General features: G+C 41.0%; 2 protein-coding genes, 1 long non-coding RNA gene and 1 other non-coding gene across 5 annotated transcripts; 3 read left to right on the top strand and 1 right to left on the bottom strand.

Moving 5' to 3' along the window:
* The first annotated feature begins 57,091 nt into the window (after positions 1 to 57,091).
* Positions 57,092 to 85,038, top strand: SBSPON (somatomedin B and thrombospondin type 1 domain containing). The gene is made up of 5 exons (XM_005563530.4): positions 57,092 to 57,410; positions 69,061 to 69,255; positions 78,367 to 78,457; positions 80,255 to 80,431; positions 83,099 to 85,038. The coding sequence occupies exons 1-5, from the start codon at positions 57,197 to 57,199 to the stop codon at positions 83,214 to 83,216; spliced, it is 795 nt and encodes a 264-aa protein (XP_005563587.2). The 5' UTR covers positions 57,092 to 57,196; the 3' UTR covers positions 83,217 to 85,038.
* A 17,704-nt stretch (positions 85,039 to 102,742) lies between these two features.
* On the bottom strand, positions 102,743 to 143,019 carry TERF1 (telomeric repeat binding factor 1). 2 transcript variants are annotated; one of them, XM_005563528.5, is made up of 10 exons: positions 142,684 to 143,019; positions 136,072 to 136,167; positions 128,871 to 128,992; positions 127,358 to 127,444; positions 124,086 to 124,235; positions 122,326 to 122,438; positions 118,927 to 118,986; positions 117,162 to 117,256; positions 111,818 to 111,921; positions 102,743 to 104,481 (listed from the first exon to the last, which is right to left on the bottom strand). In XM_005563528.5, the coding sequence occupies exons 1-10, from the start codon at positions 142,994 to 142,996 to the stop codon at positions 104,305 to 104,307; spliced, it is 1,317 nt and encodes a 438-aa protein (XP_005563585.3). In that variant the 5' UTR covers positions 142,997 to 143,019; the 3' UTR covers positions 102,743 to 104,304. The 2 variants fall into 2 exon arrangements, with proteins under 2 accessions (XP_005563585.3, XP_005563586.3); XM_005563529.5 differs by lacking the exon at positions 118,927 to 118,986.
* Positions 130,611 to 130,714, top strand: LOC123575348 (U6 spliceosomal RNA). The gene has a single exon (XR_006700646.1). It is a non-coding gene; the product is annotated as a U6 spliceosomal RNA (small nuclear RNA).
* LOC141407423 (uncharacterized) lies at positions 142,278 to 143,019 on the top strand. The gene is made up of 2 exons (XR_012416466.1): positions 142,278 to 142,378; positions 142,469 to 143,019. It is a non-coding gene; the product is annotated as an uncharacterized lncRNA (long non-coding RNA).
* Positions 143,020 to 144,179: the final 1,160 nt, after the last annotated feature.

Raw genomic sequence — 144,179 nt, 5'->3', positions numbered from 1 at the left:
AGTGTTTTTGTAATTACTATAATCAAGCCAGCTTACCAGTTTTTGTTTTCAATTTTTCCTTATCCCACCCTTGCTTTGACTTTTGGGTAGAAAAAAAAAGACTCGAACTATAATTCTCATGTTCTCCAAGGCATTAGAACTAGCTGCGAATCTTTTTTCCTTTAGCTGAACATTTCAAATGTTATACCACTTCCCCAAACACAAAACATTCATTATTATAATGACACCTTTAGGAAGGAAATATTTTCTGAATGGCATTCATGCAAAAGCTTAAAGTATACTCATCTTCAAGGCTTCGAAATGTTGGATTGGCTCACAATTGTTCACCCTTTCTGTTTATCATGAAGATAGGAGTGATCACCTTCTGATTATCTGTATATACAGTAACAGAGTCTTCCCTACAGGAAGCTTTATTCTCTTTAGGCCTCTTCCTGTCAGTCAGCTCTCAGTCACAGAGCTCTCATCGCCTTTGAGGTGTCTGCTTTCTCTCTTGTTCCTTTTCCTAGAAGAGTTTCAAGGGCAGACGTCGGGGCTCTGTCAGAGGAGGATTGGGACTGAGGGATGGGGTATCTGGGTTTACAAAATCTTAATTTTCGTATTGAGACAATCTCACTCTGTTGCCCAGGCCCCTGCAGTGGCATCTCAGCTCACTACAGCCTCCTGGGCTCAAGTGATCCTGCCACCTCAGTCTCCTGAGTAGCTGGGACTACAGGTGTGCACCACCACGCCTGGCTAATTTTTCTATTTTTATAGAGACTGGGTTTTGCCATGTTGCCCAGGCTGGTCTTGAACTCCTGGGCTCAAGCAATCTGCCTGCCACAGTCTTCCATACTACTGAGAATACAGGCATGAGCCACTGTGCTTGGCCTGAGTCTATGAAATCTTTAGCTTCAGATTTATTTATCTCTTTGCTCATCTGAATATCCCACAGGCGTTTCCAACCCATCATATCCAAATCTTTTTTTTTTTTTTGAAATGGAGCCTTGCTCTGTTGTCCAGGCTGGAGTGCAGTGGCACCATCTCAGCTCACTGCAAGCTCCGCCTCCCGGGTTCACACCATTCTCCTGCCTCAGCCTCCCGAGTAGCTGGGACTACAGGCTCCCGCCACCATGCCCGGCTAATTTTTTTGTATTTTTAGTAGAGACAGAGTTTCACCATGTTAGCCAGGATGGTCTCAATCTCCTGACCTCGTGATCCGCCCACCTTGGCCTCCCAAAGTGCTGGGATTACAGGTGTGAGCCACCACGCCCGGCCCATGTTGTCCAAATCTTTTTTAAAATTATATTTGGTTATAGATTTAGGGAGTACATGTGTAGGTTTGTTACATGAGTATGTTGTGTAATGTAGGGGTTTGGGTTTCTGGTGAATCCATCACCCAAATAGTGAACATTGTACCCAGTAGGTAGTTTTTCAACCCTTGTCTTCCTTTCACCCTCCCTGCTTTTGGAGTCCTCACTGTCTATTATTTCCATCTTTATGACCAAGGATACCCATTGTTTAGCTCCCACTTACAATTGAGAACATGTGGTATTTGATTTTCTGAATTATTTCACTTAGGATAATGGCCTCCAGCTTCATCCATGTTGCTGTGAAGGACACAATTTCAGTTTTGATGGCTGTGTATATTCCATGGTACATATGTACCACATTTTCTTTATATAACCCACCATTCATGGGCATTGTGTCTGCATCTGAGCCCACCATCATGAACCTTCTTCTCTTCCTCTGTCCCCATTTCAGTGACTGGTACCACCATCCACCAAGCCGTGGAGTCACTGTGGCCCTTCTCTCTCCCTCACACCCAAAGTCACCAGATCCTCCTGATTCTGCCTCCTCAGTGCATCCATCTTGGTTTGCTTTCAATTCGCCTTCCATATTGTGGCTAGAGGGATCTTCTGAAACTAATTTGTTCATTATTACTCCTCTGTTGAAACAGTTTCAGGGGCTTACTCCTGGCACAGCACAGAGCCCTAACTGCTAGCCTGGCAGAAAAGGCTCCTAGTGACCTGTTCCCTGCCCATCCTGAGAAACCTCAGCTCCTCTCGGTTCCTGGCACACACCTGCGCTTAGCCATACTGGCTGCGTTCAACTACAAATACCTCTCCCTCCTTTTTCCACCCGGCTAAGTTCTCTGCGACCTGGACTACTCAGCTCAAACATCCTGTCTCCCCAGCCTGCTGCCCAGGTCCTGCCTGCTGCTGCCATAGAGTCCCAAGTGAAGCCCTTGTCATGTCATATGCTGTTAGTTTCCCTTTATCTATTCAGAAGATCTTCCGGGACAGGAGCTGCTTGTTTCTCTTTGTATTTCCAAACCTAGAATAGAGTATTGCACCAAATACATGTGCCAAAAATGTTACTGAATGAATAAATGTATCCTAATATTAACTGTCTACTGTCTACACACTCAGCCAGTGCCATTCTGCAGGGCATACTGAATCCCACACAACACAGCCTCTGATCAGGACACCCACTTTACACAAAGTGAGTGTGGGTGGGAGCCCAGGGCCACGGATTCCACTGAACATATCACAAATTGTACCATCTAGAAGCGACTGCCTCATCATGGAATACAAGAGCAGCCTACTGGATACACAGACACAGCTGAAGATTACACTGAGAAGCAATTCTCTAAAAGGATAGGAGTGTCTTCAGACACCTCTCTATGGCGCTGTGTAGAAAGAATACACAAGTGTGGGAACAAAGGGGTGGAAGTGGGAGTGCCTGCACTTACTATCACTTCCAGTGATCCACTGGAGGACTTGGCACTTCTCGTCTCCTCAGCTCTGGGTTCTGCAGCGGAGGTTCTTTTCCCTTGAAGGGACACACTCTTGCCAAGGGACCCAGACGGGGCCCCATTGCACTGCCAGCTGCAGCTGCCTCTGGGACATGTTAGACTCTTTGTGTCCAGGGACCAACAGACAAGAGAAGGAATCACCATCTTTGCAGGTATAATTTCCCCTGGCAGGCAGGAGAGGGTAGGGTCACTTTTGTACCTTGAAGCAGAGAAGACATGTGGGCCCCAGATGCTCCACTGAGCACTCCCTGTGGTCACTTTGGTAGCTGACTTTGGTTTGGGTACTCCCCATTGGCCTGGCTGAAATGATTGTAGAATTTTGCTGCCATCCAAAATGCTTTCTGGTCAACTTTTCTTCGTTCCTGCTCTCCTTTCACAGGTGTAATCCTTGCATTGCAGTTTGGTCTTTTTTTTTTTTTATTTTGAGATGGTGTCTCGCTCTGTCGCCCAAGCTGGAGTACAGTGGAGTGATCTTGGCTCACTGCAATCTCCGCCTCCTGGGCTCAAGCAATTCTCATGTCTCAGCCTCCCAAGTAGCTGGCACTACAGGCGTGCATCATCATGCCTGGCTAATTTTTGTATTTTTTATGGAGATGGGGTTTCCCCATGTGGCCCAAGCTGGTCTGGAACTCCTGAGCTCAAGCAATCCACTCGCCTTGTCCTCCCAAAGTGCTGGGATTACAAGCATGAGCCACTGCGCCCAGCTGGTCTCTTTATTTTTAACAGGCATTTCCCCTAGTAAGTCTGTTGCACTTCTGATCCCATCTGGCCAGTTGCTTCTCAGAGGACGAAGACTGCACAAGATGCAGTCCTTCTCATAGGCATCTGCTTTTTAAGAGATTTCCTAGAGCACGCACCCTTTAATAAAATAAGTTAATGCCAAATAGTGGAATTGTAGGCCTGGTGGCAGGCATTTGGGAGTGCCTTTCACATGCTCTAGTGCTGGTGACTAAGCTTATTCCTAAGGCTGGCTGGGCCACCTTCTCCCTCAGCAGATGTGCTTGGCTTCTGGTTGGCTTCTTCTTGTAGCCTGGTTGGCTACAGGTCATGTCAGGCTTTGGAATCAGACAGATGGGCAATTCGTATTTTGGACTTGTGGAACCTTACCCCCTGGTAAAATAGGAGCAGTAACACTCATTAGGTTACTGGGGGTAGTCGTATAGAAAATAAATGTAAAGTGTGTAGTGTACAGTAAGTGCCCAATAAACTGCAGGTAATCATACATTATTCTTACTGTTAAACCTAGGAGACGTCTCAAAGACACCTTTAAAATCTACTTTAAAATCTACTAACACCTTTAAAATCTACTAATTCTAGGAGAGAATGGTGAGGCTAATCCTTTTTTTCTACTAAAGAGCTGAGTTCTTAGAAATGCAGCTGGCTTTTTTTTTTTTTTTAAGGCCATTTCCAACTGAATAGCCTGTCATTGATGTAACTGTGGCTGTTCATCGAATGGACATAAACACACAGCCTTTTGGTGTCTGGGCTCACTGTAGCACAGGTCAGTCATGCCACTCATCTGCCAAACTGTCTTAGTCTGTTTGGGCTGCTCTAATAAATTAGTGCAGACTGGGTCACTTATCAATAGAAATGTACTGCTCACATTTCTGAAGGCTGGGAAGCCCCAGGTCAAGGCACCAGCAGATTCTATCTCTGATGAGGGCCTTCACAGATGGGGCCTTGTTGCTGTGTCCTCACGGGAAGGAAGATGGAAAAGGCAAGCGGGTCCTCTCAAGCCACCCTGTTTTTTTTGTTGTTGTTGTTTTTGTTTTGTTTTGTTTTTGTTTTTGTTTTTACAAAAAGAAAGTACTTTTATTATATATCTAAGAAAGGACTTGTATACAGAGTATATAAAGAACAATTAAAACTCAAGAAGACAATCCAGTAATATGGGCAAAAGATTTGAAACGATGTTTCACAAAGAAGATATAAGAATGGCCAAAAGGCACAGGAGAGTATGCTCAGAAATATTAAGTCATCAGGAAAATGCAAATAAAACCACAACGAGACGCCACTTTCACACAATAAAATGGCTTAAATTCAAATACCAAGCAATACCCAGTGTTGCTGTGGACGTGGTGCAGGTGAATCTCTGGTATGTTGTTGTCGTGCGTATAATATGCAGTCACCTGATTTGAAAACATCAGGTTTCTTGTGAAGTTGATCACAAACTTATGAGATGATTCTGCAGTTCCCTTCTGAGATATCTACCCAAGAGAAATGGAAATGAATGTTCTTAAAAATTCTAGTCCAGGCTGGGTGCGGTGGCTCACGCCTGTAATCCCAGCACTTTGGGGGGCTGAGGTGGGTGGATCACCTGAGGAGTTCGCAACCAGCCTGACCAACCCCGAATCTACTAAAAATAAAAAATTAAAATAAAATTAGCTAGGCATGGTGGTGCATACGTGTAGTCCCAGCTACTAGGGAGGCTGAGGCGGGAGAATTGCTTGAACCTGGAAGGCAGAGGTTGCAGTGAGCTGAAATTGTGCCACTGCACTCCAGCCTGGATGAAAGAGCAAGACTCTGTTTAAAAAAAAAAAAAAAAAAAAAAAAAAAAAAAAAAAAATTCTAGTCCAATAACATTCAAAAGAGATTTACCTAGCCAAAAAATCCTAAACAACCCTTTTGTTAATCAAGAGGAGAATAAATAAATTGTGGTATGTTCAGACCAAAACCTCTACTCAACTATAAAAGGGAACCTACTGATGCATGCAGTGTGAGTGAATCTCACATTGTGCTCAGTGAGACGTGTTAAACACAAAAGGGCACATACTGTGTGATTTTAATTATATGAAATTCTAGAACAGGCAAGGTTAACTATAGGCAGAGCAATCAGATAAGTGGTTGCCTAGAGTGGGGAGTGAAAGGGAGATTGACTGTAAAGGGGAGTGAAGGAGGTGAAAATATTTTATACCTTTGTCAAAAGTCATCTGCTTGATATTTCAAATATGTACAACTTATGGTACACGAATTATGTCTCAATAAAGTTGGTTTATAAAATCTTGTGTACTTTTTAAAAAAATTATTTTAAGTCCCATGATACATGTGCAGGATGTGCAGGTTTGTTAAATAGGTAAATGTGTGCCATGGTGATTTGCTGCACCTGTCACCTAGATATAAAGCCTGGTATGCATTAGGTATTTATCCTGATGCTTTCCCTCTCCCACCCCACCCCCACCAACAGGACCCAGTGTGTATTGTTTCCCTCCCTGGGTCCATGTGTTCTCATTGTTCAGCTCCCATTTATAGGTGAGAACATGCAGTGTTTGGTTTTCTGTTCCTGTGTTAGTTTGCTGAGGATAATGGCTTCCAGCTCCATCCGTGTACCTGCAAAGGATATGATCTCATTTTTTGTTATGGCTGCATAGTATTCCATGGTGTACGTGTACCACATTTTCTTTATACAGTCTTCCATTGATGGCCATTTGGGTTGATTCCATGTATTTGCTATTGGGAATAGTGGTGCAATAAACATACACGTGCATGTATCTTTATAACAGAATGATTCATATTCCTTTGGGTATATACCCAGTAATGGGATTGCTGGGTCAAATGATGTTTCTGGTTCTAGGTCTTTCAGGAATCACCACACTGTCTTCCACAATGGTTGAACTAATTTACACCCCCACCAACTGTATATTATAAAAGCATTCCTATTTCTCCACAGCCTTGCCAGTGTCTGTTATTTCATGACTTTTTAATAATTGCCATTCTGACTGGTGTGAGATGGCATCTCATTGTGGTTTTGATTTGCATTTCTCTAATGTTCAGTGATCATTAAAGTTTTTTTCATGTTTGTTGACTGCATAAATGTCTTCTTTTGAGAAGTGTCTGTTCATGTCCTTTGCCCATTTTTTAATAGGGTTTTTTTCTTGTAAATTCATTTAAGTTCCTTGTAGATTCTAATTATTAGATGTTTGTCAGATGGATAGATTGCAAAACTTTTCTGTCTTTCTGTAGGTTGTCTGTTCACTCTGATGATAGTTTCTTTATTTTTTTTTTGAGGCGGAGTCTCGCTCTGTCGCCCAGGCTGGAGTGCAGTGGCGAGATCTTGGCTCACTGCAAGCTCCACCTCCTGGGTTCACGCCATTCTCCTGCCTCAGCCTCCCTACTACAGGCGCCTGCCACCTCGCCCGGCTAATTTTTTTGTATTTTTAGTAGAGATGGGGTTTCACTGTGTTAGCCAGGATGGTCTCTATCTCCTGACCTCGTGATCCTCCCACCTCGGCCTCCCAAAGTGCTGGGATTACAAGTGTGAGCCACTGTGCCCGGCTGATAGTTTCTTTTGCTGTGCAGAAGTTCTTTAGTTTAATTAGACTACATTTGTCAATTTTTGCTTTTGTTGCAATTGCTTTTGACGTTTTCATCATGAAATCTTTGCCTGTGCCTATGTCCTGAATGGTATTGCCTAGATTTTCTTCTAGGGTTTTTATAGTTTTGGGTTTCACATTTAAGTCTTTAGCCCATCTTCAGTTAATTTTTGTGTAAGGCGTAAAGAACGGGTCCAGTTTCAATTTTCTGCATATAGCTAACCAGTTCTCCCAGCACCCTTTATTAAATAGGGAATCCTTTTCTCATTGCTCCTCAAGCCCTTTTATACGGGCACTAACCCCATTAATGCGAATGGTGCTCTCATAAACTAATTACCTCCCAAAGGCCCCACCTCCTAATACCATTACCTTGAGAGTTAGGTTTCCACATACAAATTTTGGGAGGATATAAACATTCTGAACATTGTGCGAACCTTCCACAGAATCAAGTTCTGCTTCACATAGGATGCCAAGCTCAGCACTTACCTTCACACAGGTTGCCAAGGTGTTACATTTACCTGTTCCTCCAATAGTTGGGCTGTCAGCTGGCCATGCTTCTTGGAAAGAAGTGATTTCATTTGGGTACATGATAATATAATTCGACAGTGAATATGGGCCTGCTCTTGGTCATCTCCTACTCCCAGGCCTTGTAACCTTTCTCTGGAATCTGTTCTTAAATGCCCAGTTATTAGCAGCCAAGTCATGAAATAGAAAATAGGCTTAATCTCTTAAAAGGAAAGGGGAAAATATTACTGAAATGGAAAATAGGATGGAGGAACAGCTTCAAATTTTTCCTGATGTTTGGGAAATTCAGGTCACAGTAGAGTAGAGACTATTTGTGTTATTTTTTCCATTTAAAAAAAAGTTAAAAAAATAAATGAAGCCTTACAGACTCTGAAAGAAATTTCTATCCAGAGACCACAAAGACTGGACCTTAACAATGCTTTTTAGAAATTTGGATCCATGATAATGTCTGGTTGGGGAAAAGGAAAATATATTTGCAAAGAAACTAGACTTTTTATCATGTTTGGGGTTGAGTCTGCTATGGGATCTTCTTATTTTTATTATGCGTTGTACAACTGGCAGAGAGAAAAGCTAGACCCAGAAACCTGAATAATTTTCGGTAATGAACAAATACTTCTATAATGGACAAATACACAATTTATATAATGATGAATCAGATGAGCAGTTAATTTACAATTAAAGTTAGCAAATTCCAGTCCCTCAAACAAATGTATTCTATAGATTAAATAAACAACTCACTGTTTTACATACTTTGAGATTAAAGTTTATGTTCCAGACAATTTGCTTTTAACTTTTAGGAGCATCCCAGAAAGAAAAGTACATGACGGACTTGTGAATTTCTTGAGAAACTTCTTGTTTCTTTGTAGGAAACACAGCAATGGTCATGGCTCATATAGTTCAAATAAAAATAAGATATTTTCCCTCCTGTCTGATTTTGCTGTTCTTTGTATTACAGAGATTACTGGAACAAAAATATTCTTTAGCCCACCTCTCTATTAATAACTAGTACATGATGTAATAGGATTTTGCCCTCGAGATAATTTAAATTGATTCTTACCTACAGTTTCTTTCCATTTTAACCAAGACAGAATCAAAGTGTTTGTGTTTCTATTTTCTTATCATCTTATTTAACCAGATTGTTATATTTGAAAGCTATATTTTTTCATTATAAAAATGGTTCCTCGTCTCTGTTATTTTTCCTCTCTTCCCTCCTGTCTTCCCTCCCCCCTTTCTTCCTTCTTATTTCTTTTAAAAAATGTTAGTTGAGCACCTATTATGTCATGTAACAGACTAGATGTTGGAGATTAAAAGATAATTCAGACACAGGTTTTCACAGAGGGAGAGAGTACAGTGGACAAAGCAGATGTGCAAACAGAAAACCACAACACAGTGTGAATGCAGCGCTTGAGACACATCCAGGGAGTGCAAACGAAAGGCACTGCCCCAGAATAAAGAAGGGTTGCACTTCATCCAGGGCCAGCCTCCTAGGGAAGTGAAGCTGTGCCTAAACAGGTGAAAATGAGTGTGTGTAGGAGATGCAGGGGCTCAAGGCTTTTCAGGTTGGGGACATAGCACAAGCAAAGGAACAGAAGTCAAACAAGAACAGGGAACAGAAGCAGATCAATGTTGCTGGAGTATACAGTGTGAGGCGGGGAAGGGCAAGAGATGAGGAAAGGAAATTTTTCAGGTGCCAGATCATGAAGAAACCTCTGCGGCATATTAAAGAGTTTGGATTTGATTTAATAAGAAAAGAGACTATACTTGTGATATCCAAGACTGAATGCAGGGAAATGAATTAAGAAACTTTCAGCCGTGCATTTGGTGGCTCACGCTTGTAATCCCAGCACTTTGGGAGGCTGAGGAGGGCGGATCACTTGAGGTCAGGAATTCAAGACCAGCCTGATCAACATGGGGAAATCCCGTCTCTCTTTAAAATACAAAAATTAGCCAGGCATCATGGCCTGTGCCTATAATCCCAGCTACTCAGGAGACTGAGGCAGAAGAATCTCTTGAATGTGGGAGGCGGAGGTTGCAGTGACCCGAGATTATGCCATTGAACCCCAGCCTGGGTGACAAAAGTGAAACTCTGTCTCAAAATTCATAAATACATTAATTTTAGAAAGAAACTATCACACTGGTCCTAAAGAAGAAAACATAAGGGCTCAAACGAGAGAGGGAAGGAGGGAATGGCGCCTAGAAATATTTGAAAGGTAAATTCAGCAAGTGTGAATGACTGCTTGGACATGAGGGGTAAGGAAGGCAAGGGGAGGAATGTCAGAAACCTGCCAGGTTTCTAGCTTGTGTGATTGAATAAAAGGAGTGCTTTTAGTGCAGATAAAGTAATTTTAGGAGGAAAAATGCCGAGCTGCATTTTGGATACTTTGAGCTGCAAATGTCAGTGGGGTATGGGGCAGAGATGTCCAGATTTGGATGTATATGTTGAGAAAGCTAGAGAAACCTAGAGAAAGCTCAAGGAGAAGAATCTGGAGATACAGATTTTTTGGAATTATTGGCATGTTGTGGTTAAAATCATAAGAAAGGATAAAATCACCCATGCTCTGGGAAAGTGTTTAGAATAAGAGAAGCAGTGGGTTAAAGATGGAACTTTAGAGACAGGAACATCTAAGGGATAGTTAGAGCAAAAGAAAACCCATGAAGAAGCCAGAAAGACAATGGTCAGAGGGGTATGACAACAATTGAAGAAGGCATTGTCACGAACACTAAAAGAGTGAAATGTATCAAGGGCAGCAAGAATATGAGTATCTGATGGAGAAGTACATAAGACAATCTGAAATGTGTTCATCAGACCTGAAGATCAGAATTTCACTGGAGAGAAAGCTTGGCTAGAGGGGAAGACTCCAGGAGGCAGAGGTCACACTACAACAGCTTGAGGAGGGAATAGGAGCTGAAAGGTTAGAACAAGTGAAAGCAAATTATTCTTTCAAGGAGTTTGGCTGAGAAAGAGAAGAGTGAGATTTGACAGTAACTAGAGGAGAGTAACAGTAACATGGAGTCAATGGAGGTGTTATTTTTCTCTAAATTTGAATGAATCTTCTTTATAGGCTAAAGGGAAGGAGTCACTTAATAGAGAAAGGTTTAAAGATATAAAAATTAGGCTGTGCAGATTGATGGAAGCGTATTTTGAGGAAAGCAATGGGAGGCATTAAGCACATAGCAGGAGATTTTGGTCTTGAGCAAGAAAGGACTCTTCCTCCTATGAGACTGGAGTTAGTAAGAATGGGTATGGTTAGAGTCAAATTCGTAGCCAAGAGCTCAGTGAGTTGAGACAGATTGCTGCTGGGGATCTCTGTGAAAGTCCTCAGCTGAGAAAATGGGGGCGGAGTTTGTGAAGCCTTGTGAAGAGTGGTGAAGGTTGAGAACCATCTTTGAGAGGACGGTTGAGGGAGCTGATGAAGGACAAGTGAAACATGACCAGCTGGCTGAGTTGGGAAACTGTCATGTGTCAGTCCTCAGAGACTGTGTGTGGCTTTTCTCCAGTGGCACTGATTGGACTGAGCATCAACCTAGAGAAAGATGAGCTGTGCCCCTGATCTAGGGCTGGGGGACACATGACCCAGAACTATCAGGGTGTTAGGGAAAATATGAGAGAGAGCATTCAGATGACCAAAATGGGATCCAGATGGAGTAATGAGGTCAGCAAGGAGCTCACAAGTTGAGAGGAAATGGAGAGTAAAAGAGGCTAGAGATGTTTGAAGTTGAAGAAATCTTAAGCTGCAACATTCTACTCTCTCCTTTGCTGATGAGTTTCTTGAGAGAGCTGGTCTATGGAGAGAGTAGAATGTTGCAGCTTCAGATTTCTCGTATAAAAGTAGCTCTAGATGACAGCAAGATCCAAGGTGTGGTCCTAGAAATAGGTGTAGAGATGAAGGCCACTGAAGTTAAAGAGGTCATTAAAGTGAAAAAGATATGGGAAGGTCCAGTCAAGGGCACTATATCTACAATGTACACTCAAATTTCCTGGATTTGTGGGATGCAATGGGTGTAAAAGTCTGTGAGCCAGGTTCTAAAGACTTCAGTGATTATAATTTTTCATCTTTATTGGGTGCTTATGTGTTTCTAGACACTATTCTAAATTCTTTGTATACATGTAAATCCTAAGAGATGGGCATTAATATTATCCCCATTTTGTAGATGAGGAAATCTTAAGAACAGAATGATTGAGGAAATTGCTCAAAGGCACAACATTAACAAGTAGTGGAGACAGGATTTGAACTCAGGCAGGCTGATTTCAAGATCTTTGTATGTAACTATTGTGTTATTAGCAGGAGGTTGACAATCCAATTCTTTTCCAGTAATGTTCATACCTACCTTTCCTTCTCATGCTCACTGTTACTTCCCTCAGTTGGGTTCTAATTGCCTCTCACTAGGACCACTGCAATCTGCATGTGGGCCTTTCACAGACTGCTGCCAAATTACAGAGTTCCAACATTGGTCTACCCCACTGCCCTGCTGTGCCCCTTGTATCTTTTTTCTTTTTCTTTTTTTTTGAGATGAAGTCCACTCTGTCACCCAGGCTGGAGTGCAGTGGTGTGATCTTGGCTCACTGCAACCTCTGCCTCCCACATTCAAGAAATTCTTGTGCCTCAGCCTCCTGAGTAGCTGGGATTACAGGTGCGTGCCAACATGCTGGACTAATTTTTGTATTTTTGGTAGAGACAGGGTTTTGCCATGTTGCCCAGGCTGGTATCAAACTCCTGACCTCAAGTGATCCACCCACTTTGGCCTCCCAAAGTGCTGAGATTATAGGCGTGATCCACTGTGCCCGGCCACACTCCTTGTATCCTTAATGACTCCTCACTGGGTCAAATCTGAACCTTCTTGTTCAGACATTAATGCACTCTGCAAGCTGATCACCATCCTCATTTTCAGCCCTGTCTCCTCCTACTCTCTTAAAAGACCTTCTTACAGCAGCTCCAGTGCCCAGCACAGTGTCCCACACATAACAGGTGCTCAGTGATTATTGGTTGATGAAGTCCTATTTTTCTCACTAATGAAAATTTCACAACAGAGAAGAAAGCTTTGTACCCCTGTTAAAAGAGAACAATCTGGGAGGAGGACATTAAGACCACCTCGACCAGCAAGTTGTCGCCCTGCGATACACAGGGTGGTGACCATTTAATAGACGAGGAAGCTGAGACATTGAGAATATAAGTTGTGAGCCAAAATTAGAAAAAAAATATGAATTTTCTGCTTCAGTTTATGGTACTAGATTAGAATTACCTTAGGTTTGGCAATTGTATTCATCTGTTTGCCTATCTGGTAATAACCTGAACTCTTTGAAAGCAGAAACTCACCTTTATTGGTAGCTTTCTAGAGCCTAGCATAGCATCTTGTAAACTGAAGATTCTCAATAAATACTTGTTGAATGAATAAAATAAGAAAAGTGGGTGGTAATCTTTACATCCCAGGAGCAGCTTTGTTTACATATTAGATAATTTAATTCAATTCAATTTAAAATACATTTACTAAGTGTTTAGTCCCATAATGGACTAAGCTTTCAAGAAATAAGAGAATTATCATATGGCTGCATTAAACTTATTTATGCATTGCTATATTTCTTCATAAATGGATCAAAAGTAAGATGCACATACAAACATGTAATGGCCCCCCCAAATTTTTTAATTGCTTTGAATTTTGTATGTCCTTTGCCAGAGTACGCTATGTTCTGGAGTAGATTGATGACTGTTTGGAGTACTAGGTAAGGTGAACACTTATATCATGTCTTCACCTCAATCCCTACATGATTGGACCCAATGTTAATATTAATACATTTCCCTTCTATTCTATCTGCGGTTTACAAGGCATGCTCACATTCATTATATTACCTAAGCTTCGATGAAAACCTAGGAGTGTCCCCATGTTACAGATTCAACATTCATTTAACATATATTTACTGAAATAAGCCAGGTACTGTTCTAGCTACCAGATTAAAAATTGAGTAAAAAACAAGTTCTCTACTTGCATAGACTTAGCTTCTTGCCGGGGCAGGCAGACAGTAAACAGGGAAGTAACCAGAAGACAATAATGGAGCTCTGAAGACAATGAAGTGATGTGATTGAGAGGGACCAGTGTTGAGAGAGGCTTCTCTGGGGCGGTGACACTTGGGCTAGATGTGTCCTGGATGAGAATCAGAAGTCACTCATGGGCAGGTCCCACGAAATCGTGTTCCAGATAGAAGGAGTAGCAAGTGCAAGGGCGCTGAGGTGAAAATGAACTTGGTATGTCCAAAGGACACATGTGTGGCAGGAGCCTAGTGGAGAATGAATGAGATGAGATTGGAAAGATATATGGGTACCCCATCAAGTAGGCCTTTTAGACCATGATCAGTCAGTGCTGGATTTCTCACTCTAACTGCAGCAGGGAGCCGTTGGGGGTTTTAAGTAAGCATGTGACTACTGGGAAGCATTTATCCATGGATTCATCATGTCTCTGCTTGGTCCAGGCCCTCTGAACAAAGGCATTTATAGCCGGTGTTCATGTAAGGAGACATTCCAAGATAACAAAGCTTAGAGAGGTCTCTCTCCCTCTGTCTCTGGAGGCATCCCAGGGTAGTAAAGATAAAGACTTCCTCACGCCCTCCCCAGAGGAGATTTGCTTACATTCCAAGGTAATGAGTAATCTCTCTCTTTAGAGAGGAGGATGGGCAGGTCCCCAGCAGCCCCATACACTATCAAATTTTCCTAATTTCAGGTTTCCTCTTCTGTGATACACCCCACGCACATGCAGGTAACCGCTGGTCCCATCACATTGGGGAAACAAAGCAAGATATTGCTCTGGCTCCTGCTTTTGCTGTAAGTAATAAATGGTCTTTTCTCTGACCCTGAAGTCTCTTGTATTCTCTCGGCACATGTATAAACACTATGGTAGGCTAACTTGTTAGTTTGCTAGGATAAAATTCCAGACCCTTCACAGCTTCCAGACTTGTCAATGACCTTATTTGCTTTTGAAAAATATTTCATAATAAGGAAACTGAGAATTTGAGAGGTGAGATGATTTTCCCAAGGTGAGGCGGTAAGGTTCCCATTAGGACTGTCAATACTACAGGACTTTTTAGGCACTTGCTTAGTTTTCTCAGAAGAAAATATTTTCTCAGAAGAAACTAATCTGATCACTGTGAGTTTTCGTTCTGAAATCTCCAGGTGTGTTGTAATTTAGTTCCTGTTCATAGACGATTCACACTAGTCCTCTGAAGGTCTATAAACTCAAAAAGTGATTCAAGAAGCAGCCCAATGGAAGAAATATATAGAAAGTTAGACCACAGACTTAGTGAAAAACAAGGTCAATAGACTTGTTATGAGATTTTAAAAAACCTGTTTGAAATTTGATGGATTTTCATTTGAATTGAGTTTATTGATAAAAGACTTTATATCAAGAGGCTTTGCATTTTGTGAAAGCAGCCTCTCAGGGTACAATGCAATACACCCCCACCCCCCACCCTATGGGATTGTTTAGTCTATTGGTGCCCGATAGGCTGGAATGCTGCCAGCTCACGCATTGCAGAGCACTCTGGAGCTGCCTCCCACGAGGCACAGCTCTCTTGGTGTGGGAGGCTGTTCGTTTCATGTCACCTGGAGAGAACAGTCACAAAGAGAAGAGTCCCTGGAGGCCTTCGTTTGTTTTGTGTGTGTTGAACACAAAGCACGGAACACTCTTGGTTGAACTCACTATTCTTGGTTCATTCTGAACATCTGCTCTCCAGCAAAGAATATTGTTTGGATTCAAAATCAAAACAGAAATCCACATTATTTTATTTTGCAATTGATCTCTGAAGTCTGTTGTAATCTCAGGTCTTAAAATAAGTATTTCTGTTCCAGGCTCATTTTTTCAAAGGAATTGGTCACTTCAAAATCGCTTTGTACTAAATTGCCACTTGCTACAGTCTTATTCCCTATGTTAGATATGGAAAAAGTGCTAAGGACTGACCTTTGGGATCAATTACAATATTCTTTGGGTGGGCATTAAGGCAGTGGTTCATAACCTTTTGTACTGAATATCTTACCAATTGCTGGATGAAAAACCTTGTTCCTATCATCATCAAAAAAAAAAAAAAAAAAAAAAAGCCTGTTGTGGGGTGAGGGGAGGGGGGAGGGATAGCATTAGGAGATATACCTAATGTAAATGACAAGTTAATGGGTGCAGCACACCAACATGGCACATGTATACATATGTGACAAACCTGTGTGTTGTGTGTATGTACCCTAGAACATAAAGTATAATTTAAAAAAAGAAATAGACTTTCAGAAAAAAAAATAAATAAAAATTAAAAATTAAAAAAAAAATTTAAAAACTACTTTTTCCAAAAGAGCGTTTCTACCTTGATGTGCATTCGCAGTGGCTTAGAACTTTTAAGAAAACGCTGCTTCTCACCCAGATTACTTCACAAGACCATTTACAGCCTTGGCAGTCAACCTCAGGCCCGAGTAATTACATCTTGGAAATAGGTGTTTGGTGATTATTACTTTAGGTGAGGAATATTTGAGATCTAGGTAACTTGTAAAAACATTGATCCCTTTTATTTTAGTAATGGGTATCCCTTAGCAGTATCCTGGTAGTAAATATTTGCAGGCTGCCAAGTATTGTGAACTCATTTTCAAGGTCGTGTTTTAAATCACTAAATACCTCTCCTTTTCTACTTGCCTGGATGGACAGGGGCTCTCCATTCCCAATATCCCCTGCTCTTTCTCCATTCAGTTATGACTGGGCTAGGTCTCACCCACGCATGGTGCCCTTCCTGTCTCCAAGCAATTGATCATGTTCATATTTGAAGCTTTTTCAAGTAAAGGACACTGAAGGACACTTCAGAGGCAAGAGTAAACAGGTCCATAGAAACTTCCCTTCCAAACTGAGACATTCTAACTTAAAATATTTAAACTAGGCCTCATGAATCACAAAAACAGTGTGGTTCTTTTCAACCTGATTCTCAAAACAAGCAATCCAACCACACATGCAGCTGAATCAAGTTTGTCGATCAACGTACTGGCATTTGGAGTTACTTTCCCTGTTTCTGAGAGTGACAACACCATCTACTTCTTTGAAATATCTGAGCTGTCTGATGCAACATTGGCTTTGCCTTCCTGTTTAACTGTGGAGTGGCAGAAAGAGAATGGGATATGAAGTCTAGAGATGTAGATTCCAGAGCTGACTTAACTACAGATGAGCTTGTGACTCTGGGTAGCACGGAGATGTTCCACAACTCTCCCAAAGTGGCAATGCTGGAATCTGAACCTGGGCAGCTGGCCCCGTGCTCTGACCTGCCCCACTGCAGTGCGCTCCAATGGGGATGTTGTCTGCCCTATTAACCCATGGGGTTGCTGTGATAATCACATTTCACATCAGTGAGGAAGGTATGTTAGTTTCCCAATTCTTGAATGTAGTAAGCCAGGTTATAGGGTCATTTTCTTTGATCACTTAAAGTGATTTATCTTATTATTAAACTGCAGTGATAGCCTGTTACCTGGCTTCACAGCTCCCGCTATCTTTCTCCAAACACTCCTGCATGACCCCACTCCACTAACCCTCCTGGAGAACCACTACCATCACAGGTCACCCTGGAAGGAGTATTGGAGTAGAATTCAGAAGTCTCGCATGCCAGCTCCAGCTTTCTCAGGTTTCCCTGAATTGTGTGATCTCAAGTATTTCACTTAGCCTCTCTCGTACTCAGTTTCCACATTTATGAAATGAAAGTGTTGGTATAGATTTAGAGATGGAAAACGGGTTGTATTTCTCAAGCCAATTTGATCAGTAGCAGCTACTGATTCTGTTGAGAAGGATTCTGAGGTTCCAAATGAGCTTAGCGGGAAAGAACAACGCTGGCCTCAGGTGGGAAGGAGGCAGTGATGGCACCTGTGCCATGTATTTGCCAGTGCCAGTTTAGATGATCTCGAAGATCTTCCCAGCTTAAACATTTGATTCTATGTTAATCTCCTGCTCAAAACCACCCATTCTTCTCCATTGCTTAGAAGCCAATTCAGTGTTGTCAGTCTTTATTTTAGTACCAACCTTAATCCAGTTATTTCTAAAGATTCTCTAACAAGCACTTTCTGAACCTAAATGTTCTAATGCCAATGAACAGATAAAGTGGTCCTTGAAAATGAGGTGATTTAGGCCAGGTATGGTGGCTCACACTTGTAATCCCAGCACTTTGGGAGGCCTAGGTGGGAGGATCACTTGAGCCCATGAGTTCAAGATCAGCCTGAGCAACACAGAAATCTCATCTTTACTAAAAATAAATTTAAAAATCAGCTGGGCCTGGTAGCATGCACCTGTACTTCCCACTGCTCAGGAGGCTGAGGCCAGAGGATGGCTTGAGCCCAGGAGTAAGTGGCTACAGTGAGCTATGATTGCTCCACTGCACTCCAGCCTGGTGACAGTGTGAGACCCTGTCTTAAATTTTAAAAAAAAGAAAAAAAGAAAAGAAAAGAAAAGAAAATGAGGTGATTTGCACAGTAGATAATCCTTGGGTAAGTGTTCAAGGGCTGATTCATCATCTATGTGGAGATAATAGAAAGTACTGAACAGAAATTAACAATTGATTTGATATGTGGCCTTATGTAAATAGTATGGTGTTATGTATGTATGATATAATATGTAGATTGGGAAAGGAATTTAAAGGATTAAATAGCATGAGAACATTATGAAGACATGGCATTAGGCTTGTTTTCCTTCGAAGCGGTTTATTTTGTCATGATACGACGCTTATTAAGTCAAGACCGTATGGCCGAATGGTATAATAAAATGGATAGGCTTTGGCATCAGATTCCCTGGGTTAGTTCCACTGTTACTGCTTTTGGCCCAGGTATCTCATTTCCCCCTCTGTGAACTGGGGGTAAAGCACCTACCACTTAGGGTTGTGTAACTTGGAACAGCATCTGGCTCATGTTAAAGCTAATATTATATGACCTCAGTGGGATGATAGAGAGAAGACAGCACTTTTTGATTTATCACAGAACTTGCCATCACCACGCGGATAGCACCATGGGGTTGTAGAGGCCAGGCTGTCCGCAGTCCTCAGTATCTACATAGATGTCCTCTCTGACCTGTGTCATGAGTTAACACCTCCAGGATGCTGCCCTGTGCTTAAACCATAGGACAGGCTTAAGAATTAGTAGAAAGATTCTTGCGCGTGTAAAGTAAATATGTTATTAACTAAGGTGTTCTAACGTGCTTGAATCCTCCAATTCTTAAGTTGTGAAGAGAAGGAGTAAGGGAAAAGCAAAGAGGAAAGGAAAGGGAAGAAGGGAGGGGGAAGGAGAAAAGGAGAAAGATGACAAATAATGAGGGAAGAAGAGGGAATAATAATCTTCTTCACCAATATATTTAATTGAATATTAATCTAGAGGAACAATTTATGATGAAATTTGGCTCTATGAGTTCAAAGCACATTAAATCCTTTTACAGTCTCTTGGATGTATATCAGCACAAGGTTAACTTCAAAATTCCTCCAAGAGGAACAGCTCCTTTCTCAGAGCATTGAGAGTTTAAGTACTCCCTTATCCCCGCTTTAAAACAAACAAAAATAATATCTTCACAGATTATGGTCTTAACGTTTATTTAAATTAAAAAAAAAAAAAAAACTGGGCTGGGCGTGGTGGCTCACGTCTATAATCTCAGTACTTTGAGAGGCCGAGGCAGGCAGATCACAAGGTCAGGAGATCGAGACCATCCTGGCTAATATGGTGAAACCCCATCTCTACTAAAAATACAAAAAAATTAGCCGGGCGTGGTGGTGGTCGTCTGTAGTGCCAGCTACTCGGGAGGCTGAGGCAGGAGAGTGGTGTGAACCCGGGAGGCGGAGCTTGCAGTGAGCCGAGAGGGCGCCACTGCACTCCAGCCTGGGCCAGAGTAAGACTCCGCCTCAAAAAAAAAAAAAAAACAACAACAACAACAACAAAAAAAAACCCGGAAGCCTTTCCACGGGACTGGCATTGCCTGTGGCTCTCCACAAATCATGAAAGTCACCTGGTAGGTTTGCAGGCCATTATGGTGCTTAATAGGTGCAGTCAGTCTGCCCAGAGTTTCGACATTCCATGCTGGGAGGATTGTGAGATACAGGCAAGGGTGTGGGTGGTCCAGCTGACCCGCACAGCCTGAGTGTGAGATGTTGTAATGAATGGGATGGATTCTGATGGGTATTGTCCAAGGTGTGGGTCTGTCCATCACCTGACAGAGTGTCAGAATTACAATAGAATCTTCCTTAGGCTGCTTTGCTGTGACATGCGCAGAAGACTCACATGATGCAGGGTTGAGTGTAGAGTTCCATGGGTGGATGAGGATGTCATTCATCCCTTTGACTTTAGACAGTGCTGTGTTTCATTCATCCCTGCCACTGGACTGTCTGATATTTTGTTTTCCAAGGAAACATCTCCACTAAGACAGAGGCCCCTGCCGGAAGGAATCTCACCTGCCTTGTACCTTTATTCCCCCAGGGCCTGTCCCAGAGGCACGTTGTGGATGCCCAAGAAGTACTCACTCAAGATCTTCACAGCTTCCTTGTTAACAGTTTACAAACCAACTAGCCCTAGGTTTGAGAAAGTTTCAGTAACTCCACCAGTATTGATTGGGTGCTGATTCAGTGGCTGGCACTTCAGTGGATATTAGAGAAACGATGGTAAGACACAGTCCCTGTTCTTAAAGAATCTAAATCCCTCATTTCAGGCCTTGATGTTTCTGGCTTTATCTCAGGCATTTAGGTCAGGTTGCCCTGTGCGCAGGGCCTCAGACTCATTCCAGTTGCTTGTAATGCTTGTTCCCCTGTGCTGTAAAGAAATAGCACTTGAACATAAATTTAATTTCCTCAGCAAGGCCATTGGCCATTGTTATACTTTCCGCAGAAAGGGTACACTCGCCAGCAATTTTGCCACGACAGTACACCTAACAAAGGAGACAGGGTCATTTATAACCTGATGCGTCCACTCTACTGCTGTGTCCAGTTTCTATCGGCTGAAACGGGACCTCGAATTCTGTATTTGTCCTAACTGGCTAGCAACTTATAACTTTTTAAAGGAGGCAAAGGCAGAGGAGAACAAAGAAAGGAGGAAGTAACTTGTGGAATGCTGAGAAAGGTAAAAACACCTTCAAATAAGGAAGAGGAACAGGCTATGGCCTAACGCTTGCTTGGACCAGTATAAGCATGCCAGGGCAAATATTTAGGCTAAATTGTGGGAGCTAAGAACATAAAGTACATTGATTTCTTTATTACGGCTAGCAGATATTTAAGACCTGTTAGCAGGTCTTTGAATACATTTTGCTTCTAACAGAAGTTACTATTTGTTCTTAATTAGATGGGGAGGAAAGTCTTTGAAGAGGAACCTCTACTTTACTTTTACCTCAGGATGTCCCTCTTGCTCTTCCTCTTGCCTAGAACACCCTCCATCTCCTCTCCTCCATTCTTCCTATACCCTGAGACCAGCTCAAGCACCCCCTCTCCCACAAAACCCTCGTGACATCACCAGCTCCTACAGCTCCCCTGCCCAACCACCCACAGTCTTTGACACATCATCATTTTTACTACAAACTGCAATGCTTAATTACACAGCTGTCTGTGGGCTTCCCTTGTTTCACCATCATGCTTATCTTATGCCCTGGTAGAATGCCTGAGGTGTGGATCTTCCACATCTCTGTCTCCCATAGCGTTCACGTTGCTCTTAGAACATGGTTACTGCTTAGAACATGAATACTTGGTTGATAGCATAGTTCTTTTCTTCATGTTTTATTAGTGCATATAAAGACCATCAGGACAGTATTTTATTTATAGTAATCCTTTATGTACTTGTTAGCTAAGGTTACTTCATTTATCACTTTTTTAGATTAAATAGTCCCAGTTCCCTGCATAATTTGCAATGGTTCTCATCTTTTACCTGTTGTGATTGGAGCTGCATTCTCAGGAGTACGGCCCATGAAACACCACATTAAAAAGTATTCTGTGGGTAGTTTGACAACTCCTGCTCTTTCGTTTACTGTGGCTATGCAGATCCTTTAATATCCTCTACTATGTTATGAATCTTCTAAAAGTGTGCCTACTTAACACTCAAAAGTTTGCGTCTTATTTTACTTTTACAGGCATAACTTGAATTTATTGAAAGTTCAGTTCCAGACCACTGCAATAAAATGAGCATCCCAATAAAGTGAGAAACATGAATTTTCTTGGCTTCTCAGAACATACACAAGTTAGTTTTACACTATACTGTAGTCTATTAAGTGTGCAATAGCATTATGTCTAAAAAAACCAACATACATAACTTAGTTAAGCCCATTTTATTGCTAAAAAATGTTAAGGATTATCTAAGCCTTCAGTGAGTTGTAATCTCTTCGCTGGTGGAGGGTCCACAATGTTGATGGCTGCTGACTGATCAGGATGGTGGTTGCTTAAGGTTGGGTGGCTGTGGCAATTTCTTCAATAAGACAAGAGTGAAGTTTGCTGCATTGATTGACTTTTCCTTTCATGAAAAATTTCTCTATAGCATGTGATGCTGTTTGATAGCATTTACCCACAATAGAATTTCTTTCAAAATTGGAATTAATCCTCTCAAATTCTGATGCTGCTTTATCAAATAAGTTTATGTAATAGTCTAAATCCTGTGTTGTTATTTCAACAATGTTCATAACATCTTTATCAGAGGACTCAGAAGGGAACAAGTAACATGCTATCGGGAGCTGGAGGAAAGGGGATTCTTGTAATATAGTGGCAGAAAGCTGAGCAGAATTGTGTCCTGCAGTTATGTGGAAAGCAGAACTTCCAAGTGATGAAACTGAACACTAGGTTGAGGCTTCCAAGGAAGGTCTTAAGAGATGGCCTGGTTTTGCTGCTTTTAGTGAAGTGTGAGAGGATGAGATAAATTGTGGGAAGAACAGTTAAACCAAAAGAATTCAAGACTTGATTATTTGGGGAATTCTCATTCTACCCAGATTGCAAAAGATGCTAAAATTAAGAGATTCACCATCAAAAGCATCTGTAGAGAAAAAGCTGAGATCATGGCTGAATCCTTTTGATAATACTCCAGAAAAATAAAATGTTTCAGAAAAATGAAAAGTTCAGAGTCTTCAGTCACAAAAGAAAGAAAAAAAAACTATTTGTAAAGATTAAAGATGCAACTCACAGATCCCATTATCTCAGCAGAAACCAAAAATAGAGATGGGATTATCTAGGAAAGATCATTGAAGGATCCTTTTATCAAATGGAGTAAATCACTGTGATTACATGGGAGACTTACAAGGTTTCTGGGGATTTTTATACCTGCTGAAACACTTCCAGCTTGGACTGAAAAGGACAGAGTGCAAAATGAAAGAAGCCTGTTGGTCCCCTGAAATGCAGAACACAGACCAATGAAACTACTCAGCTGCCTTTTATGAAAAAGGAGGGATGACGCAGGCAGCAGAGCAGTGAACTACAGAGGATTAGTCTTAGGTTTTAAAACCAAATGGAGTTTGCCTCGCTGGAGTTTGAAATCACTTGATTGATGATTTCTTTTTTCTTTTATTTTCTCCTATTTTGAAAAGAAATGTCTGTGTCATCCTATGCCGGCCCTGCCATTGTATTTTCAGAGAAGATAACTTGTTTTTTAGTTCACAAGTGTAGGTAGAGAGAAACTGTACCCGAAGATCTATTATACCCAGAGGCTGACCCGTACCTTATTCAGATGATTTAGACAATGAGATTTGGGACTTTGAGTCTGTGCTATAATGGGTTGAGACTCTGGGGGCACTGAGATGGGGTTAATGTATTTTGCATGTGGGGCAAACATGAATCTTTCAGTGCCAGAGGGTGGACTGTCCTAGGCAGAATAATGTGCAGCCACCCAAGATGCCCACACCCCAATACCTGGAACCTGTGAATATGTTACGTGGCATGGTGAAAGAGAAGGTTGCTGATGTAACTAGGTTTGCTAATTAGCTCACTTAAGATGGGGAGATTAGTCTAGATGATCTCAGTGGGACCAGTTTATTCATATGAGTCCTTAAAAGTGGAAGAAGAATCAGAGGCTCAGAGATGGTGGGTGAAAGGGACTGGGGCCCGTGTTGCTGGCTTTGGAAACGGCGGAAGGGGCCATGAGTCCAGGAATGAAGGCAGCCTATGGAAACTGGAAAAGGTAAGGAAACAGATTCTCCTCTAGAGCATCCAGAAAGGAACTCAGCCCTGATAACACCTTCATTTCAGCCCCATGCAACCCTTGGCAGACTTCTGATCTGCAGACTGGAGATAACACATTAGTGTTGTTCTAAGCCACCATGTTTATGGTAATTTGTTATAGCGGTGATTGAAAACAAAATACATTTAGTGTTTATCAGAAACACTTGGAAGGCTTATTACAATAAAGATTGTTTCCCCAAAGTTTCTGACTCAGTAGATCTTGGGATGGGGCCTGAAAATATGCATTTCTAACAAGTTCTCAAGAGAAACTGCTGCTGCTGGACTGGGGACCACACTTGGAGAAATCCTGCTTTTCTCCTTTAAGGCCTAAACTGTGGCAGGTCACTCAGCTTCTGAAGTGTTCCATGTTATTTATTTAACAATACTTTGTATCCTTTGGCTTGAGAAATTCAGAAGTGAAAAGAGGACTTGAAAGGATGGGTGTTAGAAAGCAATTAGCACCCTAAACCTGCACAGAGCAGTTTGTAAAAGTCATTCTTATTCCTTGTAGCACACGAATGGGGATGGGCTCACGTCAGAGAGATCAGCAGCGGCCCATTCAAGAATGTAATTAGAGATAAGAGCACCTGAGTGTGCTATGTTTTCCATGGTACGGAGCTGGATCCAATGGCTCTCATCACTCAGCATGGCAGTAATCCTTGGCATGGAGCTAAATGGAGCAGTGACTTCAGAATGACAACATTGATCTTGATTTTAAACTGAGCTCAGGAATTTCTGTGTTCTCAGGTTTCACTGTATGCCTGGTATTGCACAAATTCTTCAGGGTTTTTTTTTGCTCTAAATAGGCCTTTTTAAGCTCAAAACGAGTTCTATATGCTGAATGGACTGTCTGACCCAATGCCAGGCACAACAGCAGGGTCACAATAGATTTTGTATTCTTGCTGGGCCTCCTCGACGTCACTTTGCAAGTAGTATCTTTGGAAGAATATACAATGGTACTCTGTATTATTTTTCAGAGCACATTCACGTCTTTCATCTCATCCTATCTGTCACAGATATTAATGACAAAGCCAGGAAGAGAATCCAGGTTTCCTGGATCTTAGCCTCATGTTCTATCTGCTTGGTGCTCCTGAAACACTTTTATCTCAGTCTCTAGATCAATGCCCAGGACGTTGTTCCATCTATAGGGGAAACATAGCCTATGGGGTAAGCGGGGAGAAAGAAAGAGAGAAATAAAGAGAGACAGACAGAGGTAGAGACAGGGAAGGAAAGAGAGAGAGAAACCGACAGAGACAGAGAGACGGAGGCAGAGAGGAAGAAAGAACAAAAAAGTGGAGAAGATGAAGGTAACCCCCAAACACGGAAGGATAAGCAAAGGAGGAAAAGAGAAAGAAAGAAGAAAGAAAATAGATGCTGAACCCCCTAAAGGACCATTGGAAGCCATAATCTTCCATGTCCTTGAATAGGAATAATAATCTAATTTTCTTGGGATGGTGACAAAATACCATCATAACCCCTAGAGAAGTGGTGGGTGTCACAGTGATTAATTACAGATAACAGTTGTCACTTCCTTTTCCCTTGGCTCCTTGCCCTGCCCTTGAGTGATGGCTCAGCTTCTCTTGCCTCCTCCCCACTTCTCCCTCACTGCTGGGGTCTGAGAGAGCTGCGTAGAGAGGTTACCTGTCTGCAGGTCACCTTGTGCTGTTCACAGGCTGATCTCAGGGTCCTCGTGGGGCAAAGTGAGGACTGGCCAATGACACGAACATGCTGCCTATCACTTGGCTTTAGTTCCACACTGTTAGCATCACAGGGCACCCAGAGTGATTTCTGGAACAGAAACTGGACAAACAACCCTTGCTGTTCTTTTTAGGTGTCATCTTGACTACTATAAGATTTAGATTATGAAACCTTTTGACAGTGAATAAGAGTCAATGTAACACTGCTCAAAATGGTGAAATATTTTGAGAATCTAGAATGGAAACACAATATGCCTTATGTAAGTGTGCTTTAACAACTGTCAGTATGTCCAGGTTAGGGGATGGGGAGAAGGCAAAGAGGAAATGCCTGTCAAATGTTAGAGGATGCACTGGATTTTGTTTTGACTCTTAGTATCCAGAACCATCTCACTTTGTTCAAGGATCTCTTTCTTATTCCTCATCTGTATTCTCTCATCCTATTCTGTGTACCTACATAGGTGTTTCTTGAGTAGTCAGGATCCTGGCATAGCACCTGGCACACTGCAGGTGCTTAATGAATGAGTAGGGGGATATTGGAGACAGAGAGGCACTGCTTGTGGGAAGAACTCAGGCAGAGATTGCTGGACCTGTCATTTGGCAGGAGTGTGGGAGTCATGCATAAGACAGATGGTTAGGCTCCATGACTACCATTCTTCCAAACCCTGAGAGTTCACAGTTCTTCTGTATTTAGAAAAGTTCAGAAATGCCAGTATCTGCATCTGAAGGTGTGATGGTTAATACTGAGTGTCAACTTGATTGGATTGAGGGATACAAAGTATTGTTCCTCAGGGTGTCTGTGAAGGTGTTGCCAAAGGAGATTAACTCTGAGTTAGTGGACAGGGAAAGGCAGACCCACCCTCAATCTGGGTGGGCACCATCTAATCAACTGCCAGCGTGGCCAGAATAAAAGCAGGTGGGATGCTGTGAACAAGCCTTAAGGCTGTCATAAACAGGCCTTAAAGAAACTGGCCATAAACAGGATTTCTGCAGCAATGTGACATGTTCATGATGGCTGTAATGCACACTGCTGAAAGTTATTGGCTTACTGGAGCGCGGCAAGGAAAACCTGGCCTGCCCGGAGCGGAAAACTGCTCAAACCACAAACAATAGCAGGAGCGGCCTGTGCCTCAACAACGTGCTTTTGCTGCAGATAATCAGCCAGAGCCTGTTTCTCTACTCCTCGCTAAGAATGCTTTGTTTCCCATAAGGAATGCTTTTAGCTAATCTATAATCTATAGAAACTATGCTTATCATTGGCTTACTGTCAATAAATATGTGGGTCAGACTCTGTGGCTCTCAGATCTGAAGGCTCTCAGTCCCCTGATGCCACTCTGCATTCTATTTTTGTGTCTGTGTCTTTAATTCTTCTAGTGCTGCTGGGTTAGGGTCTCCATGACCGAGCTGGTCTCAGCAGTGGAAGAACATGGAAACACTAGGCTGACTTAGTCTCCCAGCCTACATCTTTCTCCCATGCTGGATGCTTCCTGCCCTCAAACATCAGACTCCAAGTTCTTCAGTTTTTGGACTCTTGGACTTACACCAGTGATTTGCCAGGAGCTCTCAGGCCTTCAGCCACAGACTGAAGGCTGTTCTGTCGGCTTCCCTACTTTTGAGGTTTTGTGACTCAAACTGGCTTCCTGGCTCCTCAGCTTGCAGATGGCCTATTGTGGGACTTCACCTTGTGATTGCGTGGGTCAATACTCCTGATAAACTCCCCTTCATATATACATCTATCCTATTAGTTCTGTCCCTATAGAGAACCCTGACTAATACAGAAAGGAATTGTATTAAAGATTTAAGGTGTGTTTTTGTCAGAGGTTTATAAATGCACCATAATTTGTCTTTAGCATAAGTTCCAAGTTTTTAATATTCTCATTTACTTATATTCCATTTCTGTAACAGGATTGGAAACCAAGAGTCTGAGAACACTTACTATTGTCATACTATATTATTTTACAAAACTGAAAGGGTGTGCTTTTAGAATTGCAGAAGAAAGTTAACTACTTCAAATGGAGCAAATACCAGCAAAACATAAATTGCTTCTGCCCAAGGAAAGTAGTAAAAAGGATCAAAACTTGGGTCTTTCAAATATTTCCATAAAACCATCCATCAATCTGAAAGCTCTGGGAGAGCACGCAAGGCTTAATAAATGGTTTTCCATGGTGATAATGTTTGGTTGTAAAAAAAATAGCTCGAAGTTCTATAACTGAAGGAAAGAGAAAGAAAAGGAACAAATATCATAACTATGAAATTTTAAAAACTGAAGAATATTTTACTTCTAACAACTATAAGCAAGCTTCACATAAAACAAAACAAGCTTCATGTAAAACAAAAAACTCAACCTCCATTGTCACCAATCCCTGCAAGATTTGCCAGGTTTTATGTTCTTGAGGAAGAGAGTAAGGAACTTGATAAGAAGGTTCCCAGCATGGTGCAGAAACTTGATTCGTACCAAACCAAAAACTGCCCCGAATTGTCCAGGAATTTCTGTTATCTATTATAGTTGCCGAGGGGATGGAGGCTTGAATCTGTGCAGAAATATCACTTACATGAATGTTTGGGAAAGGAAGTTCCCAAAGGAAAACAGTAACATTCCACCTAAGAAATTATACAGTCTCAGGCTTTGACCAGTCATTGCAGAAGTAGGCTTCTTTCATATTTGATAGCATTTTATATCAACCTGTAGATGATTTGCTGATCATAAATGGGGAATTGAGTCTTCACAAAGAAGGGATGAAGCTGTCATCTCCTGAACTCACTGATCAGTTTTTGTCTCACTAAAAGTGAAAGAATAAGACATTATGTCTCCAATATCACACATTATGAGGACATTGCATCATTATCAAGTATTCTTCCCAGAAAGTTAGAATGCAAACTTAAGCATTTAGATCTAACTTCCAGTTTATAGGAAGCACAGTGTATAGAAGATCTGTTTCAACAACACCATGAGGAAGTCAGTGGAGAAATTCAGAATGTGAGAACTTCTATAACATACCTGACATCTCCCAACAGGTCAATGGCAGGAAAAAAATGGCATGTGTGCTGATAGGGCAGAGACTATTGAAGATCAGGAGACCAAGGACATGGGGCAAACAACGTGTGGACCTTATATTTGGATCCTGATGAAAACAAACCAACGTTGGGGAAATAGTTGGGGAAATTAGAATATTAGATGATATTAAGGAATTACTGTTGCAATTCTTGGGTGTTACGTTAGCACAGTGGTTATGTAAGAAGCTGACCTTAATTTTTAGAAAGATGTACTTAACTATTAGGGTAAAATAGCCTTTCAAATACCTCAAAAGGTTTTCATGTGGATATAAGTATCAATAATCCCTTAATGCCTTCATAAGTCGGTTTGAATTGCATTTTCTTAACAGTATGTTTGAATGTTGATAGTGGTTATCTAGTAGAGAGAGAGAGGGGAGAATTTCTGGAGTCATGTCTCTGAGCAGGCAGGAAGAGCTATGATCTAGCACAGGGCCAGCTACTCAGAGTGGTCCAGGGACCCTTGCCAGCCTGTAAAGTGCTTGCTACTTGGTCCTCGAGAAGATAAATATGAAAGTCGAGAGTACACATTTAGAAACTCTTATAGAAATTCAACAGAGTAATTTTATCCCCATTGAATCTAATAATTTTTAAATGAGGCTTAAAATGGGGTTTTCCTGTTACCCATAACAGAAAGATTCCTAAGTGACATGGTATTTCTTATTTTACCATCCCTATTTTCTGGACTTCATAGCCTGGATTCTTGGGTGTGCTTCATGGGGTCTGTGAACCTCTTGAAATTGCATGCCAAATGGAATTGCAGACAGATACTCTCACACACATATCCATGCCCTCACACACATTTGCCGACAGCTGTCATCAGATTCTTGTAGAGGTCCACAACACCCAAAATGATAAAGAACCCTTTTCCTAGAGTTGCCTTAGAGTAATCCTCCCCACACTGCTTAGAGTTGCCTGTGCAGACGCTTTAACTTTTTCTAGTTTTGAAATGTTTCAAATGCTAATTTCTAGCTCTATGCCCCACTACAGCTCTTTAGTTGGCTGCTCTCCTCATCACTTTGCCAAAAGGCAGCTCTGAAAACACACCTATGGGCCAACCAAGCTTCCACCAGGACAGACAAGCTCCCTTCCACCCAAACTGGGTGAGGGGGGTGAGGGTGCAAGCCGCTTTCTCAAGCCTCCGGCACCAAGTGCTGAGTGATTGCCCTCCTCAACTCTACCAGGTTGGCAGCCTCCATTTGCACAATCCTTTTTGGCTTAGCTACTCACCACACGATGCACTGTTTAAACAAATTCCAGAAAGCACATCAATTATTACTAATGAATTCCAAATCAAATCATCCAGAACTACAAAGGGCCACCAGATGTTTCAGGCAAGGAGAAAAGATGGGGTGGGAGGCATGGGGAGAGGAAGGAAGGATTCTTTCCCACCACTCTGTTAACTTGAATCTGAGAGCCATAATTTATCAGGCACCCAATGTAAAGAGGCATCACATACATCTGAAAATATTTTTTGGAGATTGTCCTGATGTTAATTTCAATGTGCAATATTGCTTTGTATTGGTATCATACCTAAAAAAAAATTTCAGACCTCTTTTACACAGACATATATCACTTTATCCTTAACAGTGTCTGAGTGAGGATGCAAAGGCTGTGACTGTTTCTCATTCTTTCACATAAGTAGGTTACAGCACAATGAGACACATAGGGTTTTGTTGTTTTGTTTTATTTTAATAGTAGGGAGGGCTATGTTTAGAAACCAGGTGTTCTGAAGTTCTTGTTGGACACTGTCATTTCCAAACAACCAGTGAGCCACCAGGAAAAAAAACTTTCCAAGGAGTAACGTCACAAGGGCCCACAGAAAAACCACATGTTGTGTTTTAAAGGATGTATGTTAATGAGCTATACCAGGGCCAGAAAACAAATCTGCAGGGATGAGCCAAAGTGAGAAAGTGAGAAAGCTGGGATGGCTGTGGCAGGTGACAGTCCCCTGTGGCTGGGATCCCTGGTAGGGAGTCAGGGACAGAGGTTCTTTAGGCAGTGGGATACCACCTTTTGCAAAGGTACGCAAAAGTTTTCAGTGGTAAATTGCAGCAGACTGGCCCTTCTCTGAGCTTCTGACTCCTCCGGGAAGCTTGATCCATTACCAACCAGAATTAAAGATCTCCAGAGGACTCATGTCTAAAACAAAACCCCTTCAAATGGCTGGGGGTCAGTGTTATCAAAATACAGATGACTTACAAAGTGATGATTTTGGACTCGAAAGTGAGAAGGAGGGAATCGTGGCATAAGAGGCCAGGAAGGGACCTGAACATAAGTGATCCAACATGTTCATCTCTCAGGCAAGGGACCTGGAGCCCAGGTAAGGGCAAGCCATTTGCTAGGCGTACACCCCTTTTCTTTAGAGATAGAGTGATCATATGTTAATGAATTGCTTCCTTCTACTTTGTCTCATCTTTATGCTCCTTTTAAATATTGACAGGTTTCCAGTAGGTTTAAATATTTAAGACTTGTGCTCTGAAATGTTAGAATGAGTAAGAATTAAGTGCTGGCTTTTGTCTCTCCTACCATATATTTGATCAAGAAGTCAAATTTTCTTTGAAGGTAGATTTCTAATATTTTTTTAATAAGAACACATGTTAAATATCTCAAAAAAAGGCCTTCATGTAGCAAAAAGTCTTAGTGGCTCCACTTCTGTTGATACTGTGTGAAGACCGCTGAAGAAGGCTGGATTTTGTTTGTGAGTGCATTGCATACTGCATTCCAGCCCTACAATACATTTGATTTATAAACTCTAAAAATAAGACATACTTTAGAAAAAGATGTGGGCTTGGGCAGAGTAAAAGTAATGGAATAAACAATTTCTTGCCATCACTAACATTCCAAAACCATTTTCCAGAGTGATTATCAAGTCAAGAACTACAAAAACACTTTAATTTACAAATCAATGCAAAATAAAAAAGCTTTATTTACTGACTCAAGAATATATTGTTTGTTTTTCAACTCTAAGATCAACTTCCTAACCATTCATTTTTTTTAGAACAGTGAGGTGATAGTACAATTAGAACTATACCTCCTTTCTTTCTCCTATCTTCTCCCTGTCTTCTTTTTTACTGGATTTTAAATTAACTTTCATTTAAAAACTATAGTATACAAGCATGCATAATAAAAAATGTTAAGTGTTTAACATCTAGGCTATTTTAAATTTTAAGAATAAAAAAATTTGAAATATATAAATATTCTTGGGTGTGCTTCATGGGGTCTGTGAACCTCTTGAAATTGCACGCCAGATGGAATTGCAGACAGATGCTCGCACACACATTCATGCCCTCACACATTTGTGTGAGAATGTGTGAGAGAAAGTGTGTATCTCCATCAAGTTCTCTTCTGACAAATACCACAACCCTCCTTTTCTCTACTGAAGCCACTGGCCAACCGCCATGCTTGAAGTAACCAAAACCCAATATTTCTTTGGAGTTATAAAGAAATAACTTGAAGGACTGCCCAACCCCCTTGAGAAACAGAAGTGCTGAGCAAAGGCACCATCCAGGCGTTGTGAGCCATCACAACTTTGTGTTTGAGATCTACTTTCCAATGGAGTAGTCATTCGACAGATATGTATTGTTAGCCACCCACCAGGAGCTGAATTTCACTGATAAGTAAGATATAGTCCCTGGCTTACAGGTTCTAGTTCTGGAGAGGAGATGGATAAATGGACCGTACAGCCTCACATTGTAATATGCACTGGAACGAAGAGATAATAGTGATAACGGCTAACATTTATGAAATGCTTGCTGAGGGTGCGGCGTTGGGCTGATAATGTACGTGGTGCTGAGAGAGCGTGGGGAAGGGATGGGAGTAGTCAGGAAGAGAGAACATTTTGTTATATATGAAAACAAAAGCAGGCTGCCCACACACACACACCACACACAAGATGACACACGATGGAAGAAATGTGGCAGCATGGCGCCGGAGAAAGGCCACAGGCAGGCTGATGGAACATTGCTTTATTTTCATTACCTCATAAAACCTAAAGTGACAGATACCTGGAAGCCTGTGTCCCTCAGCCCACCCCTGAGCCTCACTCAGTTTCATCCACTCTCTGGCACTCAAGGGAGTCAGGAACAGACCAAAATGCCATCGGTTAAACAAAAAGGCTGAGAGTTTATTAAATGCCCTTTTTCCCCCTCAGGGAAATGTTCCTGGCTGTGGCATTACAATGTATGTTAAAGCCGTCTCATGGCTTTGGAGTCTGCAGAGGTGGCTCTGAACCCTGTCTAAGCCCTCTGAGGGGCTGGGTGTAGGACCCTGGACACATACCTCACCTAACTGAGCCTCAGTTTCTTCCTCTGTGAAGTTAGACTGTGAGGGCTTCACTTCCAGGGCTGCCGCAGGGATTCAATGAGCTGTGAGAAAAGCATGGTACCTGACACACAGTAGTTAAGATCAGCAGCTCTTACTGCTGTTATTCAGTCACCCTAGCCTCTAGGTGACAGCCCAAAGCCTTGGCACCTGGGACTCAGACCCAGACCCAGATTCCTGCATTCACCCTTGGATGTGCACATGTGTGTGCATTCATATGTGTGTGTGTGTGTGTGTGTGTGTCCTGGGCATGGATTATAAAAAAAGGGAAACGATGGATCGGTCTATACCAGGGTTTACCAACCTCAGCACGATTGACATTTTGAACTAGATAATTTTTTGTTGTGAGCAACTGTCTTCTGTTTTATTGGATTTTAGACTAATTTTCATTTAAAATTATAGTATATAAGCATGCATAATAAAAATGTTAAGTATTTCACATTTAGGCTATTTTAAATTTTGTAAGAATAAGCAAATTCAAACTATATAAATATTCAGAGAAAGTGTGTGTCTCCAATTCTCTTCTGACAAATACCACAACTCTCCTCCTCTCTACTGAAGCCACTGGCCAAGCGCTATGCTTGAAGTAACCAAAACCCAGTGTTTCTTTAGAGTTATGACTTTGAAGAGCTGCCCAACACTCTCGAGAAACAGAAGTGCTGAGCATTGCAGGGTGTTCAGCAGCACCCCTGTCCTCTACCCACTAGATGCTAGTAGTGCCCATACCCCCCCAATCCCCTGCCAAGTTGTGACAACCAAAAATGTTTCCAGACATTGCCAAATGTCGCCTGGGCAAAATCACCCCCGGCTGAGAACCACTGCTCTATACATTGGCATTTCACACTTCTTGTTGCCAACTAAATAAAACATGGGGTTGGGGATGACTGAGCCCATGGGGATTAATGTTACATGAAAGGTTTCCAACATTCTGTAGAGATAGGACCGGGGTCTTTTGCCCCACCCGTCGAACCAGAGTAGACAAATAAACCAAAAAAACCTGCTTCTAAGGACAGACCTTGCCAATGTTATCTGCAGCCTTTCACTCCTGCTCTTACCAGCAAAGCTCTCTTGCTTTTTGAGTTCAAAATGCTGCTTCCGAAACAATCTCCCCCTCCAGGTTTTCTGACCCACCGCCACTCTTTTCTGCCTCCCAAGTCAGCTCCCTCCTCTGCACTTGGGTGCCAGGACACTGTGGCAATCTCATCCCGTGCACCTTGCTGGGTTCCTGTTTCTCATTTTGTCCAAGGGGACACCCTGTTGACCTCTTTCTTGTTCTTCTGGACGTCTGTGTTCCCCACCACCACCCCAGCTGAAGCAGCCTCCCACCTCCTTCCTGCCCATCACCCCATCTTTTCCTTGAAGAACTTTTTCCAAACCCTACTCCACAGGGATATCTTTCCACACTCTCTGTCTGCTAATCTCTCTTCCCTCCAACAACTTTCCCATGAAGAGATCTATCTACCCCTTGGTGGACAGATTCTGAGAAAAGCATCGTTTGATAACATGCCCAGGGGATTTTATTAAATGCATGGAAACACTTCACTGCTCTCGACCGCCATTCCTGAGCTGCCTTCACACAGCAGTTGTGGTGAATTTCAAAGCCGTCTCTCATATTTATCTTGATCAAACATCTGTGTGTTCTATATCTACTGACAGTTGAAAAATGAATGCCTATACAGTAGATGATTGGCTATTTACAAAGTCCACTGAATATCAGACGTGAACACACAATCAAGCCTGTACCCTTGGGCAGTTCGTTCTTGTCTTATTCTTGCTGATTTTGCTCTCTGATTCAAATCAATTTTGTTTTCCAAACTCCCCCCTTTTTTTCTGGCATTTAGCTCTCCAGTTTATAACACTTTCTCCTATACTTCAGTTCTGGCTGTAAAGTTAGAAGTAATTTTTAGTGAGGGAAAAGGATTTAAAGTTAAGTGAATAAAGAGATGACAGTGGGTAGGGAAATAAAGGCTTTGGGGAATGTGCTGTATCTCATGTTCAGGACACATTTATGTTAAAACATATTAATGTTTTTATGTTTATTCTTGCATTTCATTGAACCAATAGCATTATCAAAGTCTACTTAGGATACTTTCAGAAAAAGTTTGGGCATATGCTATGCTTAGTGCATCCAGTTACCAAAAATGTCTTCATCAGTGTAATAAGAATGGCTTTTTCTTCTGTGTTAAAATATAAAATAGACTACTGAGCTTTTATGCTTTACAAAAATTCCCTGCTGTGCAGTTCTTCGTGTTCTGGTTTTCATTAAGTTTATCCAGTGATGTATTCATAAGCTGTGAGCATGTTCACCCATTTTCCTGACGAGAAACTAAACAGAGGCCGGCACAGTGACTCACACCAGTAATCCCAACATCTTGGGAGACCAAGGCAGGAGGGTCAGTTAAGCCCAGGAGCTTGAAACCAGCCTGGGCAAAATAGCAAGACCCCATCTCTATTAGAGAGAGAGAGAATGAACAGTACAGTCTCTGGGTTCCCTTGATTGAGATCTCGGTCTTAGCACTGATAAGACTAGCACTCCTATTCCTCACACTTCCTGCATCATTGATCCCATTCATTAGTAGAAACTCGTGGTTTTTCACTGAAGTTTATCCATTTCACCCCTAGGGGTGCTTATTTTTGTCCGCTTCTTTTCTATTTGCATAGGTAATTTTTTAAGACTCTCAGCATGCTTGTTGCTCTCCTGACCGCATTTCAATTCTGCACATAGAAGTTCATCTTCCTGTCCTAATAGCTTTATAGAACCTGAAATATAAACTGAGCTGAAAACTACCCTTTAGAATTTGTTAACAAGACTGAAATTTTGGCTGAGGACTACCTCAATCCACCCTTATTTTACCTACACTGATGCCTATCCAAATGGGGTTTAAATCCCCACTTCACCATTTTCTAACTATGCATTTGGAGCAGGATGTGTCAGTTTTTTCCTCTGTGAAATGTATTTCATAGGATTGTCATGAAGATTAGATGAATTAATAACTGAAAGCACTTCAAACAGTGCCTAGCACACAGTAAGAACTCAATAGATGTTAGCCCTATTATTATGGGAATTGTGATCAGAGAAGAGTATCAAAAGAAAGTTCTTAACATTTCTCTTGGAATGGAATCAGAATGAGAGCTCTAACAGGAACAAGGCAAGATACAGATCATTACCCTAAAAGTTAGAAAATACCAACTATGAATGGTTTTGTGAGGCAATAAATATCAATTTTAAAGTGAATTACCTGGCTGGGCATTGTGGCTCATGCCTGTAATCCCAGCACTTTGGGAGGCCAAAGCGGGTGGATCACCTGAGGTCAGGAGTTTGAGACCAGCCTGGCCAACATGGTGAAACCCCATCTCTACTAAAAATACAAAAATTAGCTGGGCATACTGGCAGGCGCCTGTAATCCCAGCTACTCAGGAGGCTGAGGCAGGAGAATTGCTTGAACCTGGGAGGTAGAGGTTGCAATGAGCCGAGATTATGCCCCTGCACTCCAGCCTGGTGACAGAGTGGGACTCCATGTCAAAAAATGATAATAATAATAATAACAATAAATAAATAAAATAAAAATAAAGATAAAGTGAATTACTCAATTAAAAAATGGGCAAATGGCTTGAATAGGCATTTCTTTAAAGAAGATATACAAGTGGCCAGTGAGTACATGAAAAGATGCTCAACATCACTAGTCATTAAGGAAATGCAAATCAAGACTATGATAAGATACCACTGCATCCTCAATAGGATGGCTATAATTTTTAAAAATGTGCACACTGACCACCTGGAAGCTGGGGCCATATCACCTCGCAGTGCCCCCAGCCTGGTATAAAAATAAAAAGTGCATATTGCTGGTGGGAATATAGAAAGGTACAGCTGTTGTAGAAAACAGTTTGGCAGTTCCTCAAAAATTTAAACATAGAATTACTATATGATTGTATAATCCTACACCTAGGTATATACCCCAAAGAACTGAAAACAGGTATTCAGACATACACATGTGCACACATGTTTATAGCAGTGCTAGTCACAATAGCTAGAAGGTGAAAACAACCCAAATGTTCATCAATGGATGGATAGAAAAATAAAATGTGGTACATCCATGCAATGGAGTATTATTCAGCCAAAAAAGGGATGAACTACGGATGTATACTACAACATGGATCAACTTTGAAAAAAATCATGCTAAGTGAAAGAAGCTAGATGCAACAAGTCACATATCATATGATCCTATTTATATGAAATAACCAGGATGAGTTTATCCATAGAGACAGAACACAGCCTGGTGTTCGCCAGGGCCTGGGGAAAGGGGAGAATCAGGAATACCTGCTTAATAGACACAGGGTTTCCTTTTGAGGTGAGGAGAATGTTTTGGAACTAGATAAAGGTGATGGTTGCACAACATTGTGAATGTACTAAATAGCACTATTGTCCAGTTTTTATTACTCCACTACAACCCCCAATACTCCAGGGGCAACTAAGTGTTGTTCATTTTCTTCATTATCTGTCCAGCTCAATGAAACCAAATTGCACTGAGTTTGGCTTTGATGCCAGTTGGCTGAATCATTCATATTAAAATGATTAATTTTATGTTATGTGAATTTCACCTTAATTAAAACACAAAGCAGAAGTGAATCACTCATTTGCCAGTGAGCATTTAATACTTCATTGAAATAGAAGGTATATTACCTATGCATTCTCTTGGATATTTCAGTACACCTAAGAAAATTCTGAGGAAATACTTTCTTTGAAAAGCAAAAAATGCCAGTCATGGTAGTTCACGCCTATAATCCCAACACTTTGGGAGGCTGAGGCTGGTGGATCATCTGCTCAGGAGTTTGAGATCAGCCTGAGCAACATGGTGAAACATCGTCTCTACAAAAAAAATACAAAAATTAGCCAGGTGTGGTGGCATGCACCCTGTAGTCCCAGCTACTCAGGAGGCTGAGGTGGGAGAATCACTTGAACCCAGCAGGTGGACGTTGCAGTGAGCAACTGTACTCCAGCCTGGGCAACAGAGAGAGAACCTGTTTCAAAAAACGAATGAACGAACGAAGAAAGAGAGAGAGAGAAAGAAAGAAAAAAGAGAGAAAGAAAAAGAAAGAAAGAAAGAAAGAAAGAAAGAAAGAAAGAAAGAAGAAAAAAAGAAAGAGGGAGGGAGGTGGGGGAGGGAGGGAGGGAGGGAAGGAAGGAAGAAAGAAAGAAAGAAAAGAAAAGAGAGAAAGGAAGGAGAAAGAAAGAAAAAAAGGAAGAAAGAAAGAAAGGAAGAAAAGAAAGAAAATAAAGAGAGAAAGAAAGAAAAAAGAAAAAACAGAAAGAAAGAAAGAAAGAACGAATGAATGAAAGAAAGAAAGAAGGAAAAGAAAGGGAGAGAGAGAGAAAGAAAAGTCAAAACCCCAACAAAACTGGTAATGAACTCTGGACTTTAAAATTGCTTTCGTGTGAAGCTGCATCCTCCACACTGTGGTGGAGTATGTGTCCCTCTCACTGTTCAAGCCTCACTGCGTTTATGGCCTGGGCCGCTGTGGCTCACCGGGCAGGTGGGCATGGCCTGCTCCCCAGTAATGCAGGTGCCATGAAACAGCTTGGTTCGTGGAAGAGGAAAATCTAACCAGACAAGGGAAAATTGCTAACCTCAGTTAAAAAAAAAATGAGTGTCTCTGTTGTCAGAATCTTCCAATATGCTCTCAACGTACACATTACAGCAGACACCTCCAGTGCTTTAATTCAGAAGGGTGACTAGTTGGGGAAATTTGAAGCCCCATAACGAGGCAGTAGACACAGGGGATGGTATTTATGAAAGTGGGGCTTTCTGCCCATTTCATACCAAGTATGCCATCACTCCTCATACCCCTGGCTGCAGCCAGCCCGAATGGAATAGAACTGACTTCAGAACAATTGTGTGGCTATACCAAGTGCTGCTGTTTCACTGCTAGCTTAGAACCTAGGAGAGCTCAGTGAAATCTGTGGTTTTAACCATACGAAGCCAGCCACTGCCTGGAGGCCACATATTTTCCAGGATTTCCCATCTCCAACTCATGTATCACTTCAGTTTAGCTACCCCTGTCCACACTGCCACTCCATCTCCACTTTCCTATGTCCCATCTTTGCTTGTTGTCCAGCTTTTATTACGCTGCTACAGCCCAAATACTCGAGTGGTGACTACATGTTCTTTTCTTCATTATTTGTCCAGCTCATGATACCAAATTACATGGAGTCTGGCTTTAATGTCAGTTGGCTGGCTTCTTTCCAGGTGTTAATTATTGAAGACCTTGTCTTACTATTTGATATTAATTATTTTGTGTGGGCTTCAGTGGAAAAAAATGGTCCAGGAATGGAATGTGACCTTGGAAAACAGGTCCAAATCCTGAATATTCTTCCCACAAGACAGGCTGCACAGAGATTTTAACCCCGAGAAGAATGATGCAGTGCATGCGGGTGCCTTCAGAGGAATCTTAAGACATTGCTAAACCTAAAGAAAAATGGGAAGAACAGAAAGAGGAGGATCAAGGAGAGTGGATGGGTGTGATGGGTGTGCAGGACACAGCAAGGCAATGGCACTAAAAGGACGGGGATTCAGGGAGCACCCCTGCTAGCCATCCTTGTGATTAAGATGGGCTACAAATGGTCACTTTCCATGTAATTGCTCCTGGGAGACATAACAGTTAAAACTACAGACTTGGGAATCAGAACAGTGTGGGTTTTAAGTCAAGCTTTTCCAGTTACGCAAGTAGTCTTCAGGCAAACTGTCTCATCCCCTATGTTCCCTGTTTCCTCCTCTATAAAATGGGGATAAAATTGACTGCAGAATATCTTTATTATTATGAGACCCTCATTTCCCACCTCTCCTTTTATGATCATTCCACTTCCATTTCATAAGAGGAAGATACAACCTATCTCTAATCTTACCATACTGCATTGTCCTGTGTCTGACAAACCTCTGGGGTGCCTAATAAAGGGACAATTTGGCAGATGGGTTTTTTTTTGTTTGTTGGTTTGTTTTGAGACAGAGTCTCGCTCTGTCATCCAGGCTGGAGTGCAGTGGTGCGATCTCGGCTCACTGCAACCTCTGCCTTCCATGTTCAAGTGATTTTCCTGTCTCAGCCCCTTGAGTAGCTGGGACTACAGGGGTGGGCCACCACACCTGGCTAATTTTTTTTTTGCATTTTTAATAGAGACAGGGTTTCACAACGTTGGCCAGGCTGGTCTCAAACTCCCAACCTCAAGGGATCCCCCCTATGTTGGCCTCCCAAAGTGCTGGGATTACAGGTGTGAGCCATTGTTCTCAGCCTGGCAGATGGTTTTGACACTGGTCTTGAGAAGGTGAGTGATTCTAAAGATCAGGTAACATATTTTTGCCGTTCAGTTCATTGTCAAATATTTTCTCTCAATACAATTGAAGGAAGTCCTTTTTGAGCTGCAAGCTGATTATTAAAAATAATTTTGATTATAGAATACTCAGATGATGTTCAAGGGGCTGAGGGGCTTTGCTATGACAAAACACCTTCCATTCTTGTAAATTTATACTAACTTCAGCTCATTGTAGCAATAAATATATATTTATCCATGGATACATGAAAGATTTTTTTTTAAATTCCAGCTAACTCATTAAGAGACATATTTCAGGACATACCCCCTCCAACACCCTAGGGCCTCTCACTACTGGGGTCTCTTCTTGACAGTTCTACGAACTTAGAGACGCCCTTACTCCCGGCCCCCTTTCCTGGACATGCAGACTGACTGGTGGGCTAGCCCAATGTGTAGACAATCTTCTATGGTTCTCCTTAGCACATTGACACTGCTCAGCTGAATTAATTGAAGAAAAAGGCCTGTGTTTTTAGTGGAAAGATATTGCATAAAAGGCTTATTGAACAGTCAGAATTTAGTTGATCACAAACACAAAATAGTCCAATCTTTTTTATTCAAGCGTTGCTTTTTAAAGTACTCTGTCAAATCCCTCATCCACAGTTTTCTGATCCCTTATGGTTTTTAAAAAGTAGGATCCTGTCTAATTTAAAATGAAGTCATATCCAATTTGGCAATTGACCTACAGGTTCATTGAAATTTTCTCTCTCCCACTAAATAGTTTATTAAGAAAAGCACATTTCACAGCTCTTCTACCCTCAGATGAGGCCACGAGTTCTCTAATGCAGTGGTCAGCAAAATATCTGTTTATACTCCCCACCAAAGGAATGTTGAAAAACTTTGTATCCCCATACTTTAAAAAATGTGACATCTAAGTTTTTTTATTTTGATGCAAAAGCTGTAATTTTTATTGTATTGTAAATATTGGCACTTATAAATAACACTACTATAATTACTCTTAAATAAACCCAGTATGCTACAGATATGGTAGCCATTTTATAACCACTGCCATGTATTTGTAATACATGGGAAAGTTCTCCCCTAACGGTGGGAAAGTTTGCAGTGCTTCTTTCCCTCCTTGGACTTGGATTTCCATTCCACTTCTCCCACAGAATTTTATCCCCTTATCTTGTTCTGCTTAAAAGTTTTTGCTAACCACCCTATCATAATTTCCTACAATAAAAATACCTCATGTAAATGTAAATGTTTTGATTTCCTCTGTCTCTAAGACCGTAAATATTTTTTTAAAAATGTATTCTGGAGTGAGTTATCAAGTGTTTTTAGGGCCAGGTAAGGTGGCTCATGCCTGTAATCCCAGCCCTTGAGGAGGCTGAGGTGAGAGGATCACTTTAGGCCAGGAGTTAAGATCAATCTGTGCAACATAGTGAGACCTCTGTCACTACAAAAAAATTTTTAAACTAGCTGGGCATAGTGGTGAGTGCCTGCAGTCCTAGCTACTTGGGAGGCTAATGTGGGAGGATTGCTTGAGCCCAGGAGTTGAAGGCTGCTATGAACTGTGATCATGCCACTGTACTAGCCTGGGCAACAGAGAGAGACCCTGTCTTTAAAAAAAAAAAAAAAAAAAGCTTTTAGGGCCGGGTGTGGTGGCTCATGCCTGTAATTCCAGCACTTTGGGAGGCCGAGGCAGGCAGATCACTTGAGGTCAGGAGTTTGAGACCAGCCTGGCCAACATGGTGAAACCCTGTCTCTACTAAAAATAAAAATATTAGCTGGGCATGGTGGTGGATGCCTGTAATCCCAGCTACTCGGGAGGCTGAGGCAGGAGAATTGCTTGAAACCAAGAGGAGGAGGTTGCAGTGAGCTGAGATCACACCACTGCATCCAGCCTGGTGACAGAGTGAGGCTCTGCCTCAAAATAGACATATATGTATTTAAATTTTTAATAAATAATTTTTATTGGAAAAATTATGTATTAAAACATGAAAAATAAAAGTTTGTTGGAAGTTTATTTTAGGGAGCCTCCAACTTTTCCCTCCAGTCCTGTCCCGCCCATGGTGCTGGCAGGGACAGTGCAGCAAGTTCTGGGAAAGGAGCTGCTTTCTCTTTGGGAATGGAAGTAAGTGGTGGCTGGTGTGGAGGAGCCCCAGATGTAGGCCAAACAGCTGCACCTCAGTTCTTTCCCAGGTGGCTACCTTCTTCCGCAGGCCGCTTGACTTCTTTTAGTCTCTGTTTCCTATTCTTGTAAACTGGGGTTAATATAACATGTGCCCTGTTTCCCTCAGAGTTGTAGAAAGCTTCACTCAATATGATGCAAAAGTGCTTTGTAAGCATTAAAAACAAAAATACCATTGTTAGTCACTGTTTTGGGTAAGAGGGAAATGTTCTTTCTGAAATTTGGCATCAGATGTCTGGAATTTACACTGCAGTTTAATCTGACCTGTTTGGTATTGCTTTAGCCTTATCTGTATCCAAGATATTAAAGTACATTTATTTTTCTAAAGAAAAACATAAGGATCTTAATCATCCTTGAAGTAATCTTAAAAATAAAATTAAAAGAATTCCTAATAATCCTAAATGATTCAGTGACCACTCGAGTGAGAGGTTAGCTCTGGGTCAGTCCCCAGCCAGGACCTGGAAGCCAGGAAAGGTGTATCACCGACTAGTCAACCAGGAGTGAAGCTGCGAATCACGGAATCACACAACCAGGCAGCTTCTGGTCTTAGGAGCTTCTCATTCAAGGCGCTTAGAGGAGAGGAAAGATGGGAAGGGAGAGAGAGGAGCGAGGGAAGGAGGGAGAGAGGGAAAGAGGGAGAGAGGGAAGGAAAAAGAATGTCTTTCAAGAGTACACAGATATAAGGAAATAAGCAAGAGAGAGAAGAGGGGAAAAGAAAAACAGAAAAACGCAGCTTGTGCGAAGTGCCCTCATCCTGATTCCATCAGTTAAATCCCTGGAGAGTAAACAAAGCGAGCCCTGCACATCTGTAGTCCCAGCCCCGGGTGGGTCCCAGTGTGGAGGTGGAGGTGTGGCATGCTCTCCCCTGACAGATCCTACATCTCAGCTCCTCTTTGAAGTTAACCTGAACGATCCTTTCATCGGGTTTTCAATATTGCTGTGGCTATAATTTAAACTTGAAACAGGAACAAAGTGTTGTTGCTATTGAGTAAATCCTCTGTTAGAAGAGATTCTCCACATGCAGATGGTTTCCCTCTGTTCTCCTCTTCCTGGTGGTGCATTTAGCCCCCACATTTCACACATCAAGTTGGAAACATCACTCTGCAGAACAAGACAACAAAACACACACCAGGACTGACTGTGGGGTCTAAACACTGACAATACCTTTTCCCAAGCCTCTCTTTGTCCCTTCCAACCTTACTCTCTTCATTCCTCTCTCCTTTTCTTTTTCTTTTTTTCCTTTTTTTTTTTGGCGGGGGGGGGGGGGGCAGCTTATTTTCTTTTCTTCCTTTCTTAAAAAAATTTCTTATAATACTAATGCAATAGTATTGTAAATATGATGTTTATTATAAAACATTAAGAACATACAAATAAGCAAAACCAAAACAAATCAAAATAAAAACATGAATTGCTTTATCCAAAGTTACTCAGTTAACATTCTAGTAAAAATTCTTCCAGGATTTTCATTGACCTCTCTCTCTCTCTCCTTTCTCTCTTTCTCTTTCACTCCGTTTGTGTGTTTGTGTGTGTGTGTGTGTGTGTGTGTGTATGTATGTGTAGGTAACTCTACTAGAAATAAGGTGTCTTGAGGGTAATGACTTTCATTTTTCTCAATTTGACCCAATTCTAAATAGAAGCTTCCTCTTGTTTTCCTCAGTAGAGATACTTAAGTTTTATCTACAAAGAGCTAACTCTTAGACCATGTAATCCAATGTGAGTTTTAGGTCACAGTTACTTGAGAAGGTCAGTACTAAAGTTTTTGTTCCTGATGGTGACTTGGGGTTAAACTTTCAGGGGTGTGAATAGATGCTGAAATCAGAGCTTTTTCTCTGAGCAGGCTTTTCTGATCTTGACCAACAAGGTGTGATTGAAAAGTGTGAAGTAAAGCAGCCCCTCAACAAGTCCCTCACCAACTGCCCTCCTCCTCAGCTAACTCTGGCCCCTACACATTCCACGAACCCAGTGTTCTTTGTGTTACAGAAATTCTGGGAGGATTTGCAAATGGAAATGTGCCTGCTTATAGATATCACACCAAAGCCTTGTCATTGGTGTGATGGCACTGAAGGATACTCTGACTTGGATTAGATCATCAGTTCCTGGGAAGAGAAAAAGACATGGACAAAGGTGTGAGTTGGATTGGAGGAGAATTAAGGAGAATGCAGAGTTAAGGGGAGGGAAAGATGAGGAAAGATTCTGACATTATACAGTTCCTCCAATTTGATGAGTGTTCAATAGCAAGGACCAAAAACCCACTCGACTTAGTGCACACTCATACACACACAGAGAGAGGGAGGGAGGAAGGATTCCTGTAAAGATCCAATATTCTTAGAAACTGCAGGGACATGAAATAAAGTAGAGCCAGTCCTTGGCAGTTGGAAATTCAGAAAGAGCTCCTTTCTTCCTTTTCTGCCTCTTTCTCTTCAGTTCCTCTATCTTCCAAGCAACACCTTCTAATCACTCACTTGGCACTTGGCCTAAAATAGTCTCAAGCCCTGATATTACAACAACCCTCTTCCAGTACCCACCACTGTTGAGAACTGTTTCTGTATCTTTTAATTCAAATTTACTAGAGTAGTAGCTCCCAAGACTGGCTTGTTATTTACATCAGTTGGGGCAATTTTTAAAGATCTAGATTTCTAGGGTCTCACCCCTGAGGACTCAACCAAAATCTCTGTGGAGAGAGAGTAGTAACCAGCATATCTCTAGCTGGGCAGACTCTGTCATAGCTGCTGGTTGGTTGCCCTTAGGTCAAGTGACCATCCAAGGACACTGAACTGTGTTTGGGGTGGAGGGGCTTCCAGAGACACATGGGGCCACTTTAGGGCTGTGGCCAGGGCAAACCCTTCAGTGCTCCCTTCAATTCACTCTCTACTTGTCACTAGGGAGTTTAAAAAAATAGGTAGAAATCACATCACGCTCAGCCAGCTTCAAATCCTTTGGTTGATTAGCAATCTTTTTAGATAAGGATCAGAATTCTTAATGTGGTTCACAGGGAGAGAAAGATGAGGGCAGGAACAGAGGGAAAAAATAACTAGATAGAACAATTAAGTTCTAGTGTTCTGTAGCACTCTAGGATGACTCTAGTTAACAAAAATATCCTATACAGTTTCAAACAGCTGGGAGTATATTGAATGTTCCCAACACAAAGAAATTATGTTTGAGATAATGGACATGCTACTTAGCCAGGTCTGATCACTATCCATTATATATTTTAAAACATCACCATGTACCCCACAGATATATACAATTATTGTTTGTCCATTTAAAAAATACAGCCGGGGATGGAGGGAATATGGCTGAGGCAGGAGGATTGCTTGAGGCCAGGAATTTGAGACCAGCCTGGGCAACACAGAGAGACTCCATCTCTTCCAAAAAAAAAAAAAAAAAAGGAATAAAATAAATACAATTTAAAAAATAGAATGGGAAACATTAAAAGCAAAACTGGAGTCTGGAGATCTGAATTATGGTTTGGAGTCTGCAAAATCTTGTCAGTCTTGCAACTTCCCTGGCCTCAGTTTCTTCACTATAAAAGTATGTAGGTGGGCCAAGCACAGTGGCTTAGGCTTGTAATTCCAGCACTTTGGGACGCCAAAGCAGGAAGATTGCTTAACCCCAGGAGTTCTAGACCAGCTTGGGCAACCTGTCTCTACAAAATGTTTAAAAAATTAGCTGGGCATAGTGGTGCATGCCTGTAGTCCCAGCTACTCAGGAGGCTGAAGTGAGAGGATCAACTGAGCCCAGGAGTTCAAGATTGCAGTGAGCTATGATTGCACCACTGCACTCCAGCCAGGTTGACAGAGCAAGACCCTATTAAAAAATATATATATATAGATATAGATAGATAGATAGATAGATAGATAGATAGATAGATAGATAAGATGATCTCTAACTATCTCGGCTTTACCTTTCTAACATTTCTTGGTCCTGTGCCACAATCTGGGGGAAAGAAATCCATTCCAGGGCAAGGTAGGATTGGGTTGGTGCAACATAGGTCATGAATACATTCACCTATTATTAATTACTGAGATGTAAAACTAAAAAATTAGTGGTAATGAAGGACTCTGTGTACAAGATCCTGACCAAACCTTGGCTTTATAGACAATAAACATGCAGACTTTTTCTGGCTTTTGATGACACAATCAAATGATTTAAGTGAAAATTGTGATTCTGAGACTATTCTTTCAAAAAGGATAATTCTAAAGCTGACTTGCCAGTGCATCCAGATTTTAGCTTGCTGAGTATGTGGCAAATGCTGAAATAATTCAATCCTAAACAAACTGCAAGAATTGGTGCAAGCGGAAATGATGTGAAACTAACTACCAAGAGAAAATCAAAAGTTTCTATGGATGACTGGCCACATTGCAGCTCATAATAGTCATCTGTAGGGTAGATGAAATAGTGTGTCAACAATTCGTTGGTTGGATGATTATAATGATACCTGTAAATTGATGAAGAGGCTTGAATTGCAGTTTTTAAAGCAAGTTCAGAAATGCTTCATTCATTTCCACCGAGCAATGTGCGTGTCCCTGAGGTCAAAGACAGCATCCATCACTTTAGCGTACCCAAGTCCTTAACAAATTCAAACTAATCCACAGCAGTAGACTGAGGTCGTGGTTGGATGAAAGACTGCTCAAAGACCCTTTCACCTCGTATCCCACTTGCACTTCCAAGCCGCCTCCCAGGCTTCCCGCAGTGTGCTAAAATGCACCTTTCTTCCGCAGGCTGGGCTTGGTTTCTTAGGCTTAACCTATTAAGAGATTTTATGTTCACCGAGAATGCTGTCCTTTACTGCATAGGTAGGGACTGATGACTTCTGATACCTGATGCTTACTTAATTTCTGCATTTTGTGTGCTGCCGTGTCATCTTACAAATACCATGATTACGAGGCTTGGAGCATTGATTATGTCTGTCTGCCTTCTCGTTACAGCAGACGTCATGAGTCACTTCTGTATCTCCCACATCTACCACAGTGCCCAGCACATAACTGGTTTGCAATAAATACTTAGAGAAAAAATTGTAATGATGTCTTGCAGGGATGTGGGTGGGAAGGGGAGAAGAGATAGTTACCATCTCATAAGGACTTTCGTTTTCAAGTGTTTTTTTCCTAGGGACAGGGTCTTGCTCTTTTACCAGGCTGGAGTGCAGTGGCATGATCACGGCTCACTACAGCCTCAAACTCCTGGGCTCAGCCTCCTGAGTAGCTGGGACCATAGGTGCATGCCACCAGACCCAGCTAATTTTTAAAAAATTATTATTTTTTTTTTGTAAAGATGGAGTCTTGTTATGTTGCCCAGGCTGGTCTTGAACTCCTGAGCTCAAGCAAACCTCCTGCCTCAGCCTCCCAAAGTTCTGGGATTATAGGCATGAGCCACTGTTCTTAGCCAGGAATTTTATTCCAGTTTATTTTGTGCCACTTAACATACTACACATTGACAATGTAAATATATCACATTGCAATAGAAGTTGAATATTAACGACTGAAACACAAAAATGCTATGTGAGAAATATTTATCTTGAACGATGGTGCTTGAGGGAAAGAAAACAAACTGGTTTAAATAAAGGACGGTGAAGAAAGACCTTCGGGAGATAATCCATACCACCTGAGTGATTTTAGGAGTTGCTCACACTCTACCCAGGTCTAGTTAAATTTCAAAGCACATGGCCTTCTTTTCCCTAGACATGCCCATTCTTATGTGTTCCCATTCCGTAATGCAATACTTTGTAGGCTGACGGGGTAGGTTGAGAGCATGTAGAAGAGAGATTGAGAATAAGAGACTGCCTTGAGGGGTCTGAGCAAATTGGAAGAGAAAAGAAGATGGGGAACAGTTATGCATTGAATTGTGTCTCTCCCCACCACCAAATTCATATCTTGAAATACTGGGTGTTAAGCCCAGTATTTCAGCATGTGACCTTATGTGGAAATAAGTTTGCTGCAGACATAATCGGTTGAGTTAAAATTTGGGAGGGCTCCAATCCAATATGACTGTTGTCTTCATAAAAAGGGAATATTTGAACACAGAGACACGTACACAGGAAGACAGCCGTGTGAACATGAAGACAACCTTCTATAAGCCAAGGAGAGAAGCATGGAACAGATTCTTCCCTCACAGCCCTCGGAAGGAATCAACCTGCCAACATCTTGATCTCAGACTCCCTGTGCTACTGTGAGGCAGTAAATCTCTGTTTAAGTCGCCCTGTTTGTGGTACTTCACTATGGCAGCCCTAGCAAACTAATGCAGGAATGACAGAGAATGTGTGTGTACATGTCAAAGAATGATTTACTGAGATAGAATTAATTGAATCGTGGGCTGCGAAATAGCAGGTCTGAGGAGGACAGCTGGTGCTAGACAGTTCAGAGGAGGAAAAAAGGTGAGAAGATATTGACTCTGTTCCTGGCATCAGCCTGCAGATGGGCTGCTGATTGGAACAGCTCTCTGTAGGAGGAGGAGAGATGTTTGTACTCGGTGGGTCTTTCCCATTGGTCAGATATTTGAAAGCGGAGTGGCCACGTAGCCACAGCGTGGAAATTGCTGGACAGGCTGACTACTGCTAATCCGTGGCCCTGCATCCTCTGTGACTCTTGGAAGGCTGTAAAAGCAGGAATTTGTGGGAAATAATATTGGTGGCTATAATCTAGGTGGGTGCACATGTGTGCTGCGTGGTGTGTGGGCATGGAATTTAAACTTTTGCCACATCTGACATTGCATTTTAATGCAAGCTCCTAGAGGGTTTGTAACTGTGGCTGTACCACTCTCTTGGCATAACATCTTATGCAAAGTTAGAAGATTGTTTCTCTTTGTGATAATAATTTTATCCTTTTAAGCTTGGTGAAAGGAGAAATAGTTTTGAAAGTTATATTTTTAAGCCAATAGTATGTACAAAGCTTGCATTTACATCTACTGAAATCTTTGAGACATGCTTCTGTTTACTTCTTAGAATATAAACATTTTAATATAAAAAACTGCAATATGAAAAATGGAACCCAACAGTAACCAAGAAATAATAGTGAGTGTTTTCAAAGCACTTTCACATATACTATTTTATTTGATCCTTACAAGATCCCTGTGGGATTGTCAAGGTAGATCTTGCTGTCCCTCCCTTACAGATGAAGAAAACAAACTTGTAGAGTTTAAGTAAACGCCCTAATCACACAGGTAGAGAGTAGCAAAAACAAAACTAGAACCTTGGCTAGTTTCAGTGGCTCATGCCTGTAATCCCAGTACTTTGGGAGGCCAAGGCTGGAGGATCACTTGAGCCCAGGAGTTCAAAACTACCCTGGGCAACATGGCAAAACCCTGTCTCTACAAAAAATGCAAAAATTAGCTGGGTGTGGTGGCGCACATCTGTAGTCCCAGCTACTTGGGAAACTGAGGTGGAAGGATCCCTTGAGCCCGGGAGGTGGAGGTTGCAGTGAGCTGAGATCATGCCACTGCACTCCAGCCTGGGCAACTGCACTTCAGCCTGGGCTACAGAGTGAGACCTTGTCTTAAATAAATAAATAAATAAATAAATAAACAAACAAACCTTTAGAACCTAGTTCTTTCCATCTCCATTTCAATAATCTTTATCATTAATTAAATATTTTAAAATTTAAGAAACTTAACAGAAAATGATACCACAAGGTTTAAGGTCTTAGGTTTTTTTAACGGTCTAACTATGCCTTTTTTGTCTTCAAGATATTTATCACAAAAAGTCTATGAAATCTTAATAGAAATCCAATTGCTAACTATACAATTCGTTTTCTAAGTAGAAAAAAAATGTGGACGCTGGAAATTGCAGAACTGGTTTGAATATCTCTAATTTGGGCACGTTATTTTACATCTTCAAACTTCAATTTTTTTCAACTGTGAAAGATAAATGGTAACACCTGCCTTATAAGCTCCAACAAGATAAGATACATTAAATATTTAATATAGTTCCTGGTACTAAATAGGCCTTAATAAATGTATTGTGAATAAGAGAGTATTTGGAGGCCTAGTGTGCAAAGAACATGTTTTCCCTCAAGCAAATGTCTAGGATCAAGGTCAAAACCATAATACGCACCCATTAGCTGCATTCACACCCACACAGGGCTGCTGCTGGCCAGTGAGTGCACTTACTTCCCACTTACTTGTTAGAACTAAATGGGGTAGAACATTCCTTTCCCTTGAAGGGGCCCATTTCTCTCTGATTTGTTGCGTGGCAGGCTTCCTAGGACTCTCTGCCCTTCGCTGACACAAGGAGAGTTTTGCATGTAGGAAGAAAGAACAATTATATAGATCTCTACTGTGGATCAGAGAAGGCTATTTACCAAAAAAGGAGCAAAATTAGATGACTTCTTTAATGTCATCCAGATGATTTTCTCCTTTTCATTTTTGTAAGCTCTCTTATAATTCCACAGCATTTTCTAGCAGCACAGGATTAACCTTGGCATTATCCGTAGTCTTACCATCATAAACAATGTTTGCTGGGCGTGAGTGTTCTGGCTGCGCCTTTTTAATTTCAGAATTCCATTTTATCTAAACCCCTTATATGTGGATTAATGCTGTGTCGTTTACAAAGTGTTTAATGTCACCTTGCCTACTGAATGTGTCCAGTTCTAAATTTTATTATTTATTTATTTATTTTTGAGACAGAGTCTCACTCTGTTGCCCAGGCTGGAGTGCAGTGGTGTAATCTCAGCTCACTGCAACCTCCGCCTCCTGGGTTCAAGCGATTCTCCTGCCTGAGCCTTCCGAGTACCTGAGATTACAGGTGTGCTCCACCGCACCCGGCTAATTTTTGTATTTGTGGTAGAGACGGGGTTTCACCATGTTGGCCCGGCTGGTCTTGAACTCCTGGCCTCAAGTGATCCACTTGCCTTAGCCTCCCAAAGTTCTGAGATTACAGGCGTAAGACAGTGTGCCTGGCCCAGCTCTGTGTTTTAGTTCACGGAATTTTAGAGCTGGACACATTCAGTAGGCATTGGCAGACATTTTCTATAAAGGCCAGGTAGTAAATATTTTAGGCTTTGCAGGTCTTACAGTTTCTGTCTGCTGCAACTACTCAGCTCTGCCCTTCTAGCATAAAAACAGCCATAGACAATATGGAAACAAATGGGCATGGTTGTGTTCCAATAAAACTTTACTTATGGACATTGAAATTTGAATTTCATTTAAATTTCATGTGACACAGAATAATATTCTTTTTTTAAAATTTTTGCCCATCATTTAAAAAAATGTAAAAAAAATTAGCTTACAGGCCATACAAATAGGCATAATTTGCCTACCCCTGAATTAGAAGATTATATTCATAGAATCAGTGTTGGATTTGTAGGAGATCTCATAGAGCCTCTCAAAGCCTTTCTTTTTATAGCTGGGATTCTGAGCACAGAGAAATTCCATACTTTCCCTAAGGTCATACAGCTAGTGAGTTATAGACACAAAACTACAATATCCATCTCCTGATTCTTAAATCCAAATTTCTTTTTACCACATAATTGCTTCAATAATCACCACGACTTATGCACATCCGGAAAATCATCTATGATGAACTTGTAATTAACCTATTGACATAAATGTCTGTCTCCAAATTAGCTCTACTTGGAGAGACTTTGCAAAGTCACTTCTGCAGTTGTGTTACTTGCATCCTACTATTAAGGTCAAAGAGATCACACGTGAGACCACTGCCTTGTGGCTTACACTGTTACTTAAATTGAATATTACAATTTTTGAACTAACAGGGTTCTTGGAGATTTTCTTGGCTCCCATTATCAAATTATATAAGGGAAATTGAGGCCCAGAGAGGCTAAATGAACTGCCCAAGATCACTCATTGGCAGGATCAAAGCCAGGGTTTTAGACTCCCACTACGGAGCTCTTCCGATTGCACCATGTAGCCTGACACACTAGTTAATGGAAACAAAAATTAGTCATCATTAAAGCATGTCTTTTGTGTTAAAATCCAGGGCTAACATACAATAATTATTAATTACCAGCTCATTTTTATGAAGCAGGAACTATACTAGACGTGTAAATTATATAATTAAATGCTTTTCTTATTTATCTCCATTTTTACAGATCAGGAAGCTGAGACTTGAGTTTACAATAATTTATTTATGTTGCATAATAAGCGATAAAGCCACAGTTCAAATCCACTTTTCTCTTTAAAACTTAAGCTCTTTTCACTTTCCATATGCCCTCTGTTGAGTGCTTTTGTTTAAAGCCACGGAAACTGCAATTGAAATGGCATAAATTATAAAAAGGATTTAATAGGGCAGAGGACTGAGAAGGGGGAAGTTTGACTTCTAATGTCAAGCAAAGCCCCTGTGATTTCCTGGCTCTCTCTCCCCTGGCTTGTTGCCTAAGATCTCAGGCTGGCTTCACATGGCCAAACGCGTCCCCATTCTCCCCTAGTATGTGAAGAGATGAAACCAAGTCATCTATTGAACAAATGTCCCTGATCCCTGAGGCTCTGATTGGACCAGCCTCTGAATGATGGGTTCATAGACTGAGGATAAGATTAATCCTCAAAGCTCATCCCTAGAACTAGGGGTGCAGTCTAATAATGGAGGGAAGAGATGCTTCCTCTGGAAAGGAAAATCTAAAAAGTCTGTTAGAAAAAGAAAGGAAAAATTGATTGAATTTATCTTTACCACTTCCATATCCAGTTTACATTTTTTTTTTCATTGACAGGGTCACCATTTTTTCCCTTCTTTTCTCTGTCAATGAAAAAAATGTAAACTGGATATGGAAGTGGTAAAATAAATTCATTGACAGGGTCAAGGGCATAGAAATGGCAGCATAAACCTTACTGGTGATGTACTTGACTGCTGTCTATAAGGTGATAGGAGAAGAATTACTCAAAGTGAGTTATGCATACCACCTTAAACAAGCATCTTTGGATACTAGTCTGCACATTTTGGCATTATGAAATAAATGCAGGTACTAGCTTACACAGGCAGTACCTTTCCAAAAGTTATTGGAGCTTTCCTGGTGGCTGAATCAGCATTTTCCAGGGAGAACGTAAAGGGATGAATCCTGATCTTCATAACCCAAATTCAAAATCCTCCTTGTCTGCCCGGATCCAGTGTCAGTATCTCAGACATCCCTTCCCCTTCCCTTTAATGGTAACACTTATCACCACCTGCTGCGGTGACTGCTTACACGTCCAGCTCCTCCACTGGATTTTGGTCTTCTTAGGGAAGAACCATTTTTACCCACCTTTGACCCTCAATGTGGAATGACATCACACCCTCAGAAAGAGAATGCATGCAACCATATGAACAGCGCTAGCTCTCCAGAGAGGGCTGGGCTTGACCCCCTGAGACACTGCCCAGGTCGTTTAGCTCCTTTTAACCTCCCCTTCAGCAAAACAAGTAACTTTTTGGGCAATCATAGGATTGGAGCTACTCTGGAGGCTCCAGCTACTCTGGAGGCTAAGGCACAAGAATAGCTTGAACCCAGGAGGTGGAGGATGCAGTGAGATCCAGCCACTGCACTCCAGCCTAGGTGACAGAGTGAGACTCTGTCTCAAAAAAAAAAAAAAAAAAAGTAAAACTTACATTTTAAATGCACCCAAACCTTTCTGGAAAGTATTTGTATTTTGATTTACACATACATTATTATAGTTACAGAATTTAGTACAGTACTTAATCCTATTTGTCTTTACTTTCTATTCCAATCTTTCCCAATCCCTCATAAAAAGCTTTATGTAAGGGGAAGAATGTTGCGGTGTTTTGGAAAGAATAATTTCAGTTCTAGTTCTGTTTTGTCACTAATTAGCTACATGTCTAATCTCTCTGTCATCTGCAAAATGAGGATGCTAATATTTTCCTCACAATTATACAGCATCAAATAAAATCATATATGTGGATTTTTTTTAAAAAATTACTATATTCTGGCCAGGTGATGGCTCACACCTGTGATTTCAGTGCTTTGGGAAACCAAGACAGGTGATCTGCTTGAGATCAAGAGTTTGAGACCAGCCTGGGCAACATAGCAAGACCCAGTGTTTCCAAAATATAATTAGCTGGGTGTGGCAGCATGTGCCTGTAGTCCTAGCTACTTGGGAGGCTGAGGTGGGAAGATCGCTTGAGTCCAGGAGTTTGATGCTGCAGTGAGCTATGACTGTGCCAGCGCACTCCAGCCTGGGCGACACAGCAAGACCCTGTCTCAAATAAATAAATAAATAAATAAATAAATAAATTACTACGTTCTAGAATGATGAATAGGTAGATCTCCATTCTCCCCTCCGCCTCGCCCCCCCGCCCGCCTCCATAATTTTACCAATCCTGGACAGCTTCCAAAGACAACACTTCAGAAGAAAGAGTGTCTGCTAAGGTACATTTTATTACTTCCTGTAGTCATCCACCTGATCACTGGGATGATTTTTGCTCTCCAAACATCTCCAGGGCAAGGAAAACAAAGCCACTAATTGTTACAGTTGACTGCATCCAGTTTCCAGTAAGGATGTCATCTCCATTGCTTTAAATGTCAGGGTCCTCTGACTTTGCCCATTCCTGCAGGAACAGCTTCCTTTGCTAGAGCCTGCTACGGGAGACTTATCTTGATATTTTCAAGACAGTACAAGTTTTAACTTGAGATTTGTTCTTTTAATGTTACTTACCAGAGACAAGCTCCTTTTTATGCTGTTAAAGTAGTAATCATTTGTGGTTTTCTTTTTCTTTCTTTTTTTTTTTAAGCAACAAAACCTTTCTGCTTTCCCCAATTTTGCACACAACCAAAACTGCACTTGTCTTTACGTGATTTAGCCTTAAATTATGGAGTGGGAGTGGGGTGGACATCAGGACATTAATAGAGATATTTAGTTCCCACTAACATCGCCTCATCTCTGTGGGCATCTCACAACAATTTAAAAAGATTTAGTGTTCTATGTTTGAGTTGGGGGCACTGAGATTTGTCAGAAATCATAGAATCAGAACTAGACCCAAATTTTGTAATTCTGGAACCTAAATCTTGTGAGCACAGACCTCCTAACTTTTTGTTTTTGATTTTCAATTTTGGTTTTGCCTATAAGGAAAAGGGCTGGTGAGGGTGGGGAGGGGGCTGAAAAAAATGGTATTTGAGCAGACATTTGGCATTATACTTTTAATTCTCTTAAACCAGACCTCTTCTTCTCCTTTCTGTTATCACTTCGTTTCATGTTTTATTCCTAAAAGTGAACTTGTCAGCAGATCATTTTCCTTTACATCTTTCTGGAACTGTTCCAGATTCTTATGGCATTACAAAAAAAGTATCTGCCTAAAGGCGTTCTATAAAGCAGGCAGTCTTAGAGAAGGCGTGGGTATAAATTACATGAATGAGTTAATACAAAACTGCTAATAAAACCTGTAACATGGGAAAAGGCAGAGGGTATAATTTGCTAGCAAAGTTATTTAGTTCCAGCTACAAAAGCTAAAGATACACACCCACACCCACACCAACACACACACACATATAAGTATATATGTATATGTTATTTCTTTAGACTACAAAAGTAAGAGAGACTTACCTAAAGAGGAAAAACTAATCTCAACGTTGAGAATTTATTTGTATAAGCTCACAAAGAAAAAATTTCTTTTTGACTTTCGAGTGTGTTTTTCTTGGAAGATGAAGTAAGATTAGTCTCCACTGGTCAAACTTTGTGGTTAGAGTTTATAAGATAAAATTCTTATGATGTATTAAATCTTTTTCATTTCACAATGTGTTTTTTATGGTTGATTACTGTATTGTTTTACTGCTTTTGTAGTCAAGCTTTTCATTTCTACTTTTGTTAACTTTTCTCTCTGATGAGTAAAGAAAATTCCTCTAAAAATCCTTTTATGAGAAAGGAAGAAAGTCTATGAAATTAATTTGATTTCTTAGGTTCGCAGATGCAAAAAACGTTATATTCTTGGCTTCACATAAAAACCACATTAGATTAAATGATTTAAGAACATAATATGAAAATTCCAGAATAAATTTTGGTGAACAAAAAGAGTGGTGCAGAAAACGTAACACATTTGGAGAGAAAGGGAGAAGAAAATATATATATAAAAAGTTAGGCAAGCATTTTATTAAAGTGAAAGTTCTAAAATATCAGTACACAGAGTTTTCAGGGGGAGAAATTGGCTTTATCAGAAAGCAGAGCCCCGTTATTTTATTTATTCTTCCCACCATTCATGAATTGCCTCCTCGTGAAGCGAAGTGGCATTTTCCTGGGGCACAAGAGTCCCATTATAAAATGCAGCAGAAAGAAAGGATGCTCTTCGGACTTATCTCCTGGCTTCTCTGCGGCCTGCGGGGACTGAGAGGGTGGGCGAGCTGCTGTCCGCTCTGTATTTGAATGAGCTTTCCCAGGCGAAGGCGGGTGGCCCGCGCAGAGTAGAGTGCTGCTGAGACGGGTTTGGTGCACTTCGAGTGCTCTTGGTCTCAAGGCTTTATAGTGAAAATGCCCGCTTGCTAATGTATCCCCAGGCGTTAGAAGTACAGTTTAGAGCCAGGAAATGTGGCCTCCCCGGCCAGGCTCCTGGCTACGCCCAGGCACCCCACCCCAACCGCCGCCCCCCGCGCCAACCAGCACCTGCTTTTCCGCTCCCGCGCCCCGTAGGTCCCCGTGCTGGAGCTGGGGCGCGGGCTGGCAGCGGGGAGTGGGTGGCGCCGGGACCGTCGATTGCGGGCGCGTCCCGGGAACTGCAGCGCCCTCTCCACCTGGGCAGGGGCAGCTCCGCCACCCGCCCGGGCCTCGACGGTCTCGCCGCCAGGGCTGGGGAGGGGCGGCGCGGAGAGCGGGGGCCGGGCGCGGGGCAGGGCCCGGCTGTGCCTCTCCGGCCGTTCGGGCAACTCCCGGGCCGCGGCCAGCCGAGGAGTAGAGCGCTTGCCCGGGGGGTCTGCCGCGTCGCAGGCGCCGCCGGAACCCTGGCCATGAGGACCCTGTGGATGGCGCTGTGCGCGTTGGCGCGGCTGTGGCCCGGATCCCAGGCCGGCTGCGCCGAGGCCGGGCGCTGCTGTCCCGGCCGGGACCCCGCCTGCTTCGCCCGCGGCTGGAGGCTGGACAGGGTCTACGGGACGTGTTTCTGCGACCAAGCCTGTCGCCTCACCGGGGACTGCTGCTTCGACTACGACAGGGCGTGCCCAGGTGGGTGGCCAGGCCGAGGGTGGGGCGCCGGTCGTTCGCCTGCAACCAGCGGGCACAGGGCAGGGCTCTGTGCCAAGGACCTCAGCCCCTGAGCCAGGTGTCCTCCAGCCCCTTCCCTCCTGGCGTGCCAGCCCCTCTATCCCCACCCATCCCCACCACTGCCATCCAGGTACGCCAGGCTCCATTCATCCTAGAGTCTCCCAGTCCCCTCCTAGACAGCGAAGTGTCCTCCCCACAACCCCCAGACAGAGCAAAGCCTGGATGGAAGGGCTGGATCCCGCTGTTCTCCTGGAGGGAAGCCGGGTGACGAAATCTCCGACTCAGGAACTCCATTTGGATAGGGCCACCTCTGGCCGGCAGAGATGGCACTGACAGATAACGGGCATGTCCCTGGGCCAGGCTCCACCACCTTCATTCTGTTAACCCTCGGCGATCTTTGGGGCTGGTGAGGGGTGATGAGGGCAGGATTGTATAATCTTCCCACTTTGTGCCAAGGGCGTGCTCTGGGAAGGTATTAATACTTTCTTCTGAAGAGCAAGGTCTTAAAAAACTGAAGGTGTCCTCATCTCTGGACCCCAAAATGTAGCACAGGCTCTTTTTCCTAGGAGGTGTACAGTATGTTCTTGGAATTCAATTTTCTCTATACAGCATGACAAGGATTGTATCTCGAGGTCCCTATTATGTTGTAATCTTGCTGGTTTTCCTTTAGGGTCAGTCTTTTTCAACTTTAGATTTCCCACAGTATCTCACAGTTCCTTGCCCCTGTAAGGGCTCAATAAAAACTGGTTTAATTGAATTAAAAGATAAAGGAACAAATGATGAGTACAGCCCTAAGGAACAAGGTGTACCTGAGAGAAGCCAGCCATGGAAGTGGAAGTCGCCCTGCTCCTGTTAATCACATCATCCCCAAAGCCACACAGATGTTAGGGTTCGAGCTGAAGGATCCCGGCTTGTGGGATCCTCAGCGTTTTCTGGGGCTATGCCATTCCCTGGGCAACCAGATACCCAGTGACGGGGGGCACCCCTCCTGCCTCTGTGCTGTTTGAAGAGGGCTTCAGCCCGCCGCCAGGCCCGATGCTGAAAGAACACACTTGAAAGCATTAAGATTTTTTGACCCTGGTTGAAAGCTAATGATTTACCTGTGAATATTGATATTCTTTTTGATAAAGTTTTTTGATAAGCTTCTTTCCCTTTCTGGCTGCAAAGCCAGAGTATTTTACTACTAAAGTAAGATGGAAGAGTCAGCTATTTAGGAAATGCAGCGCCCTTGAGCCAGGTGTCTCCAGCCCCTCCTCACAGCATCCTAAACTGTCGGCCTCATTTCCCTGTATAACTCAAGCAAAGCCTCTCTCATGAGGGGCTTGCCTATGTTTTAAAGGTAATGATGGAATTCCTGTGGCCCAGTTAGTGTCCCCTGATCTGTGGTAAGCGCAGGGATAGAGAAGTGATGAAGATGCAGTCTCTGGTCTCTAGGACTTTCTCTAGGAGCACTTAAAAGACCCAGGGAATTCAAGGAAGACTCCCCTGAGGAAGTAATGGGTGAGCCTGGACCTGCAGAATGAGGAAGAGGCCTGCCGGAGGAGGGAGAGGCAGGCTGTAGGAGGGAAGCCCAATGTCACAGTCCAGCAGTTACTGTGGACGTCACCTGCTTGTGCCAGGCCTTGTGCTAGGCCTCGAGGCCAAAATGGTGAACAGAACAGATGCTGGAGGCAGCCAGATCTGGAGAGATGCAGGCACATAAGAGGGATGAGGAGGAGACAAGGCGAATGTCTTGAGAAGAACTTGCTTTCTAGTGAGACCTAACAGTGCTCCCAGGAATTGCAAAACCCTCAGTCTTTATTTGGTCAAAAAGAAATTGCTTATTTTCGGTCTAGGCGGTAGAATAGTGTGACAAAGAGCTTATGGTTTTGGAGTCGGGATTTAGTGGCTAAGTACGGAAGCGGTGAGACGGCCTGCTGTCTTTTGAAGCTCTCAGAAATCACTGTAAGTGTGCGCCCCAGAGAAGAGCTGTGAGTTGGGAAAAAGGAGATAGTGTCAGATTGAATTTTAAAAGGAGCATATTCTGAAGCCTGCAATACCCTGTGGCAGAGTCAATAGAGGACCTTGCAGGCCTAGAAGGAAGCAGGTGTGGGACTGAAAAGCTCTGTGTTGAGAAATTCTCTGTGTCTGAAGTTTCTTGCAAAGGGAGGAGGAAAATAAAGACAGTCGGAAGGTGGCCACTTGGTGGGACTGAGTCTGCCCCTCCGAGGGTGAGAGCAGAGGGCCGGGAGCTGAGAGGCCCGGCCTGCTTAGCCCTGGACCCACGCCACAACCATATGGACCATGGCTCCTGGCCTCCTGGGCCCAGAGCTGACCTGGCAGCTGGAAGCTGGTTTGGGGCAACTCCTGGAATGCAGCCTTTCCTCTCACAGAGTCTAAGTCTCAAATATTTGTTTTTTATTTGTGATTTTTTTTTTTTAAATCCCAGAAGTAATCTGAATGCCTCAATTTTGCCTCTAAAGTCAGAATCCCGGGTTCGACCTTTACCCTGGTGCCGTTTGGCTTTGTGACTTTGGAAAAGTCACCCTCGTGGGGCCTAAAGCACCTCATTAAAGGGGAATGAATGATACTGCCAGGCAGCAGTGACTCATGCCTATAATCCCAGCACAGTGGGAGGCCAAGGCAGACGGATTGTCTGAGCTCAGGAGTTTGAGACCAGCCTAGCCAACATGGCGAAACGCTTTTTCTTCTAAAAAGACAAAAATTAGCTGGGTGTGGTAGCGCACCTGTAGTCTGAACTACCCAGAAGGCTGAGGTGGGAGGATCACCTGAGCCCAGGAGGTAGAGACTGCAGTGAGTTGCGATCACGCCACTGCTCTCCAGCCTGGGCCACAGAGTAAAACTCTGTCTCAAAAAAAGGTGAGGGCAGGGGAGATGAAACCACTGTGTGGGACTGTGGAGTTGACAGAAGGAGGCTACACTGCACCTGGCTTGTGGTAGACATTTAGGTAGCAAATGTACTGTCGGTTGGCTCTTAGCACTAGTGGACAGCGGAGAATATTTTATTTGATTAAATATTTACATCATAATTTTCTGACAACATATTGCTATAATTTATATTTGTTAATATTAAATCATAAACACATTATATTCAACTCACACCATGTGCCAGATACTTAATACTTTGTGTCACTTAATCCTCCCAACAATTTTTTTTTTTTTTTTTTTGAGAAGGAGTCTTATTTACTCTATCACCCAGGCTGGAGTACAGTGGCGTGATCTTGGCTCATTGTAACCCCCGCCTTCCAGGTTCAAGCGATTCTCTTGCCTCAGCTTCTTGAGTAGCTGGAATTACAGGCGCCCGCCACCATGCCCGGCTAATTTTTTTGTAATTTTAGTAGAAACAAGGTTTCACCATGTTGGCCAGGCTGGTTTCAATCTCCTGACCTCAAGTGATCCACCTGCCTTGGCCTCCCAAAGTGCTGGGATTACAGGTGTGAGCTACCACGCCCAGGCATCCCAACAATTCTTAAGAACAGCAGGTCAGGTCCACAAACCCGTATGACAATCCCAATCTAAAAAGTGCTAACATTTTAAAGTTTTTTCATAACTCATTTGGTGGCAAAAATCTCACCTGACTTGCACTGATAGAAGGATATTGATAATCTTTGTTTATATTTTGCGTCAAAAATATTAATATATTTTTCAAGGAACTGCTCCAGACCCTGCTAAGGAGAGGCGAACACTCCAAATAAGGTACATAGACTGTATTCCCTTTCTAAGATCCGGGAAGTCCTGAGTTCTGAGACTCAACTGCCTCAAGCATTTGGGAAAAGAACCTGGTGACTTATACTAGTATTTTTATAGACAGAACAGTTAAGGCTTTCCAAGGGTTTCCATTACTCAAGTTAACACCAATGAGCAGAGCTGAGATCTGAAGTGCCTGATTTCAGACTGCCAATTGCCACATATATTTGTGCCAATTTATGGCTATTATTTATTCCTGGATAAATCAGGTTTCAGCATCTCAGAACCCTCAGTTACTCTATGCCCATAGAACCATTCTGCCTCTTAGAATCTCTTCTTCTCTCTCTCTCTCTTTTTCTTTTTGAGAGGGGATCTGATTCTGTCACCTAGGCTGGAGTGCAGTGGTGTGATCTCAGCTTATTGCAACCTCCACACCTCTGCTTCACAGGCTCAAGTCCATCTTCCCACCTCAGCTCCCTGAGTAGCTGGGACTACAGACATGTGTGCTGCCAAGCCTGGCTATTTTTTGTGGAGATGAAGTTTCACCATGTTGCCCAAGCTGATCTCCAATTCCTAGGCTCAAGCAATCTGCCTGCCTTGGCCTCCCAACATGCTGGGATTACAGGTGTGAGCCATGGCGCCTGGCCCTCTTTTCCTGCTTACCCATTATATTACCTATTGTTGCTACCTAAAGCCTTTTTTGACTGATATTACATTCAACGTGAATGGAAAATGTAACTGAGTCAGTGTAACTAAGCATGCTTTACTTCTATTCCTTCTGATTTTTTCATCTTGATAAATGCAGTATTACTATTGTTATTATGTGGCTAAGAGATTAAATACTGGCATTTCTTTTTCTAAATAAGAAGACTTTTTTTCTCATGTAAAAACTAAAATGTTGTTGAATCTATACAGTTACTAAACTGTCAAATACATCTGTTCGGGAATGATCTCAGGAAATCTCATTACGACAATGGCATGAGTTTCAACACCAAGGAAGCATCACGGCTCCCTTCCCACCTCCACTAAAAAAGGGATGGAAAATTCTCCACTGGCTGTGCCTTACCAGGGATGGGGAAAAGTAGAGTAGGGGAACAGATCCAAGTTACCCTGCCCTGGAAGAACTTCTTGGAAGACTTGCTAATGAAGTGGGTAACACCCCCAATCTCTAATTCTCCAACTGGGTTCCTAGAGTTTGCATTTTCTAAGATCGTAGAACAGTAGTTGCATTAGATCATTGATTGGCAGCTTAAGGAGAGGGTAATAATTAACCCAAGTGAAGCAGGACAAACATTGAATAGCCTATATGGGCTGGTGTCTTCTCCTAGATTTATGGAGAGTCTAGGAAACAAACTAGCCAAAGTCTGATGACATCATATCTGGAGGGAAAGAGGCACCATGCTTGAAAATATAGGCTCCAAACTCACCCAAAGGAAAGATGCCAGAGTCTACGATGATTTACAGAGTTGAGGCTTTATAGGAGCCAGAACAGTCTGAGAGACGTCGCCTTTGGCTTTAAAGAAAAAAAAAGAGCAGGGCCTGCCTGGAGCCAGTATTCAAATGAACTTGACTTAGTAGAATTTGGCTGCGGCCCTGGGTGAGCAGTGAAGGAGGGTCAAGTTGTTAACACTTAACATTTACTCCATACCAGGCACTCTCCCAAGCACTTCACAGTTATTAACTTACTTGATCCCACAACCCGCTGAAGTTATTCCTCATTTTGGTCTCATTTTACATACGAGGTAAACAAGGCACGGACAGGTTCGGTAACTTGTCCGAAGTCACAGTGCTAATAAGTGGTGTAGTGAGATTTGAAGCCAGATCCTCCGGATCCAGAGCCCACATGTCAAAACATGATGTTTTTCTGCCTCAGAGAAATGAGGTCTTACGAGAAGCAGTGTGCTTTGCGGGGTAGGCCCCACATAAACACCAGCAGAGTGAGCAAGCCTTCTCCCTCCATCTACTCGGGGCCCCTCGAGGGCAGAGTGTGTCTTGCTCATCTTCATAAACCCCAATGGCTATCATGATGCCACTTCATAATGTTTGTCAAAAGAGTGTGAGCAGTCGTCCCACCCATCCCCACCGGGGGATGTTGTCCATGGCTTCAGATGACACTGCCATCCAGGGTGTTGCCACATTTCCTTTATAAAAGATTTTCCTTCCTTTGTATATATTTTGTATACAAACATATACAAAATATATGTTTGTTGCAGAAAATTTGGAAAATACAGAAAAGCACAAAACAAGAAAACAACTCACCTGGAAACCTGTTACCCAGAAAAAAAAAAAAAGTACGATTTTCTTTTTTATTCATATATTTTTTTCCCCTGGGTTACATAGTGTATAAAATTCTATTTATCAAATGACGCAGCCCATATCATCTTGCTAGTACTTCAGGAACTAGTCCAGTAAATGTCTCAAAAGAAAAAAAACCACCCTTTGGGGGCCAGATAGCATGGTTTCCGCAAGAGGGGGAAAAAAGTCTTGATCATTTTTTTGAGCTTTCTGATGGAGTAATAGGCACTTGGGGAACGTAGTCTCATTTGGCTTTCAGAGAAGCTTTGACAAGGTTCTACAGAAAGAGGAATACACATGGAGAAAGAGAAAGGAAGATGATGGCCAGGCACGGTGGCTCATGCCTGTAATCCCAGCACTTTGGGAGGCCGAGGTGGGAGGCTCACCTGAAGTCAGGAGTTCGAGACCAGCCTGGCCAACATGGCAAAACCCCGTCTCTACTAAAAATACAAAAAATTAGCCAGGCATGGAGGTGCGCTCCTATAATCCCAACTACTCGGGAGGCTGAAGCATGAAAATCGCTTGAACTCAGGAGGTGGAGGTTGCAGTGAGTTGAGATCACACCACTGCACTCTAGCCTGGGTGACAGAGCAAGAGTCTGTCTCCAAAAAAAAAAAAAAAAAAAAAAAGAAAAAAGAAAAAAAGAAAAGGGAGATGACATATATTTAAATTTTTGTCACTATGAGGTGTGCATGTGTGGGTGTTGGGGGATACTAGGACCGGATTTTTTTTCTTCCACAGAATGTGAAGAAACAATAGCTGTGCATAAACGGGTACTGCTGTGGGTATGGTGTAAGAACATTTCCTTAGGAATGATTAGGACTATTTGAACTTCACAGTGTGAGGGAGAAAGCACTTATTTGTGGGTGGTCTTAAACTTTTAGATGGCAAAGAGCCAATAGGCAGGGCTAGATTACAAAGGAGAGTGCTTGAGTCTCTGTGATTAACCAAGGAGACACCGTTACATGAAAACAAGAACAACGCCTCACATCGAAGAAGAAATAGTCCAAACTCTCTTTATAAAATGAATGGCTCTGGCTGTCGGCTCATTTTGTTGCTCTCTGTGTGCATGTATTTGGCATTGCCTAGAAAAGCATTTGAAAAAATATGTATATTTTTAAATGACCCTTTGGTACCTAAAGGCTGAGAATAGGGTGTCTTGCTCTGGTTGGCACAACTTCCTGAGCTGTGAACAGACCTAGAGAAAGTCCAGTGGTAACTCCGAGATGAGAAGTGCCTAGAAAGATGGGTCCAAAAGCGGAAGACATGACCTTGAAGAGTCTGGCTGGGAGGAAAGGAGACCTCCCCAAACCATGAGTGGCACAGACCACGTCAGACCATGAGTGGTACAGAAAAGGTAAGCGTGGATTATTATGTTTTTAAACATATTCTGAAATTCTTGAGTGAGGGAAATTTGGATCAGATGAAAGGAAATGCCATATTATGGCACAGATAATAAAAGTAAAGAAGCTTGTTACTTTCAAAATGTGGTCCTGGCAGGAGATATACATAGATCAGAATGGATCTAAAGGACACGCAGCTGCCAGGAGAAGCTTGGACCTACCTGATCTTTAGGCACAGAAAACAGTGCTCCTTCCAATGGACACCCTTGGGGCCATTGCTGCCAGGAGAGCCCAAACTCTGGGCCAGACTAAGAATTCCCATGGGTTTGGCTGTGGGGGCTTCTGATTTGTTTGTGTCCTTCCACCCTACTTCCTTCCTTTGCTGGAGCCTCCGTCAGTGCTTTGGTTTCTAACAAATGATATGAACAGATCAGAGTCTGTTTCAATGTAGAACATTATCTAGAGAGGAGGGGAAACATGCCCAATGCCATTTCATTCATTCATTCATTCATTCATTCATTCATTCATTCGTTCAATGAATATGATTAAGCACCTACCACGTGCCAAGTGCCAGGAATGAAATAAAAAACTATCATGATCCTCAGGGGCATCAACAATAAACACAACAAATAAATATGTAATTATGAATTATGGCAATGCTACAAGGGAAGGAACACCAAGCTCTGAAAGGAAATGTGTGTGTGTGTGTGTGTGTGTGTGTGTGTGTGTGTGTGTCTGTGTCATGGGGCTGGGCGAAGACTAGAAAAAGCTGGCCAGAAAAAGACTCCCTGAAGAGGAAATAGTTAGTCTGGGAATTAAAGAGTGAGTGGGACCCAGCTATGCCCAGTGTGGGGAGAATATTCCCAGCAGAGTAAAAATGTGTACAAGGTCCCAGGGTGGGAAAGAGCTTGGTGTGTTCAAGGGGTAAAGAGACCCATGTGGCTGAACTTGGAGCGGAGATGGGCGGTGAAGTGCAGGTGGAAGTGGAAGGTCAGGCAGAGGCCAGGTTACGCAGGAATGGAAGCTTGTAGGTCACAGCAGGGAGTTCGGATGTCAGATGAAATCCAAATGAAATGAGGGAGTTTAAGTCATTTATTCTTTTAAAAAATTAGTGATCCATCTTTTAAAGTAATTGTACTTGGACATGACTGGCTATCTCCATTAGGACTGTGAAAATGTGCTGCTCTTGTGTGTGATTCATTACTGAGATATATCACTTATTCTTCTTTGGCTGTGGTAGGAATCTCTGATAGCTGGAAAGCTCTTGAGAAAGGGGGACCAGTTGGTAAATGGGCAAGGACTTGATAATTCCTTGCACTCTGAATCTATATCCATTATCTCACTCTCCAATGAGCTGAGAGCCAGAGGTGCCTGCCAGGCCTTCAGCAGAGCTTTTAAGTGTCTATTTTCTGTCTGTGCTCTCTTCTGTCTGTGCTCTCTTCTGTCTGCTTCTCTGACTCTGTTCTCCACTCCTCTATGGTGCTTGAGATCACCTCACAAATAAATTGCTTGCATTTAAATCCATGTCTCACAGGCTGCTTCTGGGGAGACCCAACCCGAATATTAACTTGAGTTTAAACAGAGAAGAAAAGAAAAGAGAAAGCTTACCGAGCTTCTTGGCACCCATTAAATCTAGGCTTTCTTCTCCTAAAAGGGGTGGATGATGTCATCAAATTCTAACTCTGAAGCAACTGAGAAGCTGTGACAAACTTGGAGTCAAAGGCCACCATGCCACTCCTAGGTGCCACAGTCTATCGGCTCCATTAACAGCTGGTGAAACTCAAGTGAAGATTGAGAAGGTCAGATTGTAAAAAGAATATTTTGATATGCTGTGAATAGATGTGAATTAGATAAGCTAGTGGGAAAGGGGACACGAATACTATTGGAATCGTCCAGAGGGAAATCTGTGTCAGGCAGCCATAATAAATGACTTGTAATAAATCTGTCAGAAGTTTCCTTACTTCCCCTATCCTCCATGACCAAAGATCTCTTGTGATCTATGATGGCTTGCAATCCAAATAATCAAAAGTTCACAAGCTAACCAAGAATAGAATCTTTGGTGCAGTATAGGAATAAATACTTCTTAATTTATTTCATCTTCTGACACAAAATATTTTGTGAAACACCTTTTTATTCCTGTAATTCTGAGTGAGTGTTTTTTATTTTGTCTCATAATGAAGCTATTGAGATGTCATTGTTCTGGACCCTACAACTTTCTGATTCTCTTTATGGAGCTTTTAAAATCATGGATTGGAAAAATAGGATATAGCGTTTTGCTAAGGACAAACTGTAACCAACAGGAACAACTTGATGCAGTGATTGATTCTGTAATTTTGAGGACTGCAACTGTGAGACCAAACCAAAGACAAGAAACAAATACTAGACAAGAGACACATATGATGATGGAATCCTGGGAGGCTAAGTTCAGTCAGAAAACCCTCCCCAGTGTCATCTTTTACCATAAGAACTGAGTCTAACTCAAGGCCATATTACTAAGTTCTGAGTTAAGGCTATGGCAAAATTGTATTTTATAGTGATGTCCAAATGTTAATCTTTGAAACAAGTGCATTCTTTTGTATGCCTTATTAAGTATTGTTCAAGCCTAACACATCACAGCAGGACTAGCTAGACTCAAGGCTGAAGGTGGAAGAAAAGAGGTATTGAAATAATGAAGGATAGAAGTAATCCTTCTCAATCAGCTCACAGCCTAGGGGATCTCTTTCAATGCCTTTTGCTTCGATGGGCCAATGAAATTATGAAATCATGAAAATAAAATGGGAAGGGCTAACAAGAGCCAACAAAAGCAGGAAGTGACCTGTTAGTGGTTTTCTGAAAGATGTAGGTATGCATGGCGGATATTGGGAATGAACTCTAACGTGGCTCATTCTGGCTTCTTTAGGTAGTCGACTTGTGATACCTATAGGTATTTAGTTGATGAATGAAAGCATGTTTTAAACTAGTTTGGAAATTTTAAAAATACTGACATGTTTATGTTGCTTGGGACCCTTTTTATGTCAGGGGTAGCTATGTGCTGCCAAATCACATGTCCTCCGAAAACTATAAATGCAGAAGTTCAAATCAAGCTTTCAAAGAAGTCAGAGTGCTAATTCTTGTGGGAAACACTATGAATTGGAAAGTACGAGGATGACAGGAAAGTGGATCACACTTCAAGGGAAAAAAAGGTTTGGCATCTAGGTCATGGGCACGTCTTCTGTCTTCTGGTTCTTTCCTTTTCTTATATTTAATTTTAAATCCTGAAATAATTCAATGTAAAAGCTGATTACAGTCTGAGACACATTAGAACTTTGAATGAGAAAGTTAAATGTGATGCCATATTGATTTTATGGTCATGGTGAGGAAATTGCATTTTTAAATTACATCTTCAGATTTGGTAAGTGGACTTCAGAATCAAGGAAGGAGAATGGCTTTAGTTGTCCATCAGGGGAATCCTAATACGTATTGCTGGACTCCAGGGAGCAGCCCAGTGCACGGCTGGCTGCCGAGAAACCAGCTGAGCCCCACGCCGACCAAATGGTGTGGAAAAGCGTAGACCAACAGCACAAAGACTCCAGGGCCAGATTCTTGGCCTGACTCTGCCTCTTCATGCGTGACCGTGAATACTCTTTACCTCTCTGGGCCCTGGTGGCTCATCTCTAAACTCCAACCCTCATAGTTTACAAGTCTACAAGCCATGGAGAAAGAAAATAGAGTAAACAGGAGAAACTTAAAGTATAGGGGTCCCTATGCATGGCCCTAAGCCCTGTTTCTTATGAAGACACATTTGCTGAGAAGAATTGACCTGGGTAGGTGATGGGATTGTTGGTGGGTGAAGTACATTTTCTTTTTCATACCTTCTTTTTTGTTTATATTGTCTATGATGAGAATGTCTTGTTATAATAAAAATGTTATGGGCAGGGGCAAATAAAGTTAATATCAAGGAAAAACAAAAGCAAATATCTGATCTCGGCCCAGGGAGTATGAGAAATTCCCCTGAAAGCATCCGTCTCTTCTGCTTGGGTGTGTTTCCCTGGGTCAGACCCACATTTAGGATCCACGGGTATCCAGCTGCTTCTAAGGGCTACCAGGTTATCAGTTCACCATCAGGGTGGGCAGGTGGAGTCAGTGTCAACTGGGACCTGCTGAGGCTTTGTGTGCATCTCCTGATACAGGGCCTGGGGCCAGGCGAAGTTTACATGGGGCTAAACTCAGCTGTTTGTGTTGGCGGGAACAGCCTGACAACCTGGCGGGATTTACTCAGGTGAGCGTCCTTTTGTGCTGTTTTTCAGCTCGCCCATGCTTCGTGGGGGAATGGAGCCCCTGGAGTGGTTGTGCAGACCAGTGCAAGCCTACAACCCGTGTGCGGAGGCGCTCTGTGCAGCAGGAGCCTCAGAACGGCGGGGCGCCCTGCCCACCCCTGGAAGAGAGAGCCGGCTGCCTGGAGTACTCCACCCCGCAGGGCCAGAACTGCGGGCACTCCTATGGTACTGATGTTTTCATGGTTGCTGCCTTTGTTATCTGTGATGACTTTTTGACCACTTCATCCCATAAAAGGCCATATGCTGTGCCAGGGAAAGTTCCATCCACCACAGGGAGTGGGATGGGCCAGGCTGCCCAAAGTAGATAGGAAGCTCAGGAAATGCTTAATAAAGGAATTATGGCCAGCTGTGCAAACGCCTGCCTTTCCCTCACTTCCCTTCGTGTGTTTTATAATCCGATGGCCCATTCTCATTGTGCATGGGCTCAGTAATGAAATAAACCGCATGCTTGTGGTTTTGAGTGAACTCAATCAAGCTAGTCATGAAGGACTTTAGATAGGAGGATGACATTTCACACAGCATAGTAAGTGTCCAGGAAGGATAACGCTATTTCACCTTCCACTGCAATTCCTGTTTCATTATGCACACTCACACATGTGGGAAAATCGCAGAAAAATCACAGAATTCTAAACAATGATAAAATGATTGTTTTATTATTATTGTTATTATTATTTATTATTACTATTTTTGAGATGGAGTCTCACTCTGTCACCCGGGCTGGAGGGTAGTAGCATGATCTTGACTCACTGCAAGTTCCGCCTCCCGGGTTCATGCCATTCTTCTCCCTCAGCCTCCCAAGTAGCTGGGACTACAGGCACCCGCCACCAGGCCCAGCTAATTTTTTGTATTTTTTAGTAGAGACAGGGTTTCACCGTGTTAGCTAGGATGGTCTCGATCACCTGACCTCGTGATCCACCCGCCTCAGCCTCCCAAAGTGCTGGAATTACAGGCGTGAGCCACTGCACCCGGCGTTTTATTATTATTTTTAAATGATTCCTTTTACCTGCCTCTCCTCTCAAGACTGGATTGGGGCTAAAGTAATTTGAAAAGATCACTCTGGTTTTGGAGTGGCCAATGGAGGGGCCAGGAATCGGCTCATTAATGAGCCAGAGACCGTACAAGGCTCACAGAGAAATAAATGAAAAAGTTAATGTGTTGATCTGCATTGAATCCAATAGGGCAAACACTGACTTCTCAGGATAGCAAAAACCATGTGTTTCTCATAGGAATGTGGAAATTTCATGTCAACACAATCCTTGTAAAGCCATTTTGTTCCTTCTTTTTTTCCACACACGAATATTTATTGAGAGTCTACTTGATGCCAGGTGCTGGGCTGGGCACTGGGGTCACGATGGTGAGAGAAGTTGATGTGGAGCCTGCTGTCAGGTAGATCATAGCCTAGTGAGAGGGGTGCAATCATCAGATAATCCAGGGAGTTAATGGATTTACAGCTGCAGTAATTGGTGCAACCTGTAGAAAACAAGTGAGAGGTGCAGGGAGCTCTCAGCGGGTGTAATCAGGTGATTCCCCTTGGTCTTGAGGGAAAAGGAGGAGGAGGGGCTTCCCTGGAGATGGGGCTGAGGTATGTAGACTGCCCAGACAGGCAGACTAGTGCGGTTAAACCTGATGGCCAGGTGTAGAGGGTTTGAGGGATTTGGAAGCTGATCAAGGGAAAAGCTGTATCCACGAGAGGCAGTAGCACAGCAAGCTTTACTGGGCAGTGCTTGGACAGGGCTGCATGAGAGGGGCCGCCCTCACAGCATGAGACTTTTCAGAGGCTTATGGTGGGCTGGGGAGAAGGGCACAGCAACTCCTGGGGGAGAGGGAGACTGGAAAGGGGCCTTAAATGTCAAGGTGAGGTCATCCAGCAGCACAGTGGGGAGTCTCTTGGTCAGAGACCTCAGAAGGGCAGCAGCATCTTGGGGTCTGATAACACAAGGCCTATCAGTGGCCAACAGATGCTGGGTATAGTTTCACAGGTGTGCAGGCAGGCAGGCCTAGGTGGCTAAAAATCTGCCTATTTGGCTATTTAAAAACAGTTGCATGTGTAAAAAATTTGAATTTTGTGCCAGCATGTTTGCGAGCTAAAAGGGTCTTAGCCTAGCGTGAGGAATAAGCATCTTTGGCTCTTTTATGTAACATGGGGGAGTGCAAGGCCCGCACGCAATTGGCAAAGGAAGGTTGGCGTGTGGGAGCACAGAGAACACCCTATTTGGGATTCTGGGCTTTATCTTTGGGGTATTCTTTGCAGGGGAGAAGATCACTCTGGTAGTGGAGTGGCAAGTGGAGGGGCCAGAGTGTTGTCCCCCATTGATGCGGAGGTCATATTAAGGTCACAGGGAGATCACTGAGCGCTTCAGGCATGGCTGCTCACAGACATGTGCCCAGTCACTTTCAGAGACACTACACAAACGGCTCGGGGAGGAAGACGCTGTGGGACATTGTGGATGTTTTTGGTGGTTCTTAAAAGCCAGCGCCAACCTATCAGGAAAAGCAGCCTACCTACTCCTGTGCCGTGCCTGACTGCTAGAGGGTTCCTTCAGCACATCAGGCTCTTCAGTGGGGCACCAGGCTGTCGCGCTCCCCTTCCCAGCCCTGGGTCTCTACCCAGGACAATGCAGGAAGTTGTTAGCGACTATGTCTTAGCATATCTGTACTGAACAGCCTCCTTCACTACTATCATAAAATAAAAGATGTCAGCTTGGGAAGAGAGGAGAAATCTCTACTTGAGGGAGGGCGGCTGGCATTTGCAGTCCTGACTTTGGTCCCCAGCATTCCCCTCCTGTTGGAGATGTCTTGGTGATGATTACTCCTGTCACAAGCTAGTTGGGGAAGACAGGACCCCTCCAACAACCCTGTCTGGTGATTCCTAACAGGTGGTCCTGGAGCAGCAGCATCAGGATCTGCTTCCTCAGCCTCACCCACCCAGACCCATGAGATCATAATCCCTGCATGTGGGCCCAGCACTCTGCATTCTAGCAAGGCTTCCAGGGGCTTCGGATGCTCACTGGAGTTTGAGAGCCACTGCTGTAGCCCAAGCGTGACAGACACCCCCCTGTCATAGCTGGGTCACCTAAGTAGCACTTTCCTGAAGGCAGAAGTTCCCAAAGCGTATCCTCTTTTATTAGAATAGTTGTGCAAGAAAAGGGATTAGTTGGAAAATATGGGGTAAATCAAACAGTTTTCGCTACCAAAGAACTTTTCAGAGCCTTTATTATGTGGATCTGCATTTTTATTCTATAAGAGAGAGAGAGGATTTGCAGTATTTTCCCACTTAATTTGATTATATGACCTCCCTTTCTATGGAGCGTCCCACTAAAATCATTCATGTGCTGTGGAATGCTCTTTGGAAAATGATGGTTTACTAGAGGAAAACAAGAGGGACATGAGAGGCAATCACGTGAACATCCAATTTGGTGGATTCTCCATGGGCCCCAGGCCCTGTTTCACTCCAGGCACTATGCATTCACTTATGGGTTTCATTAACTTAACACTCACTGAGCACCTCCTATGTGTGCCAGTACTGTGCTAGGTTTTAGAGATCCAAACTTGATTAATAAACATATCACAGCTAAATAGAACTCATGGTGGTGAGCTCTGGGATAGAAGGAAACACAGGTTGGCGTGGGAGCATGGAGAAGCAGCCCACACTCAACCTGGAGGCTTTCATCCTGCTGCATGATCACCTGTGTCCCTGTTACTGCCTCCCACCCCCACTGGACTTCCTGTTCACAGATCAGGCAACTTTGTGGTGCGGCACACGAATCCCTAATGTTTGCATAGCAGAGAGATCTTACAGACATCATTGGTTCAGCCTTCGTAGCAACCCCGTGGAGTGTATTCATTTTCTATGGCTGCTGCTACAAGTTACCCCAAATTTAGTGGCTTGAAACAACACAGATTAGGCGGGGTGTAGTGGCTCATGCCTGTAATCCCAGCACTTTGGGAGGCCGAGGTGAATGTATCCCCTGAGGTCAGGAGTTCGAGAACAGCCTGACCAACATGGTGAAACCCCGTCTCTACTAAAAATAAAAAATTAGCAGGGTGTGGTGGCATATGCCTGTAATCTCAGCTACTTGGGAGGCTGAGGCAGGAGAATTGCTTGAACCCGGGAGGCAGAGGTTGCAGTGAGCCAAGATTGTGCCGTTGCACTCCAGCCTGGGCAATAAGAGTGAAACTCTGTATCAAAAAAACAAAACAGATTTATTATCTTACGTTTCTGAAGATCAGAGTCTGACATGGGTTTCTTTGGGCAAAAATCAAGGTGTCAGCTGGGCTACAGGCCTTTCTGGAGGCTCTGGGGGAGACTCCTCTTCCTTGCTTTTTCCACCTTCCAGAGGCTGCCCGCATCCTTTCCTCACTGCCACTGCCCTCTATCCTCATAGCCAGCAACAGTGCATTTCTCTGTCCCTTTCTTCTGTTGCCACATCTTTTTTTTCTTTTTCTTCTTTTCATATAAGATGGAGTCTTGCCATGTCACCCAGGCTGGAGTGCAGTGGTGCAATCATGGCTCACTGCAACCTCTGCCTCCCAGGTTCAAGCAATTCACCTGCCACAGCCTCCCAAGTAGCTGGGATTACAGGTGCCCGCCAACACACCCGGCTAATTTTTGTATTTTTGGTACAAATGGGGTTTCGCCATGCTGGCCAGGTTCTGACCAACTCTTTCTAAGGCTCCTGTGATTACATTGGGTCCACCTGGAAAACCCAGGCTATGCTTCCTATTTTAAGGTCAGCTGAGCAGCAACCTTAATTCCACCTGTAACCTTAATTCCTTGTTCCCATGTAATATAACATATTCACAGGTTCTGGGGATCAGGACACGGACATCCTTGGGGTCACAGTTCTGCCTCCACAGAGAGGTAGGACAGAGTCATTATCCTTGGTTTACACCTGAGGACATTGGAGTTCCAAGAGGTGACAGCACGTGTGAAGGATTACTGGAACTTAAACCTGGATCTCCTGGCTAAAAGTCCTGTGGGATTTTCCCACCTCAATAGTGTTTTGCTGTTAACTGTCATCATTACAGCTAAAATTGTAATTACAGATTCTTGTAACTAAGTAGAAATACAAAGGCCCGTGAAGCCAGTGAAGGAAACATGATCCCCGAAGCTCTCTTATTAATGATCAAGTAGCTATTTCCTTTTTCCTGTTTCATTTAATGCATACCATGATTATACTTTTATCATAAAAACAAATTAAAAAAGCCACATTACTGAATGTGTTGCACATCAATGACAATTGTTTATATATATGTGTTTTCCTCCTAAAAGGAGACCAATGGTGCAATATGATAAACCATATGCCTCTAGGTAGATATTATTTGTCAATTTTTCATTTTACTCTCTTCTGCACCATATCTACAGACCAGTGATCGCAGGCCTGCTTTTGTGACACCCCATTGTGTCAGAGGGCGTTACGAAATTCTCAAAGCAAATTTAATTTACTTTCATGTTCAAAGTAAGTATATGCAATGCCCTGCTTTTAGAAGTGGAAGTTGTTGTAAAACCAAACAATGGTAGGCTGATAGAACGCCAGAAACATTGGCAAATCGCCTATGAACAAAGAATATATTGCACTTGAATACTGTTGCCAGGAAGGGGAACTTAGATTTATTGGGGGCCTTTGTCCCGGGGATGCTGGGTTACGTGTTTCCGCACATTAGCAGAAGTGGGGCGGGAGGCAAAAACAATTTCTAAGTTATTTCATTACTTAAGTAATGCAAATTGAATCAGGGGGGTGTATTAAAAAGTAGTGCTGGTTCTGGGACCTCCAGGCAGTCTGGATCATGTGAGGAGAGGGACCTTGGCAATAGAATGTACCACTACCAAGCCCAAGGCCTGGGGGCAGGACATGGAGGGGAGCAGCCCTGGCTTGCTCTTAGGATGCACCCTAATCCCAAGAGCATGAAACCAAGCTTGATAGAAAGTCCTAAAAAACAGATGGGCCAAGCTTGGTGGCACATGTCTGTAATCCTAGCACTTTGCGAGGCCAAGGCAGAAGGATTGCTTGGGCCCCAGAAGACCAGCCTGGGCCCCAGAAGACCAGCCTGGGCAACAGAGTGAGACCCTGTCTCTAACACAAACAGAAAATGGAAAACAAAAATGAAAACCCCCAAGTCCTCAGAAGATAGCTTCTGTGCTGGGTTCTTGCTTAGTCACGTACTATTTATCTTCCCTTCATTTAACCTCGGTGAGCCTCAGTTTTCTGATGAATGAAATTGGTATAACACCACTTTGCAAAGTTTTGGTGAAGGTTAGTAACATATGATGTGAAATTACTTTGTAAATGAGAAGGCCATACACATACCAGGGGCCATGGTACCCAGGGGGTGACCCTGCGTCCACTGCGTGCCCTCCCTGGCTCCCCTACCTCATGGCCTGAGGGCACTCCAGATACAAGGGGCTAAAAGTTTCTCTTTTCCGTTCTTAAATCTGACTTCACATAAAACACAGTGATTAGTGACAGAAAGGGAAAATAAAGCCGAATTTAAATAATTCATGGGAAACGTGCTGCAGGCAGTACTGGAACTTTGTCATCTGTGTTATTATAGAGGCAGTGGAGTGCCGCCCTGAGGAGTTTGATTTCGAAGACATTGCCTGGCTGGGCTATATTTAGGTATGAGCCTTAAACAGATTTCTTAACCTCTCTGTGCCACAGTTTTCTCATCTGTGAAATGGGGAAATAATAGGATCTACCTCAAGAGGCTTGTGAGAATTAAATTAATACATGAAAAGTGACTTAGAGTTGTCCCTGGAAACTCAGAAGTGTGTAATTGTTAGCTTTTATTTTTATTATGATAGAACCTTTTCCAAGAATTTTGTATCAGAAACTAGAGTCATATATTTATGTTTTCCTTCCACTTCATAACTTTTCTGAGCTATACATTAAGAACCTTGCCTTTGAACTTTTGTAATGATATATGCATACAAACTCGATTACATAAATATCTGAGCTAAAGAATCCCCAAAAAATTACAGGTGGACTTGTATAATGCTGCATGGATTTAGCAGTAAATTTATTCTTCACTTAGTGAAGAAATACATACATGTGTCTGAAGAACAGAAATGAAAATATATGGGAAAACTAAAATCCTTTAGATGTTTGTGTTTCTGATAATTCTGTCTGAGAGAAACAGAGAGGGATCCTGATATACGTGCACTCACTTGTTCTTTCTAATTCTGTCTGTAGATCTTAGAAATGCAAACGCTACGGTCACATTTGGAAAACAATTAAACATGTCAGTGTAGCAAAAAAAAAAAAAAAGAGCTACACAGGAGCAAGTGGCTACCTGGTATTAGGCAGCTGCTCTTGTCTTTTTTTTTTTTTGAGACAGTCTCACTCTGTTGCCCAGGCTGCAGTGCAGTGGTGTGATCTTGGCTCACTGCAGTCCCCGCCTCCTGGGTTCAAGCGATTTTCCCAGCCTCCTGACAGAAGGGTCTACGGCCTAATGCCACAACATCCGGCTCACTTTTGTATAATTTTTAGTAGAGACCGGGTTTCACCATGTTGGCCAGACTGGTGTTGATCTCCTGGCCTCAAGTGATCTGCCTGCCTTGGCCTCCCAAAGTGCTGGGATTACAGGCATGAGTCACTGTGCCTGGCCTCTTGTCTTAAATTCCCTAGTAATACAAAAATAACTCCTCATTAAGAAAAGCTCAAGAAGAGTTAAGGTTTGTCATCTTGGGATAGTAAAGAGATAGGTAAAATCAACATGTAGGCTTGAAGCATCTGTTTTGCGACCAGTATCCTCACATTGTTGAACTCATGTTGATGATGACTTTGGCATTTCACAAGTTGGTATCAGCTGTGTCTACCTTTCCTGGAATTGCCCAGTTTCTGAAACAGAGGTAGGGAGGACTGTTGAGCCATCTTGGCTGCAAGGCTCAGTATAGGAACAGGAGACTACAGGGAAGTAGGGCCTGTGTGTCTTGGGTGCAAACCCATGACCTCATTCATTCACTCACTGGTTCATTTATTCCTTGCACAAATATTTATTGAGTGTGTAAATGTGTGAAGCTATAGTGATGGACAAGGCAAAACTCTTCCTTCCTCAAGATGACAACAGAGTCAATCCAGGAGACTGGAACCTATAGGTGTTATTATAGCAACAAATGCCTCCCTAGACTTAGTGATGAGGTAGAGAGGAGACACACAAACACAATAGAATTAAAGTGAGCAGAGGCAGGAGGAAGGATTCTTGGCACCATTTTTTTTCTCTGACCCAGAGCATCAGAGTTGGGGTAGAGTTGTGGGGAGGAAGAGGGAAAAGAAGGGGACCACTGAAGACTTCCTTTCCCTGAGCTTGTGTGGGGACAACGCTGTGCAGGCTGGCACTGGGCAGCCACATTGGTACTATGTGGTGGGCAGAGCTTCCATGAACTTTTCCCGCTGTGGTTACCTGAGGCTTGGGGAAGACTCACCTTCTTTCCTCCTCTGCTTTTTCTGCCTTTTTTTTTTTTTTTTTTTTTTTTTGAGATGGAGTTTCACTCTTTTGCTCAGGCTGGAGCGCAGGAGCGCAATCTCAGCTCACTGCAACCTCCACCTCCCGGGTTCAAGTGATTCTCCTGCCTCAGCCTCCCGAGTAGCTGGGGTTAACAGGCACTCACCACCACTCCCAACTAATTTTTTTATTTTTAGTAGAGACAGGGATTTGCCCTGTTGGCCAGGCTGATCTTGAACCCCTGACCTCAGGTGATCCACCCACCATGGCCTCCCATAGTGCTGGGATTACAGGCATGAATCAACACGCCGGCTGCTTTTTTCCTTTCTCATTTTTTTCTCCCTTTGGTTGTCTGTTTTCTCTCCTTCCATCCCCTTTTACTCTCTTTTGTTTTCTCTTTCTCATTTCTTCTTTGTTTCCTTTCTATTCTTTTATTATCTTATTTTTCCCTTTCTTTCTTTCTCTTCCTTTCATTTTTAAAAACCCCCTCTTCTCTTCATAATCTCTATTATCTCACTTTTTCCCTTGTTCCCCTTCTCACCCCCATTTTCCTTTCCTTCTAGTTTTTCCTCCTGGCCCCTCTCCTTCCTCACACAGTTGTATTACTGCAGACAAATGTGCTTGTCAAAGGCCTGCAGGCCCCCTCCCTACCCATCTGTGTGCACATACATCTTTATCAAATTTGTAAGTTGGCCTTATTTCACACCTTGATGGTGTGCCGTAGCCCTGTGAGTTTAGGAATGGAGACCTTTAGACAGGTACAAAACCAAGATTGGGAAACGATGCTCTGAGTACTTTGGCTCCCTGAATTCAACAGAAATCTCCCTTTTCCAGTTCCTGCCTTTATAACTACCTCTGCATTCAACAAGGAGAGAACACGACAAGCTACGTCTCCACACTGGTCTACGCACACAGAGGATGCTGGGTAATTTCGTGTTGTTGTTGTTTTTTTTTTTTTAAATCATGTTTTTCCAGTTATATAGTGAAGTCAATGCAAGAGGGTCAACTTGGTTTATGTTTTCTTCTGTTACTTGCTCTTTGACTTTGGCTAAAATATGGACTCTTCATCAGGGTTGGGAAAATACTTGTCCCCTCCTGGTTTTTGTGGGGCTATAAAGAAGTATCTACCTCTCAGGTCCAATCTCCAACAAGAAACAAACTGTATACAAATGAGATTATTTTACGAGCTTATTTTATCAATCATACTAAGGATGCTTCTCTTGCAGTCTTTATGTGGGACCTTAGACTTCAGCACCACCTCTGTTTGGTGAATTTGAAAGTGACACACACTTCAAGTCAGAGGTTTCTTATGGAAATCTATTGGCACAGGCTGGAAGTCAGCTTCACGCTCAACTGAAATCCATTCTTCTGCCATCAGATAAGGAATACCAGACAGCTGCATGCTTAGGTCCCCACACTGCCTTCACTAGCATAAGACCTTGAACAACTTTTTCCACCTCAGTTTTTTCTTCCTAAAAAATGACTGTTAATAACCTACCACATGAGGTTGGTATGAGCATTTAATGAGAAAATAGCATTGAAGAGATGCCTGAGGCTGGGCCTGGTGGCTCATACCTGTAATCCCAGTACTTTGGGAGGCTGGGGCAGGAGGATTGCTTGAGCCCAGGAGTTTGAGACCAGCCAGGGCAACATAGTGAAAACCGCATCTCTATGAAAAATAAATAATAAAAAAAAGAGATGTCTGGGGTTAGCTGTCTAAAATTGATTGAAGCCACATTGTAGGATTTCTTATCTCAATAACTAAAGATACTGTTACCTTTAGTTACTAATTAGCTGTACCTATCATTATTAAAGGTCTTTAAAGCAGATTCTCCAAACACTTCCCATTCAACCTATTGTAACTCATAAGTGTATGGGTAAGAAATTAGCCCATGGAACTGACAATGCAACAAGTTTCTGCTACAATACTCAGAGTTTTTACTATGTCTTGTTTCCCTGAAGAATTGGAAAACTGTGTTGAAGTACAGATTTCTAAAATATTCCACATGTCTGGATGCTCCCCTGGGCATTCAGTGTCTAGTCACATATAATGTTAGAGATTTCCACAGCTCAGTTTAAGGTGACACTAACTTCTTTCAGAAAAGTACGTCTCAGCCTCCCACTTCTGCTTTCACCTGTGATGTCCAATATAACCGTGATGATTGACTTCAAGTCAAAACTTATCATCATTACTCCAGACCATGCACGTGAGGTGGGTGGAGAGGGTGAGGAATATCCCGGGTACTTTCGTGGAGCAGAACAGCAGAGGTGCTGGCCTAGGTGTTAAGGACTAGCCCTCCTGGGCTCACGTTTTAGGGTTCTCAGGCTCAAGCAAGTGCTTGTTCAATTTATAGAATTCCTTAAGATCAGCAAAATTATCAAGGGCTGGGTTTCTACAAAAACCTGGCCTTCTGTGCACAATTTAGTGATCTGATTAGACAGGGTACAGGATATCCAAACTTCTGCACATTTATGTTGCCCAGAGAGCTCAGTGATGGACTGAAAAAGGGCAGAAAGGTTCTTTGTGATTATGAGTAGTGTTTCACCATGGTTCAGGGAATGAGAAACCTTAAAGGTGATTGACACGTAACTTGTGAAGATGCACTCACTACCTGCTCCAGTCGGCCAGATGCCCTCGGAGGTGACAGGCTTCCTAAGACTTTCTACAGCGTTAGGCCACCGCTCATTACAGCAAGTGTCATTGTTACTTCTTTTGCTGTAGGTACTGTATGGAGTTTAAGACAGAGTCCTTGACTCCTCACTGTGCTCTGGAAAACCGGCCCTTGACTAGATGGATGCAGTATCTCCGAGAGGGATACACGGTGTGTGTGGATTGTCAGCCTCCAGCTATGAACTCTGTGAGCCTTCGTTGTTCCGGAGATGGCCTGGACTCCGATGGGTAAGGAGGGAAATTAACTGAAGTACTCTTCTTGTCACTCATTCTGAGAAACGTGTCCTCTCCATGTCTGGACAGCTGACCAGTATGTAACATATCAAGGGATGACTGGGAAGTCAAAACAGTAGGTGAGGAGGACCATCTTTCTGGCACTGCTAGGGGCCAGGGCTCCAGTTCCCACCATGGAACCCACAGGCCCTATACACCAGCAATGAATATGGATCCATTTGGATATTGGGGGCTGGGAGTGGTGGCTCATGCCTGTAATCCCAGCACTTTGGGAGGCCGAGGCGGGTGGATTACTTGAGCTCAGGAGTTGAGACCAGCCTGGGCAACATGGTAAAACCCCATGTCTACAAAAAATTAAAAATTAGCCCGGCATGGTGGTGCATGCCTGTAGTCTCAGCTACTGGGGAGGCTAGCTGGGAGGGTCACATGAGCCCCGGGAGGCGGAGGTTGCAGTGATCTGAGATCGCACCACTGCACTCTGGCATGGGTGATAGAGCCAGACTCCGTCTCCAAAAAAAAAAAAAGGATATTGGAGTTTAGATCACATTCCCAAATGATCACCAAAAACCTGATCACTCCAACTCCAAAGTGGTGTTCTGAAGATCACTAGAATCAGAATCTCATGAGATGGAGATGTAAAATGTGCAGATTCCTGAACCTCATTTCCTACTAACTGAATCACTCTTTGGAGGTGGATTTTTTAATAATGTCTTAGGTCAGGATCCAGAAAACGTTTTCTGTAAAGGGCCAGAGAGTAGCTATTTTTGGCTTTGTGTGGTCTCTGTGACAACTCCTCAACTCTGACTTTGTAGCAGGAAAACAGTCACAGACACTATGCGAACCTTGGATTTGTGCTAACAAAACTTTATTTATGGACCCTAAAATTTGAATTTCATATAATTACAAAATATCATTATTGTTTCAACACTTTAAAACATAAAAATTATTAAGTCACAGTCCAGACACAAAGAAGGGGTAGGCTGGCTTTGGCCTCTACAGGGTCCTAATTTGGGGACCCCTGCCCAGGTAATTCATACCCGCAGTGAAGTTTCAGAACTGTTGCTTGGTGGGGCTTCTTCATAAAACCCTGACTGAGACAGTGGTGGGGTCATTTCTGCAGTATAACAATCTTATAAAAATCTGTAGGTTTCTCTGAAAGAATTGACTCCAAAAACGTTTTACCGTCATGCACCTGTATCCCAGTTCTGCACTTATTTAGTGTTTAAATTTGATAACACTATTCAAAACTAAAAGAAGAGTCAACTTCATGCTGGGCAACTATTGGGCAAAGACTAATTTAGGTCACACACAGATTATGGTTTTCAGTATGTCAGGTGAAACTGGTAGAAATACAGATTAAAACGTAAAATATGGGCCTTTCCAGTCAATTATTATTCCTGTAGAATGTTTTCATATTTAATAACTTGTATTTATGTTTATTAGTCACTAGAGCCTCATGGCCCCCACTGAGCACACCATATGAACAATAAAGTGGGCAAGGAATTTATATCAAATAGAAAATATTTACATAATATTTTTCTGAATACCTCATCCATGTTTTGATTTTAAATGAATTTATAATTTATTTTGTACCCATAAAGTATTTACACCCTGGCTGAGGTAGCAGTGACTTTAAAAATAATAATTTTAATCATCTGGCTTTGCTCTTTTCAGCTCTCTCATTGTTTTTTCATTATGAAATCAAAGAGTTGGAAAGCATTAAAAGAGATCATTTAGTTCAGACCCCCCAGTGTAAATACACATGGAACAGTCAGCCATTTTCCTTTATGCAGCACTTGTACTCAAATAGAGCAGGAAAAGCAAATACAGTAACCCCAAGTTACTCTGTCAACATGAGGGTGTCCTAAAGTAGCAATTAATTAAAACTTGCTTTGAGAGAAACTAAACAAGGGAAACTCTGTTTGTGATCATTAAAAAAAAAATGGGGGAACTGGGTGCAGTGGGTCATGTTTCTAATCCCAGCGTGAGCCAGGAGGCCAAGGCAGGAGGATCCCTTGCACCCCGGAGTTTGAGACCAGCTTGGCAACACAGTTAAACTCCATCTCTACAAATAATTTTTCTGTATAAAATTAGCCAGATGTGGTGGCATGCACCTGTGGACCCAGCCACCTTGGAGGCTGGGGTGGGATGACTGCTTGAGGCCAAGAGTTTGAGGCTGCAGTGAGCCATGATTGCACCACTGCACTGCAGCCTAAGCGGCAGAGGGATACCCTGTCTCAAAAAAAAAAAAAAAGGAAGGAAGGAGGAAGGAGGTAACACAGAGTTTTCAAGTGCATTCCAAATAATTTTTTTTTTTTTTTTTTTGAGACAGGGTTTCACTCTGTCACCCAGGCTGAAGTGCAGCAGTGAGATCATGGCCTCCAACTCCTGGGCTCAAGCAATCCTCCTACCCCAGCCTCCTAAGACCATAAGCATGTGCCACCATGTCTGGCTAATTAAAACAAATATAGATATAAATTATATCTATATATATTATATATATAATTATGAATATATATATGTTTTTTTTGTAGAGACAGGGTCTCACTGTATTGCTCAGACTGTGATCAGTATTTTTTAACTTTGAGTTTTAATTCTGTAAATTAGACTTTTCTTTGGTATGCTTTTAGTATAACTAACATTTTTGAAATATCATTTCAGAAATCAGACTCTCCATTGGCAAGCAATTGGTAATCCTCGATGTCAAGGAACTTGGAAAAAAGTTCGGCGAGTAGACCAGTGTTCTTGTCCAGCTGTTCACAGTTTCATTTTTATATAGATGGTGATATAAATATTTCCAAATGCATTTGTAAATGTGCTAAATATTCTCAAGTCATGTTCAATGTTTCCTAAACCTTCAATTTTGGCCAGAGTCCCCAAACACATCATTGCCACACTCTGAAGTAGAGAAAGAAAAATTAGGGGCCAGTTCTCAAGGAACACAGGTCCTTTATTTTTATTTTAACTAAGTTGAAGACCCACTCAAAAAGCTCCTGTGGTTTTATGTTCTTGACCTTTCATCTGGAGTCCTCTCATTCAGCAGGTGGCGTGTGAGACATAGAATACATGTCTGTTTGCTAAAGTAAAATTACGTAACTCAGTCCAATTATTGGTGATGGAAGTGTCATTTAAGGGGATCTATGTTTTGAATCTTGCAGTCTTTCTTTCTATTTTATAATCTTTTAAAAGCTTCTCCCTTTAAAAAATGTATACACGAATGCACACTCTACACATATATTTCCATATATTTAATATTCCATAAATTTTGAAATAATTTCAAGAAAATTATCACAAATAATTTTTCCACAGGGCAAATTATTTAAATTTTTAGTAAGCATTCTGTAATGAAAAACCAACAGCTATACTAAAAACATTTTTTGAAGAAGAATAAATTTTTTTTCGCATAAGTGAAAGGATCAAACACTCATTCTAGGTCAATGGGAGTTCTTTTAAATGTTATAATTTTCATGAAGAGAAATGTTGGTACCAGTGAATGAAACAATTGCTTTCATTCCGAAAATTCTACCACCATTTGCATCTAAGATTATTTCCAAGGCTTAAAGCCTGAAGCTGAATAAAATAATCTTTCAAGAGTCCAACTTCAAGTTTAGTTGATGTAAGCTCACTATTTTTTTCCTACCGCATGCATTTTCTAATGTTTGGGGTGGATGGCGTGTTGGTTATGGAAGGCATAGACGTCATTACAGATGCTATGATCTCACACATACACAAGGAAATGTTAGTCTCCTTATTTTATGATTGGAAAATCAATGACCTAGAGGCAAAATGGCATGTTTAAGGACCTGGGATGACAAGTCATTCTGCAGTCAGCCAAAGAGCCAAATTTGGACTCCTCATCCAGGACTCCATGAAAAGCCTGACTTTGCCAAACACTGCACTGGAAAAGCTAAGCCCCTTTCATTTTTGAAGTAAATTTTGAATTCAAGATATTTAGTTTAAAGAATTGAGTCTTGACATGTAAACTACATGAAATTCCTTTGGTTTCAATTGAATAATATTCACTAACAAATGATTTACTAAAATACATATTTCTTGGTCCTTATCATGTAATGACAGATTGACAACAGCAATAGGGATGGAAATTTCCCCAATAATTAATAACACCGAGAGTGGCAATATTTCTGACTATATTTTCATTTAATTATCAAAGTTGTTTTTGTGGAAAATTAAATTTTTCAGAAATTGGTAATAAAATATGTGAGTCCATCAAGGCTAGCAACTTTAAGTCAGTATTAACATTTTCATACTGTTTCTAACATTCATAAAGCTAGATTTTTGAGGCTATGTCCAGGTAATTTCCAATGTTACTTAAAATTTTTATACTAGTAAATAAACTGTTTGTTCACATTTATAGAAGCTCTATACTTGTTTGACTAGAAAATAACCCAAAATTTCTGGACTAGTCAGAGAATGATAAAATTTCACCAAAAACAAAACAAAAAATCCTTCAGAATTGATAGGTATAGGTACAGCGACTACTAATAGCAGTGAAGCAATGGTGCATTTACAGTTCCGATATGTGTTATAACATTTAACATAATTGAGTTGTATAAAATAAATTTTTCACCTTATGCCTTTAATTTTTGGTGGATGACCAGTAATTGCTTTCTTATTGAAGTTAAATTTTTTGTCATTTCTATTCTTGAGAAAATTTTATGGGCTAGAAGAGTTAACTTAATGTTAACTAACAGTTTTGAAAAGCTTGTTATTAATTTTAGCAAAGCCCAAGGGAAATAGTTCAGAACTGAAACATGCAGTCCAAGTGATGAATGAAAAACCAAAAGTTTTTATTTCCAAAGTTAAAAATCAAAGTATAAAAGACCTCTTGGCACTCTTTTTTAATAAGTACCTTAGTCTTAGGGCCCTATCCCCAGGCACTCTAAAAAGATTTACGAACTCTAGAATCCCTTATTAGACTCATTTTCAAAAGTGCTTGCGGAAAAGAATTTCAACAAAAATAAATACAGCCACCAGAAAAGAAGCGGAAAGAAGCAAGGGATAAAGGCCATTTTTGAAAAGTGAAAAACAAGTGAAGGAAAAAAAGAAGAGAAAAAGGAATGAGGTGAACTATAATCACAGTATTCTTTTTAGAGTTTTGCTTTAGTTTTTATTTGAGAATGTTACAATTAAGCATAAACCACAATAGCAATAATTTAAAGTTTTAGGTTCTCATCTGGCATAAACATTTCAGTTAGCTATCTTTTCTAGATATGCACAAAAATGATATTCGGTTCCTGCCCTCTAAGAATATTCTAGTGAAGGTTCATACAAACAACCACAGGTTGGCTTAGAAAACAAAGACCTGGGCCTTCTGAGGTCCGAGCGATCAGACAAAGAGCACCATGAGGGAGAAGGTCACACTCTAGGTCAGGGTGACACAGACACATGTTTACCCTCTCTCCTTCCTCAGATCCCACTGAAGAGACAGGGTTCACAGAAGAGAATAAGTCCATAGCAGATGAGAAGTGAGGTGGGCAGAATCAGCCCACAGATTTTGAATAATTTTTTTGAAAATTGAAAGCAAATGAGAACCTACTGATAGATGAACCAGAATAAAGGGGCCATACCCTTTAACACGGGTACACAAGAAGCTGGAATCAGAGGTGAGAGCCATTCTTGGTGGGGCGGTCCCACCAAGCACCAAAGGATGAATAAAAAGACTCTCAGCCCTAGAGACAAATTTGTGAACTTGAAAATGAAGGATAAAGAAAAGACCATAAAACCTTCCAGAGAGAGAACATCAGATTACCTGTAAAGGAACAGGAGTCCCCATGAAGACAGCACTCTTCTCATCAGCATCAGTGCATGCTTAACATCTAACAGAAGAAAGCCTCCAAGCTCTGAGGGAAAATGAACGTGAAACTAACATTTGATAGCAGCTATCACTAATAAAGTGTGAAAGCAACATGCAGACTTTTAAAGGCACAGGATTGGAAGCTTTATTAAAATGTCCTAAGCAGGACATTCTTTTTTCTGGTTAAACATGGCAGGTTGGACACATGTATTTATGTGCCAATTCCCACTAAAATTACAGTTAAGGGATTTTCAAAGCCATCCCCCCACCAAAACAACAACAAAGCCCATATATAATGAGGAGGTCAAGAGAGAAAAAGCAGAAGAGATGGCCACAACATTTCAGGACCAGAAAAGATGGCTATTAAAATCGGAGGAGAAAGCCAAACACCTAGATCTACAGGTGAATTTGAGTAAGCAAGGTAATTTCTAGCACTCTGGAAAGGCTCTGGAACTGAAGGTTCCAGGTATTTTCCTTCAATGGAATGAATGGCTGATGGTTGGTCTAAGTCAGAGCCTTAGAAGCCCTCCCTCATGCTGTAGGTCAACAGCCTGACAGAAGGTTCAGTCTATGGAGGAGTTTGGATTGGAAACACCAGTCACAAAGACTGAGAATGAAGCCTGAGTGAAAGTCTATTCTGACTGGTGACCCCCGGTTACCTTTTCCATGTGCTCTGAGAATACTGCAAGCAGGGATAGATATGCCCCTCCTTCACTCCCTCACTGCCATTCTCATCCCTACACACCAGTTTGTTAGATTCCTCTCTGAGGAAGTGGATTATCCAAGAGAAATGACAACAGGTGTTGACAGTTGGTGGTCCCCTAATGAAGGAGCCATGTCCCTGTCTAATCACTATACAGGCATATCGCTACCTGGATGTCTTTGTTCAGGCTGCTATATATTAAAAAAAAAAAAATACCATAGATTGGGTGGTTTAAACAACAAACATTTATTTCTCACACCTCTGGAGGCAGGAAAGTCCAAGATGAAGGTACCAGTAGATCTGATAACCAGTGAGGGCCCTCTCCTTGGTTTGGAGATGGATGCCTTCTCGCTGTCTTCAGATAGCATGGAGAGAGACAGAGGGAGAGAAAGAGAAAGAGAAAGAGAGAGAAGAGAGAGAGATGGGATAGGAGGAAAGAGAAAGAGGAGAGTAAGCGGGGAAAGCTTTTTCATGTCCCTTCTTATAAGGGCACTAATTTTATCATCAGGGCTCTATCCTCATGACTTCATTACCTCCCAAAGGCCCATCTCCAAGTTCCATCATATTTGGGATAAAGGTTTGAACATACGAATTTTGCGGGGACACAACCATGCAGTCCATAACATTTGACATGTCCCATCAGTGCTCACAGAACTTGAATCAGCTTTTTAACTTTTTTAAAGTATTATTTATTTATTTAGAGATGGTAACTTGCTATGTTGTCCAGATTGGTCTGAAACTCCTGGACTCAAGTGATCCTCCCACCTCAGCCTCCTGAGTCACTGGATTATAGACATGAACCACCTCATCTGGCTTCAATCAACTTTTTTGTTCTTGTCCATAAATATAAATGGACAGCACAGGACAACCAGACATTTCAGAAAAACCACTAACAAGAGCAACCAAAATTAAACATGAAGAAACAAGAAATATAACAAAACTCAGAGTAAATAAATCAGAGTAAATGATCACTACCAGGAATGAAGAGATGACATGATAAATCATAGAATAAGGACAGGATGCTCTAAAAAGGGAATATTTAAAGCTCTTGAAGATTAAAAAGTGTAATAGTCATATATAAATGTTATGAAAATTTATAACATAAAGCTTAATGCCATTTTCCCCAGAAGGTAAACAAATTACAGACACAGAAATTAGGAGATAATATATGAGGACATCTGAGAATCAGTCAAAGAGATATAAAACCTGAATAATGGGAGCACGTCAAAGTCTACTGAGTGACAGTCTCCTTACTTTACAAAGAAAGGCTGGCCCAGTACAGTGGCTCACACCTATAATCCCAGCACATTGGGAGGCCAAAGTGGGTGGATCACTTGAGCCCAGGAATTTGAGACCAACCAGCCTGGGCAACATGGCGAGGCCTGTTTCTATAAAAGTTTTTTTTTAAATTTTTTTCTTTTTATTATACTTTTTAAGTTCTAGGGTACATGTACACAACATGCAGATTTGTTACATATGTATACATGTGCCATGTTGATTTGCTGCACCCATTAACTCATCATTTACATTAGGTATTTTTCCTAATGCTATCCCTCCATTGCCTCACCCAACAACAGGCCCTGGTGTGTGATGTTCCCCAACTTGGGTACAAGTGTTCTCATTGTTCAGTTCCCACCTATGAGTGAGAACATGTGGTGTTTGGTTTACTGTCCTTGAGACAGTTTGCTCAGAATGATGGTTTCCAGCTTCATCCATGTTCCTACAAAGACATGAACTCATCCTTTTTTATGACTGCATAGTATTCCATGGTGTATATGTGCCACATTTTCTTAATCCAGTCTATCATTGACAGACATTTGGGTTGGTTCCAAGTCTTTGCTATTGTGAATAGTGCTGCAATAAACATACATGTGCATGTGTCTTTATAGTAGCATGATTTGTAATCCTTTGGGTATATACCCAGTAATGGGATCACTGGGTCAAATGGTATTTCTAGTTTTAGATCCTTGAGGAATTGCCACACTGTCTTCCACAATGGTTGAACTAGTTTACACTCCCACCAACAGTGCAAAAGTGTTCCTATTTCTCCACATCCTCTCCAGCATATGTTGTTTCCTGACTTTTTAATGATTGCCATTCTAACTGGTGTGAGATGCTATCTCATTGTGGTTTTGATTAGCATTTATGATGACCAGCGATGAGCATTTTTTCATGTGTCTGTTGGCTGCATAAATGTCTTCTTTTGGGAAGTGCCTGTTCATATCCTTTGCCCACTTTTTGATGGGTTGTTTAATTTTTTTTTTTTTTTTTGTAAACTTGTTTAAGTTCTTTGTAGATTCTGGATATTAGCCCTTTGTCAGATGGGTAGATTACAAAAATTTTCTCCTATTCTGTAGGTTGCCTGTTCACTCTGATGGTAGTTTCTTTTGCTGTGCAGAAGCTCTTTAGTTTAATTAGATCCCATTTGTCTATTTTGGCTCTTGTTGCCATTGCTTTTAGTGTTTATTCCTGAAGTACTTGCCCATGCCTATGTCCTGACTGGTATTGCCTAGGTTTTTTTCTAGGGTTTTTATGGTTTCAGATCTAACATTTAAGTCTTAATCCATTTTGAATTAATTTTCGTATAAGGTGTAAGGAAGGGATCCAGTTTCAGCTTTCTACATATGGCTAGCCAGTTTCCCCAGCACCATTTATTAAATAGGGAATCATTTCCCCATTGCTTTTGTCAGATTTGTCACAGATCACATGGTTGTAGATGTGTGGTGTTATTTCTGAGGCCTCTGTTCTGTTCCATTGATTTGTATCTCTGTTTTGGTACCAGTACCATGCTGTTTTGTTTACTGTAGCCTTGTAGTATAGTTTGAAGTCAGGTAGCTTGATGCCTCCAGCTTTGTTCTTTTGACTTAGGATTGTCTTGGCAATGCGGGCTCTTTTTTGGATCCATATGAACTTTAAAGTAGTTTTTTCCAATTCTGTGAAGAAAGCCATTGGTAGCTTGATGTGGATGGCATTGAATCTATAAATTACCTTGGGCAGTATGGCCATTTTCACAATATTGATTCTTTCTATCCATGAGCATGGAATGTTTTTCCATTTGTTTGTGTCTTCTTTTATTTCACTGAGCAGTGGTTTGAGTTTCCCCTTGAAGAGGTCCTTCACAGCCCTTGTAAGTTGGATTCCTAGGTATTTTATTCTCTTTGTTGCAATTGTGAATGGGAGTTCACTCATGATTTGGCTCTCTGTTTGTCTGTTACTGATGTATAGGGATGCTTGTGATTTTTGCACATTAATTTCGTATCCTGAGACTTGGCTGAAGTTGCTCATCAGCTTAAGGAGATTTTGGCCTGAGACAGTGGGGTTTTCTAAATATACAATCATGTCATCTGCAATCAGGGACAATTTGATTTCTTCTATTCCTAACTGAATACCTTTTATTTCTTTCTCTTGCCTGATTGCCCTGGCCAGAACTTCCAACAGTATGTTGAATAGGAGTGGTGAGAGAGGGCATCCCTGTCTTGTGCCAGTTTTCAAAGCTTCCAGATTTTGCCCATTCAGTATGATATTGGCTGTGGGTTTGTCATAAAGAGCTCTTATTATTTTGAGATATTTTCCATCAATCCTAGTTTATTGAGAGTTTTTAGCATGAAGGGCTGTTGAATGTTGTCGAAGGCCTTTTCTGCATCTATTGAGATAATCAAGTGGTTTTCATCTTTGGTTCTGTTTATGTAATGGATTATGTTTATTGATTTGTGTATGTTGAACCAGCCTTGCATCCCAGGGATGAAGCCCACTTGATCGTGGTGGATAAGCTTTTTGATGTGCTGCTGGATTCAGTTTGCCAGTATTTTACTGAGGATTTTTGCATTGATGTTCTTCAGGGATATTGGTCTAAAATTCTCTTTTTTTGTTGTGTCTCTGCTCGGCTTTGGTATGAGGATGATGCTAGCTTCATAAAATGAATTAGAGAGGATTCCCTCTTTTTCTGTTGATTGGAATAGTTTCAGAAGGAATGGTACCAGCTCCTCTTTGTACCTCTGGTAGAATTCGGCTGTGAATCCATCTGGTCCTGGACTTTTTTTGGTTGGTAGGCTATTAATTATTGCCTCAATTTCAGAGCCTGTTATTGGTCTATTCAGGGATTCAACTTCTTCCTGGTTTAGTCTTGGGAGGGTGTATGTGACCAGGAATTTATCCATTTCTTCTAGATTTTCTAGTTCATTTGTGTAGAGGTGTTTATAGTATCCTCCGATAGTAGTTTGTGTTTCTGTGGGTTCAGTGGTGATATCCCCTTTATCACTTTTTATTGCATCTATTTGATTCTTCTCTCTTTTCTTCTTTATTAGTCTTGCTAGCGGTCTATCAATTTTGTTGATCTTTTCAAAAAACCAGCTCCTGGATTCATCGATTTTTTGAAGGATTTTTGTGTCTCTATCTCCTTCAGTTCTTCTCTGATCTTAGTTATTTCTTGCCTTCTCCTAGCTTTTGAGTTTATTTGCTCTTGCTTCTCTAGTTCTTTTAATTGTGATGTTAGGGTGTCGATTTTAGATCTTTTCAGCTTTCTCTTGTGGGCATTTAGTGCTATAAATTTCCCTCTACACACTGCTTTAAATGTGTCCCAGAGATTCTGGTACGTTGTGTCTTTGTTCTCATTGGTTTCGAAGAACATCTTTATTTCTGACTTCATTTAGTTATTTACCTTGTAGTCATTCAGGAGCAGGTTGTTCAGTTTCCACGTAGTTGTGCAGTTTTGAGTGAGTTTCTTAATCCTGAGTTCTAGTTTGATTGCACTGTGGTCTGAGAGACAGTTTGTTGTGATTTCTGTTCTTTTACATTTGCTGAGGAGTGCTTTACTTCCAACTATGTGATCAATTTTGGAATAAGTGCGATGTGGTGCCAAGAAGAATGTATGTTCTGTTGATTTGGGGTGGAGAGTTCTGTAGATGTCTATTAGGTCCACTTGGTGCAGAGCTGAGTTCAAGTCCTGGATATCCTTGTTAACTTTCTGTCTCGTTCATCTGTCTAATATTGACAGTGGGGTGTTAAAGTCTCCCATTATTGTGTGGGAGTCTAAGTCTCTTTGTAGGTCTCTGGGAAGTTGCTTTATGAATCTGGGTGCTCCTGTATTGGGTGCATATATATTTAGGATAGTTAGCTCTTCTTGTTGAATTGATCCCTTTACCATTATGTAATGGCCTTCTTTATCTCTTTTGATCTTTGTTGGTTTAAAGTCTGTTTTATCAGAGAGTAGGATTGCAACCCCTGCTTTTTTTTGCTTTCCATTTGCTTGGTAGATCTTCCTTCATCCCTTTATTTTGAGCCTATGTGTGTCTCTGCATGAGAGATGGGACTCGTGAATACAGCACACTGATGGGTCTTGACTCTTTATCCAATTTGCCAGTCTATGTCTTTTAATTGGGGCATTTAGCCCATTTACATTTAAGGTTAGTATTGTTATGTGTGAATTTGATACTGTCATTATGATGTTAGCTGGTTATTTTGCCCATTAGTTGATGCGGTTTCTTCCTAGCATTGATGGTTTTTACAATTTGGCATTTTTTGCAGTGGCTGGTACCAGTTGTTCCTTTCCATGTTTAGTGCTTCCTTCAGGAGCTCTTGTAAGGTGGTGACAAAATCTCTCAGCATTTGCTTGTCTGTAAAGGATTTTATTTCTCCTTCACTTATGAAGCTTGGTTTGGCTGGATATGAAATTCTGGGTTGAAAATTCTTTTCTGGCCGGGTGCAGTGGCTCACGCCTATAATCCCAGCACTTTGGGAGGCCAAGGTGGGCAGATCACGAGTTCAGGAGATTGAGACCATCCTGGCTAACATGGTGAAACCCCGTCTCTCCTAAAAATACAAAAAATAAGCCAGGCGTGGTGGCAGGTGCCTGTAGTCCCAGCTACTCAGGAGGCTGAGGCAGGAAAATGGCGTGAACTTGAGAGGCGGAGCTTGCAGTGAGCCAAGATCGTGCCACTGCACTCCAACCCTTGTGACAGAGCAAGACTCCATCTCAAAAAGAAAAAAAAAAAAAAAAGGAAATTCTTTTCTTTAAGAATGTTGAATATTGGCCCCCACATTCTTCTGGCTTGTAGAGATCATTCTTCTGCCACGAGATCTGCTGTTAGTCTGATGGGCTTCCCTTTGTGGGAAACCCAACCTTTCTCTCTGGCTGCCCTTAACATTTTTTCCTTCATTTCAACCTTGGTGAATCTGACCATTATGTGTCTTGGGGTTGCTCTTTTCGAGGGGTATCTTTGTGGTGTTCTCGGTATTTCCAAATTTGAATGTTGGCCTGCCTTGCTAGGTTGGGGAAGTTCTCCTAAATAATATCCTGAAGAGTGTTTTCCAACTTGGTTCCATTCTCCCTGTCACTTTCAGGTACACCAATCAAACATAGATTTGGTCTTTTCACATAGTCCCATATTTCTTGGAGGCTTTGTTCATTTCTTTTTACTCTTTTTTTTCTCTAAACTTCTTGCTATATTTCATTAGTTTGATCTTCAGTCACTGATACCCTTTCTTCCACTTGCTCGAATTGGCTATTGAAGCTTGTGCCTGTGTCATGTAGTTCTTGTGTCATGGTTTTCAGCTCCATCAAGTCATTTAAGATCTTCTCTATGCTGTTTATTCTAGTTTTCCATTCATCTAATCTTTTTTCAAGGTTTTTAGCTTCCTTGTGATGGGTTCGAACATCCTCCTTTAGCTTGGAGAAGTTTGTTATTACTGAACTTCTGAAGCCTACTTCTGTCAACTTGTCAAAGTCATTCTCTGTCCAGCTTTGTTCCATTGCTGGTGAGGAGCTGCAATCCTTTGGAGGAGATGAAGCGCTCTGGTTTTTAGAATTTTCGACTTTTCTGCTCTGGTTTCTCCCCATCTTCGTGGTTTTATCTGCCTTTGATCTTTGATGTTGGTGACCTACAGATGGGGTTTTGGTGTGGATGTCGTTTTTGTTGATGTTGATGCTATTCCTTTCTGTTTGTTAGTTTTCCTTCTAACAGTCAGGTCCCTCAGCTGCAGGTTTACTGGAGTTTGCTGGAGGTCCACTCCAGACTCTGTTTGCCTGGGTATTACCAGCAGAGGCTGCAGAACAGCAAATATTGCACAACAGCAGATATTGCTGCCTGATCCTTCCTCTGGAAGCTTCGTCCTAGAGAGGCACCACCTGTATGAGGTGTCAGTTGGCCCCTACTGGGAGGTGTCTCCCAGTTAGGCTACACGGCAGTCAGGGACCCACTTGAGGAGGCGGTCTGTCCAGTTCTCAGAGCTCAAACACCATGCTGGGAGAACCACTGCTCTCTTCAGAGCTGTCAGACAGGGATGTTTAAGACTGCAGAGGTTTAGGCCAAGGTGGGCAGATCACGACGTCAGGAGATCGAGACCATCCTGGCTAACACAATGAAACCCTGTCTCTAGTAAAAATGCAAAAAATTAGCCAGGTGTGGTGGCAGGCACCTGTAGTCCCAGCTACTTGGGAGGCTGAGGCAGGAGAATGGTGTGAACCCCGGAGGTGGAGCTGGCAGTGAGCCGAGATTGCACCACTGCATCCAGCCTGGGTGACAGAGTGAGACTCTTTGTCTCAAAAAAAAAAAAAAAAAAAAAAGACTGCAGAGGTTTCTGCTGCCTTTGTTCAGCTATGCCCTGCATAGGCAGGCAGGCCTTGGTGAGCTGCAGTGGGCTCCACCCAGTTCGAGCTTCCCAGCCACTTTGTTTACCTACTCAAGCCTCAGCAATGGCAGACGCCCCTCCCCCAGCCAGGTTGCCACCTCGCGGTTTGATATGGGACTGCTGTGCTAGCAGTATGCAAGGCTCCATGGGCATGGGACTGACTGAGCCTGGTGCGGGATATAATCTCTTGGTGTGCCGTTTGCTAAGACCTTTGGAAAAGCCCAGTATTTGGGCAGCAGTTTCCTGATTTCCCAGGTACAGTCTGTCACAGCTTCCCTTGGCTACGAAAGGGAAATCCCCTGACCCCTTGCACTTCCCGGGTGAAGTGATGCCCCACACTGCTTCAGCTCACCCTCTGTGGGCTGCACCCACTGTCCAACCAGTCCCAATGAAATGAACCAGGTACCTCCGTTGGAAATGCAGAAATCACCCGTCTACTGCGTCAATCATGCTGGGAACTGCAGACCAGAGCTGTTCTATTTGGCCATCTTGGAATGGACCAAAAGTTTAAAAAATTAGCTGTGTGTGGTGGTGCATGCTTGTGGTCCCAGCTACTTGGGAGGCTGAGGCAGGAGGATCACTTGAGCCCAAGAGGTCAAGACTGCAGTGAACCGTAATTACATCACTGCACTCCAGCCTAGGTGACAGCACAAGATCTCAAGAAAAAAAAAAAAGGTTCACACCAAGGCATCTTACCATGAAATTCCAGATTATCAGACACCCAAGAATCTAAAATATTCCAGAGAGAAAAAAGTAGGTCATGTGCAAAAATCAGTAATTAGAATTGTATCAGAATATTTATGGCAAAGCAACATTTGAAACTATAAGACAACAGAGCAATGCCTTTAAAATTCAGAAAGAAAATGTTTTCTAAACTAAAATTCTATGTCCTATAAAATTATTATTCAAATGTAAGGCAGAATAAGGATATTTTCAGACATGCAAGATAGGAGTTTTCCATTCTCTGTGCTTTTTCTGTGAAGGTACAGGAGGAGGTGCTCTATCTAAACAGGAGTGTAAACCAAGCAAGAGGGTCCAGGTAATAAGGAACACAACCTGGGAGAGAATTGAGGATCCCCAGAGTGCAGACGAAGGGCAATGTAAGCGTGACAGCTTGCAGCAGGCCTGCAGAGCAGCCAGACTACCTGGGAGCAGGGGCAGGGACCGTTCCAAAAAAACAATGCAATCCGAAGGAGGGCCTACATCTTTCATTATGTTCTGAGATTTTCAATTTGGTTGGAGAATTTGGAGATGAGTAAGTGACATGTACATAGAAACTGTACAGCTCAGGTGTAAAGAACAATTACAGAGTTAACATAATATGAACACTTACAATTGATTCAACAAAAACTGGCATAAACGTGCTGAAGGAACTGGGGAGGAGAAGCACATGTGTGAGTGCAATGAGTGTATGTGAGGTGTGGCCAGGCACAGCATCCCATATAGAAGAGGCCAATAAGATATTATCTCTGGCCAGGCATGGTAACTCACACTTGTAATCCCACCACTTTGGGAGGCTGAGGTAGGTGGATCGCTTGAGTCCAGGAGTTGGAGACCAGTCTGGGCAACATGGCAAAACCCTATCTCCTTAAAAACAAAACAAAACAAAACAAAAAAAATAGTCATGATGATGCATGACTGTGGTCCCAGCTACTCAGGAGGCTGAGGTGGGAGAATTGCTTGAGTTGGGGAGGCAGAGGTTGCAGTGAGCTGAGATTGCACCACTGCACTCCAGCCTGGGCAACAGAGCAAGACCCTGTCTCTAATAATAATAATAAACTGAAAAACAACAAACAGCAGTAAGTGCATGTTTTTAACAAATACAAAAATCAGTAACTAAGAGAAGAGCTAAAAGAGTTGAGAATGGTGGCTTATAGGAAGCACCAAAGGGTAGTGAAAGGGAAGAGTGTTTTGTATTTTAAGCCATGGAGAACCATTTCAGTTTTAAAATTGTGAACGTGTACTACTTTCATAAAACTAGAAATAAAAGTTTCAGGATAAAACTGCAAATAAAAATATGATCAAAATATGAAGCTTAAATGTGGCATGATTTTGAGCTATTGAGGGGGGAAATAGAGAACATTTTGACACTTTAGTTGTATGAATTTTGTGATACGGGATTACATTTTTAATGAGTCAACCACACTTCTAGGAACTAATGTGAATAATATACTATATAATCGTAAAACAGGTTTATTGGTTTCCGATTTTTTAGAATCTACCCACACATAAAGCACAAAATATTTAATTATAATTAGTGGACAGACTGTGTTTGAATGGTGAAACCAAAACCAAACCAACCAACCAACCGCTTGACAATGAAATAGTCATAGCTAACAAAATGAGTGAGTGTGACATTGGGAATTGCTTTTCTCCATCTTACTTAGTAAAGCCAAGGAATTCTGTCTAAAGTCAATGGCATAAGAAAGAGTACCTTAAGCAAGTAAAAGGAGAATAATATTGAACAAAGCATGGGAGGTGCACGGGGAAGGAGGAGGAGTGAGTGTGAGGAAGCTAAACGTCTCATCTTCTTCTCAGGGAGTTACTGTAATAGGTTTCAAAATAAAAATAAAAATAAGAAAGCTGGGCATGGTGGCTCACACCTGTAATCCCAGCACTCAGGGAAGTCAAGGTGGGTGGACTGCTTGAGTCCAGGAGACAGAGGTTGCAGTGAGTCATTGCACCACTGCACTCCAACCTGGATGACAGAGCAAGACCCTCTCTCAAAACAAAAAAAAACAGAAACAAAAACAGAAAAAAGAGAAAGAAGTAATCCAGAAATATAGAAAAGACTCTTTAAAAGGGAAGTCAAGGGAAGTTGACTGAGGTGTATTTTGCCTCTGTGCTTCTGTGCTTCATACACATATAGCATGTAGGGGTCACACTGTGCCATGATCGAGATGCCCCTGGGATGTGGTAAGTGTTAAACACATGTTTAACCTACTTCCTATTCAAAATTCCAAATATATAATACAGAGATCATTTTTCTTTTCAAAATTGCTCATCACAGGATTCCTTTGAATAACAGCTCATCAAAGTTGTTGTAACCACTTGGTAGAAGTAAAAAGGGCTGGGATGGCTGGGTGTGGTGGCTCATGCCTGTAATCCCAGCACTTTGGGAGGCTGAGGCTAGACGATGGCTTGAGGCCAGGAGTTCAAGACCAGCCTGGGCAACATGGCAAGATCCCGTCTCCACCAAAAATACAAAAAAATTAGCTGGGTGTGGTGGCAAGCACCTGTGGTCTCAGTTACTTGGGAGGCCGAGGAGGAGAATCACTTGAATCCAGGAGTCAGAGGTTGCAGTGAGCAGAGATTGTGTCACTGCACTCCAGCCTGGGTGACAGCATGAGACTCTGTCTCAAAAAGAACAAAAACAAAAAAAGAAAAGAAAGGCTTGGAGCTTGGGATAAGAGGAACATCAATCTGCTTGATGCCATGCCAACGGATCTATAACCAGACACAGAGGAAAAGCATCTCTGAAATAATGAAAAATACCCTTCTACTGTAGGTGCATTTGGGTGAATTCCCATACATTCTACTATCTGCTGCAGCTGCAGAGCTCCACGGGTATCGAGATCACAGGCCTGGGCTTATTTATAACAAGCGTATCAACATGTATAGAATAAAAGGGAAAAGAAGTCTACCTGAATAATGAAAAGTTTTAATTGTGGAGTATCAGCAAATAAAGTTCTGTCACTTACCAAATCAATTTTGGGCAAGTCAAAATAACTGAAGCTTGATTCCTTATCTATTACATGCAATTAATAATACCACTCTCCCTGTTACTACTACCATTCTGCTAATTAATAATACCATTCATCAAGGTTTTGCAAGAATTAAATGATATAATCCATGCAAAGCAAAACACTATACAAATTTGGGCTAAAACAGATGTGAGTCCCTTGAGGACTTAAACATGGAAAGGGAAAAATTAATATGTATCTCTTTAAATTATGACTTGTAGATACCATCAAAACATTGCAAAACTATTACTCTTTTCTTTTGAGAGTTGTAGGTCATATAAACCATTGCATTTCTTGAGTCAAACTGCCTTTTTTTTTTTTTTTTTTTTGCTCTTTCAATATAGGATAGATTTAAATGAAAACTTAGTGTCATTTTGACATATGACGGGGTGTGTGTGTGTGTTGGGGGGAGTAAGTTGAAAAAAATTAAAGCACTTTATGTGCCAGTTATCAATATAATGGCTCTCAGCTCCAAATCCACCCTTCTTTGCCCTGCTTTGTGATAGATGGACATGGGTGGACTCTAAACATCTGTTGACACAATGACCATTAAGCTTTACCAACAGAGGGCTTTGGAGGGTCTCTGGAGTGAAAGTGACAGGAAAACCGTTCCCTTCTAGTCCTAGTCCTGTCATTATTATTGGGGGTGGGGTGGGGGTGGAGCTACATGGATAGTTCCAGTTGTGCCCTCAGGCCACCTTTCCACCTTTCCACCCGGCCCCACCCTCCAGTTTTAATGGACTGTTGTTCCAGGTTAGCACCGCCTGTGCCCTCTGGCCAGTTTCTTCCCCAGTGCGGACTGTGGTCCAGGGGTAGGAAGGTCCTCTTTGAAGAGGTCTGTTAGCTTTGGAGGAAAGGGGGTCCTTCTACACTTCTTCCATTATTGTCTTCTCTTCCTCAGCAAGGGGGCCAGAAGTCAAAGCCCAAGGACACATTGAGGTGGGAATAATTAAATGAGGACACTGAAAGACTATATTCTTAGGGGGAGACTGAACCAGAAGCCACTTCAAACCCTCCCTTAAGGCTCAAGGAACTGTGTGAACATTGAATGGGACTAAGAGGTCACTGGCAGTCAGCTATCCTGTCTATCTGAAGCCCAAATTCTTATCACTAGGCTGATCTTGGAAAACCAACCTGTTAATTTATAAGTGGTTCCAAACTCTAAAACTGGGAAAAAAAAAAAAAAAAAAAAAAAAAAAAAACAAGAGAATTAAAAGAAGTTCTCAGATTCAGAAGTAACTTAACTGTCTGCCAGAACAAGGTCCAACAAATTTGAAAGGAAGGAAACACACTCTAGATTCCACAGTAAAGGTCAGGAAACTATAACCTGTGGCTAAATCCAGCCTGTTTGTTGTTGTAAATATAGTTTTGTTGGAACACAGCCATACTCACTCATTTATATATTGCCTATGGCTAATTCGAGGCAGAGTACACAGACCGTATGGCCCACGAAGCCTAATATCTGGCTCTTTACAGAAGTTTGCCATGCGCCTTCTGGCTTAGACCGTTAACATTTGATGTAACTATTGATGTGGTTGGATTTAGGTGTACCATTTTATTTCTTCTGTTTGTCCCTGTGATTTTGTTTCACTACTTTTTGTTTCTGGTTCATTAGTATTCCAAATAAAGTAATTTAGTATTCTATTGGCTGTCTATATTTTTGAAAAAATGCTTACTCTAGGAATTATAATATTCATACCTAACTTTTCATAGTTGACCTTTGCTGTCGAGTTCTAGATTGTGTTTCCTTCCTTTAAAATTCATTGGACCTTGTTCTGGCAGGCAAGAGTTCATATTATTTCTAAAATCATACTTCATATGAAATGTAAAAGCCTAGCAGTCAGAAACTGGAAACAACTCTGAGACTAGGCATATATACGGACGATGGACAAGCTTCTGTGACAATAGAACTCTCACCCACGCCTTCTGCAGCAACCAGTCCTGGAAGCCAAACCACAATCTCCACAGCGATCCATTCAGAATGGTCAAGACTTACTCAGTTACTGTCATCATCCCTCTTCCAACTTGGGACCAATCAGAGAAAGCCAAATAGGTTCCCCAAAACAATCCTGTAAGACACCTGCGGCTAGCTGGTCAGCCTCCAGCTTCCTCATGCCAACACCCTCCAAGCAGAGCATTCCTGAACCTTGCCCCTTTTCCCCCCACTATAAACCTACCTGCCTTTGAGTCTGCTAAACACAAGAGATTGTGGCTAATTCCTTTGCTACAGCAAGCTCCAAATAAAAAGTCTGTTTTTCACATGTTTGGTCTTAATTTTTACTTCAAGTGCTCACCAACGGTGTAAATTATTGATAGAATCATGTAGTGGATTAGTGTAGAAATAAAAATAAACAAGCTACAGTTACAATTTGAATTGTACAAACATGCTGAGTGAAAGATGGCAAAGAATATGTACAGCATTTCACTTAATTTCCTTAACTGTCATGAGTTCAAAAGAACAAAATGTACTCTTTCACTTTGACAGGTTGAAGCAGGAGGATTTCTTGAGGCCAGGAGTTAAAGACAAGCCCAGGCAACAAAGCAAGACCATGTCTCTATTTAAAAAAATAAAATAAAATAAAACATTAAAAATGATAATTCTCCCAGGCTTTGCAGATTGGTTCTGACTTGGGCATTCCTTCAGCGCTTAGCCAGGCCACCTAAATTCTGCTTTAGCTTCCACCTTCTGCTTCTGTGGAGCCTAACGATCAGTCAGAGGTGAAGGCCTAGAGTCCTCTCAGGTCTTTTCCAAAACTGTGCCCAGTGCTAGGCATGTGTGTGGCCTTCCAGAGGCCACTTAGTACAGACAAGGGCCCTTCTGAGCCTTCTCTCTCCCACATATCTTCCTCCCAGTTACTTCCTTCCCGAGGTTTTTTGTGTTTGCTGCCTGCCCCATTTGCTGTCCCCAGCCCCAGATGGCTGCAGGTAATGCTTCTGATAAGCACTGTGAGGCTGTTCTATTGTGGAGGGGGCAAAACAAAGGCAAACCTCTGAGCTGAACCTTCAGAACTGCCAGGCAGGTCAAAGCACACTCACATTTCTGTGAGAGCAAGATCTGTATTGCTTGCTCTGGCACCATCAAGATGCACTAGGAACACAGGACACTGTCCTCTCAGCTGTTGCCTGGCTGGGAGACAGGGCATGGTAGGTACGTAAGCAAAACTACAAAAACCCTTTTACCAAAGTTAAATAGCCTCTTCATTAAGCATTCCTCTGGTTGTTGTTATTAGATAGTAGAGATCCAAAAATTGATCTGAAGTTTTTGCTAGCAATGGTTGTTTCAGTGGCGGGACAGATCTTTGGAGCTCCCTCTTTTGCTATTTTTGGTGATGTCACTATATAAGATTTTAAAATGATTAACTTTTATAAATAGAGGATAGGTTAGTGGCTGTCAGGATTTGAGGGAAGGATGCAGGAAAGAGGTATGTATGCTTATAAAAGAGCAATGTGAGGGATCCTCATGGTGGTAGATATATGAACACAAGTGATAATACTGTTTAGATCTAAATACACAGAATACAAAACTGGGGAAATAAGATGAATGGATTGTATCAATATCAATATCCTGGTGGTGATACACTATAGTTTTACAAAATATTAATAGTTGGGAAAACAGGGCCAAGTGTACAAGAGATCTCTGTATTATGTCTTACAATTGCATGTGAATTTACATTATCTCAACAAAATTTCTGACTAAAAAGAATTCAGGGGCCAGGCTCAGGGGCTCATGCCAGTGATCCCAGCACCTTGGCGGGTTGAGGTGGACGGATCTGTTGAGCCCAGGAGTTTGTGACCAACCTGGGCAACATGGAGAAGCCCCATTTCTACAAAGAAATACAAAAATTAGCTGGGTGTGGTGGGACATGCCTGCAGTCCCAGCTACTTGGGAGGCCGAGGTAGGAGAATCACCTGAGCCTAGGAAATAGAGGCTGCAGTGAGCTGTGATTGTGCCACTGCACTCCAGGCTGGGCAATTAAGTGAGACCCTGTCTCAAAACAAAACAAAACAAAACAAGGATTCAAAAAAGATTCAAACTGGAGAAGATGAGGTTTTAGGAATATATTACCCAACTTATTTCTTATAATTTCTCTTTTTTAGTATCCACAAGTTACGTGATAAAAATCTTATGTTTAAATAAATCTAAACTAGCTCTTCTAATAAGTAAAATTCAAAATAAGAAAGCACCATACTATAATTGATTCCGATCTTCTCTTCTAGTTGTATGTGAAATAACAGGGCATCTTACAATTAATGGCAACTTAGATTTGATGATTTATGGCAGGTGTTTGGAATGAGGTTGACTTAAGTCTATTTTGACTCATGATGCCAGCCTTGGCACTAATCAACAAAATGTCTCCAGTAAACAGTGACAGTATCTCTTGGTGTAACAAGATAAAGGAGAAAGGAGTCAGGAAGCATATGGTACTCATCCATGTTTCTGTTTATATATAGGATAACAAATTCAGGAACAATGGGAAAGTAATAATGAAACCTTAATTGGAAATACAATAGAGATTACGAAACACTACCATTTGATTTTTTATGCAAATACTTCAATATTCCAATATTTTTACTCACTTGCTAAATAAAGCACATAACTCAAAATGCTAAATAATTCTGTTTGTCTAAATCTTTTAAAGAATAAAATGGTGAAAAACCAAAATTGCTTAGTTAGGTATATATGACATTGTTTATTATCTATCATAGACATCAAGATGATCATAGTTAATACCAATTTAAGCTTTGCAGAATACTGTTTTAGGCCCAATATTGATATATTAAATGACGGTATCAGAGAATCTTGTATTTATGGCATTAGGTTATAAAGATCTATTCAAAACCATTTTTGTCAAAGTTTAAACACTGGAACAAAAGTCAAATTGTTTCTAAATGTGACACAAAATGATTCTTGCTAATAGTACAAATTTTGTACCATGGGTAATATTATTGTCTTTTTCTTTTTTAAAAAAATCATTTCCATTTTTCTTTTAGATTCAGGGAACACATGGGCAGGTTTGTTAGCTGGGTATACTGTATAATGCTGACGTTTGGGGTACAGATGATCCTGTCACCCAGGTAGTGAGCAGAGTACCCAGTAGGTAGTTTTTCAGCTTTTCCTCCCGCTCCCCACCCTACCTCCCCAGTGTCTATTGTTCCCATGGGTCCTCAGGTATTACTATTTTCAAGTTTTTTTATTTACATAAAACTATTGAAAGCAAAAGTATGTCATGCTTATAGGTTACTTTGTACATTTATCATTCTATTAATAAACATCTTAAGTAATTAAGTAGTATATTAAGGTCATAAACCAAGTTGTTATCTCATATCAAAGGACTATTGTTATTCAATAATCTAGAAAATTCATTTTAGGCAGGACACGGTGGCTCACGTCTGTAATCTCAGCACTTTGGGAGGCTGAGGTGAGCGGATCATGAAGTCAGGAGTTCAAGACCATCCTGACTAGCATGGTGAAACCCTGTCTCTACTAAAAATACAAAAATTAGCTGGGCTTGGTGGTGTGTGCCTGTAATCCCAGCTACTCAGGAGGCTAAGGCAGGAGAATCGTTTGAACCTGGGAGGCAGAGGTTGCAGTGAGCTGAAATTGTGCCATTGCACTCCAGCCTGGGCGACAGAGACTCTGTCTTAAAAAAAAAAAAGAAAATTCATTTTAATGGGTTATGTTACAGGGTTGAAGTCAGCCTAGAGACACAAAATAGGTTAACTGAAATTCTTTTTTTTTTTGGATCATGTTTTAGTTTTTTCATTGGAACAGGATTTGGGGGTGGGGATACTAAATGTGGTAGGGTTCAACAAATTTACATTTTATCAAAATAAGGTTCTTAATACAATGATAGCATATGCTTTAACTCTTATAGCACAAACCCTCAAAGTTTTAAAATACATAAATGACACAAGTTTCAAACAAAATGCAGTGATCAAAATACTTAACTGTCCTTTCATCAAGCTTTTACAAACACAATCAGTCTTCGCTGTCTGAGCAAATCAGTTTTAGTTTCTTCATGGTCCTCCATCTGTCTTTTAACATGACACTTGTCCGGTTGTTGAATTTATAATGCAGTAGTATTTTAGACCAGTTTCCCTCTCCATATTTCCTCACGCCAGATCTCAAATTCTTGTCTTCTTCCCAAAGCCATGCCTTTTGATAAAAAGTAAAACAGTTATTTACAGAAACAATTATTCAAAAAGAAAATACCTACTATAAATGCCAGTTTAAAAAAATCAAAATAATGCTTAGTTTCTTAAAGATGGAAGATTTCTCTAAACATTTCTTAGATTTTTTATAAGATTATACATTTATCATAACATTTTTAGGGGTCATTATTATTACCATTCATTTTATGTAAGCTCAGCTGCCCAAGATCAGATAGCTAGAAAGTGACAGCGCTACATGTCAACTCAATTTTTCTGACTTTAAGCCCACATTGTCTCTTAAAATGCTCTTCTACAATTGTTAATAGTTGTATTTATTATCCTCCAAATCTCCAAATAGGCTTTGTGAATGTTTAGTACTTCACTAATGAACTCAGTGAAAACCCTGTTCTGCCTATGTTAGGGGAAGTATTACACACCCATATAAAACTCAAATCTTGTCTAAAATACTTTCAAAAACACAACTAACTAATTAGGAACATTTAATTTTATGCTAAGAGAAAATTCCTAAACATTTTAAAAAATCAAATTTAATACTATACATAGAAAAATTACTGATACTTGGCATTTGCTACAGGGAACCAACTAATTATTCCTTCTGTTGGCATGCTGAAAGAGCAATATGACCATCTGCGTGATTATTTACTGTGTCTAGATTACAAGAAATTCTCCAGCACTTCACATTTTCCTTAAAAACCCTGTTCATCAACCCACACTCATTCAGATGGCTGCTAAGTGTTGGTGAGGATATGGATAAATTGGAACCTATGTGCACTGGTGGTGGGAAAGTAAAATTATAGCACCACTATGGAAAACAGTATGGCAGTTACCCAAAAAAATTTTAAAAGGACTACCATATGATCCAGCAATTCCACTCTGGGTATATATCTAAAACAGTCGAGAGCAGGGACCTGAAAATGTATTTGGTACATCCATGTTCATAGCAGCATTATTCACAATAGTTAAAATGTGGAAGCAACCCAACTGTCCATCAACTAATAAATGGATAAAGAAAATTATATTATATTACATGTTTATATAATTCAGCCTTCAAAAGAAGTTCCGACGCATTCTAGAACATGGATAAACCTTGAGGACATTAGGTTAGACAGAAAAAGACAAATACTATGCTACCTCTGATATGAGGTGGCTAGAACAGTCCAACTCATACACAGAAAGTAGAATGATGGTGGCAAGGGGGCTGGGAGGATGGAAATGGAGTTACTGTTTAATGGGTACGGTTTCAGTTTTGTAACAGGAAAACAGCTATTGATAGATGGTAGTGATGGTAGCATAATATGAATATATTTAACGCTACCAAACTGTACATTTAAAAATAGTTAAAATGGCAAATGGTAAATTTTATATCATGTGTACTTCACTATAATCGAAGGAAAAAAAAATCCAGTTCAGTTGTCTGATGCAATATTAGAATTCAAGGTGACCTGAAGAAGACAAACATGACATGAGAACCATCTTGTGTATGACTCAGTACCAAAAAGTTGGCAGTGACCGTAACCAAACCCATGTAGAAGTTTGTTTGAGCTACCTTAAACCTGATCCCCTGTTCTTGCTATTCCTCTGCTTTGTGACTTAAATCCAAGATACCAGCCTGGTCTCTTCTGTACCTGCTTTTGCTTTTGTTTGTCTGTGGCACACCTATCAGCAACTGTGCTGCTTACAAGTACATGGCTATTCAATCGCTAGACAAAGGTTGACAGCCTCCTATAACCATCTATTAATGCCTGACTCAGCCTTCACTCCTACAAAACCTCACTACACTGCTTGTCATTAACTGACAAAAACCAAGAGATGTATTAATAAATTTTTCATGTGTCAGGTGATTGATTAAAAGCACTTCAACAGTGGGTTATTAATCTTTGGGGTCATATAAATCTTGTAGATCTGGCCGGGTGCGGTGGCTCAAGCCTGTAATCCCAGCACTTTGGGAGGCCGAGACGGGCGGATCACGAGGTCAGGAGATCGAGACCATCCTGGCTAACCCAGTGAAACCCTGCCTCTACTAAAAAAAATACAAAAAACTAGCCGGGTGAGGTGGCGGGCGCCTGTAGTCCCAGCTACTCGGGAGGCTGAGGCAGGAGAATAGTGTAAACCTGGGAGGCGGAGCTTGCAGTGAGCTGAGATCCGGCCACTGCACTCCAGCCTGGGCGACAGAGCGAGACTCCGTCTCAAAAAAAAAAAAAAAAAAAAAAATCTTGTAGATCTACTCCACAGAAAAGTGTAGGTATCTAAAATTTTATATACAAATTTGGGGGCCACATAGACTCCCTTTAAAGAGCCTATCAACTCCATGGTCTCCAAGTTAAGAATTTTTTTCTTTCAAAAACTTGTCATATACATTATTCAGCTTTAAAAATTAGTTTGTGGTTTAGGCAAATTTCATACACATATACGGCATTGTTTTCTTGTTCTTATCTGAGCTGTATTATTTTTAATAAGGTGCACAGATGACGTTTGATAGGACAATACAAAAGCCCCTTTCTTTCAAGAAATGACCAATGTTCTCTGAATCCTATTTGGGGTCCTGGGTGCAGTATATTTAGGCAGTATTTTCCAATGTATCATCTATAGCAAGGGTCAGCAAGCCACTGCCAAAACCCAGGCCAAGGCTGGTTTTCTACAGCCCTGGAGCTAAGAACCATTTTTAAATTTAAGTCATTTAAAAAATATATTTAAAATATGTAACAGAAACTATGTATGTGAAATATATGTAAAATAAATATATTAATAATATATTATAAATCTTGCTCTTTATAGAAAAATTTTGCTCACCCCTAACCTAGAGGAAAGTAGTAATGTTGTCAGTACAGATTAACTGAAAACTAACAGTGTTTAGCATTAAGTATTTTGTTTTTTTCTTCTATTGAAAAAGAGTAACTTTAGCTTGATATAATGTTACTTCATGGTTGATTGTGCCTTTATTATTTTGCTTGATTTAAATGTTTTCAGTCTTTGTTTAATTTTACCTGTGACTAAAAGAGTTTTGAAAACATCATACACAATAAGCTATCATCTGGCAAGTAAGGAAAGCTGTGATTTTTAAGTTTAGAGGTTCAAGTGGCCTAGTAGTCACTGGTACCAACTCCTACTTTCTATAGCTAGAGTTGAATGAGTGACACAACTAACCTATCAGTGTCAGATCAGAAAGAAAACATAAGGGCAGTACAATTTCATAAAGTCTACTACCATGCTTAAAACTTTCCATTTCTTCATTTTATACATTTAACTGATTGTACCAGATTCCACTGATAGTAATAGTTAGGGGAAGAGTTTAAGATGATGTATTTCTGGACATTAAACCCATACAAGTAATTTCCTTTGTTTTATTGTCATTTGTCTTTTATTTTCTAGAAAAATCAAATACAAAATCATAACAACTCCAGCCATGCCAATAGCCTGAAAAGATACAAAGAGCACGTAACAAATTAAAACACACCAATCTTTTTCTTTCCCAAGGCTAGAGATGATATAACTCAGATCTGAAAACTGTATATCCATTCTAAAGAACAAATAATGCTTTTTAATGCCTTAAAATGATACTACAAATAGTAAAAGAAAATACTGCTACAGTATTTCTCATTATATACTGTTTACGGAAAACAGTTTGAAAGGCATTTACTTTTCGTCTTTAATGGAATAAATTTATAAAAGGAGGGCTCTTTAATTCTGATAAGGAAGGAAGAAATATCTTTAACAGACCAATGTAGGAAAAAGAAAACTGTCCAAGTAGACATGGGCTATTGCCGTAAGTTTTTTTTTTTTAAAAACCTCAATACAAAATAAAATTAAGTCTATCACTTACCTTCTAAAACAAGTATTTTAACAAAAGGCCAACAGCAGAAAGCTAAAAAATAAAACCAGGCCCTTGTGATATCCACAGAATTCTTTTTTGGCATAGGAAAGGGTGATAGATATTATCACTGATTACGTGGTTGATACCTTACATTTTGTTTTGAATAGAAGAGAAACAACAGTTTTCTTCATATTTATCTGCAAATAACACCTCATTTGGAATGCCTGCTGGAAGAACTCCAGGGAAAGATCAGTTATATGTGTAAGGCAGAGACTTCTGGTTTCCAGTCTCACATATGAAGAGCTTGGAAATCATCACTCCAGTCCCCAGAAGAAAAAAACTGTTGAACAAACTGAAAATCAGTAACTCTTCTTAGATACATCAAAGAATGAATGTCACAGGGCAAACTGCTGCCCTGAAAACTAGAGAAAGAGAGAGGCAGACTGAGAGAATCACAAGAATTACTGGGGACAGAAAGGCCAGGAGCAGAAGCTTACAGCTGGAGCCAATACTGGTAGAAGCAATTAACTGTGACTGAGGAACTGATGGAGGCTCAGTGTGGATAAGCTTGAGAGTTAAAAACTCCAGGGGCCCAGTTTCAGAGGGACTCACAAAGTTTTGGGAGTTTTATCTCCAGGAGCCCTACCAGGTCTCAGGGTAAAGATCAGACAACAATTCTTTCCTGCTTCTGACAGCAGGAGGGGAAAGGTAGCCATTTAGAAATACTCCCTATTTAGAAATACTCCTCATTTCAAAATAAATGAGGAGAGCGTTCTGGTCTCCTTAACAAAATCCTTTCCTCAAGAGAAACTAATTTTGCCAGAACCTAACCAACTGAGGTTTTACAAGAACCTAACTTACCTGTGGAAATACTCAATTCCACCCCTCTCTAGCCTTCATGTCTCACCCAAGGGGTGGTGGGCTGAGAAGCACTTATGAAGGTCACAGTCTAGAACACAGGCTTACTAAAAGAAGGGAGACCTATGCACAGGACTCCAGAACGCTTCACCTCCCCTTACCTTACCATCACATCAGTCAGGATCCTGGGCATTATAGTTGAAAGAGCTCCTTCAGATTCTTATTAAAAAGCAGTCTCTAGGGAAACCCAGAGACAAGAGAGACAAAAACAAGACACTAAAGGAAATTTTAGCCTTTGACACCTACAGCTACAGAAAACGATAACTCCCAGCCAGATAAACATAAAACCTCACATTAGGCCAGGTACGGTGGCTCACGCCTGTAATCCCAGCACTTTGGGAAGCCGAGGTGGGTGGATCACAAGGTCAGGAGATCGAGACCATCCTGGCTAACACAGTGAAACCCTGTCTCTACTAAAAATACAAAAAATTAGCCGAGTGTGGTGGTGGGCGCCTGCAGTCCCAGCTACGCGGGAGGCTGAGGCAGGAAAATGGCGTGAACCCGGGAGGCAGAGTTTGCAGTGAGCTGAGATCCTGCCACTGCACTCTAGCCTGGATGACAGAGTGAGACTCCATCTCAAAAAACAAAAAACAAACAAAAAAATAAAAAACTTCATATTAAAGGATCATTTATCTCATTTCCTTTTACCTGATATATCTAGCTATCAGCAAAATATTATAAGCATGCTAAAAAGCAAAAAACACAGTCTGAAGAGACAAAGGAAGCACCAGGACCACACTCAGATATGGCACAGATTTTGAAATTGTCAGACTTGGAATTTAAAATGATTATGATCAATATGTCAAAGGATTTAATGGAAAAAGTGGACAACATGCAAGAACAGATGGGTAAATGTAAATGGAGAGATGAAAACTCCAAGATAAAACCAAAGGGAAATGCCAGAAATCAACAACATGGTAACAGAAATGAACAATGCCTCTGATGGGCTCATAAGTAGATTAAACACAGCTGAAGAAAGAATCAGTACATTTGAAGATATATTAATAGAAAGTTCTCAAACTGAAAAGAGAAAAAAGAATGAAAAAAGATAAAGGAATACCTAAGAACTGTGGGACAACTTTAAAAGGTGTAACATTTGGAATCATAATGGGAACACCAGAAGAAGGAAAGGAACAAAAGAAAGATTTGAAGTAATAATGGCTGAGAATTTTCCAAAACTAAAGACAGCCACCAAACTACAGATTCAGGAAGCTCAGAAAACACCAAGCAGGATAAATAAACAAACTATATACATCATATTCAAACTGCAAAAAAAATTCAGTACAAAACGTATGCATGACTGTGGTCGCACATGGTAGCATAAGGTTAGCATTTCCCTCTTCTCCTTTGGGAATTCACCCAAAAGCAACAAGAAATAAAATCCTGAAATAAAACTCTGAAAAAAGTAAGAGGCATTTACAACCTGAACCATAATGTAGGTAGAAAGGGTATACATAATCAGTGTAACTTAGGTGTATGAAAAAGCAACTTTGTCTACAGATCTCAGGAAACATGTGGTGTATGCTTTTCTAATGAAAATACCCTGAGGTATACCCCCTAAATCTCTGGTCAGCAACAGCAGAAGCTCCCCTCAACCTACTAAAGGCCAGAGATGGCAAGGCTAAAAAAGGGAATCACAAAGGCAAGTAATATGTGTAGGAAGCAAATCAAAAGTAGAAGTTGCTTGCTATGTTCACTGGGGAAGAAATGAAGGGTAACATAACCTTGAGTCACAGAACATATTCCTAGTAGCCTGCAACTTGACACTATCCGCAACACCTCAGTATGAGCTATTTGCAATTAGCTTGTCAAAAAAAAAAGACACCTTCGAGTAAGAAAATGGTTCCAGCCACAAAAGAAAACAAGGGCCTGAATGGGTGCAGTAGCTCATGCTATAGTCCCAGCACTTCTGGACCCCAAGGTGGGAGGATCACTTGAGCCCAGGAACTCAAGACCAGCCTGGGCAACATTGTGAGACACCATTTCTACAAAAAAAGGGGAAAACACACACACACACACACACACACACACACACAACCACAAAAACAATGACCAGATTTATCCATCTGCTGTGAACAACTAGACAATCAAAAAATATATAAAATAATAGTTTCGGACACTGGACAGATGGCACAAAACTATAGTCACTGAAAGTGGAAACAAATGAATCGTGCCCTAAATTGATCCACCTTAATAAAATGTTGTGATCAAATGGTATCTTTTCTTTGTTTTCAAGTAAAGAAAAATCTTATTTAAATTGGATCCTTGTTAGGAAATTTAAATATCAAAGCTTATAATATGGAGTTAAGTCCCATCTTACATCTAATAAACAGATTTTATGATAGTATCACAATAATTCCAAATAGATGTCAGTACTAACACCCAACTTAAGACTTTTCAATGTGGGTGAAGTACTTCATTTTGAATAGGCTGATTAGTCACCTAATCTAAGATGGCAAAATAAAAGATGGCAATGCGTAAATATTTTATACTCAAGATTTTTGGGAGGTTGAACAGAAATAATCACAATTATTCAAGTTATAACTTTAATGTCCATAAGTGTTATTCAAATATAAAAAAAACCAAATACCTGTTTTTTTCTAGCTCGATGTTTTTCAGGAGTTACCGGTTGACTCTTTGAAACAGGTATTCTGCTTTCAGTGGCTCTTCTGCTTTCTTTTTTCTTTTTTGTACCTAAAAGTAGAAAAATAATGTCATAAATATTGTTTCACATTAAAGAAAAAAGAGCAATTATATTTTTAATGATTATCATGAAATTCTTTTAAGCTATTCTAAGAAAAAGTACTCTACATGTTTGATTTTTTTCCTTCAAATCTGGAAGCAGTATGGTATAGTACAAAGAACAGTCTTTGAAATCAGATGGGGAGTGTTTTGAGACTTGATTCTTTTATATGTCTTTAAGTAAATCATTTCACATCCCTGAACCTGTCTTTTCATCATCTGTTTAAAAAAAAGGAAAAATATTTATTGCATAGGATCATTGAAATTTTCTTATGATAATGTTTTAGGAGTACTAAGAAGAATAATCCTTTCCTAACTCCTTCTTTCTTACTCATAGTTTGATAAGACAAGAAATAAAAGAAACAGAACTGTAAATATTGAAAAATGAATTGTTTGGGCAGAAAATCTTAGAGAATCTACAAATAGAATTAAAAGATCAGTAAGATCAATACACAAAAAGGATTTCATTCATTAGCAATAGGATTTCTAGTCATTAGCAGCAAAGAGTTAAAATAATTTAATTAAAACAATAGAAAGATACTATTTACAATAGCCACAAAAAATCTAACATTCTTAGAGATCACTTTTTTTTTTTCCAAGAGATAGGGTCTCTCTCTTTCGCCTAGGCTGAAGTGCAGTGGTATGATCATAGCTCAAACTCATGGGCTCAAGTGATACTTCTTCCTTATCCTCCCTCACCTCAGCCTCCTGAGTAGCTGGGACTAGAGGCACCTGCTGCCATGCCCGACTAATTTTTAAAAATTTGTTTGTAAAGACATGGCTGCACTATATTGCCCAGGTTGGTCTCTTAATTCCTGGGCTCAAGTGATCCTCCTGCCTCAGCCTCCCAAAGTGCTAGAATTACAGGTGTGAGCCATCATGTCACGGCCTCTTAGATAACTTTAGCAAAAGGGATATGTTGTAGTAAATTATAAAGCTTTACTATGTATATAAAACATGTTATGAGAAGTTTTATCTATCTATCTATCTATCTATCTATCTATCTATCTATCTATCTATCTACTTACCTATCTATCTATCTATCTATCTATCTATCTATCTATCTACTTACCTACCTACCTACCTACCCACCTACCTACTATTGGCCCTCTATATTCGCAGGTTCCACATCTGTGGATTCAACCAACCTTGGAATAAAACATTCGGGGGGGGAAATATATATATATATATATACACACACACACACACACACACACACATCGGGGGAAATATATATATAAATATATATATATAAACAATAAAAAATGATACAAATAAAAAATACAGTCTAATAATTATTTACTACAATTTAGTTATCATTTACATTGTTTTAGTTACTATAAGTAATTTGGGGATGAGTTAAAGCATGTGGTAGGCGAGTGCACAGGTCTATATGCAAAGACTATGCCATTTTATGTAAGGGACTTGAGCATTTGAGAATTCTGGTATCCCTGTTGGGCGGGCAGGAGGACGAGTCCTAGAACCAACCCCCTGTGAAAACCAAGGGATGATTGTATATATAAAAACTGTTAGAGAAATATATTTTGTTCATGCATAGGAAAACTTAATGTAATAGTGTCAGTTCTCTGCAAAATCATCTATTGTTAACAATGCAATTTCACATAAAAATCTCAACAGGGTTCTTTGTGTAATTTAACAAGAATATTCTAAAATTATGTGTTAAGAGAGGTAGTCCACCATTGGCTGTGAGCACCCCTGCAATTCTTGTTGCATGTACAAAAGCCTTATTCATCTCCTGAAATAGTGCATTTTCTATAGCCAGTCAGATAGGCAATTAAGCAGGTCAAGGAAACCATAACATGATGACCAGGCCAACCGCTCTTCTCCTGGGAGAGGGTACTGGCTTGGTTGCTATTTGTTACAAGTTTTGTTGCTTACTCAAAAAGCACTGGGCCCTTGGCTCTGAGTTTTCCTCAGCTGAAATATAACTTACTGCCTTCACAGCATCCATTTAGGCCTGCTGCATAGTCCACAGGACTTGGGGTAGGGAAATCTGAACAACTACATCAATGCCATGTTGTTTGCTATAATAATCTGTCTTACTCTAGCTCATTAAGTTGCTAAGTCTTGTTGTCTCCCTTTTGTACCTATAAAGTAGCAGCAGGTTTACTGCTTATAAAGCCCGATGGCTAGGTTTTTTCCCTGACAATATGGAAGACCAAAACACCAGAATAGTCAAGATACTCTTGAAAAACAATAAGATTACCCTACTACAAACTGATCTATTATAAAACTACAGTAACTGAAACAATATGGTATTGTTGCAGGAGTAGACCAAGAGACCTAAACATACATGGGATTTTGACATATATATTGGGTGGGTTCCAGTCAGGAAAATGGAAACCACACTAGCTCTGATGGAGAGATTTTAGCATTAGGAGAAATGTTTAAACAGGTGTTAGAGGACTAAAATAGAAAAAAGGAAATAATCACATAAATGTAAAGACAAATTCATAATTATAGCTGGGCGATTTTATCACTTTTCTAATTGACAGAACAAGTAGGGAGGAAATGAGTACATATATAGAATACCTGAACAGCATTATTAAAAACTTGACCTAATTGACATTTTAAAACACTTCATACAACAATGCCAGAATTCATGTTCTTCTCTGGGCACATCCAAATGGACCAAAATAAACCATACTGTGGGCCATAAAACAAATCTTAAAAAAACTATGAAGCATATTCACAGACTGAAATAGAATTAAACTAAAAATCAGTAACAGAAAGATATTTGGAAATTAAACAACTTCCCTCATAGGTCAGTAAAAAAGTCTCTAAGAAAATGAAAAAATATTTTGAACTGAAAATCCAACATGGGAAAACAATGCTACAAATATTGATTATATAGAATATAACCAAGAAAAATTGGGGATTGGTGGAAGAAATTTTTGCTACGGTCAATCAACAAGACTAAAGTTGATCTATTAAAGCATTTCATATTCTTTATTTTATACAGATCATAAAGGTTACTGATAGATTTCTTGTGAAACCACCTTCATCTGAAGTACTGAATCCTTGTTTTACATCTTAAAAATTAAATGTAAATATATTTTAAAGTAACATATGTAACTTGATCACAATTTTCTAAAATTTTATTTGCTCTCAATCTATCCATTCTTCTATTGAGGCAGTCCATCTAAGCAATTAGAGGCTGGGCTCTGGAATCAGACTGTCTGATTTCAAATTGTGGCTCCTGTTCTATTCATACACTGTAATCAAAGGCATTTTATTTACCTTTTTAAATCTCAGCTTCCTCATCTGTATAATGGAGATGATTTAAAAAAAAAAAAGCACTAATCTCATAAGGTTATTTTGAGGATTGAATGCATTTACCTATAAAAAGTTTTCAACTCAAATATTAATAATTTCACTCAATGCTGGTGAGTTTTTCTGCACTGATGAAATCTGGATGATTTGGCTTTTTCTTTCAACTTTTCTGAATTAACTTGATTTTTTTTTCCCTAAGCACATGTCAACTGTACAACACAAAACTTAGTTTTTGAAAAAAAGGTTAGGGCTAGGAGCAGTGGCTCACGCCTGTAATCTCGGCACAATTACAGTGAGCAGATTGCTTGAGTTCGGGAGTTACAGACCAGCCAGAGCAACATGGCAAAACCCCATCTCTACAAAAATTACAAAAAGGCTGAGTGTGGTGGCTCACGCCTATAATCCCAGCACTTTGGGAGTCCAAGGTGGGCGGATTGCCTGAGGTTAGGAGTTCCAGACCAGCCTGGCCAACATGGCGAAACCCCGTCTCTACTAAAAATACAAAAATCTGCTGGGTGTGGTGGCACACTCCTGTAATCCTAGTTACTCAGGAGGCTGAGGCAGGAGAATTGCTTGAAACCTGGAGACTGAGGTTGCAGTGAGCCGAGATCAAGCCACCGCACTCCAGCCAGGGTGACAGGACAAGACCCCATCTCAAAACAAACAACCAAACAAACAAAAAACCAAAAAATAGCAGGGTTGGCATGTGTATGTGGTCCCAGCTACTTGGGAAGCTGAGGTGGGAGGATCAACTGAGCCCAGGAAGGTAGACGCTACAGTGAGCCAAGATCTCACCACTGCACTGCATTCCAGCCTGGGCAACAAAGTAAGACTGTCTCCAAAAACAGATAAAGAAGAGAAAAAAAGGTTTAGCACAAACAAAATTACTATCCTCAAACTATAAAGAGGGGGTACCTCTTTAAAATGGGAATGATATCTATGAATGTAAATATTTTAGAGCTCTATTTACAAATATTTGCTAATGGTTGCCATGTCATCAGCCATCAGGTATAAACAAATTTATTCTATAATATTTACTGCAGGCCTATCATTTGCCTGGCATCAAGATGGTACCTTATGAGCATGGAGAAATAATCCTAATTTCATTATGTCTATTATTTTTATCAATAAGTATTTATATTTAGATCCATATTAAAAATCTCAGTATCAGTTCAGTACCTAAAATATTAATGTGGGGTCAATAAACATTTGTTAAATGAATACATACCAAAAAGAAACTTGTAATTTGCTAATTCAACACTCTCAGACTTTATAAAACATAACTACTGTGAATAACAAGAATCAACTGTACTTAATGTTTCTGAAAAGTAACTACAGTCATGCATTGCTTTACAAGGGGTTATGTTCTGAGAAATGGGTCGTTGGGTTATTTTGTCCTTATGTGAACATTAAGAGTACACTTACACAAACATACCTATATATATATATATATATATATATATTCATATAGAAAACCCACGGTTCCCAGTACCATTGCTAATTATCAATCATTTCCCCTACTTGATATGCAATGCCAATATCAAGTGCCACATTATCAAGTTTCTATATATGCTCCATTACATTATTACAGGATCACCATCTTATATGCAATGCAGTCTGTCTTTGACTGAAATGTCATGATGTGGCATATGACTATATTTGAAGTTGCTGAACACAGTCAAGGAAGAAAAGCAGTATACCAAAAGAACTCTAAGCTAGACAATCAAAATAGCTAACTTTCTCAATTAAACACTACTTCAATTAACTCTATGAAGTCAAGACTTCGTGCTTCAGTTTTCTGAAGTGTGTGTTTTTTTGTTATAGTAGTAAAGTCAACAGCTGGGTTGTCTGAGGACACATGAATTCTCCCCCTCTAAAACTGTTATAACAGTACTCACTTTGAAGAGTTCCTATTCTTCTTTCTTTCTTATTATTAAAGTCTTGTTGCTGGGTTCCATGTTGCAACTTAGATAAGAAAAGATTCTTGTGAGACCTAAAATAAAACACGAAGTTTGTAATTGGTTCCAAAAAGATTAGTAAAGCAATGGAAAAAAGGTAAATGATTTGCCTTAATCTGTTCTAGGATCTTCTATTAATACTTTGGCCTACTTCCTTTGGTGCTCTCCCTGCTTAGTGCCCCATCTTAACCTGTGGCCTCTTAAGATTTCTGTTGCCTCTCTCATCTTCCTCTATCTGATCTACTCAGCAGAAATCAAGATGTTTTTTGACGTCTCAGAAGAAGCAGGCAAAAAAAAAAAGAAAAAGAAAAAAAAAAGAAAAGGCAAGACTCTTTTGGCCTTCCAATTAGATACATCAAGGAAAAAAAATCCTTAAACTACAAAGTATTAGCTTTCATTCTCTCTTAAGGCTTTTATTTCCCCAAAGACGGATTTCAAAATTGCTTTACATAATGGCAGGTTATCACTTGATTATCATTACTGCTTCCAAAAAGAGTTTTGAAAGGTAAGGCTGTTTGGAAACACAGGATGTGGCATCATTTTTTTAAAAAACCCTGCCAAATTGGTATTATATTAATCCAATTTTATGAAGGAGCAAACTAAGATTCAAAAAGCAGTTCACTTAAGCTTAGGCAGCTGTATTACCTCCACCTAAAATGTAGGTTCTTTTAGCTATACTTTTATCCCTATAGATACTCTATGTGACCAGCTATCCTTTCTCTCTTCCCCTCTCTCCCTCCTTCCCAAGACTTTCTATTGTCCTTTCTGGAATGTCATTCTCAATCTCTTCAACCATCCCTTCCTGCTCTTTGCCTTGTCTAAAATCTAGCTTTCCCCTGGGGACAATGTTTCTCTCCTTGGTAGCCTTCTCAAGTAGAGATTGGCTTCATCTTCCACCCTCCATAAACTACAGGATGCCAGAGACAGCAGTTTTCATTTCCTAATGAATGCCACTTTCAAGATCCTGCTTCCATAGAAACTTCAGCCTTGAGGATTCATGCCACTGAGATATATCACCTTCGATCATTCTTCACAGCCATTCACCATCCTTCCAAGCACTTCTTCATCATTCACAGATCTTTCTCTACACCTAAGTGCTGCTATTATGAATTATTTCAGTATTCTCATGGACAATTCATATACCATCTTGGCCTCTCAATTCTTCATGTCCAATCACCTCTTCCACATGAAGTCAGCCACCTCCTCCCACGGTTCCACTTGTGATCCCAACTGCTCTATCTTATAAATCATTCATGCAGACTTTCTGCCCTCTGGACAGGTTGCATTGTCTGTCACAGTGATTCTATTAGATCGAATAAAGTTTTTCAAGTAACTTTGATAATATTGGCATTGGGGGCATTCATTAGAAATGTAATCCCCATCCCCTTCCTGCCCCAGTATTGTATCTTTGTTTCTATGACAGATAAGTGTTTACTAAACATCTGTTTTAAGCTCAAGAACTCCCTATATGTGTATTCCAATAAGGGCTTTGTAGAAACAATGTGAAACAACCCAGTCTCAGAAGCAAGTCTCTACAGTTTGGAATTGCAAGATGTCTCAGAGTCGTTGAATATCTGTTGGGCTAAGTAGGACCCTGAGATATTCTTTCAATTGTACCATTTATGTGGTAGTTATATTAGGTCTGCATGAATTGCTTCAATCAAAGATTTGAAAGACAAAGAAGAAAAATGTCAATTTACTTCACCTCAATAAGGATACTGTACCCTCTGAGGATTCAGTTACCGCAGACTGTTTGTCACTAACACTTTAAAAGAAGAAAAAACTTGTAAGAATGTAAACAAAAGAAACTTTTCATAAGGGTAGTACTTTCCACATAGTCAAGACATATTTCAATTTATAAAAAATAACTTTGAAAAGAAACCTCGGTAACATTGGGACATACACAGTCCATTACAACATGGCTAATTTTTGTCCAGACATGCTTATACTTATAAGAGGTATCAAATCAAGCTTCTCCAGACATAAGCATAATTAATGCTGTAGTCAAGCATTTATAATAACACTCTTTCAAAAACTCTTCCATGGCACTTTATTTCTATGAATTCAAGTTTTAAAAACTGCTTTATTAAGGTATAACTGATACATAAAAAGCATGGCACATGTTTAAAGTATACAATTTGATGGGCTCAATTTTAATTTATGGTTCTCCCCACCAGTCTCCAAGTGAACTTTTGGGAATTGATTAAGTTCCCATTTGCTATAGTTAAAATGGTTTCCACACACACATGACTATTTACACCTCCATGCTTTCACTGGTACTATTCCTCTCTCCTAAAATGGTATTTCCTCTTCTATCCATCTGTAAAAATCTTAACCATCCTATAAAAGCCCCTGCTCAAGGTTAGTATCTCCATGAAGCTGTCCATCTCAACTATTTCAGCACTGTGTTAGATATTTTAAGTAATCTAGAGATGACTTAAAGTATATGGGAGGATGTATGTAGGTAATATGCAAATATTACACCTTTTTTTTTTTTTTTTTTTTTTTTGAGACAGGGTCTTGCAGAGGGTCAGCCAGGCTGGAGTGCAGTGGCACAAACATAGCTTACTGCAGACCTCCCAGGCTCAAGCGATCCTCTCACTTAAGCCTCTCAAGTAGTTGGCACTACAGGCATGCACCACCAAGACTGGTTAATTTTTGTAAAGACAAGGTTCTGCCATGTTGCCTAAGCTGGTCTCAAACTCTCGGGCTCAAGTGATCTTCCTGCCTCAGCCTTTCAAAATGCTGGGATTACAAGTGTGAGCCACTGTTCCTGGCTATTACACCATTTTTGTAAGACACTTGAGCATCTGTGGATTTTGGTATTCATGGAGGGTGGATGTCCTAGGACGAATCCCCTTCAAACACCAACGAACAACTGTATAAGCTTTATCAGAGCAAAATATTTATTTCATCTAGTCTTCATAACATGGGGGTTTCAATTTTTCTAGGATTTGTCTGACCTCACAATCACACTTCTGATTCTATACTTGCTTTACTTGAACCCTTATTGGTAACTGTCCTGACACTGGTGATTTAATGCTTTATTTGCCCTGGTTCTGCTTCCAGGATGGTTTTGGTATTTGCTCAATTCTTGATCTTTACGCTGTTTCTAGTTTTAGTTTTGTTCCCTGCAACTAGTGTACAGCAAGTTCTAATGTATGCCTGGTAATGAATTAGGCAACAAGGATACCAAGCTAATTAAGATGCTTCAAGGCTAAGTAAGAACTTTCAAATAATTCTCAAACTAGTGAAAGAATCAGGTAAACAGATAAGTTACTAACAAAGATAAGTCCTTTTATAGAGATGTATGCTATGAAAAAACAGAAGTAACAACTCTGATTACAGAGCTGGGAAAGACTTCATCCAGGTGATCTCTGAGATAGATTGAATAGCAAGTAAGAGCTTGCCTTGGAGAAAATAAAATGATAGGAATTCAAATAGAAGGAACAAAGCAAGGGCAGAGGTGTGAAAACTTCTAACATTTTAAGATCAGGGAGAAGTTCTGTAATGCTAGAAAGTACGATGTACGTGGACAGGGAGGGGTTCATGCTTAGGGATAAGACTGTATATTAAAAAAAATAGAATGGGTCTATGTAAGGCTTTATAAGCCATGGCAATAAATTCTGACTTATCTAGTAGGAAATAGGAGCCAAAAAGTTTTTAAGCTGGGAGTGATCTAAAGAGATTTATTTTTTTGGAAGCTAACTCTGGAAGTTATGTCAAGGATGGATTTGAATGGTACAAAGCTATAGAGATAAAAATAGATTGGAGAAGCATTTCTGAGGTGGGGTTCTTAATACTTGGAGAGACAGCTGGATGTGTGAGGTTAAAGAAGAGAGGCAGGGTGTAGAGAGGCAAATGAGAACATGAAGAGTTCTGTTTGTACACATGGATTGCACTGTGTTTGTGTCTAGGAGAGCATCTGAAATAAGTGGGTAGTACTATATAAGGAGAGTCCATAGGAAGTGTGCTTGTCATTATCTGTAAGAACCATGGTATTAGCAGTATAATTATGAGCAGGATGGCTTGCCCACAAGAATGTATTGGGTATTAGTATCATTAAACTTTGATTTTTGAAACAAAATGAAGTAATTGGGCCAATAAATATGGAATCTCTACTTCTTAAACTGGGTTTTAGAAAAAAGCACATCAATGTGAAATAAGACTTTAGTACAGCCTTTGGAGAGATGAAAGGAACAGGTCATGCTCTGACAGGCAGGAACAATAGGAGGGACCACTATAAGATGATAGAGCCTCAGTCCTAAGATGTGACAAGTCCAGTGTAGATCCAACTTGAACCCCAATCTCCACCTCTAAATAAGTAGTTAAGATGGGGTCCCTGCAACACTTAGGTCTTGGTCCCAAGAAGAAAGTAATATTACATCCATTTCCAAATATACCCATCCAGAGACCACAGAAATTTGATTATCTGGCCTTGGTTTAAGGTAGAAGAACAGAGAAAACAGACCATGGGTTCAATAGGAAAGAAGATCTTTATAATATCAGAGTTATAGCTTCCTCAATAGGGGAAGATACTTAAGCTTCTAAAACAAAAGACAAAATCACCCCTGAAAATCCCTAAAGAAAAAATAATTTTGGAGACTTAACATATCTCTCAATATACAGGACTGACACAGCTTGTCTTCCTCCAGTATTAAAGCAAATCACTATTTCTTCAGTCAAGCACCAGATGAAGTAGTGAGCTTACCGTTAGAGAAGATATACGAATAATATCTTAATATACTAGACTCTTAGTACAGTGAAACATGAATCACATAATGAGAACATGTAGAATCTAAAAACAACTAAGGGGCACAGAAGTCCAACCTCACCTTTGTTCCTAAGCATACCCTCAGTAAGAATGGTAAACTATCCACATTATTTAAACTGTAATATTTTCTTATTCTCTACTTTTGCTTGGCATATGTAGTTTGCACAGGTCATGAAATAACTCTACAGTACTCCAAATACCTAAATGTTAATCATCAGCAAGATAACATGCTACTCAATAATTATTTTTAACAAAAAGACTCGCATCAATTTTACATAAAGACAGAACATTCATAAAACAAAGAATACACAAATTGATTAAATTACAAACCTTTTTCTTGTATCCAAATTAGCTTCAGTTTCCATTTCAACATCATTACCATTAGGTTTATCTTGAGAAGTTATTGTTCTTGTTCTTTTACTTTCTACTACTTTTGCTGCTGCCTTAAAAAATGGTGTGTGTGGAGGTAGGAGGATAGGAAGAAATGCATTAAGCCATTTTAAACAAATAGCATTAAATTAAGCCTTGTAATTCTTTGATAGTCATAGCCAATATATCTGTTCACAGGCCAATAAAGGGCACTGTGTTGTTATTTTCACCAATAATTATGACACTGCCAGCAGCTACATTAGCTATCTGCTTGGTTTATCCGCATTACGAAGGTGGTCTTTCCTTGTAAATATATTTGATAGACAAAATGCTCTCTAGGCAATTTTTAAGAGAAAAGGCTGCATGAAAAAAACATAAATTCTATATATTTTGAAATAAAAATTATCTCAATCAAGATGCTCCACTATAACACTGTCAACTTAAAACTTCTGAAGTCAAGACAGAGAATAAAATGTTACTAGAAAAATTTTATTGTTGTTTGTTTTGAGACAGGGTCTCACTCTGTCACCCAGGCTGGAGTGCAGTGGCACAATCACAGCTCACTGCAGCCTCAACCTCCTGGGCTCAGGTGATCTCCCACCTCAGCCTCCCAGGTAGCTGGGACTACAGGCGTGTGCCACTATGCCTGGCTAAATTTTTTATTTTTTTTGTAGAGACGGGGTTTTGCCATGTTGCCCAGGCTGGTTTCAAACTCCTGGGCTCAAGCGATCTACCCATTTCAGCCTCCCAAAGTGCTGGGACTACAGGCATGAGCCACTGCGCCTGACCAGAAATGTCTTTAACGACAGGGTCTCGTTTTGTCACCCTGGCTGGAGTGCGGTGGCTCAATCTCAGGTCACTACAGCCTCAACCCCCCCAAAGTAGCTGGGACTACAGGTGTATGCCACCATGCCCAGCTATTATTATTATTATTTTTTTTTGAGACAGACTCTTGCTCTGTCGCCCAGGCTGGAGTGCAGAGGCACCATCTTGGCTCACTGCAAGCTCTGCCTCCCAGGTTCAGGCCATTCTCCTGCCTCAGCCTCCGGAGTAGCTGGGACTACAGGCGCCCGCCACTACGCCCGGCTAATTTTTTTTGTATTTTTTTAGTAGAGAGGGGGTTTCACCGTGTTAGCCAGGATGGTCTCGATCACCTGACCACATGATTCACCCGCCTCAGCCTCTCAAAGTGCTGGGATTACAGGCACAAGCCACCGTGCCGGCCCAGCCAATTTTTTTGTAGACAAGGGGTTTCACCATGTCACCCAGGCTAGTCTCGAACTCCTGAAACTTGGCCTCCCAAAGTGCTAGGATTATAGGCATGAGCCACTGCACCTGGCCTAGAAAAATTTTAAAAGGCCCTTCTTTAATGCAATTCTACTTTTCCCCAAAAATGTGTTTAAAAACGTCTTTAAAATTTACTTAAATTACAATGAATATTTGCTTTTGCCTATTTCTTATTTCTAATTCATTCTAAGTTTTCCCTTCAACTTTTTCTTTTGAAAATTTTCCTAATTTTGAAAAGTTACAAAAGTACTACAAAGATCACTCATAAATCTTTTAATGAGGTCCACAAAATGTAACATTTTACCACACCTTTCTACAAAACCACAACAAAAAATTCCCATTAGTTTTAAAGGATTTCTATTTCAAGTATTCTCCTTTATTGTAACATTTCCTTTAAGTCTATTATTAGAGTCACTCTTGAATAATATGTATACCTTCATTAGAAAGGTTGACGATTTTTCACTTAGCACATAATTCACATAACTCTTAATTTTCTCCATCATGTGGTTGTAGCTGAAGTGTTGAAAAAAGGAATGAAATGTATCTTTCTGAGAGATTATCATAAGCAATTTGCTTTTGAAAGGCTAAAGAAAAGAGAAGAAATGAATTAACATAAATCACACAAAGTTACAGATACAAGGATTTTTGTCATATATTATTTAATTGGAAAGAAATCACTTTATAAACTCAGAGACACAGATACTTTTAAAATTAAGTGTTTTTTTTGTTTGTTTGTTTGTTTTTTTGTTGAGACAGAGTCTCGCTTTGTCGCCCAGACTGGAGTGCAGTGGCTGGATCTCAGCTCACTGCAAGCTCCGCCTCCCGGGTTCACGCCATTCTCCTGCCTCAGCCTCCCGAGTAGCTGGGACTACAGACGCCCGCCACCTCGCCCGGCTAGGTTTTTGTATTTTTTAGTAGAGACGGGGTTTCACCGTGTTAGCCAGGATGGTCTCGATCTCCTGACCTTGTGATCCGCCCGTCTCGGCCTCCCAAAGTGCTGGGATTACAGGCTTGAGCCACCGCGCCCGGCCCTAAAATTAAGTTTTAAATGACATGCCAATGTACTTTTTTCTTACTTCTTCTGGTCTCTCCTCATTTAAAAAAATATTTTATATTTTAGACAGATGCAAAAAGATATGTATTATAAACCAGAGTACCCACTACCCAGTTTAAGAAATAAAACATAATCGATATGGTTAAAATCCCTGTTTACTACCATAATCTGATTGTATCCCCTTTTCTCTCCTCACTGTAACCATTACCCTGAATTTAGAATTCACCATTCCCATGAATTCCTTTACTTGTACTACGTATGTATCCACAAATAACACGTAGCATTGCTTAGCATGGTTTTAACTCTACAAATGGTGTTGTACGATCTGTATTCTTTTGAAACTTGCTACATTTTAGTCAACTCTATGTTTACAACATTTATCCATGCTGATTTGATATTCCTAGAAGTAGTTATTTTTGCCATTATAAAGTACTACACTGATCAAAAACATCACTTATTCATCCACTCTTCAAACCTACTGAGGGATTTAGGCTACTTGCAATTACTGTATTGCTCTTCAACATGTTCCTACATTATCTTCTGTGCACTGTATGTGTTTTCCTTGGACAGTAGCTCTTTCAATGCTGGCTGTACAATAAAAGCTGGAGAACTTTAAAAAAAATCTTAGGCTCGGCCGGGCGCGGTGGCTCAAGCCTGTAATCCCAGCACTTTGGGAGGCCGAGACGGGCGGATCACGAGGTCAGGAGATCGAGACCATCCTGGCTAACATGGTGAAACCCCGTCTCTATTAAGAAATACAAAAAACTAGCCGGGCGAGGTGGCGGGCGCCTGTAGTCCCAGCTACTCGGGAGGCTGAGGCCGGAGAGGCGGAGCTTGCAGTGAGCTGAGATCCGGCCACTGCACTCCAGCCTGGGTGACAGAGTGATACTCTGTCTCAAAAAAAAAAAAAAAAAAAAAAAAAAATTCTTAGGCTCAATCTCAGAGCAATTATCTCAGGAAGGCCTTGGTTTTTTGTTGTCTTTAAAGCTTTATGGCTTTTAAAATATGCAGTTAAAAGTGAAACCAGCTATTCTAGGATATTGTCTAGAAGTGGAATTGCTGGAATGCATGCTTAAAAGATTTTGCTAAAATGATCTCCCAAAGAAGTACCAATATACAGTCTTGAAAGGAAGTTATGGCAGGTAGTACAATCATTTCTCAATTTGTTGAGACAACTATTGGTATTCTAAGACATTTTAATTGATGCCAGTCTAAGGGATGGGAAGTAGTGTTTCAATATAGTACTTAATATTGCTCTAATGAGGCAACATTAATACTAGTGAGGTTAAGTACTTATCTTAACCTCTTAATATTTCCTGGCCGTCAGTTTTCCTCTTCTGGGAGGTATGAGGAGAGTAGAATTTTCAGTAGTCTCATAGTGCTATGGAGAAAATATAAGGGTAGGAAACCCAAAAGACAAATTTCTGGAGGGCTATACCCCAGGGACAGGGTTATATTAGAGATAGACAAAGCCTTGCCAAAACTGCCCAACCTACCCTCAGCTAGGCCCAGGTTCCTTATTGGATTAAGGTAGTCACTCTCCAACTCTTTCTACTAACGTTATCAAAAGGTGCTCAATCTGATTATTCATCAGGGAAACAAATTAAAATCCAATGGGACAGCACTACATATTTGCCTGAATGGCTAAAATGAAAACCCAGATGTAAGATCTGTGGAGCCACTAGAATTCTTTTACACTACTGGAGGAATTGACGTAACTACTTTGGAAAACAGCTTGGCAATATCTACTAAAACTGAGTATGTACACACCTTATGACTCATCAGTTCTACTCTTCATATAAACCCAAAAGAAATGCAGGTATTTCTTCCACAAAATGTATGGGGGAAAAGAATTGCACCTGTACTGAACACATACAGACTTTTTTGTATCTTTTTGTTCCTAAACAGTACAACTATTTACATTGTATTAGTTATTATAATCTAGAGATGATTTAAAGTATACAGGAGGATGTACATATGTTATATGCAAATACTATACTATTTTATTATTTATTTACTTTTAGAGACAGGGTCTCTATCTGTTGCTTAGGCTGGAGCACAGCGGCAGCATTATAGCTCACTGCAGCCTTGACTTCCTGGGCTGAAGCAATCCTCCCACCTCAGGACTATAGTATCGCTCCACCACACCTCGCTGATTTTTAATTTTTTCGTAGAGAACAGGGTCTCGCTGTTTTACCCAGGCTGATCTTGAACTACTGACCTCAAATGGTCCTACTGCCTCAGCCTCCTAAAGTACTGGTATTATAGGCATGAGCTATTGCACTCAGCCTCTTTTTACTTTTTTAATATGACTACTGGAAAATTTTATTTATTTTTCATTATTTATTATTTCTTTTTTTTTGGAGAGATGAGGATCTCCCCATGTTGCCCAGGCTGTCTCAAATATCTGAGCTCAAGGGATCATCCCACCTCAGTCTCCCAAAGTGCTGGAATTATAGGTGTAAGCCACTGCATCCAGCTTATTAGAAAATTTTAAATCACATATGTGACTTGCATAGTTTTTCTATTGCACAGTATTATTCTATACTGTTTAAAAGATAAAGCATTTATTTTCTCCTCCAATTTTCTTTCAGTTTTCCTCATTCTACATAAACAGTTCTAAAATTCTGTGGTTTTAATTTAAATAATTACCATATAAGAATTTGGATCACCAAATATTCTTTCAAAGACTTCTTCTGCTTCTTTAAAGTTGCCATTTTCCATACAAACAGCTATAGCCTAAAAGATGAAAAATACCAACCTTAGACTGCGTTTAAAAATATCTAATAGTTATTTAATTATTAAGATAACTGAAGTAAGTCTGAAATCCTCTGTTGAAAACATTTTTATGTAGTTTAATAATTTTAGTTTGATAAAAAATATAAAGTACTTTTTCAAAGACAAAGTAAGTGTCGCTTGAAATGACATGAAAAATTTGCACTGGTCCCATGCACATTTACTCATAAATGCCCAGCATTCTATCTCTAATTTAGACCAAATCAAAAGCATGTATTAGTAAATAAATTAGAAGCCATACCATGGACATTTAGGACCCACCTAAATATTAATTTTGAGTAAAAGGGAAATAAGAGGAGGTAGATGATGTTTGTGATGATTAGGATATATAAAATTTGCTAGTCAGAATCCCTGGAAAATATCTAATACAAACCTAAGAAGCTAGATGTTTTTGAATGATCATTTTTTTCACACATTGGCATTTTTGGTAACAGGGTAAGACAGGACCACTATTACCATCTGGGTAGCTATGTAAACTTGGTAAGCTACTTAGCCTCTTGGTGCCCCAGTTACCTTATATGTAAAATGGTGGAAACAATAGTACCTATTTCATCAGATTCTTATGAGGACATAAGAGTTTTATGTGAAAGAGTTTAGAACAGTGCCTGGCAAATAGTAAGGAATATATTAAATGTCTGCTATAAACTTTGTCACCCATTTGACTTTACAGTAGTGTATTAAGAAAGACTTGCTTTCTCTAGCGGTCTAAAAGATTGCAATAACATGACAAATCTCTTTGCTCTGGGTTGAATTCATAAAGGAAACAGTCGTTTTTCTGCCCATTTTCTTTTCTTCAGGTCCTAATTCTACTTGACTATCACCACACTAATTCTTGGGAAGGTGGGGAATGACCTAGCTTTTCTTTTCTATTCAACCTGAAAATAAATTTTTAAAATTCTCAAAAGAGAAAAAGTTTATTTAACTAAGAAAGTACCTAGTATTTGCTCTGACTGCTAGCTACTGTATCTTTGAATGACTTTTTAAAACTACTCACTGTCTACTAAAATTCTCCCTACATGGTTAAAATTTTACATACTCTTGATTAGAAAAATCTAAAATTTACCATTAATTAAAAATATTATCTACTTTTTCCATAATCTTTAAATATCAATTGGAAGAGCACAAATCCCTGGTTTTAAAATTTTCCACAACATGGGGGCAACATATACTTAAGTATGGAACATTAAGTTCCAGCCCCCAGTGATCATGTTAAGGCTATAAACCAAAGGTCAAATTTCTGAAGAGAAACAATACATTAAATTTTACTATTGCTTAACCTCTACTAGGTTTCTCTTAATTTCTTTTAAGTGTTAAATGTTCTTATTTTCTAGAAATATAATAATTATAAGCATAAGTTATTTATTCATACCTGAATTTTAATTAAATTCTGTATTTCTTCGTGAAGTTTGTCATGTTCCTTTTCAATTGAACCCCAAATCATCAGGGCTGATTCCAAGGGTGTAATTCGTTCATCATTTTCAAACTGTGCATCTTTTAAAAACAGAACAAAAATAAGTAACTCAGAAAGCTACGTAGAACTTTGTCAGTTTTTAATAACGCTTTCCTTTAAATATTTATTGAGTATATACTATGTGCTAGGTGCTCCTCGTTTATACCAGTTTAGAGAAGTGATTTTATTTTCTAAGTTAATTTTCTCATTAAGATCAATTTCAAATGGAAAAAGGTTGATGAGATAACAAACATTTGAAGATTTCTTTACAAAAATATGAATTTTAAAAACTAAACTATTTTACATAACATGTCATAGCAACAGAATTCTTAAGTGGTTCCTAAGTCTAATGCACTACAACAAACCTCAAGACAGGCCAGTTTTCTCATCTATAAAATGGTGACAATAAATACTATCTCACAGAATTTATGTGACTATATAATGAGATAATACTTGTACTATTATTAAGCTTTCCTAAAAGAATTATGATCAAGTTATTCAGAACAAAGACTCACAACAACTGATAACTAATTAGCAAATTACACAGCAACAATTCATTCGGACATTCAAGAGCCTTCACTATAACGTCTTATATGTCTAGCATCTACAGTCTACAATTCATTTAATAAATATTTATTGATCACTCACTATATATAGGCACTTGCCTAAAAACTTGGAATGTCTCAGTGAATAAGACAAAATCCCCACTTTTATGATGTTCACATGCTAATGAGAAATAAATACAGTTTCAGAGTAGTAAAGGCTAGAAAAAATAAAAAAGGTACTGGAAATGAATGGTAGGGGAGGGGGAAGCTCTTTCAGACAGGTTAAAGACCTCTCTGAAGAAGTGACAGTGGAGCTGAGAACAGCATAACGTGAAGCAGAAGGCACAGTCACCCAAAGATCTGGAAGAAAAACATTCCAGAGGGAATAGCAAGTGCTAAGATCCTGAGGAGGAGTTTGATGTTCAAAGGGCAGGAAGAGCCAGGTGGGGGCGTGTGCCTGTAGTCTCAATTACTCGGGAGGCTGAGGTGGGAGGACTGCTTGAGCCAGGGAGTCTGATTCAGGGAGTCTGATTCAGTGAGTGATGATGACACCACAGCACTCCAGTATAAGTGACAGAGTGAGACCCTCCCTGTCTTGAAAAAACAAATACAAAGGGCAGGAGGAAGGTCAGTGGGCAAGTTGGATGCACGCTCTTAGAAAGATGATGGAAGAGGCAAGTAGTTAATCAGTTTTGGAACTTATTTTGAATGTAGAATAGAACCTGTTAATGGATTGCATGTAGAGTATGAGAAAAAAATGGAGGACTCTTGGGTTTTAATAATTGGATAAATGGTGCTAACATTTACTATCATAGGAAGCCTGGGTGAGGACCAAGTTTATGAAGTTGTATATAGAAATCAAGAGTTCTACTATCCAGGTAAACTACAATTTATTTTCAAAATAATGCTAATGTTTTCATTTTGTCTAGACTACCATCCCCCCACCCCCACACCACATCTGAGGATGTGGATAGACTACCATTTTTATACTTTCTTTCTGACAAACTCTAGCAATTCTTACAGGCTTAGCGCAAACTCCACCTCTTTATTGAACGCTGTCCTTACCCCAGCAGCTAAGAGACTAGGAAATATCCTTTCTCTAAATCTCCTGTATGTGCTTGCTTTGGCAGCACATATATAAAAATTGGAAGAATGCAGAGATTAGCATGGCCCCTCAACAAGGATGACACAAAAATCCATGAAGCGTTCCATTAATTAAAAAGAAACTCTTGTATCATTATTCCTTTTTTAATGCCTTGCAGTACTTTATACTTACCTCCACAACCCTATTAGATTTTAAAGTGTCTTGAAGACAAAAAACTTCATAGTCTACCATGCATAATATTTCAAATTTTGGGGGGCAGGAGCCACTTAGTGTATTTTTCTAAACCCCTGTAATCCTAGCACAGTTGTAGTCCCATAGCAAGTATGCAACAAATAAGCATAATAAAGAGAATTTTTTATTTTTATTTATTTATTTTTTGAGATGGTGTTTCGCTCTTTTGACCAGGCTAGAGTGAAGTGACGCGATCTCAGCTTACTGCAACCTCCGCCCCCTGGGTTCAAGCAATTCTCCTGTCTCAGCCTCCCAAGTAGCTGGTGCCCGCCCCACGCTTGGATAACTTTTGTACTTTTAGTACAGATGGGGTTTCGCCATGTTGGCCAGGTTGGTCTCAAACTCCTGACCTCAGGTGATCCACCCGCCTCGGCCTCCAAAAGTGCTGGGATTACAGGCGTGAGCTACCGAGTCCAACCGAATAAAGAGCATTTTAAATAGCACATCTTTTTTTCCTTTAAAAACCAGAGTGAGCAGGCAGTTTAAATATTTGTAGTTTCAAATATTTTTACTTTATTTCCTGTTGTCCTCTCCAAATTGTTGTTCCAACATTTTAAATATAAAAATATATTCATTCACATACTAAGTCTCTTTATATTCCAGGTTGTGTCAGGTACTTAGGATACAAACATGAAGAAGAAAGTTCCTGACCTTGTGGAATTCACATCCTAGCTATAGAGGAAGACATGCAAACAAACCAATATAACTGGTACTTTAATGGAATTGTGCATTATGCCAATGGTTCTCCATGTTTGCTATACCTCAGAAACAGCTGAAGAGCTTTTGAAAAATACTGATGCATGGCCAGACACGGTGGCTCTTTGGGAGGTGGATCTCATGATCCACCGATCAAGAAATCGAGAGTATCCTGGCAACATGGTGAAACTCTCTCTCTACTAATAATAGAAAAATTAGCCAGGCATGGTGGTGCACGCCTGTAGTCCCAGCTACTCAGGAGGCTGAGGCAGGAGAATCGCTTGAACCCAGGAGGTGGAGGTTGCAGTGAGCCAAGATGGTGCCACTGTACTCCAGCCTGGCGACGGAGCAAGACTCCGTCTCAAAAAAAAAAAAAGAAAAAAGAAAAAATATATTGATGCCTACACCCATCTCCCAGAGATTAAATTCTCAAGCAGAATCTGGTGTATTTGAGGAACAGGGTATTCACTCTAAGTAGGAATACTAGAAGTGAATCCTTCATGAAACAGAAGTCATCCAAATTGGGGCATTAAGGATAAACAGATAAACTAAGTGTAGAGTACCAAGGATGGGAAGGAGAACACTTCAGAAAAATGGAGCAGCATAAGGTAAGAAAGGTGTACAAAAGATATTCATGCTAGTAACTAACACTGAGTGTCAGGCACTGTGGCACTCGTTTTATACAGTAAGATCTGAAAGCCAGAGAGCTCACACACCTAGCAAGTAGAAGCAGACACCAAGATACTTAAAAATCACTTACTGTGTCTCAAAAGTAGTAAAATGAAGATGCAAAGGTAGACTGCCTACTTTTTCTTCCTCATTTTTCATCTGCTTGCTTTCTTTCAGAAACTAATTTCAACACACATTTTCAAATAAGTATTTCTTGACTGACATTACTTAACCCTTCTCACTTATCTGCCTTCCTTCTTATAAATGTGACATATAGAAAAATGTATGTTAGCTCTTAGCTTCAAAAAATTTACAGTATAGACATTTACTTCCAGGTGGGATGTAGTACACTGCAGCAAACAAAACACTCACACTACAACTAGAAAACAGTTAAACTCCAAAATCATGTTGCTAAAGACATGGGATAGCCATGGAAAGCAATGAAAATGAGATGAACTAAAATTCCAGAGAGAATCCCTTTTGAGGTGAGATGCTGATTAGCTGATTTTGGATAAGGTTGAGGATCCAGTGTACTCCAGCCAGAGCGACTTTACTGGGGAAAGACAAATAAGAACAGCTTTTGGTGGTTTCCTTGGGACTGGCACAGTCCACTAGAAACTAGAGGAACTGGCCGGGCGCGGTGGCTCAAGCCTGTAATCCCAGCACTTTGGGAGGCCGAGGCGGGCGGATCACAAGGTCAGGAGATCGAGACCACAGTGAAACCCCGTCTCTACTAAAAATACAAAAAATTAGCCGGGCGCGGTGGCGGGCGCCTGTAGTCCCAGCTACTCAGGAGGCTGAGGCAGGAGAATGGCGGGAACCCGGGAGGCGGAGCTTGCAGTGAGCCAAGATCGCGCCACTGCACTCCAGCCTGGGCAACAGCGTGAGACTCCGTCTCAAAAAAAAAAAAAAAAAAAAAAAGAAACTAGAGGAACTGCAAACATGATTGGTTTTTCTCCACAGGACATGTGCTGAGTTCCAGGGCAATGCAATAGGCTGTGGTGGAAAGGTACATTAAGTCTCCCAGAGTTTTGGGAGGCCTAGGCGGGAGGGTCACTTGAGGCCAGGAGTTCAAGACCAGCCTGGACAACACGAGACCTCGTGTCTACAAAATATTTAAAAACTAGCTGGGCCTGATGGTGCACCTGTAGTCCTAGCTACTCAGGAGACTGAGGTGGGAGGATCACTCAAGCTCAAGAGTTTGAGTCTGCAGTGAGCTATGACAGCACCACTGCATTCCAGCCTGGGCCAGAGAGACACCCTGTCTAAAAAAAAAAAGCTTAAAGTTCCATGAGAGGAGGATGATAAGCATTTCCCCTTTAAGATATCTGCTGTATATTGCAGCTACGTGGGGGTCTAAGGCCACACCACCCCAAACATGTCCAATCTTGTCAAAGTTATGTGGGGTAGGAGAGACTAAACCCAATATGGTAGCTACTAGCCATACATAATTACTGAACAGCTAAAATATGACTAGTTTGAATTGAGATGTACCTTAAGTATAAAATACACATGAGATTTCAAAGACTTACTCCAAAAAAGGTAAAATATTTCTTTTTTTTTTTAAGAGATGGGGGTCTTGATGTGCTGCCCAGGTTGGGGTACAGTGGTGTGATCATAGCTCACTGCAGCCTCAAACTCCTAGGCTCAAGTGATCCGCCCACCTCAGCCTTCCAGAGCTGGGATTACAGGTGTGAGCCACGTGCCTGGCCTTACTAACATTTTTTACACTGATAACTTATTGACATAATGTTTGAGAAATATTGAGTTAAATAAGATTATCAAAATTAATTCCATCTTTTTTTTTTTTTTTTTAGCTACACCTGCTGGAATGGGAATTTCTAAATTTCATGACAGAGTTTCATTCTGTCACTCAGGCTGAAGCGAAGTGGCACAATCACAGCTCACCACAGCCTCAACCTCCTGGGCTCAAACAATCCTCCCACCTCGGTCTCCTGAGCACCACACATGGTTAATTTTTTAAATTTTTTGTAGAGACAGGGTCTCGCTATGTTGCCTAGGCTGGTGTCAAATTCTTGGGCTCAAGCGATCCGCCTGCCTAGGTCTCCCAAAGCACTGGGATTACAGGTATGAGTCACTATGCCTGGCCTACTTTTCTTAACATAACTATTAGAAAATTTTAAATTAGACATGTGGCTCACATATCTCTATTACGCAGTGCCACTATAGAGCAAAACAAAACAAAACAAAACAAAACCAAAAAAAAGGGGTTATGTATAGCTGAAAATTCAACACATAAAATTTTAAATGCTGCCTCAGTTGAGTGTATTATGGTGAAATACATTGATTCTTGATAGCTGACCCTTGCCCATTATATCTAGGATATATCCAAAAGAGTATCCTGGTAAATTCCAAGATTAAACCATGAGATCACACATAAAATCTGGATTCCCCCCGCCTTTTTTGGAGAAAAGGTTATCCAGGAAGCAACTAAGACGTGCTGAACAACTGCTATGTGTAAAACACTGCCAGGCACTTTAGAATACTTTTCCACCTTAATTTGGAAAACAACCCTGTTAACAACAGTGTCAACTTACAGTATGCACGGTCTAGAATTTTGCTCCAACCTGCTACTTCTCCAGCAACTGGCCCAGGCCTACCTATAGCTCTGTTTCTTTCACAACGATTCTGCCTCTATCTAGTTCTGTCCATTTATGGTACTGGCACCAACTCCAGACCTACCCTCACGCCCCAAACAAAGCTGACTACATCAGCCAGAGCTACTTTAGTGGGGGCTTTGACAGTGGTGCTAATATACTGGGATTTTATGTAAGACAACACTTCAGTAAGTAAGCAGTTTTATGTAAGTACTGCCCACTACTCAGGATTGTTGGAAAAGTATTTTGTAAATTATAAAAACCAATCTAGGCCGGGCGCGGTGGCTCAAGCCTGTAATCCCAGCACTTTGGGAGGCCGAGATGGGCGGATCACGAGGTCAGGAGATCGAGACCATCGTGGCTAACACGGTGAAACCCCGTCTCTGCTAAAAAATACAAAAAACTAGCCGGGCGCGGTGGCGGGCGCCTGTAGTCCCAACTACTCGGGAGGCTGAGGCAGGAGAATGGCGTGAACCCGGGAGGCGGAGCTTGCAGTGAGCTGAGATCCGGCCACTGCACTCCAGCCTGGGCGGCAGAGCCAGACTCTGTCTCAAAAAAAAAAAAAAAAAAAAAAAACCAATCTAAATATAAAATTATTTGCATCAAATAGCCTTTTAAAATGACCATGTTGTAAATACCAGCCATTGCTGATAAACTGAATCAGGCTTGCCCATTACAATCTAAAATGAACTACAGAGACAAGGGAGAGAGATTACAGCTATAAACTGTACTTCTTACATAAATAAGTGCTGGCATCAAGTTCAAATAAAAGGTTTCAAATATAATAGTTGCCAGTAAAAAACAGAGTGTGTATGATTGGAGTCACCACAAAGTTACCAAACAGAGTCAATGAAACACACTTCCCCAACAGTAGCATCAGAATCACCTGGGAATTTATTAGAAATGTACATTTCAGAGCCCCATACCCATCCTACTGAATCTGAAACTCATGGGAGGTAGGGAGACTCAGCACTATGTTTTTTTTTTAATAAGTCCTTTAAGTAATTCTGGAGCAGGCTGAAGTTTGAGAACCAATGTTCTAAGGTGACAGGGACTACATTTCTTTTACTTGCTTTAGATATGACTGTATGTGTGTACACACACACACACACACACGCACACACACACACCTCACACCCCATGCACCAGACACTTGTAGGCAAACTCCCCCCCCCAAAAAATCTGTTTCTTCTCATTGTCTTACATTTAGACACAGATTGAAATATTTCCAATATAAAATAAAAACACATATTTACCAAGGGTTTTTCCTGCTGCAATTCTTGTCAAAAACTGACATATGTATATCGTTCTCAACTGGTAAGCTGTTAGACTGGATAGTCCATGAATAATAGCTAAAAAAGAAAAAAGTAAATTTTATTAAAATCAAACTTGATGCAGTAGTGCCACTGTGTGGTTTGTTCAGTAATAGGCTACAAACATGTTGTAAAAATTATCATAGAGTTGTACATTTAAGATCTGATTAAAAATCAGAACAAAAAAAAGAATAGCAATGAAGACATTTCTTACAAAATAAAACTTTCACGTGCAGAATAAAAATTGTTGAAAATTCTTTCACAAGTAGCAGTCTACATTAACAAAAAAGATTTAGATACAAATTGTAAAATGTGTAAAATCACTGGTTGGAAACTTATACCTAGAAACATGTCATATAACAGAAAATATTTTATATTATTTTTATCAATGTTTCAATTAAGTGAGTCTGCTTAGCTTACAAAGCTGTATTTTAAAACATATTAATATTAACCTTACCAAAACTTGAATGCCCACCCAGATGTTGAGTCAGGCAGTGACTACATACAATACCAAGTAAGCCATACTCATGGACCACAGTGAGCTTTTTACCATGTAGCAATGAGAGACAAGCGATTGAACTACTGAAGTAAAAATGTGGCGAAAACTTTAAAAAGACAAGTACAGAATGCTTTGGAAGCATATAACAAGAAATCTGTGTGTTTAAGTATCTTCTGCACAGAGGAGGTATCAGGGAAGGCTTCTCTGAGGAAATAATATCTAACCTAAGACCTGAAGGTGCCACCACTACCATTACACTTAATCCAGGGCTTGGCTGGTGTATATAAAAAGCTTAAAAAACTAGCAAACTGAAAAGCAGTTCTTTAGCAATTAGGCATATAAGACAAATATATTGGCCCGGTGCGGTGGCTCAAGCCTGTAATCCCAGCACTTTGGGAGGCCGAGGCGGGTGTATCACGAGGTCAGGAGATCGAGATCATCCTGGCTAACATGGTGAAACCCCGTCTCTACTAAAAATACAAAAAACTAGCCGGGCGTGGTGGCGGGCGCCTGTAGTCCCAGCTACTCGGAGGCTGAGGCGGGAGAATGGCGTGAACCCGGGAGGTGGAGCTTGCAGTGAGCCGAGATCGCGCCACTGCACTCCAGCCTGGGCGACAGAGCGAGACTCCGTTTCAAAAAAAAAAAAAAAGACAAATATATTTTTACCCAATTTCCTCCCTCAATTCTAACATAATCTTATGCTATACCAGAGATTATCTGGACCATACACAGTCATAATAGAATTTAACAGGATTTTAAGAGAGCACAAAATTTATATAGAATTTAAACACAAGCCATTCAATATTTACTGAACATCTACTGCCAGCCTGTGTTAGGAGGTGATGACTTAAGATAGCCAGTCTCCGCCCCCATGAAGGTTTTAATCTGAGACGACACAAATTAAAACAAAAAGTTATGTAAGCAACTAATTAAAATTTTAATGAGTACCACCAAGGATAGGTGCAGGCATACCTCATTTTATTGTGCTTTGCAGATAGCATGTTTTTTATAAATTGAAAGTTTACGGCAGCCCAGCTTGAGCCAAGTCTAATGGCACCATGTTTTTTTTTTTTTGAGACGGAGTCTTGCTGTTGCCCAGGCTGGAGTGCAGGGGCTCATCTCCGCTCACTGCAAGCTCCGCCTCCCACGTTCACCCCATTCTCCTGCCTCAGCCTCCCGAGTAGCTGGGATTACAGGTGTGAGCCAATGTGCCCGCCTCATTTTTCTAACAGTACCTGTACCTGTCACATTTTGATAATTCTTGCAATATTTCAAACTTTTTCACTATTATTGTATCTGTATGGTGGTCTGTGATCAATAGCCTCTGATGTTACTATTGTAAAGGTTCTGGAGTACCACAGATCATGGCCATATAAGACACAAACTTATTCCATAAATATTGTGTGTGTTCTAACTGTTCCACTGACCAGCTCCTCCCCTTTCTCCCTCTCTTCAGGCCTCCTTATTTCCTGAAACACAACAATATTGAAATTAGACCAATGAGTAACTCTACATGCCCTCCAAGTGTTTCAGTGAAAGAAGTGCATGTCTCTCACTTTAAATCAAAAGCTAGAAATGATTAAGCTTAGTGAGGAAAGGATGTCAAATGCCACAATAGGCTGAAACATAGGCCTCTTGTGCCTAACAGCCAAGCTGTTAATACAAAGGAAAAGTTCTCAAAGGAAATTAAAAGTTCTAATCCACTGAACACATAAATGATAAGAAAGTAAAAGAGCCTTATTGCTCATATGGAGAAAGTTTGACTTGGATAAAAAAAAAGTCAAACTAGCCACAATGTTCCTTTAAGCCACAGCCTAATACACAGCAAGTCTAAGGAGCCTGAAAGAGGTGGGAAAACTGCAAAAGAAAAGTTGGAAGCTAGCAGAGGTTGCTGGTTCATGAAGTTTAAGAAGCCATCTCTATGACATAGAAGTTCAAGGTGAAGCAGCAAGTGCTGAAGTAAAAGCTACAAGTTATTGAGAAGATCTAGCAACAATCACAAATGAAGGTGGTTACACTAAACTGATTTTTCTTTTTTTTTTTTTTTTGAGACAGAATCTCGCTGCGTCACCCAGGTTGGAGTGCAGTGGCGTGACCTTGGCTCACTGCAGCCTCCACCTCCCAGGTTCAAGTGATAGATTCTCGTACCTCAGCCTCCTGAGTAGCTGGGATTACAGGTGTATGCCACGATGCCCAGCTAATTTTTGTATTTTTAGTAGAGATGGGGTTTCGCCATGTTGGCCAGGCTGGTGTCAAACTCCTGACCTCAAATGATCCAACTGCCTTGGCTTCCCAAAGTGCTGGGATTACAGGTGTGAGCCACTGCATCCAGCCAACAACAGATTTTCATTGTAGATGAAACAGCCTCATATGAGAAGATGTCATAGAGAACTTTCACAGCCAGAGAGAAGTCAATGCCTAATTTCAAAATTTCAAAGGACAGGCTGACTCTCTTGTTAGGGATTAATGCTGCTAGTGACTTTAAGTTAAACCGATTGCCCATTTCTTATTCTGAAAATCTAACAGCCCTTAAAAATTATGCTATATCAACTCAGCCTGTGCTCTAGAAATGGAACAAGATTAGATGACAGTGCCTCTGTTTACACCATGGTTTACTCAATATTTTAAACCCATTATTGAGATCTACTGCTTAGAAAAGATTCCTTTCAAAATACCATTGCTCATTGATAATGCGCCTAACCAGTCAAGAGCTCTGATGGAGACATATGTACAAGCAAATTACTGTTGCTTTCATGCCTGCTAACACAACATCCATTCTGCATCCCACAGATCTATTGTTCTGTCTCCCTGTCCCAGCCTTACAAGTAATTGTGAAACAACCAATCTTCTTTTTGTTGTTTCAGCTTCCTTAAGTCCTTACTGTCTATAAAGTCAACCTCCAACTGCTCAATTCATTGAGCACTTATTTTATGGAATAAAGTATTACCTGAATCCAGAATCACAATAAAGCTAAGTGAGGTCTTTAAACTAAACTTAGTTGTAATTTTTTCTTTTGACAGGGTTAAAGCTAAAAAGTAGCAGAGCCAGGAATCAAACTAGGACAGTTTACTCCAGAGTCCATGTTCTTAATTGTTATACTACACTGCTTCCCACGGTAGGGTTAACAGTCTATAAAAGGTATCATCTGAGATCTGTGAGATATGAGAGTATTTCTGAGTCTAAATAAAAGAATTAAGAATTTTCTAGAAAGCATCAAGAATTGTATATTTTTACAATTTTGAAAACTGAGATTCAATAAAATAAGAAATTAAAAGTCCTTAAAAATTAAAAATGGGAACCCAAAAATAACACTGTTCACAGTTTGCTTATTGGCCACTGATTAGCAGTACAACTTGAAAAATAGCTGACTCTCTTTGGTTTCTGTGCCCTTAACTTTAAAATAATGAGAGTAGCCTAGATTATTCCTTCAGTCTTGAGCTACAACTCTGAAGGTGGGTTTTTGTTGTTAATTTGTTTTTAACCTTGGCTCTGGGATGTTTTTATGAACAGGATTTTTTTTTTTCTTTAAAAAAAAATCAACTATTTTCTAGAACAGTTTTAAACTCACATAATTACTGTAAAAATGGTAGATAGGTTCCATATACCCTGAAGCAATTTCTCCTTTTTTTTTTTTTTTTTTTACCTTTTACATTAGTATGTTGTGTTACATTAATGAATCAGTGTTGACACATTATTATTAACTAAATCCATGCTTTATTCAGATTTCCTTAGTTTTTACTTAATGTCCTTTTTCTGTGGCAGGATCCCATTCAGGACACCATATTACTTTTAGTCTTCTCTCTTTAGGAGCCTGTTGTCTACAAGAGTTTCTCAGACTTTCCTTGGTTCTGATTATGACATTTTGAGTACTGGTCAGGTATTTTGTAGAATGTCCTTCTGGGATTTGTCTGATGCTTTTCTCACAATAAGACTGAAGTGATGGGTTTTTGGGAATAAGACCACAATGATAAAATTCTATTTTCATTACAAGTGAACATATCACCAACTATTACTGCTGATGTTGGCCCTGTTCACCTAGATGAGGTAGTGTTTGTCAGGTTTCTCCACTGTGAACTTAACTCTCTCTTGCCCCCTTTCCATACCGTACTCTTTGGAAGAAAGTCACTGTGTGCAAACCACACTCAAGGAGTTATGTTCCATCTCCTTGAGGATGGAGTAGCGACATCAAATTATTAATACTTGGAATACTGCATGCAAGATTTGCCTCTTCTCCCATTTATTCAATTATTTATTCACATCAGTATGGACTCGTGGATATTTATGATATACTTTAAGCTTATACACTAATACCACTTTATGTTCTTGCACTAGTGGTTCAGCTGTGGCCACTGGGAGGTCTTGGAGATGGCTCTGTGTCCCTTTCTAACCCCACCACTGAGATGTTTGGTTGGTTTTTTTTGCACTTCCTTACTTCCTGGCACTACAAGATGTTCCAGGTTTATTTTGTATATTTCCTGTCCTAGTTCCAGAATCAGTCACTTCTCCAAACAGCCCTGGTTCCTTTTATTGGAGAACGCTATTAGAAACCAAGATCGGGATGCTAGGTGTACTCAAAGTTAGGTTGCTTCTGTGCCCTTTTATCTGACAGAGCAAGGAAATACATGTCTACACATGCATATGTAAATATTTCTAAGTCATCTATACCTACATGAGCTAAACAGTTCATACTGATGTCTCCAACTCTAAGAGAACTTTTTAATAATTCTGAGGAACTAGCTTCATTCCAGGATTTAATTTTCTACTTAATGTTAAGTATCCCTGGCTCCAGAGTTAACTGCAATATAGAGGAAAGATCTTGGAACTGGAAGGTAAAGCATGGAGCTGAAACACTCCCTTATAACCTATCAGTACCTTAAACTAAGATTATTTGCCTAACTCACAGGATTATGGTGAAGACGAAATGTCAATATGTCTTTCTGAAAATTCTATTAAATAGCATAATTATAGTATTATAAACATATACTTGCACTGTAATTTTAGCGCCAACTATGAATGAAGTACCAGAACATCTTTCTGTTATTTTTCAAAAAGCTACACTAGGCCAGACGCGGTGGCTCACGCCTGTAATCTTACACCTGCGGGTGGTGGTGCACGCCTGCAGACCCAGCTACTCCAGAAGCTGAAGCGGGAGGATACCTGAGCCTGAGGAGGCTGAGGCTGCAGTGAGCTGTGATGGCGCCACTACACTCCAGCCTGGGAGACAGTGAAACCCCATCTTGGGACAGCGGCGGGATCGGGGCGGGGGAGGCCCCGCTAATCAACTCAAACATCTGAGCTGAGAGAACCTTAGACTGAAAAAACTATGCTGGTTTTTTCTATGGATCTATGTCTTTGTCCATCACTTATAGGCTGTCTGAGCAGCAGATTTCATGAACGGTTTCATTCATTCATTTATTTATTGATACAGGGTCTCACTCTGTCACCCAGGCAGGACTGTAGTGGCACGATCTGCAACCTCTGCTTCTTGGGTTCAAGCGATCCTCCCCGCTCAGCCTCCCAATTAGCTGGGACTTACAGGCATGTGGCCAGCATTTACTTTTATTTAGAGACTATACAGAAAGTAACTGCTGTACAGCCAGCAGGCCAAATGAGGTTTAATAGCTCACAAATTAACATATAACACTGATGCGGGGGGGGGGGGGGGGTCACTGGAGGCCACACAGTGACTGCTGAATATTACCACAGGAATACCTGACTATTTTGGCTGAGAAAGCGCCAGAAGAGACAAAGGTACTGGGTTGAGTGGAACTGTATACATTTTAAATCATTTAATGCTTGCATCAAACCTAAACAGGGTCTTATTTTCATTTTATCGAATAGGAAAACAATCTGAGAAAAACTCAGATGCTGACAACGGGCGGAACCGGGATTAGAACAAGTTCAGCCCGGAGCCTCGGACTCTCAACTTATCGGCCGCAGCAGCCCCTCTCTCCCCACCTCCCTCGGCGACGTTGGGAACCAGCCCTCTGCCGCGCGCCACGGGGCCCGCATCCAGCCCCCGCATAGTCCCCAGCCCGGACGCGGTCCGCCCTCACCCTCGGCGCTGTTGCGGGTCCGGCGGAAGTCCTCTGACCGGCCGTCGCGGAAAGCTCGGCAAAGAGAGAGGCAGAGGAAATCGAGCATCCAGCCGGCAGCCACGGCCTCGGCCTCGGTCACCAGGCCCTCGTCCTCCTCCTCCTCCTCCTCGGGGGCCCCCACTTGCACCTGGCACTCGAGCAGTTCCTGACACTCGAACTGCTCCTCGTCGTTTGTCTCCGTTTCTGCCATCTGCTCCTCGGTAGTGTCAGCATCCCTACCATCCGCACAGCCCCGCGGGCTTGGGGCCGCTGAGGAGGCGTCCTCCGCCATGTTCAATGGCTCGCGCTGGTACTGCCCCTTCGGGCGCCGAGCAACGATTGGGTCGCTCTCGAGGGCACGGGGCGTGGCCGCGGAGAGTCTCTTCCGCCGGCGGGAGATGGGCGAGAGGCTCAAGCCTGGCTTCTGATTGGCCGAGACCTGTTCCTGCCTCTGTGGGTTGAATTTTCCGCCAGTCTAGGGCAGGGCTTTGTAAGTAAACTGGAGGACCCGGTGCTGAGCGAGGAGTGAAATTAGGATAGGGGGAGGCAGCTTTATCTTCCTTATTCCTTGTAAAATGCAACCTTGACTGGAGCAACAACACCGGTTATTTAAAATGAAAACGCATTTGCCTGTAGCCTATTTCAGAAAGAGATGGGTAATGAGAACTTGTCACTGTTAGTAAAGCATAACACTTTTAAACCTTAGTATTCATCTGTTACTACTTGATCAACGAGCCACAGCTATTCCAACAGACTAACATCTGTGCTTCTCCAACCTCAAGATGCATCAAAATCAGCCTGAGGGCTTGCTAAAACACAATTGCTGGGTTCCACTCCCAGAATTCCTGTTCTGCTGGTCTAGCTTGGGGTCCTTGAATTTGACAGTCTAATGCTACTTGGCTGGGCACCACATTTTGAAATCACTGCTTTAGAAAGACTATACTACTAATGGAAATGTATCTGAATCAAGGTTTGAGACGACTATAGGATGCAGTTTGTAGAAAATAATAAGCGAATGCTTATTTTGAATTTTGAAACTTAGCACAAAAGGAAATTCTAAGTGGGGATGGGTGGTCTGGTTATTATTATTATTATTTTTTTCCTTTGAGACAGGATTTCGTTCTTTTGTTCAGGCTGATCTCCAACTCCTGGCCTCAAGTTATCCTGCCAAAGTGCTGGGTTTACAGGCCTGAGCCACCACACCCGGCTCCGTTTTCTGTTCCTTGATGTGGGTAATGGTTACATCAGTGTGTTCACTTTATGAAAATTCACTGAACATCGTTTATGCACTTTTCAGTATGTGTGTGATAACTGACTAAAAAGTTTAATTTAAAAGCTCTTCTGTTTATAAGGCATCCAACATCATCAAAGCCTTTCCACATTTTCACACACTTCTTGTTGTTGTCTTTAAGGTGATACACTTTAAGTGTTGAGTAACTAAGGCACTGTATTCTAGTATTAAGACTGCTTAGGTT

Source organism: Macaca fascicularis, chromosome 8, assembly GCF_037993035.2.
Source record: "Macaca fascicularis isolate 582-1 chromosome 8, T2T-MFA8v1.1".
Classification (NCBI taxonomy): Eukaryota; Metazoa; Chordata; class Mammalia; order Primates; family Cercopithecidae; genus Macaca; species Macaca fascicularis.
The sequence above is the reverse complement of the archived record's forward strand: the minus strand, read 5'-3'. Positions and strand labels throughout refer to the sequence as shown.

Coding starts and splice junctions, on each gene's coding strand:
- SBSPON (XM_005563530.4), top strand. CDS start 57,197: ATGAGGACCCTGTGGATGGCGCTGTGCGCGTTGGCGCGGCTGTGGCCC. Junction 57,411..69,060: donor CTACGACAGGGCGTGCCCAG/GTGGGTGGCCAG, acceptor GCTGTTTTTCAG/CTCGCCCATGCTTCGTGGGG. Junction 80,432..83,098: donor GATGGCCTGGACTCCGATGG/GTAAGGAGGGAA, acceptor ATATCATTTCAG/AAATCAGACTCTCCATTGGC.
- TERF1 (XM_005563528.5), bottom strand. CDS start 142,996: ATGGCGGAGGACGCCTCCTCAGCGGCCCCAAGCCCGCGGGGCTGTGCG. Junction 128,993..136,071: donor TGCAGCAGGAAAAACCCTTG/GTAAATATGTGT, acceptor TGTTTTTAAAAG/ATGCACAGTTTGAAAATGAT. Junction 104,482..111,817: donor ATCGAGCTAGAAAAAAACAG/GTATTTGGTTTT, acceptor TTTTATCAAAAG/GCATGGCTTTGGGAAGAAGA.